The following is a 125,000-nucleotide window of genomic DNA, read 5'->3' as shown; positions in this document are numbered from 1 at the left end:
GCAGGAGGTCAAAGTTCACAGGTCTCCGTGGCGATGAGAGAGGGTCCAGGTCAGACTGATGATGTCACGTCACCTGGAGCCTCAGGAAGAACCCGGGGCCCCGGGGACGACGGGGACATCGAGGAGCGACAAACCTTTCCACATTTAGCTATAGCGTCTAATAATAGGTCTGCCCAAAATGCAATCATCAAAAACGTGTTTTGTTGTATTTAATTCTGTTTTATATCATGAAAACATGTGATGAAGTCAGAACAATATATCATCTCATGTCTCTGTGTCCTCAACACACTCACTCAGGGTTAGGCTTCGTATAAGCTCTGTCTTTTGGCTTCAGTTCAGTGATGCTTGTAGATGCATGAAGGTGAAGACAACAGGTAGAAGTGATGTCCTCTTCCCCGCCGTCAGAGCCTGGGCCGGGTGTTTGTGGGCATGGCGGACGGGCTCCTGGGCGTGTACAGCGTGGTGGAGGGCCTCCCTCTGGACGGGGAGTCCTACCTCTGCTCCCGCTCCATCAACAAGGCGTTGGGCCTGGACGACGCGGACCCCCGGCAGGAGGCCTTCCCCGTCGGCAGCATGGTGCTGGTGGGCGGCGGCTCTCAGGTGGGAGCAGCGCAGGTGACCTTTAAAGGGTTAGAAGAGGTGACACCGCATGACTCCATCATGTCAGGAGACAACACCTCCGTGTTTGAGCCTCGTTCTCCTGACTTTGTACATTATGCTCAACTCCAGATTTAAGTACGCATGAACTGCTAAGAAATACTTTTGTTACTCTGCTTATTTATCAAACTGAGACGTGAAAAACACAAACTGAACAAAAAATGCCAAATGTTTCATAATCACAGCAATTACCCCCCCCCCCCCCCCCCCCAGCTCTGGTTCTCTAACGGCCCGGGGGTCCTGGTCCTGGACTGTGGGACCCTACGAGCCCTGCGGCGGCTGGACCTCTACCCCCACCCGTCCCGGGTGGCGGCGCTGGCGTGCGGCCCAGCGGCGTGGGGCGGGGAGGGGGTGTGGACGCTGGACGAGAGCGGCGGTGTCCTGCTGCTGTACGACGCCCACAGCTTCCAGCGCTGCGCCACCTACAGGTGAGACTCCACACGCACCTCTGAGCGGAGTCGGCCCCCTGGGGATCCCGCTGCTAGGAACAGGGTTTGTTCCGTTAGGGTGCAAATGCAACCAGGACGGAAGAGATGGAGCCGATCAAATCTGATCGTCTTTATGATCCCGATGGAAAAATTTGCTGAAAGCAAAGTTTAAAATGTGAATGAGCCGCGTGTTCAGTCCGTTCAGAGTACATGGAATATATCATATGTACAGTGTACACGGTATATTTTCCCAGCATGTTCTACCCTAGCGTTTGGATCTATCCCTTGCAGCTGTGGTGACCCCGCCCCCCTGCGCGACACCTTCAGCGTGCAGCGTCCCGTCGGCGCCTCCGCCCTCCTCTCGGACCCGGCGGAGGAGCCGAGCATGCTGGGTTGGGCGGGGGTCACCATGCTTCACAGCGAGGAGGCCGGAACCCAGATCCTGCGGCTGGACGACTCCCTGACGGACTCCTCCCACTCCGCCCCCACCCCCACGGGATTGGACCGCCGCGGCGCCGCCCCGCCCTGTGACGTGGCGGACCACGCGGCCCCGACAAACCTTCAGGCCTTCACCCTGCTCTCCGTGAACGGGACGCTGTGGGTCCCACGGTACGACACGGCCCAGACCTCAGCACTCATGACCTGTTAATAATTAAATATATTTATTTTTAAAATTCATTATCATATTCATTTGTCAAGAGATTTGTCAAGGTGCATAAAAAAAACGAGCAAAGCTGAAAAAAGTAAAGTAGGACTTTATCCCAAACAGAAGGTGAAATCATTCTATTTAAATGATGGTGTGTTTCATTTACTGGATCAGGGCTCATATGTAGGAGTCAGTGCGTCACTCTGCGTCACGTTGTCCCGATTCACTGCCAGTACACGCTCCTGTTTAGTGGAAGTACAACGACCGCACATTTACTGTATACTGTTGTGTGTGTGTGTGTGTGTGTGTGTGTGTGTGTGTGTTTGTGTGTGGTTCGCAGGCGTGGTGGTGATGTGTTGGTTGTCGAAATGCAGAAGCAGGCGGAGGAAATGATTGGCCGAGTCATCGCTGTTCTCATGCCACCTGGGCTGCCATGTTTAGGGTGAGACACACACACACACACACACACACACACACACCCACCCACCCACCCACCCACCCACCCACCCACCCACCACGTGGTGCTGATCTGAAATGTAAAGTCATCCTTAAAAGAGCTTCCACCTTGTGCAACCTCTTTTTCTCCATCTCTTATTTCTCTTGAGGTTGAAGGTGACAACATGCATCAGCTGTGCGTTGACACAATGGAATCCTTTTATAACTATAAAGAGCCTATAAAAAAATAATTATCCATATTTCAATGTTCTCACAGAGTGGTTTCTAAACATACAGAGGTATAACACAGGACGTGATGCAATGACGCTGCAGGAATTGGGATTTTTTTTGCGTTGATACTCCATGTATTTGGACATAATATCATCTAAAGAGTGGAAAGGAATACAAAGGAAAGCAGAAAGGAGTAGGAAGCAGCAAGATCCGTATGAAGGTAAATAACTGGAGCATGATAGAGACGTCATCAACATGTGACACGCCCACTCGCTCGCTGCGAATGATCTGGACAATCGCCTGCTCTGTTCACACATAGCGCTCAGTCAGACATTGTTTTAGGATGCTGGCTGGGTACAGTCTGGGTCATGTCCGGATACTTTCAGGGTTGCAGTGCATGTGTGAAAGCAAGTTTAGTTTTTACACATGGAAAGTCTACTACTTGTTGATACTTGGGATACTTGGGATACTACCTGACCAGTAGAGGCAACCAGACTGCACCAGATGGTTGACCACATCGGCAACTCTCTCTCTACACTCCCTGGCCTGTAGTAAGTAGATTGTTACTGGGTTGGGATGTTCCACCACCATCACTCCTTCAGGCGTACGGCTCCAACTCAAGAGCTCCGTGACTTTTGGGTGGGTGTCCTGCTAGCCCCGCCCTGCCCAACCCTCAGCTCTGTTGTGAAATGGAAACGTCTCGGAGCAACAACAGCTCAGCCAGGCGGTGGCGCGGTACGCCACACCCCATCCCAGAACGCTGGAACATGGTCTCTCCTCAGCGCTCACTGGCGAGTTCCAAACGGCGTCTGGGAGCAATGTCAGCACGGGAACTGCTCGCCGTGCGCTTCATCAACTGGGTTTCTACGGCCGAGCGGCCACAGACAGTCCTGAGATCACCGCGCGCAATGCCAAGCGTCGGCCGGAGCGGTGTAAAGCGTGCGGCCATTGGACTCTGGAGCGGTGAATCAGGCTTCACCGTCTGGCGTCTGATAGACCAGTCTGGGTTTGGTGGATCCAGGAGCTTCCTGCCTGAACGCATCCTTCCAACTGTAGAGTCTGGTGCTGGAGGAACGATGGTCTGGGCTGGTCTTTGTGGTTTGGGCGTGGCTCTTCCATTGCAGTGAAGGGAAATCGTATAGCTACATCATACAGTGACCTCCTAGAGAAGCGTGCGCTTCCAACTTTGTGGCAGCAGTTTGGGGAGGGCTCTGTTCTGTTTCCTGTGCACAGAGCGAGGTCCATGAAGAAATGGTTTCATGACTCTGGTGGAAGACGTGGACTGAGCCCTGACATCAGAGCCTGACCTCTGACCTCACTGATGCGCTTGTGTCTGAATTGGAGCAAATCCCTGCACAGCGCTTGGCAACTCCAAATGAATGCCCTTTGTTTACAAATGAAAATCAGGTTTGGGTGTGGTGCTGTCATAGTCTATCTCATCTATCGATGAGAGCACGGAGTAGCAGCAGCGACGTGACGGAGCAGCAGCGAGCCGACACCCACAGCGGGGGGTGAGGTCCTTCCTGGTGGATCTCCTGCTTCGCCGTCTCTGTAATTATTCCATGAAGAGCAGCAGCTGCTCCTGCACAAGAGAGAAGCAGCTTTGAGCAGAAACCTTCAGTAAACACATGTTACAGCCTGCACCTGTAGAGACTGTTTGTGTGTGTCTCTGTCTGTCTGTCTGTGTGTGTGTGTGTGTGTGTGTGTGTGTGTGTGTGTGTGTGTGTGTGTGTGTGTATGTGTGTCTGTGTGTGTGTGTGTATATGTGTGTCTGTGTGTGTGTGTCTATATGTGTGTCTGTCTGTCTGTCTGTCTGTCTGTCTGTCTGTCTGTCTGTCTGTCTGTGTGTGTGTGTGTGTGTGTGTGTGTGTGTGTGTGTGTGTGTGTGTGTGTGTGTATGTGTATCAGCTGTAGTAATTGTTCAGTATTATTATGTGACAACGTAGTTTCACTTTTTGACTTGATCTTAGTTGTTCTTTCTTTCTCTCCGTCGTCCAGGACAGAATATTTTGGGGATCAGTTTTTCTTTCAGCAGCTGTGCACAGAGGCTCATTTTCCACTTAACAGAGCGTCCAGTGTCCTCAGCGGCTTTCCAGCGAGCTGCTTCCTGGAATAGCTGCCGGTTTCTAGGAAGACGTGCACACACTAATTACAGTGCACGAGGCCACCGCAGCGCAGCTCTGGAGCGTCACCAATGCATCCCCTTTTCCTCTTCTCTTCCTCTTCCTCTTTGCAGCGTCATGGCGGAGGCGGGGCTGGTGGCGAAGGACGTGGTGGTTTGCGGCTTCCAGGCGCAGAGCGGCGAGTGGGCGCTGTGTGTGTGGAGGGGATGGGGCGGCGGCGAGATGGAGCTCTTCTACCGCTCCTACGAGGAGCTGGGCCGCATGGAGGCCGGCCTGCGCAGAAGAAGGTAGCAGTTGTGCCCTTGTGCAGTTGTGCCATTGTGCCCTTGTGCCGCGGTGCAGAATCGCAGCTCTGTGCCGCGTCGCGGCCGAGAGGGAACAAGCTCTGACAGGCCTCCAGTGTTCAGCGACGCAGCCTCTGACATCAGAGCCACGTGGGGAGGAAGGACGGCCGAGGCCCGGCCTCAAAGGCCGCAGTGTCCCCCAGAAGCATCAGGACGCTCTGGAGCCGGACGCTCTGGAGCCGCGGGGAGGGGCCCATCCAGACAGAGCGGCTCTGTAAGCTGCAGGAGCCCATTTCTGACGCTTTATATGGAGGTTATGATGTTATCAAGGACCTTCCTCCGGCTTCTACAATCTGTGTCCTGCGTGGCAGTGCTGAGCATCTGTTATTTTCATTTTAATCAGGAACAGATTAATTTATTATGTATAATAATCTTATAAAGTATTAATGAATGTTGCATGTGTATCTAGAACGGGGGGATACTGTACAATACAGCATCAATAAAGTTCTTCTTGTCATGAGGTGAGCTGTCTGCTGCTGTTATTTAAGACGCTCCATCTACTTTCTGTCTCACTCTGTTTCCTCTGATCAGATGTGATGTCATAGTTTGGTTCTTTGTTTAATGTTCGTTCATCGATGTATGAGTCAACATGAAAAGTTCCTTCTTCATAACTTCCTTCTAAAAGGCCTCGCAGTACGTCTCAGTGCTATCCTACAGAGTAGTACAACATGTCAGTACTTGTGATCCAGAGCAGAGTATTTTATCCTGGATGATCCAGATCCCAGGAAGGTTCTGTTCTGGGAGCCTTCAGGTTCCAGGAACAACAACAACACCAACAGCAACAACAACAACAACAACAACAACAACAGCAGCAGCAGCAGCTCTATTCACCTCTGGATACTCTGAGTACTACCTCTCTGGATAATGTTCAAACTCCTCGTCATAGTTGTCAGAAGGTTCTCTCTCTCTGTCGAACAGCTGTTTTGATTGAATAGTTTATGGTTCATATTAGTACTTGATTGGCAGTGTATTCATATATTACCAGTTCATCAGGGTTTGATCACAATATGGGAATCAAACCTATGAACCTGAAGCAGCTTCATCTCGTTGAAGGATGAAGAAGCCATGACGGTGGCGTCCTGCTGCTTCCATCTTCACATCATGTCACTGTCTTCTTACGTCCATCTCATGCTTTTGTCCAAGGCGACTTAGCGCCGCATCAGGGGATCAGTGTCTTGCTCAAGGGCACTTCAGCCTGCTGGCAGGAGGAGCTGGGCTTTGGATGCCAGACAGCCCACGCTCCCTCCTGAGCTCCTGCCCCACACTGTCAAAGATAACGGACGATAGATAAGACGCTCGGCTCACACGACCAAATGACCTTTAGTGTCTGTCTGTCTGTCTGTCTGTGTGTGTGTGTGTATCAATAAAAAGACGAACTAAAACCTGTCAATCTTATTCTTATAATCAGGAAGTTGCGTCGCTGTGAAAATGACAAGAAGTGATGTGATATTAAATAAATGTGATATTAGTTGTTCCAGACATTTTTGAAAATGTCTGCGTGCGTGCGTTTAATTGTCACACACACACACATGCTTGGGTGGTGCTGGTGAAATGGTTTCCCTGCATTTAACCATCCTGGCTTGTTCTTCCTCCAGGGGGCAGCCAGGAGCAGTGGGCAGCATTCAACCACGCCCAGGACCTGGTTACAAAAGTCCATTGCTGGTCTGACCGTGATCTGTGCATGTTTTGGGTGGGGGTCCTTACTGATGTTACATGGAGGAAACCTCTTGTGAGCACGGGGAGAACATGCAAACTCCACACAGAAAGGACCCTCATTGGGAGATAACCCACCAGAGCACGGTGCCAACAGCGCCCCAGGCGGGAATCGAACCCAGGACCTTCTTGCTGTGAGGCAGCAGTGCAATGCACTGTGCTTGTATTTTCTATGAATCACTGAGCTGCAGGCTGGGTCATAAAGTGGTTCTTGCAGTTCTTTGGTTTTGTCTTGTGTTGGTTCTGGTGCTGGGAGGTTTTGGTGCTGGAAGCTTCTGGTGCTTGGTGGTTCTGGTGCTGGGAAGTTCTGGTGCTGAAAGGTTATGGTGCTGGGTGGTTCTGGTGCTGGGAGGTTCTGTTGCTGAAAGGTTATGGTGCTGAGAGGTTCTGGTGCTGGGTGGTTCTGGTGCTGGGAGGTTCTGGTTCTGGGTGGTGCTGTTGATGTGTGGTTCTGGTACTTGGTGGTTCTGGTGCTGGGAGGTTCTGGTGCTGTGTGGTTCTGGTACTTGGAGGTTCTGGTGCTGGGTGGTTCTGGTGCTGAGAGGTTCTGGTGCTGGAAGGTTCTGGTGCTGAGAGGTTCTGGTGCTGGGTGGTTCTGGTGCTGGGAGATTCTGGTGCTGTCTGTTTCTGATGCTGGAAGGTTCTGGTGCTGTGTGGTTCTGGTGCTGGATGGTTATGGTGCTGTGTGGTTCTGGTGCTGGATGGTTCTGGTGCTGAGAGGTTCAGCAGCAAGAAAGAAAGAGTGCTCTACGGCTCTATGAGAGAGAGAGAGAGAGAGAGACAGATGGAGAGAGACAAATAAAGGGGTAGACAGACAGACAGACAGGTAGTGTATCCAGGTCCCTGCTGACTCCTCCTGGATCGTTTCATGGACTGTGTTCAGAGTCCATGAAACTGTATAAAGTAGAATAATATGAATAATCCTCTGGTTCCTTTGGTTCCTCGGGTTCCTCGGGTTCCCCTGGGCGATAGAGAGGAACAGACAGACAGAGCTCTCTGTGTCGGGGGAGTTTGGCTACCGTGATGCTGACATATTGGACGGTGATGACGTCGTTCTCCTTGAGAACGAGGACGTGGGACCGTGACATTCAATTGAAGGCAGGAGGACAAGATGGCCTGCTGGTTCCAACTCTCATTAGCCGTTGTCTGGGCTCCACAACGCGGTTCCAGTACAGTTTGATGTGAGTGTCGTTTATTGTGTGTGCCGTTTATTGCAAATTCTGTTTCATTTCATCCCAAACAAATGAGTAAAGCCGCTAACACCCGCTAACATCTGGCGTTTGTCTCCAGTGGGAAAGGTTACACTTGGCATCCGTTCCTGGGACAAAGGACTGGTCTTTATCGGCTCCAGCGCCGATCAGCAGTGATGGAAGCATGTCACTGTGTAGACACGCTAAGACATTGGCGTGTAAATAGACAGGAATATCGGAATATCATTCCATCCTTTCATATCCATTTAGAATCCAAAACCCAAATCACAACTTATTCACATTTTTTTCTGCATGCAGGACCATAAAATGTTTTGAGTGTGGGGGCCGCTCCGTGGGGGCCGCTCCGTGGGGACCGCTCCGTGGGGACTGCTCCGCTCAGACTGCTCCCTGGGGAATGCACCGTGGGGACCGCTCTAGGGTGACAGCTTCTTGGGGAACTTACCCTGGGTACCGCACTGTGGGGACTACACCCTGGGGACCGCTCCATGGAGACTGCCCCTTTGGGACCAGACCATGGGGATACCGTAGGGACTGCTCCATGGGGAATGCTCCGTGGGGACCGCTCCGTGGGGACCTCTCCGTGGGGACCTCTCCGTGGGGACCTCTCCGTGGGGACCGCTCCGTAGGGTCCGCTCCGTGGGGACCACTCCGTGGGGACCACTCCATGGGGTCCGCTCGTGGGGTCCGCTCCGTGGGGAAGGACCAGGCCTCTGAGCCGGTAAAGGACCAGGCCTGATGCACTGCCGGTGCTGGGCACAGATAGTTCATGCTGCTTTCTAATGTTTTCTTGCCCGATCACACAGGAAACATTACACGCCCAGGAAAAAAACAGAAAGGGTCACACGTCCTGGCAAGGGAACGGAGTCCCTCGGCGGTTTGAGCAGGTCGACCCTCCTTCAAAAAAACCCTGAACACACCAACACTGTGGTGTGCAAACGGTTTGGAAGGAACTTTGAGGTCGATGTCAAGTTGAAAGTTGTCCGTCGCCTCCAAACTCTCAGCTCGTCATGAGGTCGGTCAGGACGCCGTTGGAACAGCCTGTTCCACTTCCATGTGGCGTCCAGATGACAAGCACATCCAGTGCAGAGTAAAAAAACAGAAAACGGGGTTCACAAATATTTAACAGGAAGAAAGAGAGCGATCTGTACGGTATGAGGTTGAGGACGGGAACTCCACCACCACCACCAGAGGAGGAATCTCCCTGAGGGATCGCTGCTTCTTCTTCTTCTAGATGGCTTCTAGTATTTTCCCAGTGCCACAAAAATCCAGAATAACCGGTTCAAAGACATGCCCTTAAAAAGCAGTCTCTCTCAGGGCTTTTAGTTTGAAAATAAGTTGCGTCTGACTGGCTGCTGCTCTGCCCCCATGTCCACTCAACGTCCAGTGTGTGACCAGACATCCAGTGTGTCCAGACGTCCAGTGTTTGACCAGACATCCAGTTTGTGTCCAGATGTCCAGTGTGACCAGACGTCCAGTGTGTCCAGACATCCAGTGTTGACCAGACGTCCAGTTTGTGTCAGGACGTCCAGTGTTGACCAGATGTCCAGTGTGACCAGACGTCCAGTGTGTGACCAGACGTCCAGTGTTTGACCAGACGTCCAGTTTGTGTCTAGACGTCCAGTTTGTGTCCAGACGTCCAGTGTGAACAGACGTCCAGTGTGTCCAGACATCCAGTGTGTGACCAGACGTCCAGTGTTTGAGCAGACATCCAGTGTGTGACCAGACGTCCAGTGTTTGACCAGACGTCCAGTGTTTGACCAGACGTCTAGTGTTTGACCAGACGTCCAGTTTGTGTCCAGACGTCCAGTTTGTGTCCAGACATCCAGTGGTTGACCAGACGTCCAGTGTGTGACCAGACGTCCAGTGTGTCGAGACATCCAGTGTGGAACCAAATGTCCAGTGTGACCAGACGTCCAGTGGTTGACCAGACGTCCAGTGTGTGACCAGACGTCCGGTGTGTGACCAGACGTCCCGTGTTTGACCAGACGTCCCGTGTTTGACCAGACGTCCAGTTTGTGTCCAGACATCCAGTGTGACCAGACGTCCCGTGTTTGACCGACGTCCAGTGTGACCAGACGTCAAATGTTTGACCAGACATCCAGTGTGTGACCAGACGTCCAGTGTTAGACCAGACGTCCAGTGTTTGACCAGACGTCCAGTGTGTGACCAGACGTCCAGTGTTTGACAAGACGTCCAGTGTGTGACCAGACGTCCAGTGTTTTACCAGACGTCCAGTGTGACCAGACGTCCAGTGTGTCCAGACGTCCAGTGTTTGACCAGATGTCCAGTGTGGGACCAGACGTCCAGTGTGTGACCAGACATCCAGTGTTTTACCGGACGTCCAGTGTGAACAGACATCCAGTGTTTGACCAGATGTCCAGTGTGTGACCAGACATCCATTGTTTGACCAGACGTCCAGTTTATGTCCAGACGTCCAGTGTGTCCAGATGTCCAGTGTTTGACCAGACGTCCAGTGTGAAGCCCGACGTCCAGTGTTTGACCAGACGTCCAGTGTGACAAGATGTCCAGTGTGTGACCAGACATCCATTGTTTTACCAGATGTCCAGTGTGTCCAGACGTCCAGTGTTTGACCAGATGTCCAGTGTGGGACCAGACGTCCAGTGTCTGACCAGGCGTCCAGTGTGTGACCAGACATCCAGTGTGACCAGACGTCCAGTGTGTCCAGACGTCCAGTGTTTGACCAGATGTCCAGTGTGGGACCAGACGTCCAGTGTGTAAACAGGGGTCCAGTGTGTGTGACCAGACGTCCAGTGTTTGACCAGACGTCCAGTTTGTGTCCAGACGTCCAGTGTGTCCAGATGTCCAGTGTTTGACCAGACGTCCAGTGTGTAACCAGACATCCAGTGTGTGACCAGACATCCAGTGTTTGACCAGACGTCCAGCGTTTAAACCAGACGTCAAGTGTGTGACCAGACGTCCAGTGTGACCAGAGGTCCAGTGTTTGACCAGATGTCCAGTGTGGGAGCAGACGTCCGGTGTGTGATCAGGCGTCCAGTTTGTGTGACCAGACGTCCATTGTTTGACGAGACATCCAGTTTGTGTCCAGACGTCCAGTGTGTCCAGATGTCCAGTGTTTGACCAGACGTCCAGCGTTTGACCAGATGTCAAGTGTGTGACCAGACGTCCAGTGTTGGACCAGATGTCCAGTGTGTGTGTACAGAGGAGCTGTTTAATCAGGTGATGCTCATCTGGAGCTGATGGATCCAAAACATAGAAAAGATCTTTGCTTTGAAAAGCAGAGTGAAAGTCTCCAATCGGAATATACTAAAGTACAGGTACTTGTATTTAAGTACTTGTATTTAAGTACTTGTCTGTGTCCTCTTGTTCCAGAGCCAGAAGCTTGACTGGTCACTGTGCCCCCCCCCCCCCGCCCCTTGTAGTGTGTGTTGGGCTTCAGTGTTTTTGAAAATGTCTGCAACAACTAACATCACCTGTTAACAACTTTGTCATTTTTCACAGCGACGCAACTTCCTGTTTCTAAGATTAAGATTGACGGGCTTTAGTTCGTCTTTTTATTGACACACACACAGTGAAATGTGTTTTTCTGCTTCCCCCCCATGGAGGCGTGTCCTTCCTCCGGGGTCAGGAGCAGCTCACGGCGTCGTGGAGCAACTTCAGTGTCACAGGCAGACCATGTTTCTTGTGCATGTTTGTAGAGTTCTTACAACATTACAAGGAGGAAACGCCACGTGAGCACAGGGAGAACATTTAAACTCCACACAGAAAGACCCCTGATCAGGATAACCCCCTCGGAGCACAGCGCCCCAGGCGGGAATCAAACCAGAACCTTCTTTCTGAGGCAGCTGTGCAACGCACCCTGACACATTCTTGTGGCTCACGTTAGCGTGGGTGTAGCCAAGAGCCGGTACAACCCTAAAAGACCTGATAGAAGACCTGAAATAGAAAATATAAAGAAAGTATGAGAGTTTCACATTTTCCAAAAGGAGACGTTTTTTAAGTGAGTCCGTTTTTTTGTTTTTTTTCGAAAGAATAGCTTAATTATTCCAACCTAATATCTTCGTAGAGGCCGTAGAACGTTTTTCCTCTGGACGGTTTGAACCGTCCACCCATTGGACGGAGAGTTCCTCAGCAGGTTGGTTACGAACAGAAATGATGGAACTAACATTTTAATCAGACTCGAGCGGGAAAACAGACGGATCCTTGAGGAGCTTGTTGGCGCACGCGACTCTTGGCTCTTGTTTGCGAACAAAGAGGCATTCGTTGTTGTTTATAGATATTGACGATATTCTGAACTTTGTCCTTATGATTCATAAGGAAGAATAACTTCCATTTCAGGTGTGATTAGGGTCCCAGGTGTTTTGGCTTCTAAACACCTGGGACCCCACGTGACTTTTGGGGTTTGTTCAGTCGACCAGCTCAGGACTCAGAGATCAAGGGACAGTTTGGAAAATCCTTCAAATCTGAATGCCATTGAAACAGATGGTTGTGTATCACAGATCCCTCAGCTGTTACATTTAACTCAGCACAGAAACGAGTGCAATACTTTTTACACAACATGACGGAACGAACACCAAGGCTCGTTCTTATGAAAAATTCTGGTTGAAACAAAACATTTTGACAAGAAACGACTTTCACTCAAAATTCAGTTTAAAAGAACACTCCTTTCAGCTGGTTTGTGAGTTTAATTAATACTTAAATACTTCATATAATACTTAAAATCAATACATTTTAACAAAGTTAACAGGGATATTATGAATTACATGATTCTATGAACTTTAAAATCGGATATCAAGGAACTAGAATCTGAACAGGCACAAGTATAAGTATGAAGTAAAGAGTAAAGTGAAGTATAAAATGAAGAGTAAAGTAAAGTGTAAACTATATTGTAAAGCCCAGTCATATGCAAAGTAAAGCCAAGTGCGAAGAAAAGTGAGGTGTAAAATCGAATGTAAAGTACAGTCACATAGAAGGTTAAGTCATGTGTAAGGTAAGGTCAAGTCTAGAGTAAAGTCAAATGTAAAGTGAAGTCAAATGCAAAGTTGATTAACGTAAAGTGTAGTAAAGGCAAGTGTGAAGTAAAGTGAAACTAAAGTTAAGCCTTTAGCAAAGTCAAATGTAAAGTAAAGCCAAGTGTGAAGTAGTGTGATGTCAAGTGGCATCAAGTGTAAAGTGTGAATAAAGTGTAACATTAGATCTAATGTAAGGGCAAGTCAAGCGTGAAGCAGTGTAGCTTTTAGTGTCACATAACATCAAGTGTAAAGTAAGGCCAAATGTAAAGTGGAGCCAAGTGTAACGTAACGTCAGGTGTATAGTAAAGTAACACCAGGTGTAAAGTGGCACAGAGTGTAAATCAAATTAACACCATATGTAAAGTAACAACACTTGTAAAGTGTGACTTGAGAAGTGTAAAGTGCTAAGTACAGTGCAGTGTGTATTGAAGTGTGAAGTAAAGAATGGTGTTAAGTGTAGATTGAGGTCAAGTGTACAGTAATATTCAAAGTACAACGTAAAGTTTAAAGTAAATAATTACGTAAAGAGCGGGTTGTCTAGAAAGCAAAGGGTTGCTTTGATCCGATCCCAGGCTCCTCCTGGTAGCGTGCTGATGTGTCCTTGATCAAGACACTTGACCCCCTAACTGCTCCCCGGGCACCTCTACATGGCAGCCACTGCTCCTCGATACCTCAGATACATGTGTGTGTTGTGATACATCAGATACTAGGATGGTAAATGCAGAGAAAGTGCAAATTTCCCTGCGACTGATAAGGGTATATAAATAAAGTGTAAAATTGTCGAGAGTCAAATGTAAAGTAAGGTCAGTCGTAAAGTGTGAAGAATAATCTTTATTCTGTGCACACAGTGTCAAGTCAAGTGTAAAGTGAAACTTTATGCAAAGTTTGAAATGAAGTGTAAAATTAGGTGTGTAGTGTGAAGTGACAAGTAAATAGTTGTGTAAAGTACAATTATGTCTAAAACAAAGTCAAGTAAAGTGTAACATTTAGTATTGAGAAAATAGTGAAGTGTCAAGTAAAGAGTTAGGTATCGTGTAATGTTTAAAGTAATGTGTACGGTAAAGTCGAATGTAAAGTGATGTGGCAGTTACGCCACCCAAGGGGCGTTCTCAGGGCCTTCCGGCACAGAGACACAGACGACGGGGGGTTGTTAACACCAGTTTATTGTAGAGAGCAGGCTAGGTGGAATTAGCCTGGAGCAGATTGAACATGTCATGACAGGACTCCTATCCTGAGTGAGTGTGTGGACGGGGTTTTACCTGCTGCTTGTTAGCCCAACCAATGAGCATCAGGTGTGCCTGCGCAAACCAACCCATCCACCACAAATGTGTCAAGGGTGTGTATCACATCATTTTGATAGATAAAAATCAAATATTTATGGTGACAATAAGACTATTTAATGACTTAATAATATATGACAAAACATATCAAATAAAGTAATTTAGTGAATTAAATAATAAATTTAAACAGTGAAAGTAGTGAAGCAAATTACATTTTTTCTTGAAATCTCTTTTATCTCTTGTCCATTTTTACCGATGCTCTGCTTCAACATTTTGGGAACAAAAATAAGATGCGTGCGTTAACAAAATACCACAACAGCAGCAAACTTTGATAAACAATTTTCCCCAGTTTTATTTTTCTTTAAATATAAAACCTTTCCCGGTGGGACAGGGATGAAGAACAGAAATGAATAAAAAATAAAAGCCTGTGACAAAGATACTACCATGGGAGCGTAGTCATTCGTACTCGTACATCTTAGCGCTGAGCTACAGCAGAACCCTTGAGGAGCAGCGACGTCTCGTCTTCACACGGAAGAGACCAACACGCCACAAGGCGAGAAGAGGCGTGTGACGCAGCCTTGGCGTGTTTGAAACCTGACGTGTTATTTACACCAGAAGCAGGAAGCCAAGACTACTGATTTAACTTCAACTGCCACACACACACACACACACACACACACACACACACACACACACACACACACACACACACACACACACACACACACACACACACACACACACACACACACACACACACACACACACACACGGTGCAAACTTCTTTGGTGATGAGTTCAAGGAAACACGAGGTGGAAAAAAACAGCTGAAATGCTTCTACAATCATTCTAATAAACATCTTAACAAACAGCAGAGAATGGAGCTGAATATTCAATAAATTAGGAAGCTGGGGATGAATTGCAGATATTAAATCCAGCAGTTGGCTTCACAGAAATCAATCAGCAAATGGAATTAAGGATCCAGGAGAAATAACAGTGTTATTTTGCATTACCCACAAACAGTTAAAGCAAACAAAACAGAAGAATATTGCAAATGAAAAGAAAACGGCCTTGATTATGATGATGAAAGCTGTGAGTCGTCTTTGTCAGTTACTGAAACATTATTCATATTAACCCTCCTGTAAACATTCACTGTTACCTTCAGAGCGCTGGTCCACAACTTATAGACTCAAGTCTTTTCCTCACATGACAAATGGAATACTGAACAATCACCCAACACCCAGGAGCCCAAATGACCCTCCAGGAGCCCCCAGTAACACCCAGGAGCCCAAATGACCCTCCAGGAGCCACCAATAACACCCAGGAGCCAAAATGACCCTCCAGGAGCCACCAGTAACACCCAGGAGCCCAAATGACCCGAGAGGAGCCCCCAGTAACACCCAGGATCCCAAATGACCCTCCAGGAGCCACCAGTAATACCCAGGATCCCCAAATGACCAGAGAGGAGCCCCCAGTAACACCCAGGAGCCCCAAATGACCCTCCAGGAGCCAAAATGACCCTCCAGGAGCCCCCAGTAACACCCAGGAGCCCCAAATGACCCCCCAGGAGCCCCCAGTAACACCTAGGAGCCCAAATGACCCTAGAGGAGCCCCCAGTAACACCCAGGAGCCCTGACAACACAGACTGGTTACAGACTTCAGGGGTCTGGCTCATGCTGTGGTTCAGCTCATCTCGAGGAACATCTTTCAATATTCTGTTATTAACTTAAAAAAAAAGACAGTTTCTACAGAAGAGTCTGGTTCCGCTTCCTGTTCATGGTCAACATCTTAAAAGAGAAAGAAAAAGAAGCCACATACTGAAAATAGATCCATGTGAAGTCTTCGATTTCAGTAAAAAATAAATTAGGTAAAAACACCACGAAGAGGAGAGAGGGCGAGCCAGGTCCTCAGTCCGCTTTCCGATTGGCCGGGCCGCTCGTCACACTGTCCTAACCGAGCCGTTATTGGCCGGCCTCCTGAAGCCCTGCTCGTTCTTCTCCAGCCACAGCTCGGCCAGCTGCTGGGTGGAGCCATGTGACGACGCCTTGGAGCCCACGCACATCTTGTACTGCTTGGCCTCCAGGTTGGGGTCGCATATCACCGGGTGGTGGACGTGCACGATCCCCGTGTCCGTGCTCCTGAACAACTTAATTCCAGACTGGACAAACTTATTAAAGAGGTCCACGTCCTCCAGCCCCCAGCCCTGTATGGAGGTGTCGAAGCCCCCCGCTCCCAGCAGGTCGCCCTTGTAGACGCAGACTATCCCGAAGCCGTAGTTCCTCCACAAGCCGGTCTTGGAGGTGAACACGTAGTGGTTGTCGCTGGGGACCTTCCCAGCGTACACCACCTTCGGGTCGTATTGGCTGAAGATGATGGGGAAGTAGGTCTGTTCCCCCAGGGCCGTGTTCCCCCGGCAGCGCTTCAGGAAGTCGGCTGTGAACAGCAGGTCCACGTCGCAGTAGAAGAGCAGCGAGTCGTTGGAGAAGTGGGAGGAGCCCACCTCCAGCGCCAGGGCCCTAGAGAAGGAGCCTGCCACAGGCTTGATCTCCATCTCGGCGCGGGGGTACTTGATGTGGTACTCCCTCATCAGTTCCACCTGCTTGACCCGCTCTGTGTTGTTGTCCGTGCTGAAGAGCAGGACCAGAAGCTTCACGTTCTGGTTGGGAATCAAGCACACACGCTCAAAGTTGGCCATGAAGCGCACAAATATGTCGTAGCGCCCGGACAGCGGCACCAGGATGTTGACCTTCTTCTCTTTGGCCTCCCTCTGGTCCTGGCCCGAGGTGGCCAGCTTGAAGGGAACCAGCATCTTCAGGGAATTGGACAGGAAGGAGAGGGAGTCAGACTCCTTGTTGATGCGGCTAGCCAGCGCCCTGGCGTCCATCTCCTCCTCCTCCCTGAACTGTATGCGGCTAAAGGTCTGCTGCAGGTAGGCGTGCCTCCTCACGGGCACCGTCATGGTCTTCCCCTTGTGCTTCTTGTAGAGCAGCAGCAGGTCCAGCACGTACTCAGCACCATACAGCGGGTTGACCCTGCGGTACCCATACTGGATCTCCTTGAAATCGATGACCCGGCCTCGCGTCTTGGCATTGGCGTTGATCATCTCCATCACCTGCATGATGATGTCTTCCAGGGCCTGTCTCTGGGAGGAGTCCATGCCTCGACGGGGGGGCTGGCCGTCAGAGGAGGAGAACAGGTATTTCCCGGTCAGGAACTCCCACTCCAGCACCTCCTCCCTCTGCCGTGGATGGAAACGCATGAAGGATGGAGGCACACCCAGCTGCTGGTCCTCGCGGCTGGGCTCAGCAGCGCCGTATCGCCCCATCTGGACGATCTCCCGGTGCAGCTGGATGGTGCGGTGTCGCAGGTGGGCAATCTTCCGGCTCAGCATGTAACTGTGCAGGCGGTACTGGTAGGGGGGGTTCTTGTTGGGGTGTAGGGTGATGGCGCGATGGATTTTGCTGTTGTGGAGATCTCGGATGTAGCCCTTCTTATTTGGCTCGTAGTTCTCGTAGAACAACTGCTGCATCTGCAGAGACAAGGGAGAGAAAACTGTTAGAAGCACCTTCTATAGATGCAAAGAGGTAGAAGACGATAACTTCATTTATACACTGGAACAAATATAAGAGTCAAGAGCGAGAGTCACTGACAAGAGTCATTCAGTGAGGGCTGCTCGTCAAGACAAGTTCATGCTCCAGTCCATCACAGTACAGTCTCACAAACCCACATTTCACACAGACAGGCTTATATTGAAGGCTGGTAGAAAAACAATATCACAGCTACTGTATATCAGCACAGCATTATTTTGGACTTTCTTTGATGTAAAGTTGGTGTGAGCAGAAGAGAAACACGACATAAGTAGAAGAAATACTAATAACTGTCTGTGCCACAGTGTCAGTCTTTCTAAACCGACACTTGGTAGGGCATACGCATCACGTCTGACTTTCTATATCAAGTTTACCCTCAATCCTCTGTGGAAGCCTTACAAAACCAACATTCCCCAAATCCCAGCAGCCATATCTATAAACAGTAGGCGATCTACAACCCAGCGTTCCAGAAGGCAGGTTCTGTGGTGTTGCTGCCCCTAAGAGAACCAGGGCTTCTATTTACAGACAGCACAGACCTCAGAAAGCCCAATTTACAGCACTGGAATGCAGCCGCAAGCCCAGTCCTGGGGTCAGCCGGGACGGGCCTGGTTTGAACACTGTGCAAAGTGATACTTGAACGACTCAACCCGGTTTCTCTGCATCTTTTATGTTTGGTGGTGTTGGATGATTAATGTTTAGTTCAGAATTCCAGATTTAAATTAGGCTATATTGCTAAGACTTTGGAAAAAAAAAAAAGCCTTGCAAAGTCTAACAAACAGTTTTATTTTACACACTTCAAAAACCTTACTCAAATCACCTCTTCTCGTTGAACTAAACACTGAATTCACAGACCTGCCGTCAGATCTGTCAAATCTGTCCCCTGGCAGAAGGCGAGGGCCCGGCCTTACGCGCCGGGACCCAATGAGGGCACATGTGTTTTCAATAAAAATTAATGCAGAGCCACCTTACCCACATTAGATCAGCTATTCCCAAACTGGGGTGGTGATGTTGGGGGTACGCCAAAAAACAAAACAAAACAAGACAAAAAACAGATTTACATTCAAACGGATTCGAACGGATTTACATTCAAAACAGTCAAGGGCTCGAGGGGGGGGCACAAAGAGGGAGCGATCGGGGCGCAATTTGTGCAGCTGTCTCTCTCTCAGATGGTACCGACCAAAACAGTGTATTTTTATTCTAGATGTAGGTGATCTTATCTTACATCTCCTTATGGAACGAAACAAGCACCGTGTGCACTGGGGACACTTACCCCGTGCTGTGCCTCCCTCACCCCCCTGTTGACAGCCTGCCCTGAAGAGGGGGTACGCAGCTGGAGGGTGAATGTGTTAAGGGGAACCAGACTGTAAAAAGTCTGGGAACCACTGCATTAGATAATACATAAGCATCCCACAAGCGTTAAACAGATAGTGATTTTCATGTGAGTGGATGGCAAAAATCGCCCATTAAAAAGGTATTTGTAGGGTTTCTTCCTGCGGTTGGGGCTTGTTCAGTGAAGTCACATGTTGTCATCCAGCAAATTCCAGGTCAATAATGTCATGTCATATATTCAGCAAAATCTGAAAGCCTGACATTGTTTTCAGCCGTCTGTGTTCCAAGGGTTTAGGCCGGATGGGTTTTTCAGAGCCGGGCAGGTGGAGGCTGTTTCCAGCTGGGAGACAGCGCTGGTCATCAGCTGACGGCGAACAGCTCAGGATGTTTACGTCTATGCCCCCCCCCCACCGCTCCAGCAGCCCACTAATCATCTAACCCTAACCCTGAAAGACTGCTGCGACTGACAACTTGTTAGAATGATTTTTTTCACAGTCATTAAACCCACATCCCGACCGCCTGCTCATTGAGCTGGTAACAGCACTGGCCTTGTTTCTTAAGACTAGAAGAGAAAACTCCTGCTCTTATATATTCCATTTCCCCACACAGGTAACTATCACAGCACTGCAAACACTATTATCAAACTGACAACATTGACAATTTGTGAGGACAAAGCGCTCTACAGTTGGTGTGGAGATGTTTGCTTTAGCAGAGTGATAGCGTTACACCACTGGACTCCAGAGCTTAAATAAACACTCAGCTACAACATTAACGCTCTTTGTTTTGCGACGCCTCTCTGGTCCATTCAGGACCAACGCGGCCTGTTGGGAGGCATTCTGGGAAAATGTGGCGGCTGGCCAAAAAAAACAACGAGCGCTGACTCAATTTGCCGTCAAACATGTTAGAGGAGGCCGGTTGTTTACAGATGGCAGAGCATTGCGTTCAGGTGGTGGGAGTTTGGGTTGAGCAAATCCAGCTGGAATGTCACTCATCTGGTGCGAAGCCTGGTGATTAACGGTGACGGTGTTGATTTGAATATTCTGTTAGAACAATAGATCAGTTCATGGGATGCTAAGGTTCGGACACTGAGCCACAGGAACATTTCAGCAACCCTGAAAACAGGCCCTGGGCTGATGCAAGGGCCGAGCACAAGCGTTCATAGTGAGCGCGCTCTCTGCTGCAGTGTTCTGCAGAACCATGGGGGGCAGTAGAGAGAAGGTACCCTGTGAAGCAGGAAGTAGTAAATGAAAAAGAACACGAAACAGTAAACATGGCTGCATGCTGGACACCTTTTGACCTTTTTAAGGTAAGATTTAGAAATTGTGCAAAGTGTACCAGGCCGTGGTTCTATTTGAATGTGTGACAGCTCTGAATGTCAGAGAGATTGTTTTCAGAGACGCGATGGTCAATTATGGTCCAGTGATATGAACGGCTTCCACTGCTGAGTCAACCTGCATGTCGGGCTGTGGCACTACATCAGCGCTGTGTGTGTGTGTGTGTGTGTGTGTGTGTGTGTGTGTGTGTGTGTGTGTGTGTGTGTGTGTGTGTGTGTGTGTGTGTGTGTGTGTGTGTGTGTGTGTGTGTGTGTGTGTGTACTTGGAAAGTGCTGCTGAAATGAGGGGGAAGCTGCAGAGAAAGGAAGCCAGTGGCGGCTGGTGGGAAGCAGCTCGAGCCCTCGGCAAGGCAGAGCAGCGAGCTTCGGCTGGCTACATTTAATCTGAAGCACAATAGCTCTGAGTGGGCCATGCAAATCTAATTGGAGACGCCATTATGTTGCTGTAATTGGCTCTTTTATAGTGGCGTGTGGCTGTCCAAACTGATTTCTCTGCCAATGAGATGGTTTCGAACACCTACAGCAGCTCCACAATCAGGCCTTTAATTGATGCGTGTGATTGGAGGCAGCATGCCGGCAGTTACACTAAGGCAACGGATGACTTGATCAATATCATCAGGTTTATAGTTTGAGGGTTGACGGAAGCAGCTGTGAGCCAGAACGCTACGATCGATGCCTGAAACGCGTTCATTCAACAGACGACATCATCCAAGAGATCGAGGAGTCACCCTCTCACCTGAACATTCATCTATTGCATTAAATCCATGAATTTCTGGTTCTGAAATGTGCAATTAATCAAAAAAAATAAAAAAATGAAAAAATAACTACCAACACTTGCACAACATGTCAACACCTATAATTGAATTCACATAACTCTTTGACCAACATGTCCACATGTTCATATCCATCCAAACTCATGTCTCAAACGAAATCCTCCACAACATTCATAGTTATATTCAATATTAATAGTTTTTAACAATAGTATTTCAAATTCACAAACTGTTCCTTTCAGGTCCTGTTATTCACTTCACCTGTCAGCGGTATTTATGTCGTGGTTGATCGTAAGTGAATAACATTGATCATCTGGTTCCAATGGTACCTGTCATGGGGTGGGAGATATAGATATATATATTGTAATATATAAATTATTATATATAGTGTTAAATATCATTATTGTTATATATATAGTGTTATATATTATTCTATATAAGGTGTTATATATTATTATTATTATTATTATTATTATATATACACACTGTTATATATATTATGATATATACTGTTATATATAATTATGATATATACTGTTTTATATTATTATTATAAATACTGTTATATATTATTATAAATACTGTTATATATTATATATACACTACTCACAAAAAGTTTGGGATATTTGTCTTTCGGGTGAAATTTATGGAAAATGTCAAAAGTTGACGCTACAGTGATATGATATGATGAAAGTAGAGCATTTAAGTAGAAGATACAATGGTGATTTCCTCATCTCAAACTATGTATTGAAACAAAAGCCAACAACAGTGGTGGGTTTACTACAACAACAAATGTCAATGTCTCAATAACTTGTCATGTGACCTTGAGCATCAGTTACAGCTTGACAAGGACGTCTCATGCTGTTCACGAGTCGACTTATTGTCTGCTGAGGCCTGGCCCCCCACTCTTCTTGACGCGGGCCCTGAGGTCATTGAGGTTGTGGGGTACAGAGTTACGAGCCTCTGCACGGCCACTCAGCTGATCCCATAGGTTTTCTATGGGATTCAGGTCTGGAGAAAGTGCAGGCCACTCCATTTGAGGTGCCCCAGTCTCCAGCAGCCGTTCCCTAATGATGCCTCCTCCATGAGCTGGAGCGTTGTCGTCCATGAAGATGAAATGAGGCCTGTGTTGTTCATGCAGGGGCACAATGACTGGATGAATGATGTCATTCAGGTAGTATGGGCTTGTCACTGTACCATTCACAAAGTGTAGGACAGTTCTGTATTGACCAGACACACCTGCCCACACTGTAACACCACCACCACCACCACCAAAGGCTCGTCTGGTGACAACAGTGGCTGATGCGTAGCGCTCTCCTTGACGTCTCCAACAGAGAACAGCACTGAGGCCCCTGGTCCCTGCAAGACCATGATGCCTGTGCCTGGTGGTGTGGTCAGGTAGCCTTGCAGGTGGTCTAGCACGCAGACCACGCTGATGTCAACGGTTTTGAATGGTCTGATGTGACACTTGGTGCCTCTCACCTCCTTTAAATGTGCCTGGAGTTGAGTGGCATCATCATGTGGTTCCTCAGGGCACTGTTCACAATGAAGTGCTCATCAGTGTGGGATGTGGCCAAAGGACGTCCACTTCTATGCCTTTCTGTGACTTCCAGTCTCTGTATCTCTGTTGCAACCTGCTGATGACACTCTGTGACACTCTAAGCTCAGTGGCCACTTCCCTCTGACAACATCCTGTTTGAAGCCTCGCAATGGCGAGGTGCCGTTGATCAGTTGTTAGGTGTCGTCTTGGTCTCATGATGTCAACATGTGAACAGCATGATGAAGAGGATTGTTTAAATACCAATTCTAATTGAAACAGGAAATGTATTGGTGGATTCATGGATCAAACACCTGTTGTGGTTTTTGCCGTTCAGCTTCTTGTTAGAGAACAGCAAGTTGTGCAAAAAGTACTGAAACACTGAACAGTTGTGCATTCAAAAGTTCATAGAAGGTCAAATTAAGTTCACCTGTAAAGGTTATAGTGTATTTTAGGTTCATCCTGAAATTTCACCCAAAAGCCGAATATCCCTAACTTTTTGTGATTAGTGTAATATATATATATATATATATATATATATATATATATATATATATATATATATATGTATGAGGCAGCAGGTGAAGAATCAGTTGTTGAAGTATAAAAATGGGCGTGGTCAGGATCTGAGCCACTTTGACAAGGAGCACCTTGTAATTGGACAACTGGGTCAGAGCATCTCCACAAGCACAGGTCTTGTGGCTGTTCCCGCTGTGCAGTGGTTACTACCAAAAGTGTCGAAGGAAGGACGAGCGGTGAGCCGGCGACAGGGTCATGGGGCCCAAGGCTCATTGATGCACGTGGGGAGTGAAGTCTAGTCTCTCTGGTTCGATGCCACAGAAGAACTACTGTAGCACAAAGTGGGGGAAAAGTGAATGTTGCTCTGATAGACCTCGCAACTTATGCCGAGTTCAGACAACGTGATTCTGGCCGGATTTTCCACTCGCCAACAGGTTTTTGGAGATCGCCGAGCAAAGCCCCAGATCGGAGGAAAATCACAGCATGCTCCCGTGAGCGACGAGCGTGTGGTGTGCACTGCTCACAACGCGATCCCACTGCTCGCCTAGCGCTGGCAGACAACGGCGAGATATCAAGCAGGTTTAATATCTGGTCGTGTCGGGAGCAACACAACAAGCTACGGCCAATGAGAGCAGACACTGAGTGAGGGGGAGGGGAGGAGGAGTCCAGAAGGAGAGACAGGAGTGCACGGAGCAGCAGACAGAAACAAACAACATACCTATTTTACTTTTCTTCTCTAGGTTTTTAATATATATTTCTTGTTTAAATTCTGCTTTTATCCTTTTTTTTTTTTTTACAGTTATCAAGAATCTAATAAAAAAATAAATAATCGTGTCCAGCGCATGGTATCACGTCATTTCCGCCGTCACCCGATTTCTCCTGGTGAAAGATCTTGTAATGTGTGACCCCCTGTCACCGATCAGTCTTGTAATGTGAAACCACAACGACATCAAGATTTCCAATCACAAGACAGAAAGTTGTGTAGTGTGAACAGTACAGCGATCTGACCACTTTGAGAGTCGTGTAGTGTGTCCATTGCATTACAGCACTTAAAGGATCTGCTGTTAACGTCTGGGGGCCAGATACCACAGGACACCTTCTGAGTCTGGTGGTGTCACTGCCTCCACCTCACAGCTGTTTCAGGGACACGAGGGGGAGCTACACAATATTAGTGTTTATTAGTGGTGCTTTTAATGTTGTGGCTGATCAGACAGACAGACAGACAGACAGAGACCTCTCCCTCCCGTCTACAGTACGGCCATGCTTATTATGGGGATGGTAGCTCAGGAGGTAGAGCTGGTGGTCTAGTGATCCAAAGGTTGCTGGTTCGATCCCAGGCTCCTTCTGCTAGCAGGCTGTAGTGTCCTTGAGCAAGACACTTAACCCCTAATTGCTCCTGATGGCTGCGTCCGTCGGTCTTTGAACAATTGTAAGTCGCTTTGGATAAAAGCGTCTGCTAAATTACTAAATGTAATGTAATGTAATGTATTGTCCCGTTCTCCAACTGAATGATGCTGATGACAACCTACACATATAGGATGTTGCCTCAGCTCCACCCATCAGATATGGGACGGTCAGCAAAGGAAATTGATTGGGAGGAGCGTCGGTTGAGCCAGGTGCATGTTCTGCAGACCAGGATATGAGAGAACCTGGACCGGATATGAAAACAGAGCCAGAACCTCAGCCCTGCCAAGTCTGATGTCCGCAAGAGCTTGGTTTAAATTCCTTCAATATAAAACCAGGAATGAATACTGATTAAAATAAAATGCTGTGTTTTATTCTTAGGAGTATAATGAAAGCCTGGTTTCGGTTAATTCAATGATTAAACTGACGGAAGTACTTTCGTCAAAATACTGTTTTCCTGTTTGATGACATATTTATGTTTAGTTAGTGGCCCAGATGAGTCTCAGTGAGGCGGACAGTGGCACATTCAGCCGTTTAAAGCTTCAAATCATTTCCTCCGTCTGGAGACTCCAGCTCAGGATGCCTGAGCATGTGCCGACACGCAGCCGACACCTCAGACCAAGCACCAGGCTCATTAGAGCGACTCATAGATCCAGTATCATCCAAGTGTGAAGAACGCTGCCTCAATGCTTCTGCTCAGCAGAACTGAGATCTTGTCTTGACTTCAGAGCGACTCAGACAGTCCAGATCCAGGTTGGAATCGTTTGTTGCACAACTTATGTTAACAGAGTACAAGCTGCTTGCTCATTCAGCAGCGTGGGTTGTTAGTTCAAAGCCCCAAAGCAGCTTGGTGCATAAAGTCAAATAAACTTCTTTAGCAAACAATTCCTACCGAACAATTCCCAACTCGAGCTGCTTTCTACCTCGGCCTGAGCTGCGAGCGGAGTCGCTGCTTATCACTCAGCGTGCTGAGAGGCAGGAATGTGAAGGAGGCCTCTGGCTTTGTGGTTCCGCAGAGCGCCGGACTGGACTCTGTGACAGAAAAGAAAAGGCCCTTTGTTCTTCGTTGGTCTCTCCATCCAGATGTCTTCATACAGGCGGAGGCTCCCAGGGGGGCTGAGGGATCACTGGGGGGGGCTAAGCCGCATGTAAATGGAACGACTCCCAACAACAGCCAGAAATTAAAAGTTAATTAATCCCCCCCCTCGCCCCCCGAGTCAACTGAACATGCAGGTCCCCACCCTCAGGAAGACCAAAGTCCCTTTAACAGGAGTACATTTGGTTGGGAACCATCTCGGTATCGCTCCTAAACAAGAAGTTGCCCAGTTGCCCCAGGCAGATGAGGTGAGAAGATGTGGGGCCTTTGTCAACCACTTTGTGTGGTCTGGTTGCCCTGTTGTCGCTTTTCATATGTGAAAAAAGTATAATAACTAAGTGCAAGCAGGGGAAATGACTTTTCCTAGAGGATTGATTTATTCAACAACATAATGAAACAACGTAGAATATTGAATTATGGATTATTATCATATAACATCAATATCACTCAATATCACTCAATCATAAAATTATTTAAATTTGGCAACCATTTTGGATTCTTGGAAACCAACAGCTGCTTCATGGCTGCCAATTTGTGTCAGGCCCTGAAGGTTCTGTTCTACAAACTGCAATTTAAACTTCATTATGCACCATGTTAAATATTGTACAGTTATATATACTGTATACGTACAGGATGTTTCGACTTGATGACTGTTCTGTACATCCAGCGCTTCAAAGAGTCATGACGTTACCATTCAGAAAAGTTGGAATCGGACAGAGATTGTTGGGTTTTCTTTACGTAACGGAAAGGTTACCAATCTGACGGAACCACGTAGATACACTGTTAAATCTAAAGCAGCAGCTTGACTACAACAAAGAAGTTGTAGAAGTTGTTATTCATTGATTTTAGTGGCGCAGCGTTGGAAGGCATAGTGCTGATTACAACCAACACACTCCCTCTAGTAGGACTGAAATTCCATCTAGTGTAGTATTTCAGACCAACAGGTTGGAAGCGATAATCTCCGTATATAAAGAGCCTTTGTCCGAGTGTAATAATCTCTCAAGCCCGCTCACTTATTTTTTAATAAAAAAAGAATCTCTCCTGCTAACAGAGCGCTGAATGAAGCTACATTAAAAGTCTTGTGTTGAATCTCTACTTCTTTTGGCAAAAATGAGAGAACTGTGCAAACTGCCAAAACACAGCCAGGACGTAGCCAGGCAGCTCCGAGTAAAGAGCTGCAGCAAGGAAGAAGAAAGCAGAAAATGTACAAACACAAATGATTCTACATGTAAATAACAAACAGCAAGGAGCAGCATGAACAGTAGCAGACATCACGGTCACGACGAAGCAGAATGCGACTAACACATTCTTGCATGTCGGGCATTTTCTAGTGCCAAGCAGGAACTCATAAATTAGCAGGGGGCCAATAAATCTAAACATTGTAATAAGCCAGACCTGGCTTCAATCAGCTAAGGAGCAATATGTTAAACATCCAGCCTCCCAGAAGAGCAGAGAACTCAGGCTTTTTTCCGCTGAGCAGCAGCTGAAAGGTTTAGGATGGAGCTGACGAAACCAAACGGTCCTACAGGAAGTACAGTACCAGGTACAGTACCATTCGTACCAAGACAACACTAGTAAACAATGCTGTTGCCATGGAAACAGTCATTTAGTGCTATTGATGGCTTCCATTTTTCTAAATTAATAAAATTACACATGAATATGTAACACATCAAACCAACCACAGCAGCTCCAGCAGTTTAACCAGACACGTCTGCAACACAGAGAAAACTAGAAAATACATTTATTTCCTCTAAGACGGCATGAACCTTTCTTCAATGTAACGGAACTTCACTGCATCAGGTCGGCTGACACTGGAGAGAAGTAGAAGAATAGAACTGTCTGTAGACTGAGCCCGCACCTCCTCTTCAGCATCGTAAGGATCCTGCAACGTACCAGACTCCTCACTTTGTAAAGGAACATTCCGCTTAACATCTGAGTGTCCAGCTTGCTGCGCTGATCTTCCAGATTCTTTATGGATTCCTTTTGCTTCGTGCAGGATTTACAAACAATCCATGAATAGACCAGATCATTCTGATTTCTTTGACAAGACCATCTCAGTAAATATCAAAGGTTCCTTCTCCTGCGGTTGTTCCGCACTGTTTCCAACACAGATCTCTGGGGTCACACGTTTCACGCTGAGAATCACCTTTTACTCAGTGATCAACACAAAGCCACCGCAAGACATTTCTTCACATTTCTGATCAGTTTAGAATCTGTTTTAGGAAACATTCCTGACTGAGTGCAGCAACACATGCAGAAAACAAAAAGACCAAAATGGACAGAAATCGACAGAACCCACAGTCTGGCTTGCATGGACCAGCCCGACACCGGAGCTTCGTGACGTGTTGTGTAAATATCCAATGTGTGTTCATGTTCGATCGGGCGATGGAGAAGACTTTTCCCGTCGAGCCCTTGCCGCAGGCTCGCAGCGATCAGTCAGACTTCCACGGAAAAGGTCGCAGTCAACAACGTGCATTATTGTGTTCTCGCACACAACCCTCCCTCCTGACATCCAAGCAAAGCCCAAATTAAAGCCCTCCATAAATGACGACAAGCGAAAGTAGCCAATATTGGTAGGTTTTTGTTTTTTTTATTGTCAGTGTTAATTATAGTTCTGTTGCGGCAGAATACTTGGCGGTGCGTGGAACTAGCATTTAGTGAGCGCCGCCCAAGGAAGTTGGAGGCGGAACAGGAAGTGGGGTGTGGGCGTAGGAAAGAGCAGAGACAAACGTTTATACATCGATGAGTGAAAGCGAATGTTTGGGGAAGGCTGTAATCTACACCCGTCTCTGCCCTAAACAATCCCTGGATTCAGGTCAGGTTTCATCACAGCAGGGGGGAGATGATCACAACATGATCTTCATGTGGATTCAGTCTGAAAGATTCCTACAAGAATAGAAGTGTGTGCCCAAAGAATGGAGTGCGGTGGCCCAAAAAAATCTAAAACTCACTAAACTCCATGGCAAAATGCCAGAGGCTCAAAAGATGAATGAACACATCATTAAAAATACATATTAAGGTCTTTTAACCCTCTCCAGACAGTCTGTTCGAAGTGGTGTTGCTGGTGTCATTACAGAATCAGACACTTCAAGTTGATTCATTGAGCGACAGTGTCACAGGAAGTAGAAAATTAAGCTCAACTCAAAACCTCCTGAAGCTTCCTGTTCAATTTGGTTTGATATTCATTTCATAAAAAGTACTTTATCTCTCATGTCTGAAACCTTCCAGACTAATAGACTTTGTTATCTCTCATGTCTGAAACCTTCCAGACTAATAGACTTTGTTACGTCTCAAAACACAACCGTTCAAAAAGATCCGGTTCGGTAAAACCAAAGTCACATCGAATATGTCACGCTAACACACCGGCTACGTGCACGCTGCCACGTGCGCCGCTAGGTGCTGGTGTCTGTTCTGGTGAGTTTCAGCACTGATGCATTTTTCCAGCTGAAAAGCTCCTTTCAGCTTCCTGAGGAGGGAGGGACACACACACACACACACACACACACACACACACACACACACACACACACACACACACACACACACACACACACACACACACACACACACACACACACACACACACACACACACACACACTTTCCTAAAGGTCAGATTATAAAACTCAGGAGTCAGTCAATCCAAAACACATGCAACAGGGGCTTCATCCGTAGGGAAAGAAACTCACTTAACATTGACTGAGTGAAACATTAACAATAAATAACAGATTATTTTAGCGCATCAGAACCCGTTTAGTGAAGTGCCACATCTAAATAATCCAGAGAAGAAACACTAACGCTGATAAATGCACTCAGAACATGTTCAGTGTGACATACTGGGCCCTGGGTCAAACCCCTCAGGGTCCAGGGGGGGTTAGGGGGTCTGGGGTCCAGACTTGTTCAGAGCGGTCATCCCTTTGAACCCCCCCCCCCAGCCCCTTTGTCTTTCATCCTGCCGGCCACTGGACCCCCAGGGGCAGGAACAGCTGGGGGGGGCCGTGTTATGGCCCCCGGTCCAGATGTCCCCACAGGAGGACCGGGTCTGGGAACCAGGACCAACCCACCCGCCAGGGGAGCTCTGACCCACCTGGGGCGCAGACCAGCTCCATCTACAGGTAGTTAGCCACCATGAGTCTAGTGCCTCCGGTGGCTGCTTCCACAACAGCGCTACAGGAGTGACAGGAGTACGCAACAAAAAAATTAATAAAATTCAAAACACGCGTTCAATAAACTCTTTCAGGGCAGGGATACAAATTTAAGGAATTTCCTTAATTGATAGTTGTCAATGAATTGATAACAAAAGCTAATGGCGTGACGACCTACACAACGTCGCACACCTCAGACATTTTGTGATGGGGTGCGAGGAGCGCACATTCATTTCATTATGGCGACGTTGGAGGCTCTCTGAGCTGGTTCACTCATACTGGATTATTTACGACTCGTCTCTGCACGAGTTTAATATTTGTACTTTTCGCCATCCTCCGCGACGGACAAACAGATAGATAAATAAAATAGTAAACTGTATAGATATGACAGTAAACGGTGAATAAACAGTGACAAACTCCTTCAGACATATTTATAATAATTATTTATTGCTGCTGTTTGGGCCAAACTCGTCCTAATTAAACATATTTCTGAGTCATCAGTCAGAGCCACGAGGCCGAAGGGAACACACCCCATGCTGTGCCCAGTCTGTGGGCGCGCACGCACACACACACACACACACACACACACACACACACACACACACACACACACACACACACACACACACACACACACACACACACACACACACACACACACACACACACACACACACACACACACACACACAGCTTGTAAAGTTATCATATTGTGGCAACAACACGAGAGCAAACATCACAGATTGGAGAGTGTGTGTGTGTGTGTGTGTGTGTGTGTGTGTGTGTGTTCACAACAGGGTTTGGGAGTCCAGTCCATGTCAGAATAATCTGTTTCAGTTGAGATTTTACTTTTAAAAGAATTAATTCTAAAATGGGTCTCTGCGAAAAGAAAGAGACTTTTCTGAAAAGCGAGTTGTTTGCATCCCTGACTGTAATGACCTTGCTCTACTGCCGTCCACTGGTGCCTGTACGGGCCGTTGATTAAATATGTTTGTATGTATGCCTGTTCTGATACATTGGATAACAAACTGCTTAACAATGCTTTACGACAAAACATTTGACATGGAACAATTGAAAAACAGTCATAACTGATGGTGTTCACCAAAAAGCTCTCCTCTAGCGAAAGCAGCAGAACACAGTAATATGTGTTTCTCGACTTCTCGCTGAGTCCTCCTCCTCCTTCGAAGCAGAAATAGAGTCCGTTCTCTGATTACTGCTTTGTTCTGAGGGAGTCCCTGGCGTGCCAAGGAGTGCATTAGTGAGAGAAGCAGCGTGTTGGTCAGACAGTACAAGCATTGTAGCGTCTGATCCAGGAGGATCCAACATGGCCACCGGTGTGGGTCCCTGGAATCTCCACGGGAATCAACCGGGTTCCATGTCACCACAACAGACAGGGAATCACAAGACAGAGCTGCAATCTTCCTCTTGTCCTGTGTGTGCGCATGTGACGGTCACAGAGCCCTTTGTTAACCTTTAAACCAGAGGAAGGTTCAGTCGCTCGCCGGCCAAATTAGCCGCAAGACGAGTCCAGATCCTTCCACATCATGGACACACACACACACGCACGCACGCACGCACACACGCACGCCGTTGGGAAGGAAGCTTAATGCTGCAACATGGCTGCTTGAGACTCAACCTCAAATGGATCCTCCCAGTTGAACCCTGGGGGCGCTGAGACCAGAACCAAGGACCTTGGATGGGAATCAAGCAGCTTCCCGCACTCTGGATAAACTTGCTTTAATTTGTAAAGAAAAATCTTCACATTGTTCAATATAAAGTCTAGAACAATCATTTCTCATATCACAAGTTTAGAAAAGCTTACCCATCAACTTTTTTCAGAGTATCTTGGGTTGGAATGCGTTGCAGGTTAAATTAAGTTTAAATTAAACGCCACATACCACGTCTCGTCACGTGAAGCACCGCCACATGTGGCCGAGCCCAAATGGCCGACTTGGCTCCGAGTCACCGCAGTGAAACAGACCAAGACGAGAGATTAGAGGGAAGAGATGTTTGATGCAGCGGTGACAGATGTACACTGGGGACTCTAACTTCTTAACTTCAGATTAAAAGCTGTAGATCAAACGGCACAGAGCTGCACCCGCCCAGAGCCTGGTGAGCTGAGTCACCGAGCCACGCCCCAAACCCACCCGGGACGGGAATAGAACCTGGCATCAAACACCAGTACCGGCTGAAAAGTCCCACAGATGACCGAGGCTTTACTTTTCAAGAAGCGGACGGTGGAAAGAGCACTGCCTCAATGACCTGATGGACTTATAAAAGGAACCAGAAATCTGTAATAAGAGGAAACACACAAGAATAGTAATAATTTGAGGAAAATGAATGAATAGGGTGGGAGGTTGGTTGTTTTTCCACTGGGAAACAATGGAAAAATTTTAATAACCGCGTTTTCCCTCATGCATTTATTTGATGTATAATCTGCAGTCTGGTAAATCAGGTCTGAATGTCACACCACTACCATCTCTAGTCCTGCCAACGCTGAACTTGGCATGCAGACGTGGGCCTGTGCGGCAGCTGGGTAGTTCTGTGCCACCAGTTTGACAGAAACAGGACGTTCTCCCCAGACAGGAATCGAACCACAGTAATGGAAATAGGACGGAGTGAAAGCAGGGAAGTCCTGGATCTTTTTTCACGGTTTGGGGATTTACCTCATCATAACCAGAGGATCTGGTGAGACTCTTTCCGCTGAGAAAAGCACAGCAAACAGCAGTGAGTGGATGGAAAAAATGAGCCGCAGCCAGAGAGTTTTTACAGGTTTGGATGGATGGCGACCAGCGGAGAGCGAGACATGGAGGACGAGTTCGTCTGGGGAGGGACCAGAGCTCATTATCACACTTAGCAGGTTTCACCACAGGCTGAATGTCTCACCATCTAAGGCCATCTGCTGAGACGCTTCTCTTGCTGGTCGGTGTGAAGGCAGAAAGCTCTTGTCGTGAGCAGAGCTGTGTTTAATTTAAAGCCATTAGATTACCCCTAAAAACTCTAAATTGAGCCTTATTATTATTATTATTCAATATATCATGATAATTATCCACATCGATCAGCATGAAAAAAAAAAAAAAAACCCATTCTAATAACATTCTGACAACACCTTTAATGTCATCAGTACCCTCTGTGGCTGGTCACTCACTAGCCAAATGGGCAAGCTGCATCCAAATATAAAAGGGGCGTGGCCTTTCAGTTATTGGATGAATAGTAATTGGTAGAGGTGTCAGGATTCCAATTAAAAATCCAACAACAATTAAAAAAAAAAAAAAAAAAAGAGCGTTTGATTTCGGACTTGGAAATCACAATCAGATTCGCGATTCTCCCTGTATTTTTGTGGGTAATATTGTCCGACATGGTCGCCATATCGGGGCGGTCAGGATCCCCCGGTAAACAATGCAGTGTGTGCTGGGGGGTGTCGACTGCGGCTCACTCGGCTTCGAATCGAAATCATGAAATTTGGTTCAGAGTTGGGAGAGCTGCGGTCGACTCTATGGAGGAGCCCGCTGCACCGCATCCCTCAAGGAACCACCCACAAACGGATGTGCAGACGCATGAGGTGAGACTTGACGACGGCGCTGATTGCATTTTAGTACATGCAGAACAATAGACACTGGTAGTAATTTTCCTTTTACTACCAGCGATCTACTTTGGCAAAAATAGCGTCCGTCTTTCTGCACTTATTTTGGTGAGTAACTTAGAAGTAGTGTAATAAGTAACTTATTGTTTATAATTCTAAAGTCTAGTTTTGTTAAAGCTCTTAACTATTTAGGTGTGTTTAAATATTATCATATTTCTGTTATTTATATATTTTTTCAATTCAAATAAAAGTAACTTACTGGGAAACAAGTGTTTTTACAATTTATTTTTTATTTTTTTTACAAATCAAGACTTAACAGTGTAACAATGGCATAACTGTCAGTGCTGAAAAAAATACATATGAGACATATGTTTAAATTGACAATCGAATTGAAACATCCCTAGTAATTGGTTTTGATATTTATTTTATCTTTGTAAAGCACTTTGTAAGCCACAGTGCGATATGGATTAATGTGTGTATCTGAATAACTTGTCGAAACCCAACGTGGAGCAGCATTTGAATTTGCAGTCAACGATAATTTCTGCCAAAAATGTTGCAACTGAATTGTTCAAACAAGTTAGTCAGGATTTCTATTCATGTTGCAGTACTTCAACAAATCATTTCAAGCCCCTTCCATGAAGTCAGTGAACAAATGACGCAGTATGGAGCAGCTGTGAGAGGTCCTTTGAGACAGCGCGGCCTCGCGAGGTGCTAGCATGCCTGGCTACAGCTAGGAGCACTTCAACAGCCCTTACAGCCGAACGACCGGACACGCTGTCCCTCAGAAGGTATTTAATCACTTTGCAGTCACACCAAGATGGCACCGCCAGGCACAACAGTCTGGTGATGGACCCACACTCTGCGAGACGGAATGAGCTTCCATTTGCCTTCAGGCCTCCCTGAGACCCCCACCCTGGTTGCTCTGTAGCCAACTGTGTGCTTCAAAACTATTCTCCTCTCGCACCCGATCAAAAGCCAAATCCAAAAACTATTGAGCCCGCCTCCACATTGCAGGTTATGAGCCGTTTGAGCCGAGGAGACACTGCCGGGCCCGGTGATTGGCCCTCTCCACCGCTCTAACGCAGCATCCTTCCCACCCCCCACACCACTCAGTGCAAACTGAGACTCCACTGCCCCCCAACCTGCCTCAGCTCCCAAACAAAGATGGCTTTTTTAAACCAGTGGCACACACAACACTCTGGAAAAGCTCAGAATTCCTTAGGCCATGTGCACACACACACACACACACACACACACACACACACACACACACACACACACACACACACACACACACACACACACACACACACACACACACACACACACACACACACACACACACACACACCTTATCCTCTAACCCATATACCGCAAGCGTTTTTTTTTTTTTGTTTGTTTGGTTTTTTTTTTAACATGCCTTATACACTGTGAACTGTGTTCTATGTATGACCAGGGCCATTAGACATTGGCCTCCTAAAATCACGTGTGCCCCTCCCGCGCCCTCTTCCTTAGTCGCATTCAATACTCTGTGAGCAGCGACTATACATGTTGGGAGTAACTGCTTCAATTCCTCTTGGTTTGATTCTCATTTGTCATAGTTTGAGACCGGTGAAAGAGCTTAATAATAACTGTTCTGTGTTTGTTGTGTACCAACTGCCTCAGAGTCTCTCAACAGGGACATATTTATGACCTAGCTAGCTCACTATGTACCTAAAACCACTACAATTCAGCATGTTACGAATGACAGTCGGCACCTAAATTATTTTAAGCTTTGTGGCTCATTGCGCTGCAGTTAAGATGTCACCGTGGAGTGCTGAGTTTGCTCCACTGTCACTGGCTGAGCTGGAAAGTGCACGTACATAGACAAGACCAGATAGGTACCCCCCCGCCAAACGCTTAAGACAGCTGCTAATCTGGAAGTCACCGTGGAGAGACGTGCAGAACGTTAAGCTGGAGAGAGACTGAAACACTGGGCTGTGAGGAGAAGCTTTGCAGACAGATTTTTCAATTTAAACATAATATGAAAGAACAGGAGCCAAATGTAGTCATGTTTAGGAGATGACAAAGTAGAGCCAAGCCAAAGCGGGAGTCTGGACGGGACACGATCCTGCGTGTGCCCGGAGTGCTGATGTTTGAACATACAATCAGAAAAGTGCTCCGAGTGACACAGTTCATGTTTGTTTGGAAGGAGAATTCAAAGAATGTCTGCATGTCTCTTTACTGCAGCTCACATAATTGAGACATTTTCGTTTTACGAGGAGTCGCAGCTAACGACCACCGGGACGTCTTATCCGACAGACGGTCAGACATCGAAGCTGGAATTCCTTCACTGTGGCCTTGCTGCCTTCTGTACCAGCCGACTGGAATACCTGCTGTCGGACCTGCCGCCGCACAGAGCGACCCACCAGATGATGAATGGACTGATTGAGCATTGGCTTTTTAGCTTCAAACCGTTCAAGACCTTATTTTAATTCTGCCTTTGACATCCAAGTTCCTTCTGGTTGCAGTCGTTCACGCATTAGAGTTGGATAAACTTCAGAAAATCTCTGTGTAACGTTCCGGACCAAAACCAACACTGTAGCCTGCGATGGAAAAAAAATTAATTTAAAACTGTATCTTGTGTCGCTGGAGGCCGTTTCTGTTTACATTTGACTGTTTTCAAGCAGGGAGCATGTTTGGTGGAGAATCTCCACCTGTGGCGGGCCACCAGCACCAGAGTTTGGAAATGAAAGATCTGCAGGTGCAGAAGACTTTGATGGTGTGATTTGATGGTGATATCAATGCCAGAGCTTTTACAGCTCCTCTAGGAGGAAGCACATGGTGGAGACTCGTAAGGTCGCTCTAAAGACTCTTACGGACTAATCTCCTCTAATTGGATGGTGGAGGCTTTAACTGCACCGCTGTGATGGACTGCGATGGCTGTCATGTTGAATCGAGCACAGTGAATGGACTTCACTAAGAGCTTCTGCTATTGCCCTGATGACCCCAAACTCCCCCCTCCACCTGGCCTCCATCCAGACAGCCCCGATCCCATACAGAGCTGTGAGAAGTAATTATTTAAACTAAATACTTGCCAATCATTTGCATATGACAAGAAGTCTGGTCTATTTATGGCCAGCATGGTGAGTCCCTCGTAAACCCTCAAGATGGACAGACCTGCTGGATTAATAAGCGTGGTAGCTAACTCAGATCAGAGTGGTCCAGGACTGTACAACGCCACAGCAGATCAGTGACAACCTTACTGAACAGCTGATATCTCAGCCACCAGCCTCAGTGGCCACTAGCAGCATGAGATCATCTTCACGAGGGGTTAACCATGCCAAATATAGGGGAAGTCCTAGAGTGAGTGCAGAGTAGATTTCACATCCTTCAATCCATCAAAGAACTGGAGGCTTTTGCCCTGAATTTTTCCTAAATTTCCACCAGGGATTAATAAAGTGCTTTCTTTTCTGGTCCAATATCCCGCTACACACAGTTCAGAACTGTGGCAGCATTACAAGAAGGATTGCACCAAAGGGTTACCCTGCTCCTTATGAGGTCCTTGATAGCAGAACAGTGCTAGGTATTTCTATTATTCTGTGGATCAAACAGCACAAAATTCCACTTGGTAGAAAAAGCTACAAGCAAGCTTTTAAAATCATTCAGAAGGGACATAATAGTTGTAGCTAAAATAGAAAAGAAGGAAAGCAACTTCCCCAACACAAACATCTCCCTGCAGACTGGGAAGTAAGTGGGCTACGCGCTGCAGGGAGGAGAAGGCCCTTGTTCTATTCCCAGAAAGCTGAACACTGGGAGAAAGCTCGAGATTGGAGATGGACGCACCAAGGCCATGCACTTAAGTGTTCAACGCCATCTTCCAATGAGGCAGAGAAGAAAAAGAGCAGGCTCAATCATATCACTTCACTTGGGCAACTGTTAGCAGAGTAATTTCCTTTGGGATAAATCAAGGTTCATCTCATCTCTTAACTATAATATCTGACATATTTGATCATTATTAGATATTTGTAATGGGAGACTCTCTGATAAGGTCGCCTGTTTTAGCCTGTATCCCTGAATCCCAAAGTGTCACCGCACTGGAGGAAACAGAAATGGTGCAGGAGGGTGTGATTAGCTGGTAGAAAGCAGACAGACAGACAGTAGGGTCCTACATAGATGGACATGGATTAAGGACTACAGGCCGCTACTTGCACGCCACCCACGGTGAAATCTGACATCACCATCAGACACTCAAATCTTCTCTATCCAGCTGGGGGTGGCGCTGCGGTCGCTCTGCTAAGTGGATGGAGCTTCAGTCGGGCCAAACCCCGCCCAAACGTACCTAGACCGCATTCTGTCTGAACTTGTACAAAGACCTTTTGACTAAACTGGACCCACCACCAGAACCCAAATAAAAACCTGACATTACTACTGTAGAAGTTCATCACAACTAACTCATGACTGGCAGCCTTAACAACATCCAGCAGCCTGTTAATACATAATCATTAGATCAATCAAATCCATCCATGAAGAAGTCGCCAAAAAGCAACAAATTAATCTGTCAATCATTGCCTTAGTTCTACATTCCATAAGTTTTATTCTCAATTAAATTTAACTAGTCCATGCCAGTTCAAAATTTAAGACTTAAAGACATTTTAATGGCATGGCAATGGCATTAACAAAATTTGGACTACTAGAGAGAAAAAACTACGAGAAAAAAGAAACACCAAATATGAAAATATGGGCATAATAGAACGTCCAGGTTTCTTCAGTCAATGACCCAGTCCTGTTTGGACTGTAAATCCTTACTCTCATCAGCACCTCTTCTGTGACTCAGTCGCAGAGCCCTGAAGCTCCGCCCTGAAGCTTCCCCCCGCTGCTGCACACAGCTGATTGGTTACGGCTTGACTCTTGACACACGTTGTGTGTCTGAATAGCACCAAATTCGATACTGCATGCCCTTGGGTCCCCGGCAATACACACAGGCTAATTGTGAAGTATATCAGAGGAACGGTTGTCGAGATAATGTAAGTACAGACAGATAGACATTCCTTCCTTCATAGTTGGTTAGATTAGATAGTCACAGCGAGCTGTAGTGACAAGCTTCCCTAAATTGGGTCACAACTGAAAAAGAAACTGTCTCCCGAATTGAGTCGTCAGCTTCCAGACTTCCATCTCACTCATGTGTCTTGGATTGCAAGGTCCCAATGTAGATGGCCTTGGCATGCCAGACCAAAAGTAAATCTGTTTAATAAAAATGGAATAAAAATCTAAAACCTGAATCTAAAAATGAATTAAGTTTTCATCTAAAGCTCAGAGAGCAAACAGCTGGAGGGCAGGAGAGGACTTTCTGCGTTTTGAGATTTTTAACCAAATGAACTGTGTTATGAAATCAAATGTCTGATTCTTGTCATTATCATGCAGATAGGAGCAGGTGAAATAGATCTACATGAAATACAGTGAACGAGAGGGAGAGAGACAGACTCATTCTGACAACATTAAAACCTTGCCTTAAACAGAAGCACATCACAACTACTTGAGACGGCTGGAGTGAGACAAGTAGCATACTTGTCATTCCTGGCATGATGCAGATCCTCAGGAAAAACTCAGAGTGGTAACATTAACCTTGAGTGAAGCCAGCTTCACTTAGAGTCAAGTTAGGACGAATTAGAACAGATCACACAAACAAAAAAAAAAAAAAAAACCTCTGGACCAGTGGTGTGGTGGCAAAACACTGTGGAATATGAGTGCCAGGCTAAAGCCAACACTTACCTGAGCAGAGACAGCCACAGCTGCAGATTCAGGGACAATGAAAAGCCTGTGTGGACTGAATCAACAGCCCGGTATAATAAGGCTGCATCTGCCGGTGGTTGCTTATGGATTCACACGGATGGAGAGAAAGACAACATGCGGGGGGGGGTGTAACAGCTGTTTGCTACTCAAGCTGAAACAGCATTGTGTTTATATGTGCAGACAAGTCTATAGATTACAGCTATAGACTTCTCTGAACATCTAAACACAATGCTGTTTCAGCCTGGGCTAAAGGGATGGAACAGTGATTGCTCCTCCACATCCATCAGCTGGTTTGTCCCAGCAAGGATTTCACCTGGCAACCTTCCAGTCACAAGCAGACTGCTACTTCTGCCCCAAGGCCCAAAGAAGCCTTTAAAGCACACTGCACACTAGCAAACTGCTTTCAATCTCTCTATGCACTTGCAAACTAGTTTGAAATCATACTACCACCTTGTACACTAGTTTGAAATCAACCCAAGCCACCTTATCCAACCGGAAGAGACTGAATTATATGTTCACGTGGTTGAGTTGCAACTCTCCCAGGCTTTGGAGAGTCAAGGACTGTTTAGATTTACTGTGACCGATGACACAAGAGAAAGTTTAGTTAAAGAGGAGAACAGGAAAGGGGGATGGGAGGGAAGAGAGAAACTGCTGTGCAACCCCATCCCAGAACCCTCTCTCTGCCTCTTGACTCAAGACTTCATGAAACCGGTCTAGGATCACAGGCTCCCTGGAGTCCTCACTGCCCCATCAGATGCTCCCGGGGGGGGGGGGGGCGACACTGAAGGGAATCCATCACTGAGCCTCCACCACAGATCCTCCCTGGTCGGCCGACCGTCAGCAGAACACACACACACACACACACACACACACACACACACACACACACACACACACACACACACACACACACACACACACACACACACACACACACACACACACACACACACACACACACACACACACACACACACACACACACACGATCCCTAATCAAACTACCGCTACAAGCACAATGTTCCGCCCGATCAGAACCAACCAGCTTCCTGTGATTTTCAGGCAGAACACAAGGAAACATAACTTACAGGACAACACAGCACAACATGAAGGCCGGGGCCTGGTGTGGTGATGAGGCTCCCAGCCTCTGTGCTGTGTTGGGCTGGGTAACTCAGTTTCTGGATTGATTTCAAAATTGTAATACGCTTTGCGTCCCCTGCAGGACACGTCCTGGGTTCTGCGGAATGGAGGAGACGGTGTCCAGCAGGGGTTGTGGTGAGGGTTGGGCTGTGACACAGGGCCGCAGGCCAACCATTTAACAACACTACGGACTACACTGCAGAGACACAGGAGAGCGAGACACAGAGAGAGAGAAGCCAGAAGGCTGAGAGAGACAAGCAGACAGACAGTCAAACAGACAGACAGAAAAGAGAAACAGAGGTTGAGGTGAAGGAGAGAAGAGACGTTGAGGATTTGTGGCGGTTAAAGGAACAGAGACAGTTACAGAGGACGGAAAATAAAAGATGGAGCCAAAAATAAATGAGAAGCTGCAGACTGAGCTGGCAGGAAGCTGGAGCTGCTGGGCCAGCCCAGCGGGGGAACCTCAGCCTGGGACTCGGGGCTGCAGCTCCGTCAGAGTCAAGAGTCTCTCTCTCTCTCTCTCTCTCTAAGTTTCTTAAATCCAAGTTGTGTTCAGCTCCAGGATCTGATGTGACGCTTCTCTGAGCTGCTGTTGTTGTAGCTGTTTCTCACAAACTAAATGAATAAATGGCATAGAAGAAGGAAGCCTCGAGGCCTGAAACACCGAGAAGCTTTGGTAAAGTAGTGGGATATGTTTCACACGCACACAATGATAGTGATTTGGAAGCGTATCAATGTCTCAAGGTGAAGGGAGGCTGAGCTGAGCGGATATAACAACAACAATAACTAGTGGCGATAGTGGCGCCGCCCCTAGTGGTCGCTGCGCCGGCGCTCCGGTTACTTTCTTACCCTTTAGTATTTTTTTCCTTTTTTTATCACAATGTTCGCCAGAAAAACAACAACAATTAACTCATACGACCGCGATGCACGCATGGATATAAAAATTCCCCTAAACGAACAACTTTGGGACTTTTTATCCGTGGGAGCAGAGTGGCCGGCGGAAATCCTACGCGGGAACACTCGCAACAACTACAACAACAAAGATGGAGTCGCTGTTCCACAAGCCGGCCCACGGAGGAAGCACCGAGGTAAACGCGGCGGCATTCGGGTCAGAATGAGGACGCAACCTTACCGTCCACCTCTGCCAAGCATCCTTCTTGCCAACGTCCAGTCCCTGGAGAACAAGATGGATGAACTTCGAGCGAGGATTCAATTCCAGCGAGACACGAGGAACTGTTGCGTCCTCTGCCTGACGGAAACATGGCTGAACCCACTGGTGCCGGATGAAGCCATACGTCCAGCCGAGGCCTTCTCCGTGTTCCGCGGCGACAGAACGGGAGAGTCGGGGAAATCCAAAGGTGGAGGCGTCTGCCTAATGGTAAACAACCGCTGGTGTAACGCCAACAACACCAAATTCCTCTCCCACTCCTGCTCGCCGAACCTGGAACAGCTGACCATACTATGCCGTCCATTTTATCTCCCCCGGGAATTCAGCACGGTCATCATTACAGCCGTTTATATCCCACCGCAAGCGGACACCGACGCAGCTCTGTCGGTTCTGTACGATGTGTTGTGCGGATTTCAGAACAGACATCCCGACGCGGCTGTGGTGGTGACTGGGGACTTTAACAGGGCCAACCTGAAAAAAGTTCTGCCGAATTTCCACCAACACATCTCGTGTACCACCAGGGGAGACAGAACTCTGGATCATTGTTACACTCCTTACAAGAACGGATACAAGCCCGTGTCGCTCCCTGCTTTCGGGAAATCAGATCACGCCGCGGTCTCGCTGCTTCCTGTTTACAGGCCTCTGATCGCGCGGGATCTGGTGATGACGAGGGAAGTGAAGCGGTGGACGGACCAATCAGAGGCTGCGCTTCAGGACGCTCTGACTGACGTAGACTGGGACATGTTCCAAACAAGTTCAAGTGACGTCAGCGAGTTTACAGAGGCTGTAGTAAGTTTGTGGCTACGCTAGCGGATGAAATCGTTCCCACGGTGAAAGTTCGGATATTTCCAAACCAGAAACCATGGGTTGATAAATCCATCCGCTGCGCTCTGAATGCGCGCACGGCCGCTTACAACGACGGACTTGTGTCTGGCAACATGGACAATTACAAAGCGGCGTCGTACAATCTGCGGAGGGCGGTGAGGGACGCCAAACGGACGTACAGAGACACCGTGGAGCTGCAGATGGAGCGGGGGGACACGAGACGCTTGTGGGAGGGGCTGCGAACAATAACAAACTACAAGAGCAGCTCCTCCCCAGCCACGAGTGTGGACGCCTCCCTGGCCAACCAACTGAACACCTTTTATGCACGGTTCGAGTCTGGCAGCAGCACCGCTAGCTCGCCGGCTAATTGGAGTTACACCGCTGGGGATGAGCGCGCACTCTCAGTGTCCGTGCACGAGGTCAGGAGGGCTTTGATGCGGGTGAACACCAGGAAAGCTGCGGGTCCAGACGGCATATCTGGGCGAGTACTGAAGACCTGTGCTAACCAGCTAGCTCCTGTGTTCACCACAATATTCAACATCTCCCTGGCTGAATCAGTGGTCCCGTCCTGCTTCAAGAGGTCCACAGTCGTTCCTGTCCCGAAGATCGCCTCTCCAACCTGCCTGAATGACTACCGTCCGGTGGCCCTCACCTCGGTGGTCATGAAGTGTTTCGAGAGGCTGATTAAGGATTACATCTGCGCCTCCCTCCCCCGCACCTTGGACCCGTTGCAGTTTGCGTACCGGCAGAACAGATCCACGGATGACGCGGTCTCCCAGGTACTGCACACCACGCTCACGCACCTGGATGGCCAGAAGGGGGCCTATGTGAGAATGCTGTTCATCGATTATAGTTCAGCTTTCAACACCATAGTTCCCACCAGACTGGCTGTCAAGTTGATGGAGCTAGGATTGAATGCTCCGCTGTGCACCTGGATCCTGGACTTCCTCACAGGCCGCCCCCAGGTGGTCATGGTGGGGAAGCACATGTCCAGCTCCCTCACCCTGAATACAGGATCCCCCCAGGGCTGCGTCCTCAGCCCCCTACTGTACTCCCTGTACACACACGACTGTGTGGCCAGGTCCAGCTCCAACACCATCATCAAGTTTGCTGACGACACCGTGGTCGTGGGCCTGATCACCGACTGCGATGAGAAGGCCTACCGCGAGGAGGTGGCTGACCTGTCACTCTGGTGCCAGGACAACAGCCTACACCTGAACGTCAGCAAAACCAAGGAGCTGATTGTGGACTTTAGGCGTGGATCACAATCGAGGACGCACGCGCCCTTGTGGATTAATGGGACTTCTGTCGATAGGGTGAGCAGCTTCAGATATCTGGGAGTCCACATCACAGAGGACTTAACATGGACTGTTCACACAGACACTCTGGTGAGAAAGGCGAGGCAGCGTCTCTACCACCTCAGGCAGCTGAGGAAATTCCGAGTCTCGGTGAGGATCCTCAAGTCCTTCTACTCTGGAGCAGTGGAGAGCATCCTGACAGGCAACATCACTGCCTGGTTTGGGAACTGTACTGCCCAGGACAGGCGGGCCCTGCAGAGGGTGGTGCGTTCAGCTGAACGTACCACTGGAACTACCCTCCCCCCCTTGCAGGAGTTATACACCAGGGGGTGTAGCAGCAGAGCCCGTAGGATCATGAAGGATCCTCATCACCCCAACAACGGACTGTTTCAGCTGCTGTGGTCAGGCAAGCGCCTCCGCAGTCACACAGCGAGAACAGAGAGACTGAGACGGAGTTTTTTCCCGCACGCCATCAGAACTGTCAACGCTGACCTCACCAGGGGTCCTAACTGAGCCATACACATAGGCTCCACTACCTACTGTACTGTATGTAGCATACTGTACAGCATACTGTGTCACTGTTCAGGGTTGTTCGTGATGCCGTATTGCTGCGGCGTACTGTTGTATACTGTGCTGTATTATCCCAAACACTACCTCACTCTATTCACATTCACATGCCACTTTAATTCACATGCCACTTTAAATGCACATATCTGTATATACATAGGCATATTCCTTCTATCTATTCCATCTTAATTCATTTTTATTGTATTTTATTCTATATATTTTTATATTATTCTATACGTATTCCACTTACTGTATTACGTTTTAGGAGTCAGTTAGTCGGTCTATTAGAAAGGAATTTTCTACTTTTTATTTTATTTTCTATTTTTTCCTAGGACATATTGTGTGCTATCACCGGGTGCGTTGCATTACATTTCACTGCATATATGTATGGAAGTATGTATATGTATGTGACAAATAAAAAATCTTGAATCTTGAATCTTGAATGGGGCAGATCTCAGGCATTAAATAATCCACACTTGGACATAAAGGTTCAGATTCTGTATTTCCAGAGCTGTGTGGCAGCTTGTTCAGGAGGTTCTGAACATTGTTCCACATCCAGGATCCTCAGTTTGATCAGATTTAGTCTCTGGAGGTCTCTGAGGACCCCTGGGGATCCCCAGATGCTGTATTGAGAACCACTGGACTAGAAGGTAGACAGGATGTGATGGAAGGGCCAGAATGTTTTAGAACATGATGGCGCTGAATGTTGTGACTGTACTCACACCTGTACAGATCAATCCAAAGAGGCATACAGTATGACGTGAAGCGTCACTAGGTGGCTTGCCATGACAACAGGATGCTGGAGTTAGGCTTGCCTACAGCGATCCAGTCTGTACCGAGCCAGAGTTAGGTAATAGACCTCATCACCGGGATACAGGCCAGGATCTGATCCAGGGTCAGAGCTTCTGAACAAATCCACCCTATAGAATAATTAATGGATGTCAGATAGAGATCAACGTCAAATAACGGACAAAATTTCTAAAACCATGTATTGTTTGTCAAGATGTTCATAGAAATGGTGGATTCCCTGATCAGATCCCTACAGAGCATAGGTAGCGTAAAGGTAAAAGTTGAGCAGAGGGAGAGAGGAGTAAAGGAAGAGGAAAGGCAGAGCAGAGGTAAAGCAGAGTAGAGGCAGAGCAGAGCAGAGTAGAGGTAGAGTAGAGGTAGAATAGAGTAGGGTCAGAGTAGAGGTAGAGGCAGAGCATAGGAAGAGCAGAGTAGAGGAAGAGCAGTGGTAGCGTCACACCTTAGTTTAGATAATGGAAACTTAGTTAAAGTTACAAAACTTCACAATAAAAAGGAGTTTTTGCATTGACAAATCGATGCATCACATTGATTCACATCAGGGCTCGACGTTGCGACCGTTTTGGTCGCATATTCTCCTGAAATTTAATCTGTGCGACCTCAAAATATGATTGGTAGCATTTGTGTGGAGGAGGGGGGGCGGGGCAAGGCTCTCCATGATCTGGTCGTATGGAGAGCCAACGTGGACGATTCACACATAAAATTATATTTAGGATCTCCCTTATTTATAATTCCTCATTGAAGTGTTATCCCTGTGCATTTTTGTTATCTTCAACCTGTTTTATCCTGTTTTGTAAGAAGCACTGACTGTCGACTGACTGGTGGACTTTCAGGGGGCAGCTCTTCTCTGTACATTCGCTGGTCAGTACACTCAGAGGCACAGTATGTGCCTGGTGAGCTGACAGGGTTATGTGCAACATAAGGTTTAAAATTAGTTTGATGATCAATGTATTTTAGACTGTTACAATTATTGTATCATGTTACACTGCCACTGAAAACTTCTACCCTGATAAGGGCCTTTAATTCATTTTGGCTTGAGAACATCATTCACCTGGTAAGGATCATGTCCTTCCTTTGTCCTCAGCGCTGTGTGAGAGGGGGTTCTCCACACAGAAGAGCATCAAGTCAGACATCAGATCTGCATTAAACCCCAACACCGTTGAAGATCTGATTCAAGTCAGTGTAGAGGGTCCTCTTGAGACGTTGGATGCCTCTGTCTCAGTGAAGAGATCGATGGAAGAAGGACAGAGAGCCAGGAGACCAAATTTTAAATCCTGGCCCCAGGATATTGCATAAAGCCCCAGTGGTGGCCTACCATGTGTTTTAAGGTGACATTCACCATTTTATGTCACTTGCAATGCATACTCTTATATTGTCACTCTTTTCATCAATAAAGAAAATCGACATATATTGTTGGTGCTACTTACATTTTGGTGGGTGCTCCTATGTTTTTGATGGTGCGCCGAAGTTTTTAAAGTCAGGAGCACCAGTGATACCAAGTAAAAAAGTTAATTTCAAGCCCTGCACATCCCCAAACTGTGAAAGTGGTATTCTGGTAAATCTGGGGCTTATGCAGCAGCAGTCTTTGTTTCCTTGTTGTACACTTTGAGGCCTTATGCAAGCGCTGCTTGGCTAACATGTTGGAAATAGAAGCTGTTTGTGTGACGACCAAAACATCAGATTAGCAGCCACTAATCAGCGCCGGCTTAAGACTCCACCTGCAGGTACAGCGTTGCTCCGGTGATCCCAACCAGGTGATCCAGCTCCACTCAAACCTCAGCCGCTGCACTTTGAGGAAATCAATGAAGACTCCCATCATGCACCGGGGGAGGTAGCATAGAACCCCAAGGAATCTAACGGCGATAACTGACTAGTTTCAGACCAGTTCATTCGCTTCATGAGGACAAATGCCCGCTCTGTCGTATGAATTTCAGAGCATCCTCACACCGCTCCTCTCCAGTTTGAACACATCTGCTGCCAGTACAGCACAATGTGTAACGCTGCGTTTCCCGCACAGCAGCTCAGACTGAAGAGACAAATCGAAGTGAGGAGGTGGAGCTGCTCCGGTGAGGAGGAAGAGCACAACGCCGCCTTGTTCCACAGAGCACCCAGCAGCGGCCGCTCCAGAGAAAGGTTTGGGATTCACACTTCCTGCTGCGTTTGGGAGGTGGGGAATGGTGGAACCAGAAGGACGAGGTGCGAAAGGAACAGACTTTGGAATCTAACACTCCAAGTGTTTGTGACCAGAAAACAACCTGATTTACCTTTAATGTCACCAAAACGTTCAAACACTCAACGTCTTAACACTCTTTCCCAACGCTGCGCTCCACACAGTTATTAGAGTAATATATTACAATATTAAATACAAAATTGTAATATACAGCAAGTTTTTTACATTACAGGATTGATGCTGCGAGGAGCTAATAGGAGTGAGGACACGCACGCATGCAGAGGCGTCAGCAACAGCAGTGCATGCTGGGAAGCTGGGCCACCCACGGTGATGGAGCCCGGTAGCTTTTTAAGGTCGTTTCCTGAAGACGCTTTCTCATCAGTTCATTGGGAGGTTGTTAGGGATAGGGGGGGTTGATGGGAGGGTTCTTCTCCTGCTCCTACCGTTTCTCTCATTCTCTAAACATCCATTCATCCTTTCACTCTAAATTTAGCAGCAAGCAGAGCAGCAGAACAAGCCGCAGGACCAAAATACACCAGAACAGCCACACTGCAGACATAGACCGGCAGGATGAATGACAGACAGTGTGACACAGACAGGCAGAGCGACAGGATGACAGAGAGCTCAGAAAACCACCACAATGGGAATTTTCAGAATTAATACAGTCCAATGTAGCAAAAAAACTCAGTTTTGTATTTTATTAACTATTTAAGGCTTTTTGCTGAATTGATTTAATAGCGTTTCACCCGGATCTGGCTGTGTAAATAATCAGTAATAGATTCCACATCAGGTCCTAAAAGGGTTAAAACAAGTCGATGAGACACTTCCTCTGCCTTACCTACACTTTGTGTGTCTAGATAAGACACCTGTGTTCTCCTCACAGGTGTCTTATCTAGAATCTAGATGAAAGAACCAACAGTGACAGGAAGTGATATCACAGCTCTATTAAAATTAAGCTTTTTCAATTTCTATGATGAAATAAATTCTTTTTAGATTACACTGAAGTGCAACTTAACACAGCGGACAGCAGGACCCAGAATGAGAGAAAACAAGGTCGTTCCATGGATGAGACCTGCTTGGCTCGTGTCAGATGGATTGGAGCTCCACCTCTGATCCTCTCTTTGTTTCACTGGCGGAGAAGAAGCTTTTCAGCAGCTCCATCGTTACCGTAGCCACGGAGACTCTGCTGCCATGGCAACAGGCTCACATGGCCAATGGCTTTTTGGTCGCAGAGACACTGGAGCAAACCAGGACCACACAGGTATTTAAAATGGAACCTCAGCCTCCTCCACCTGGCACAAAAAACAACGTTTTGTCCCCTTAATGGAGAGAAATTCTCTGCGGTCCAAACGTGAATGAGGAATCTACATAAACCTGAAAAAACCTTTTTAAATCTGGTTTAAAGTTAAACACTGAGTCCTGAAGTTACTGAAACTGAAAAAACAACAAAAAAAAAAAAAAAAACCTAGTGTAGCAGCTAAAAGGGAAATAGCATCACAGAGGCCATAGCTTCTTTGGCCCTTCAACCACCTCCAAATGACTTTCTCCCTCTCTCTCCTCCTCCCACCCTCCCTCCCTCCCTCCACCCAGCCTCCCTCCCTCCACCCACCCTCCACCCTCCCATCCCAGCGGCAGCAAGGGTTCCTTCCATCGACTGGCCTCCAGCAAGGCAGCACTGTGCTCTGTAGAGACTTGTCTCTTGGAGCTCGGATGGAATGAATGCTCGGCCACAACAACCAGAGATAACGATAGAAGGAGTTTCGTCACGTCATCCAGGTGCTGCTGAGGAAACACCACCTTCAGTCCATTCACAGCTCAAGCCGACGCCATGGGGACAGATTGACCTTAATGGAAGACCTGAGTTGCCAACCAGCTTCATGTGTTTCAGGTCACAACGTGTACAGTGGCAGGTGAAATGTCAAACCCTTTGAAACCAAACCAGGAAGTTACTCATTCGTCAGAGGAACAAATCCACCTGATGTCTTATGAAACTGCAATTCAAGGTGTCAAACGGTAATGAAGATACACAAACAGTCTGCTAGAAGATCACAAAATAACTGTTAATTGAATGGAATGACAGGACAGTCATAGAATACTGTAAAGCACAAACTCCAGACACCATTCAACCAACAATAATATTATAGATATTAGATCTGAACTAAAGCAGACAACACGTTCTGACTGACATTCCACTGCACCCAGACGCCACAAAATATTTAAATCCTCGTTCTAAAAGACAGAAAAGCTATTTTCAGTTGAAGAACACGCCAAGCTTCGACAAACTGCAATTTCAACTTAACAACACCGAATTAAACGGCTCCAGAATGTTTGAAAAGCTTTGATTTGGAAACACCACTTCTCCCATGTCAGATAAAAATAGGATGTTTGGAAGGAGTCCTGAACAGAGCCCGCTAGGGTCTTATCTCTGATCTTACCCCGCCCGCCCCTCTTACCTCGTAGGACCAGACGCACTGCACGCCAGCAAACCTGCGGACGCAGCGTCCCACCTCCACGTCCTCGTGTGTGGTGTACATCTCCTGCAGACACTCCCTGATGTGGGGCACCACGCGGCGCAGCACCTCGCGGCTCATGATGACCCCGGGACCCCCCATGCAGAAGTTCTCCCCGGGCTCCAGGGCCAGCTTGCCCAGCTCATCACGGGCCCCCATGCCTGTCTGGCCCAGGAAGATGGCCTCGCTGCTGTTGAGGCTGCGCAGGAAGGCCTCCAGCTTCTCGCTCTTGATGTAGACGTCGTCGTCGGCCCTCATGAACCACTCGTAGCGCTCCAGGTAGTGGTCGTGCATGTACTTCAGCATCATGAAGGACTTCTTCTGCGGTGGGTACGAGTCGTCCACGTTCCGAAGCGCCACGATGGGGATGGGGATGGAGGTGTCTGAGCCCTCGCTGGAGAAGAACTCCACTCGTCCCGGGATGGTCTGGGCCCACGTTCTGCGCACACACACACACACACACACACACACACACACACACACACACACACACACACACACACACACACACACACACACACACACACACACACACACACACACACACACACACACACACACACACACACTTTTACGACAGACAAAAGTTGGGTTCTCCTCCTCTCACAGTGAAAGGGGAACACCACAGTCATCTGTTCATCTAGAGGCATTACCCAACTTCCTCACCGCCTTATTAAATGCAATAAACCAGATCCCTTAAACTTAAGAGTGTGGGGTCTCAAGCCCGTGCTGCTCCTCTGTTGGACAAATTAAAACTGGAGTATTTAGTGGCTGTGGATCTTTTTAAATCTCTCATTTGAGTTTACTACCAAATCACTGACATTGCCTCATGACTATTTGATATCGTAAACAATGTCCTGCGTGATTTTCTTTTGTCCGAATTTATTTAACTTGTATTGTGCTCAGGGCGCGTTCTAACTGGGATTTCCCTGAATGAATAACAGATACAAACAAAAGAAAAATGAAATGAATTCCAAGTACTTTTCCAACACTTTCAATGCCTTACATCAAAGTCTCCCCAGCCACTCCTGACATGTCAACCTTTCCAACAACCCATTCTGATATTTTAGTTTTCATTCAGTTCCTTTCTCATCGATTTTCAGGCTAAACATCGATAGACAGAGCATCCTGCAGCTGCTGAACCTTTAGTGAAAATGTCAAGCTCATTTCAAAACTCGTAAAAAACACATGAAATATTAAGCTTGTTTCAAACTACAGACGTGGAGCAAACACCAAGCAGACATTTGGTGTTCCAGGGTTTAAAGTGGACATGTTACAGAAATGAAGAGACACGGAAAACAGAACATTCCGGTAAAGCCTTTAGTGGCATGTCAACACTAAATTGGGAATCACTGCTTCCTACAGCAAAATACCATCAACACACTGGAATATACACCAGTACAGCCTTCCTCTTCTGTGGTCACTGTACTGACCAGTCCACATGCTTCCTCATCCCCTCCACAATCACCTACACCTCCCAGCTCCACAAGAGGGATGGAGGCCGCTTCCTGAGGGAAAGTGACATGTGGCTCTAAATAACAAAGATGGCAGCGCACCAGGTTAATATTAAAAACAGTTTAAAACAGCAAAGCTCTGGCGTTACATTGAAACTTATTTTTTTGACCAAATGGAATTCAAGGTGGACGACGAGTGGGAGAGTGCTGAGGAAAGAAAAGAAGGGGTTAGGAAAGGAGACTTGGGGAAAGGAAAGAAGGGGTTGGGAGAGGGGGCTTGAGGAAAGGAAAGAAGGGGTTAGCAAAGGAGACTTGAGGAAAGGAAAGAATGGGGTTAGGAGAGGAGACTTGGGGTAAGGAAAGAAGGGGTTAGCCAAGGCAACTCGAGGAAAGGAAAGAAGGGGTTGGGAGAGGAGACTTGAGGAAAAGAAAGAAGGGGTTAGCAAAGGAGACTTGGGAAAAGGAAAGGAAGGGGTTAGCAAAGGAGACTTGGGGAAAGGAAAAAGGGGGTTAGCAAAGGAGACTTGGGGAAAGGAAAGAAAGGGTTGGGAGAGGGAGGGAGCTCAGGCTCCAGAGCTATTAGGGTCGTTCTTCCCTCCCTAGAAGCCACGTACCGGTGCGCGGCCACGGCCCGGTTGTTCAGGTACTTCTGGGCGGTCATCACCCCCACGAACATGAAGCTGTTGGCTCTGGATCCGGGCTTCTCGGTCACCGGGGAGCCGTCCTCCTGGGGGGGCCACAGGCCGCCGCCGTGCTCCTTCCTCAGCCCTCCGTTCAGGCCGCAGCCGGCGGGGCTGGCTTTGCGCTTGTGGCCGGCCTTCTTGAGCTCGGTGGCCCGGGGCAGGATGAGTCTGGAGGCCAGGGTGAAGCCCAGCACCAGCCCCAGCAGAACACTGAACCAGGCTCTGCGGCTTCGACCTGCCATTCCCCCCGAAAAGCTTCTCCTTCTCTGGATGTCTGCCGGCGCCGCTTCTCTCCGGGTCCCAGACGACGCTCTATCCGCCGCGGAGTGTCGTTTCGTCGGCTCCTCAGCCTCTCATGGCCCCGGAGCCTCCGCTCTCCTCCCGCTGCTCTGCTCTCCGGGTCCCGGCTGCCTACGTTGCATCCCCGCAGCCTCCGTGCCGCTGCCTCCCGGACGTCGCTCCGCCGCTCGGTCGCTACAGGCGGAGCATGGTTCCCTCGGTTCGGGGTCGGTTGCTTCACACGCGTCGGGACACTGAGCGACTCGGCGGCACCATCGTTCCGTTATCTCGCCATTGTGAGAAAGTCGAAGCGACGAGCGTCGGCGCTGGTTTGTCCCTGCCGAGGAGCCGTATCAGCGCTCTGATTGGCTGGTACGACGGGCTGGCAGCGCTTTGATTGGCTGGCAGGAAGACTGTTCCCCCGCCCCCTCCGCGTTGACGCGCGACTGACTCGTGTAGATCTAGAACCTAGAAGCTTCGATGCGCTGAGCCAGACACGTAAACACTGCCGCCATCTTGGCACAGTGTTCGTCCTGGTCACCGCACTGTGGGAACGAATAGTCAATGATATTTTAAATAATATTTGAACGGTATTTCTGAGAAATCACACTGTTTTGTGCCACACGTGGGTGTACACATCATCGAATAGAGTAAGGGATCGGAGTTGAAACCAAAATTAAACCGTCGAATATAGATAACAGTCGATGTTCCTCTAAAGTACTGGATGCGAAACAGCAGTTTGTTCTCCGGCAGTGCCATGCAGCGCTCAGAGTCAGACACCGTGCAAAGATGGCAGCGCTACTGACGTATCACTACAGATATCTAGGTTTCTATATCTATGGTGACTGGTGGACAAATGCTGCGTTCACGTCCGTTGGGGAGATGGGAACTATGAGTCTCCAGTTTTGTGTTTACTTGGCAAATATCACATCCATCAGGCCAAAGTGTCTCCTAATATTCAAACATTTTTTGTGAACTTCTTAATTTCTATATTTCTGTTTCCAAATTTACATTTAGTAAGAAAGCCACAAATATTATTTGGTGAAAAATATCCTTTAAATAGGAAATCTGAACCCTGACAAATACATGAACTATATGGATTGTTACTTTGCTTATGTACATCTTTTCCCTGTTTTATCCTATTTGTACAGTTCATTTAGCCTGCTTTTTATTGTATTATCGTTCGTCATCTCATATATATATATATATATATATATATACACACATAATTATTATTATTTTTTTTTATTTGTATGTTTCTATATATTTTATATTGTTTATAGTGTGTACTTGATATGCTCTTTATTTTCCCCTTTTTGTTGCTGGAATGATGTAAATTTACCCATTGTGGGACAAATAAAGGTTTATCTTATCTTATCTTATTTTAAAACGTGTTGTTATTTTTAAACTTCTGATTTGTATATAGCATAAGTACCTGGAACAAAACAACTTGGAAATACTGTTCAGGTCAGGTTTCAAACGTGGAAATTACTGATGAAGACAACTGAGCATAATCAAGGTGGGAGGAGCCAAAACAGTCAATTAACCTGGATCAAAACAAATAGAATTCCATTCCGCTAACGACAAAACATGGTACCTGCCTCAGCAATAAATACATGTTTGGCTGTTGCTCTGTGGGCTCCCAGCTTCTCTGGGGGCCGGGGCGTCTTCTGTGGCTGCAGGGCGGAGCTTTTCTGCGGCCGTGGGGGGTCAGTATGGCTGCGGGACTCAGGGGCTTCAGGGCCTTTTCTGCTGCTTGGAGGCTGCGATATAATACTGAGCCCCCCCCACACACACACACACATACACACTTCAGCCACGTGACCATTTGTTGTTCCAGTTTTCCTTGACTTGCTCTGTCAATACATGTTGTCGTCTGATGTTTCTATGTTTATGTTGTCCATGTACATGTTGTTGTTTGTTTCCATGTTTATCTTTTTCCATGTACATGTTGTTGTTTGTTTCTATGTTTATGTTTTTCCATGTACATGTTGTTTGTTTCTATGTTTATGTTTTCCCATGTACATGTTGTTGTTTGTTCCGTTGTTTATGTTTTTCCATGTACATGTTGTTGTTTGTTTCTATGTTTATGTTTTTCCATGTACATGTTGTTGTTTGTTTCTATGTTTATGTTTTTCCATGTACATGTTGTTGTTTGTTTCTATGTTTATGTTTTTCCATGTACATGTTGTTTGTTTCTATGTTTATGTTTTTCCATGTACATGTTATTTTTTTCTATGTTTATGTTTTTTCCATGTACATGTTGTTGTTTGTTGCTATGTTTATGATTTTCCACGTACATGTTGTTGTTTGTTTCTAGGTTTATCTTTTTCCATGTACATGTTGTTGTTTGTTTCTATGTTTATGTTTTTCCATGCTAATGTTGTTGTTTGTTCCTTTGTTTATGTTTGTCCATGTACATGTTGCTGTTTGTTTCTATGTACATGTTTTTCCATGTACATGTTGTTGTTTGTTTCTATGTCCATGTTTTTCCATGGACATGTTGTTGTTTGTTCCTATGTTTATGTTTTTCCATGTACATGTTGTTGTTTGTTCCTATGTTTATGGTTTTCCATGTACATGTTGTTGTTTGTTTCTATGTTTATGTTTTTCCATGTACATGTTGTTTTTTCTATGTTTATGTTTTTCCATGCTCATGTTGTTGTTTGTTCCTATGTTTATGTTTGTCTATGTACATGTTGTTGTTTGTTTCTATGCTTATGTTTTTCCATGTACATGTTATTTTTTTCTATGTTTATGTTTTTTCCATGTACATTTTGTTGTTTGTTGCTATGTTTATGATTTTCCACGTACATGTTGTTGTTTGTTTCTATGCTTATGTTTTTCCATGTACATGTTATTTTTTTCTATGTTTATGTTTTTCCATGTACATTTTGTTGTTTGTTGCTATGTTTATGATTTTCCATGCTAATGTTGTTGTTTGTTCCTATGTTTATGTTTGTCCATGTACATGTTGTTGTTTGTTTCTAAGTTTATGTTTTTCCATGTACATGTTGTTGTTTGTTTCTATATTTATGTTTTTCCATGTACATGTTGTTTGGTTCTGTTTTTCCATGTACATGTTTGTTTATATGTCTATGTTTTTCCACGTACACGTTGTTTGTTTCTATGTTTATGTTTTTCCATGTACATGTTGTTGTTTGTTTCTATGTTTGTTTTTCCATGCACATGTTGTTGTCTGTTTCTATGCTTATGTTTTTCCATGTACATGTTGTCGTCTGATGTTTCTATGTCTATGTTTTTCCATGTACATGTTGTTTGTTTATATGTTTGTCTTTCCATTCACATGTTGTTGTTTGTTTCTATGTTGATGTTTTTCCATGTACATGTTGTCGTTTGATGTTTCCATGTCTATGTTTTTTCATGTACATGTTGTTGTTTGTTTCTATGTTTGTTTTTCCATGTACATGTTTTTGTTTGTTTCTATGTTCATGTTTTTCCACGTACATGTTGTTGTCTGTTTCTATGTTTATGTTTTTCCATGTACATGTTGTTGCCTGTTTCTCTGCTTATGTTTTTCCATGTACATGTTGTTGTCTGTTTCTATGCTTATGTTTTTCCATGTACATGTTGTCATCTGATGTCTCTGTCTATGTTTTTCCATGTACATGTCGTTGTTTGTTTCTATGTTTATGTTTTTCCATGTACATGTTTTTGTTTGTTTCTATGTCTATGTTTTTCCATGTACATGTTGTTTGGTTCTATGTTTATGTTTTTCCATGTACATGTTGTTTGTTTCTATGTTTATGTTTTTCCATGTACATGTTGTTTGTTTCTATGTTTATGTTTTTCCATGTACACGTTGTTGTCTGATGTTTCCATGTCTATGTTTTTCCATGTACATGTTGTTGTTTGTTTATATGTTTGTGTTTCCATGTACATGTTGTCGTCTGATATTTCTATGTTTGTTTTTCTATGTACATGTTTTTTATTTCTATGTTTATGTTTTTCCATGTACAGTGGAACCTCGCATTACGAGTGTACCAGTTTACGAGTAATTTGTTCTACGAGCCGAGGCTCATGCGCATTTTTGTCTTGTTTTACGAGTGGAAATCCACATTAGGAGTGAGGTTCATGCAGAGTGGCCACCACTCGCTCAGTTCACGTGGATATCTAGTTGTGGAAGCATTCCTATTGTGTTTTCCCAGTGTTTTTCTTTGAGTTTTGTGCGTTTTTTGCTATTATTTTATAATAATTAGTTGTGTTACCCATGGCTCCTAAGGTTAGTGCAAAGAACAGTTCTGAGAGGAAGAAAAAGTGAATTACCATAGATGTGAAGAAGGAAATCATTGATAAACATGAGAAAGGAACACGTGTAGTGGACCTAGCACGTCAATACGACCGAAGCACGTCAACGATACACACCATCCTGAAGAAAAAGGAGGACATCAAGGCTGTTACAAGAGCAAACGGTGTCTTCTCCTCCTCCTCCTCCTCCTCGTCCTCCTCCTCCTCCTCCTCCTCTTCCTCCTCCTCCTCCTCCTCCCCGCTCCATCGTCTGCTCGCGCACAAATCGTCCCATCTTTAAGGTATTTCAATTAATGAAACCAGTTTACATTATTTCTTTTGCATTCTCTTTGACTGTATTATGTTTTTATAATTGTCATTAGTCTTGTAACTACACCCTTTCTGTTTTCAACCCATAAAAAATGATTTTTGGGTGAATTTTGGGTGTTTTTTGGGACGGATTAATTATATTTCATTTAATTTCAATGGGGAAAATTCATTTGTAAAACAAGCTTGGTCATGGAACGAATTAAACTCATAATGCGAGGTTCCACTGTACATGTTGTTTGTTTCTATGTTTATTTGTTTCACCTGTGGTGATTCTCCCTCTTGTATTAGTAATGATGATCAGTTGTTTAAAGACCAAAGCATGGTAAGATGGATCTCCAAAGAGGGGGATTGGTGGTGGTTCTGTAAAAATAAATAACAATAAAGATAAACATCTGTACTGTACCATGTGTAAACTGGCCTGCAGATTATGAATCACTCAATTATCCATTTAATATTTATTATATTATAGTTATACATTTAAATGCTTTGAAATTTCACTACCTTACTAATTTACTGTTCTTTGGGTTGTTTTCATACAATGTAGAATGTTGTAACAGACAGAAATGTGCTGATATTTAATGAAGCATCAACACCTCATGTCGATTACGCACATTTCAGTATTTTTAGCATTTGAGCATATAGTGCTTATTGTGTGTAATCACCAGGTGTCATGACAATTCACTACATATATGTATGACTGTATGTACATGTACGTGCCAAATAATCTCTTGAACTTGAACTTGAGCTTGAACAGCAGTTTCCAGCAAATCTCCACCTATCCAAATTAATTAGACACTGAAACTGTGAAATGTGTGTGGGCCTCCGCGCAACCGACTGGGACCCCGCGCAACCGACTAGGACCCCATGCAACCGACTGGGGCCCTGTGCAACAGAGCGGGCTCCCGTGCAACAGACTGGGGCCCCTTGCAACCAACCGGGGTCCCTGTGCAACTGACTGGGGCTCCGTGCAACCGACCGGGGCCCCTTGCAACAGAGTGGGCCTCCGTGCAATGAGCAGTTTGACATTTCATTCGTCCAAATTGAGGAAGGTACATTGACTCTAGCACAGATGGCCCCACCCCCCTGTGTGTTGCAATAGCAACCTGGCCAATTTTCCTATTGACGCGTGCGCAGAGTCAGTGAGCTTATTAAGCAGCTGATGTACTTAGGGTTAGGGTAAAAGGGGGTTGGGGTTAGTGCAATACGTATACTGAGTGCAGTTAGCGAGACGCTAACACCCTCCAGTGGAGACTCGAGGCTGAGAACTTCCATTTGATCCTAAAGCTGAATGGTTCATTCACAATGACCAGTTGTTTAATTCTGTGGAAACTAGTACAATGAGCAGCAGTGGAGGAAGTACTCCTTCTTACTGAAGTAAAAGTACAACTACCCCGATCATAAATCACTCAAGTAAAAATTTGATTACCACATTGACGTTTCTACTAAAGTACTTTTCATATGGGGGGGCATGGTAGCTCAGGAGGTAGAGCTGGTGGTCTAGTGATCTAAAGGTTGCTGGTTGGATCCCAGGCTCCTCCTGCTAGCATGCTGTAGTGTCCTTGAGCAAGACACTTAACCCCTAATTGCTCCTGATGGCTGCGTCCGTTGGTGTTTGAATAATTGTAAGTCGCTTTGGATAAAAGCGTCTGCTAAATGCAATGTATAATACTCAGAGTATTACTGTTGTCTTTATTATGCAGATGTTGATTATAGTTTACACTGAAACACAACAGGGGGAGTCAATTGTTTACAAGGATATCCAAATATAAATACAAATCCTGATTTACAGAGAATTTTTCTTTAATTTTGTATTTAAATGCTTTTGACTTGCGCCGTCACTTCTGCAGCTGTGACATCTCAGTGCCACCAGGAGGAGACACCTTGCCCACATCACAAACAGCCTTTTCCTTCATAAAACTTGACAAAAGAAACTTTAACCCATTTTTGAATTTTTTGAACTGAATTTTTGTTTATTTCTGGACAGATGTAATAGCCACGAGTTGGGAACCAGAAACATTTAAGTAAATATTGATGATCAGTGAACACAGACGGAGCGCGTCGGTCCGACCCAGCGGTGGATTCACCGTTTACAGGAAAGACGTCATGAAGCCGAGCGTCACACAGGCTAAAAAACAAATATCTTGTAATATTATCATTTCCTCTTCATTTAAACTCTGCTGCAGGCATCACTAGTTGCTGTTTCTATACATTTGCTTCGTAAAAAGTTAAAACTCAACTCAAACAAAAATAAATTTAAATATTGAATTTCTGTATCAGATGTGAAACTAAAAACTTTATTTAGAAAACATGTTCCTGTGACGCTGCAGTTTGTCCTTTCAGATCTAAGGGTTAAAAAAAGGAAGTGCGTTGCGTTGAGACTCCGCCCACTCAGTCTGTGCTTGTGGGGTGAGAAGTCACGGGGTCAGAGGTCACAGGGTGGCTCTAGCCCCGCCCCTCTAACCTCACCCCCCCGAGGACGGGCCCCTCCTCCCGGGTCTCCAGGAGCACGCCCCCCCGTCCTCACCGCTCAGTGGGCTGTAGCCTGAGACAACACGACATCACATGACATGACAACACAACACATGACAACACAACACATCACATCACAACACATCACATGACAACACATGACAACACAACAGTTTATAACTTTGCCACATCTTCTTTATTGCCCTTAATTCATCTAAAACCAAATGACTCAGTTATTACATGAAAATATAAATAAATCAACAATTAAATAAACCATTTTATTTAGAAATTCCCCATGAAAATATTTAAATTATGATAAAAATAAAAATTCATAGAAGGGTTTTGAAAACCTTCAGCGTTGCGGAACGTACCGGCGCTGCGCAGCGACTTCCTGCCGCTCTTCGGTTTCAGCGTCGCACTCGACTCCTCGTCCTGAAACATCATCATCACCATCACCATCATCATCACCATCACCATCACCACCATCATCACCACAACCATCATCATCACCATCATCATCATCATATCACTGCTTTACTTTAAACCACCGTCAGAAATGATCAATCCAAGTGTCACCTCCCTCAGCTCAACGCTGCTGTTGTGACTTTAAAGAGCAACAGAAACTTTTTAACTTCTCGCCATAAAGTGAATGTTGATGTCACAGTGTAACGTCTGTAGAACTATGACATCATCAGTGTTTACATTGGTTCCCTATCAGCTTCCACATCACTGTGCATTCAGACTGACACCGGGTACCAATCCTCGAGAACAGGATGAATTAAGGGCAAAGTGTCACAGGAAGTGCTTGACAGGAAGTGCATCAACCATCAGTAGAAATATGAGCAGGGGAGCAGTGTGCTCCAGATCATAAACCTTGATTTAAAAAACACTCATTCAAATGAATTGAGAAATGTAAATGTTATCGTGCTTTTTATCCAGAAAAATCGCAGCTTTCTGTTTACTTGTGTTTGTTTACGGACCAGTTTCGTCCGTTCCAATATGGCGGCCACGGTGACGTATGGCAGTGACGGGCTGAAGCGTCAATGCAGCGTCTGTGTATGTCTAAAAGAAACTAAACTAAAATTCTGACAATTTCAACTGAGCTCTCGGTGAAGCCGCTTCTTTCTTTTTGTCCAGTGTTTTGATGGTTGACATCGAGGCTCTGAGCGACGAGGTCGACGCGGCAGGAACGCAAAAGCTGTCTGTTGCTGCTTGAAATTAAAAATGACATCAGAACCAACCTGTGAAGACTTGGCGTTGGCTTTGTAGCTCCGCCCCTCCTGCATGCTGTCCCACATCTCGATCTTCTGCCTCCTCTTCTCCTCCTCCAGCTGGCGAGTTGAAAACATTCATTTCACACCTGGTTTCTACTGATTCACGATCATAAAGTTATTAAGGCTGCAGCGGTGTGCAGGGTCCCGTTGTTATGACGACACATCGAGCCATGATGATCAAGTGACGCAATGACAGCGTCACAGCTCTCTGCGACCAAACGCAGCTTCCTGAGCTGTGGTGACCGCCGGCGTCACCAAGTTTCAATTTTCACAGTTTCCATGGAACGCAGCACCGGCTCCGGCTGCACTGCTGCAAGTCCTTCGTGAAGCAACCACGGCACACCAGGGGGTCTATGCCGCGCAGCTGGCCGCACGCCACAGCCCCTCAGAGACACTGCAGATAGACACTCACTGAGCACTTTATGAGGAACACCACCCTAATAGCGGGCGAGGCCTCCCTTTGCTCTCAAACAGCATACGTTCTCCTCGGAAAGGATTCTACGAGATGTTGGAAACATTCCTTTGAGATTCCGCTCCATGTTGACATGATGTCATCACACAGTTCCTGCACATTTGTCAGCTGAACATTGATGCTGCGAATCTCCCGTTTTATTGCTTCCCAAAGGTGTTGTGTTGGATTCTGATCCGGTGACTGGGCTCAAAAATATACTCAAAAAAACACTGAGGTCACATATCTTCGCGTTCTGACGGTTGATGCGAACAACAACTGACCCCCAGCTGCACGACTTTATGCATTCCGCTGCTGCTACACCATTGGCTGATCAGATCGTTGCATGAATAAGTAGATATAATCAACAATAACAAACTATAACAAATTGGACAATGATGTCACAGTGCACCCCGTTCCACTAACGAATCACGCTACGCCAACACTCTGCTACTTGCAGTAAATTTCCAAAGTTTTTTTCCACAATATCGATGTGGATCAAACTTGGACGACGAGATATCTGAAACACCTCGGATTCAACAAGAGTTCAACCATGTCCGTGGGTTCGGCGGTTGCCGTGCTCCAGACACTTCTAGCCGGAAAAACGCCAAGGAGAAAAATAATAATAAAAATCGGAACAAAAACTTAATAAGAACCCAAACCCGAATAAGAGAGAGATTCAGTTCAGCGCCGTCCAATCACACGTCAGATACCACTGTGTTTGAAACTCACCTGCCGCTGTTTCTCTCTGAATGCTTCTGCTTTGGCGTCCAGTTCCTCCTGCATCCGCTTGCGAGAAGCTTCCAGAGCTTCCTGTCGCCTCGCCACGGAAACAGGGTCTAAACGAGGGCGACGGTTTGGGTTAAATGACGTAGACTGGAGCATCTGTGTGTTACTTTGTTTTAGTTGTTTTCAATCTTCTGCGTTCCTCGACAGCGGCCACATCTTAGTTAACACAACAGGAATGACCGCTACTAAACCTAAGGAGCCTCCGGGCGGCCGGGACCCACCGTGCACGGTCTGGGCAGACGGGCTCTTCAGGCTGCGTCTCCTCCGGTTCAGGTGCTGGATCAGGACGAAGACGGCGGCGGCCAAAAGCAGCAGGAACCAGCCGTACTGGACCAGGACGGCCCCGGCTGCGGGCACAACGTCACACACACACACACACACACACACACACCTGATGAACCTGGACCTGCTTCAAATCAAATGACCACCGTGAGGAAAGAGGTTTCACACCTGGATATCTACTGGTATTTTGTGAAGAATTTCATGAATTTGAATTTTTTCGTATTGTTATGGAATGGTTAGTTCTAGGGATGTGACGTGGCTTGTATCGACGTCAGAACCTTCGTAGGCGAACAAGCCGCCGGGAGGGGTGCGGCTGCTTTGACGCGATCCCATCCCGATAAAATACCATTAACGCGCGGTACACAACTTTAATACGTGAACATTCATTACATGGGAAGTTGTGACTGAAACGAACGGCCCGTTGCGTCAATCCCAGTGTGCGGTCTCCAGATGACGTGGCCGCTGTGATTCCCGCGGCCGCCAGGCGTCACTGTGCTCCAGGTCTCTAACGCCCCGAAGCTTCGGCTCTTTTTCCAACACAACGCGGAAGAAAAGCCCGAAGCTTCACAAGGCTCCGTCCGCCATTACGACTTATTCCTTTCACGTCTTGTTTCTGTCGGGTTAAAAGTCAATAAACGTCCGCTTCGTACCTTCCTGCAGCAGGAAGTTCACTTCCGGGTTTGCCGGGGGCTTCCGGTGCGCTTCTATCTCTTCGTCCTCCGCGTCCATTACGTACACGTCGTCCATCACCGCGTCCCGGGAGCGAACACGCCGAGGACACGGAGAAATCAACCGAACTGCGGGGAAACGGAGGGTTTAGTGCAGGGGAACAGCGTTGCTGACGCTGTCCGCCATCTTGTTCTGCCTCTGTTTGAATAGTGTGGAGCTTTATTTAAACACAGCGCTGGACAGAAGAGCGTGAGGGCGACGGCGCCACCTGGTGGCGGAGCAAGAGAACGAGCAACGTTCAAATAAACATAAATATTATGAAATCATATTCCAGGGTTGAATCAATTATTTCTTGTCGGGTTAAGGAGTGTGTCTGTAGTGCTCCATTTCCTTCACAACACAGAAGTTGTGGTTTGTTTTTGTTCTAGAAACAGGATTACATTTAAAACTAAATGTAACTTAAAAAGAATTCTAAACTTCAAAAGGAAACTATTGTATGATTACGGACTGTGAAAGTACATTTCATTATATTTATCCTGTATTTGCCTACGAAGTGATTTAATTTGAAATGAGCTCAGTTATTGTACGAACCATCTTCTTTCTTTAATAAAGTTATTAAAAAACAAGTCCCTCGTCTTTATGACGTCGCTGTCGTACAGGGATCGAACCGCCAGGGGGCGGGAAGGTCGCAGCCCCCACGTGACGCTCCTTTCCAGCAGGTAACACGGGTCAGCTCCAACACATCTTTTCAAAGTTCGTTGCTGACAACAGCACCCAGATGATTTATGAGAGGCGTTGTAACACGCCTGTTATTTTGAGGGCAGGAGTAAGACAACATACATCTAAAAGTGGAGGTGATTCAAATGCATGTGAATTAAAAGAAATTGAGTGATTTGATGAATTTAAAGCTGATTTGGTTAAAACACTGGTGATATGATGAAACAGTGCCATGTTTCATCATTCTCGCCGTCTTACTTTCATCATTCATAAAATCCCCATTGATCATTTCAGGAAAGTGGGCTTCATGATGGGAGTAAATAAAAAAAAGTGAAATTAAAGCTGCAAGAAGCGATGAACTGGAAGTGTCGGCGGGACCCGATAAATCGGATTGGAGTCAACAAAAGAAAGGAGCAAGGGTTTCATCAACATTAGAACCAGTGACAGGTCAAGTGAATAATATTGATCATCTGGTTCCAATGACACCTGTCAAGGTGTGGGATATATATATATATATATATATATATATATATATATATATATATATATATATATATATATATATATATATATATAATTATTATTATATATAATGTCATATATTATTGTTATATATATATACTGTTATATATTATTATTATATTTACTTTATATATTATGATTATATTGTACATATACTGTTATATATTAGAAGAAGAAAAGAAGAAACAGTCTTTAATCATCACACGACACTCCACAACACATGCTTGCACACACACACACATGCACATGCTTGATGGTGCCGGTGAAATGGATCCTCTGCTTTTGACCCATCCTGGCTTGTCCTTCCTCCGGGGGCACAGCCAGGAGCAGGGGGCAGTGTACGTGGACGCGCCCGGGGAATTATTATATTATTATAAATTAAATATTATTATTATATATATACTGTTATACCTAAACTTAACCATCTCTGACCTTATACCATAATTTAACCATCTCTAACCTTATACCCTAATTTAACCATCTCTAACCTTATACCTGAACTTAACCATCTCTAACCGTATACCCTAATTTAACCATTCCTAACCTTATACCCTATTTTAAACATCTCTAACCGTATACCCTCATTTAAACATCTCTAACCTTCTCCCCAAATTTAAACATCTCTAACCTTATACCTGAACTTAACCATCTCTAACCTTATACCTGAACTTAACCATCTCTAACCTTATACCCTAATTTAAACATCTCTAACCTTATACTCTAATTTAAACATCTCTAACCTTATACCTGAACTTAAACATCTCTAACCTTATACCCTAATTTAACCATCTCTAACCTTATACTCTAATTTAAACATCTCTAACCTTATACCTGAACTTAACCATCTCTAACCTTATACCTGAACTTAACCATCTCTAACCTTATACCTGAACTTAACCATCTCTAACCTTATACCCTAATTTAAACATCTCTAACCTTATACCCTAATTTAAACATCTCTAACCTTATACCTGAACTTAACCATCTCTAACCTTATACCTGAACTTAACCATCTCTAACCTTATACCTGAACTTAACCATCTCTAACCTTATACCTGAACTTAACCATCTCTAACCGTATACCCTAATTTAACCATCTCTAACCTTATACCCTAATTTAAACATCTCTAACCTTATACTCTAATTTAAACATCTCTAACCTTATACCTGAACTTAACCATCTCTAACCGTATACCCTAATTTAACCATCTCTAACCTTATACCCTAATTTAACCATCTCTAACCTTATACCTGAACTTAACCATCTCTAACCTTCCACCCTAATTTAAACATCTCTAACCTTATACCCTAATTTTAACATCTCTAATCTTATACCCTAATTTAACCATCTCTAACCTTATACCCTAATTTAACCATCTCTAACCTTATACCTGAACTTAACCATCTCTAACCTTCCACCCTAATTTAAACATCTCTAACCTTATACCCTAATTTTAACATCTCTAATCTTATACCCTAATTTAACCATCTCTAACCTTATACCCTAATTTTAACATCTCTAATCTTATACCCTAATTTAACCATCTCTAACCTTATACCCTAATTTAACCATCTCTAACCTTATACCTGAACTTAACCATCTCTAACCTTATACCCTAATTTAACCATTCCTAACCTTATACCCTATTTTAAACATCTCTAACCGTATACCCTCATTTAAACATCTCTAACCTTCTCCCCAAATTTAAACATCTCTAACCTTATACCTGAACTTAACCATCTCTAACCTTATACCTGAACTTAACCATCTCTAACCTTATACCCTAATTTAAACATCTCTAACCTTTTACCTGAACTTAACCATCTCTAACCTTATACCTGAACTTAACCATCTCTAACCTTATACCTGAACTTAACCATCTCTAACCGTATACCCTAATTTAACCATCTCTAACCTTATACCCTAATTTAACCATCTCTAACCTTATACCTGAACTTAACCATCTCTAACCTTATACCCTAATTTAACCATTCCTAACCTTATACCCTAATTTAAACATCTCTAACCGTATACCCTCATTTAAACATCTCTAACCATCTCCCCAAATTTAAACATCTCTAACCTTATACCTGAACTTAACCATCTCTAACCGTATACCCTAATTTAACCATTCCTAACCTTATACCCTATTTTAAACATCTCTAACCGTATACCCTCATTTAAACATCTCTAACCTTCTCCCCAAATTTAAACATCTCTAACCTTATACCTGAACTTAACCATCTCTAACCTTATACCTGAACTTAACCATCTCTAACCTTATACCCTAATTTAAACATCTCTAACCTTATACTCTAATTTAACCATCTCTAACCTTATACCTGAACTTAACCATCTCTAACCTTATACCCAAATTTAAACATCTCTAACCTTATACCTGAACTTAACCATCTCTAACCTTATACCTGAACTTAACCATCTCTAACCTTCCACCCTAATTTAAACATCTCTAACCTTATACCTGAACTTAACCATCTCTAACCGTATACCCTAATTTAACCATCTCTAACCTTTTACCTGAACTTAACCATCTCTAACCGTATACCCTAATTTAACCATCTCTAACCTTATACCCTAATTTAACCATCTCTAACCTTATACCTGAACTTAACCATCTCTAACCTTATACCTGAACTTAACCATCTCTAACCTTATACCCTAATTTAAACATCTCTAACCTTATACTCTAATTTAAACATCTCTAACCGTATACCTGAACTTAACCATCTCTAACCTTATACCTGAACTTAACCATCTCTAACCTTATACCCTAATTTAAACATCTCTAACCTTATACCTGAACTTAACCATCTCTAACCTTATACCTGAACTTAAACATCTCTAACCTTATACCCTAATTTAAACATCTCTAACCTTATACCTGAACTTAACCATCTCTAACCTTATACCTGAACTTAACCATCTCTAACCTTATACCCTAATTTAAACATCTCTAACCTTATACTCTAATTTAAACATCTCTAACCTTATACCTGAACTTAACCATCTCTAACCGTATACCCTAATTTAACCATCTCTAACCTTATACCCTAATTTAACCATCTCTAACCTTATACCTGAACTTAACCATCTCTAACCTTCCACCCTAATTTAAACATCTCTAACCTTATACCCTAATTTAACCATCTCTAACCTTATACCTGAACTTAACCATCTCTAACCTTATACCCTAATTTAACCATCTCTAACCTTATACCCTAATTTAACCATCTCTAACCTTATACCTGAACTTAACCATCTCTAACCGTATACCCTAATTTAACCATCTCTAACCTTATACCCTAATTTAACCATCTCTAACCTTATACCTGAACTTAACCATCTCTAACCTTCCACCCTAATTTAAACATCTCTAACCTTATACCCTAATTTAACCATCTCTAACCTTATACCCTAATTTAACCATCTCTAACCTTATACCTGAACTTAACCATCTCTAACCGTATACCCTAATTTAACCATCTCTAACCTTATACCCTAATTTAACCATCTCTAACCTTATACCTGAACTTAACCATCTCTAACCTTCCACCCTAATTTAAACATCTCTAACCTTATACCCTAATTTAACCATCTCTAACCTTATACCCTAATTTTAACATCTCTAATCTTATACCTGAACTTAACCATCTCTAACCTTATACCTGAACTTAACCATCTCTAACCTTATACCCTAATTTAAACATCTCTAACCTTATACTCTAATTTAAACATCTCTAACCTTATACCTGAACTTAACCATCTCTAACCTTATACCTGAACTTAACCATCTCTAACCTTCTCCCCAAATTTAAACATCTCTAACCTTATACCTGAACTTAACCATCTCTAACCTTATACCTGAACTTAACCATCTCTAACCTTATACCCTAATTTAAACATCTCTAACCTTATACCCTAATTTAACCATCTCTAACCTTATACCCTAATTTAACCATCTCTAACCTTATACCTGAACTTAACCATCTCTAACCTTATACCCTAATTTAACCATTCCTAACCTTATACCCTAATTTAAACATCTCTAACCGTATACCCTCATTTAAACATCTCTAACCATCTCCCCAAATTTAAACATCTCTAACCTTATACCTGAACTTAACCATCTCTAACCGTATACCCTAATTTAACCATTCCTAACCTTATACCCTATTTTAAACATCTCTAACCGTATACCCTCATTTAAACATCTCTAACCTTCTCCCCAAATTTAAACATCTCTAACCTTATACCTGAACTTAACCATCTCTAACCTTATACCTGAACTTAACCATCTCTAACCTTATACCCTAATTTAAACATCTCTAACCTTATACTCTAATTTAACCATCTCTAACCTTATACCTGAACTTAACCATCTCTAACCTTATACCCAAATTTAAACATCTCTAACCTTATACCCTAATTTAACCATCTCTAACCTTATACTCTAATTTAAACATCTCTAACCTTATACCTGAACTTAACCATCTCTAACCTTATACCTGAACTTAACCATCTCTAACCTTCCACCCTAATTTAAACATCTCTAACCTTATACCTGAACTTAACCATCTCGAACCGTATACCCTAATTTAACCATCTCTAACCTTATACCTGAACTTAACCATCTCTAACCTTATACCCTAATTTAACCATCTCTAACCTTATACCCTAATTTAACCATCTCTAACCTTATACCTGAACTTAACCATCTCTAACCTTATACCTGAACTTAACCATCTCTAACCTTATACCCTAATTTAAACATCTCTAACCTTATACCTGAACTTAACCATCTCTAACCTTATACCTGAACTTAAACATCTCTAACCTTATACCCTAATTTAAACATCTCTAACCTTATACCTGAACTTAACCATCTCTAACCTTATACCTGAACTTAACCATCTCTAACCTTATACCCTAATTTAAACATCTCTAACCTTATACTCTAATTTAAACATCTCTAACCTTATACCTGAACTTAACCATCTCTAACCGTATACCCTAATTTAACCATCTCTAACCTTATACCCTAATTTAACCATCTCTAACCTTATACCTGAACTTAACCATCTCTAACCTTCCACCCTAATTTAAACATCTCTAACCTTATACCCTAATTTAACCATCTCTAACCTTATACCCTAATTTAACCATCTCTAACCTTATACCTGAACTTAACCATCTCTAACCGTATACCCTAATTTAACCATCTCTAACCTTATACCCTAATTTAACCATCTCTAACCTTATACCTGAACTTAACCATCTCTAACCTTCCACCCTAATTTAAACATCTCTAACCTTATACCCTAATTTAACCATCTCTAACCTTATACCCTAATTTTAACATCTCTAATCTTATACCCTAATTTAACCATCTCTAACCTTATACCTGAACTTAACCATCTCTAACCTTATACCCTAATTTAACCATTCCTAACCTTATACCCTATTTTAAACATCTCTAACCGTATACCCTCATTTAAACATCTCTAACCTTCTCCCCAAATTTAAACATCTCTAACCTTATACCTGAACTTAACCATCTCTAACCTTATACCTGAACTTAACCATCTCTAACCTTATACCCTAATTTAAACATCTCTAACCTTATACTCTAATTTAAACATCTCTAACCTTATACCTGAACTTAACCATCTCTAACCTTATACCTGAACTTAACCATCTCTAACCTTCTCCCCAAATTTAAACATCTCTAACCTTATACCTGAACTTAACCATCTCTAACCTTATACCTGAACTTAACCATCTCTAACCTTATACCCTAATTTAAACATCTCTAACCTTATACCTGAACTTAACCATCTCTAACCTTATACCTGAACTTAACCATCTCTAACCTTATACCTGAACTTAACCATCTCTAACCTTATACCCTAATTTAACCATCTCTAACCTTATACCCTAATTTAACCATCTCTAACCTTATACCTGAACTTAACCATCTCTAACCTTATACCCTAATTTAACCATCTCTAACCTTATACCCTAATTTAACCATTCCTAACCTTATACCCTAATTTAAACATCTCTAACCGTATACCCTCATTTAAACATCTCTAACCATCTCCCCAAATTTAAACATCTCTAACCTTATACCTGAACTTAACCATCTCTAACCTTATACCTGAACTTAACCATCTCTAACCTTATACCCTAATTTAAACATCTCTAACCTTATACTCTAATTTAACCATCTCTAACCTTATACCTGAACTTAACCATCTCTAACCTTATACCCAAATTTAAACATCTCTAACCTTATACTCTAATTTAAACATCTCTAACCTTATACCTGAACTTAACCATCTCTAACCTTATACCTGAACTTAACCATCTCTAACCTTATACCCTAATTTAAACATCTCTAACCTTATACTCTAATTTAAACATCTCTAACCTTATACCTGAACTTAACCATCTCTAACCTTATACCTGAACTTAACCATCTCTAACCTTATACCCTAATTTAAACATCTCTAACCTTATACTCTAATTTAAACATCTCTAACCTTATACCTGAACTTAACCATCTCTAACCTTATACCTGAACTTAACCATCTCTAACCGTATACCCTAATTTAACCATCTCTAACCTTATACCTGAACTTAACCATCTCTAACCGTATACCCTAATTTAACCATCTCTAACCTTATACCCTAATTTAACCATCTCTAACCTTATACCTGAACTTAACCATCTCTAACCTTATACCTGAACTTAACCATCTCTAACCTTATACCCTAATTTAAACATCTCTAACCTTATACTCTAATTTAAACATCTCTAACCGTATACCTGAACTTAACCATCTCTAACCTTATACCTGAACTTAACCATCTCTAACCTTATACCCTAATTTAAACATCTCTAACCTTATACCTGAACTTAACCATCTCTAACCTTATACCTGAACTTAAACATCTCTAACCTTATACCCTAATTTAAACATCTCTAACCTTATACCTGAACTTAACCATCTCTAACCTTATACCTGAACTTAACCATCTCTAACCTTATACCCTTATTTAAACATCTCTAACCTTATACTCTAATTTAAACATCTCTAACCTTATACCTGAACTTAACCATCTCTAACCGTATACCCTAATTTAACCATCTCTAACCTTATACCCTAATTTAACCATCTCTAACCTTATACCTGAACTTAACCATCTCTAACCTTCCACCCTAATTTAAACATCTCTAACCTTATACCCTAATTTAACCATCTCTAACCTTATACCCTAATTTTAACATCTCTAATCTTATACCCTAATTTAACCATCTCTAACCTTATACCCTAATTTAACCATCTCTAACCTTATACCTGAACTTAACCATCTCTAACCTTATACCCTAATTTAACCATCTCTAACCTTATACCCTAATTTAAACATCTCTAACCTTATACCTGAACCTAACCATCTCTAACCTTATACCCTAATTTTCCCATCTCTAACCTTACACCCTAACTTAACCATCTCTAACCTAATACCCTAATTTAAACATCTCTAACCATATACCTGAACTTAACCATCTCTAACCTTACACCCTAATTTAAACATCTCTAACCTTATACCCTAATTTAAACATCTCTAACCTTATACTCTAATTTAACCATCTCTAACCTTATACCCTAATTTAACCATCTCTAACCTTATACCCTAATTTAAACATCTCTAACCTTATACCCTAATTTAACAATCTCTAAACTTATACCCTAATTTAACCATCTCTAACCTTATACCCTAATTTAAACATCTCTAACCTTATACCCTAATTTAAACATCTCTAACCTTATACCCTAATTTAACAATCTCTAAACTTATACCTGAACTTAAACCATCTCTAACCTTATACCCTAATTTAACCATCTCTAACCTTATACCTGAATTCAACCATCTCTAACCTTGTACCCTAACGTAACCATATCTAACCTTATACCCAAATTTAACCATCTCTAACCTTCTACCCTAACTTAACCATCTCTAACCTTATACCCTAATTTAACCATCTCTAACCTTATACCCTAACTTAAACATCTCTCACCGTATACCCTAATTTAACCATCTCTAACCTTCTACCTGAACTTAACCATCTGTAAGGTCTCTAACCTGAGGTACTTTTCCAGTTACGGTGAGAGTTACTACTTCCGGTTCCGGTGACGTCTTTGCGTGTGCGCTGCTTTCTGTTGTTTTGTTGTTGTTGCTGCTGGTGATGATGTTGCTGCTGCTGCTGCTATTTCTGTTGTTGTTTCTGTTGTGATGTTACAGTTAGAGGATCATAAGAAGGGTGTGTTTATGGAGAGAGAGTCAAAAGGATCTCCCTCCCGAGGTCTGAATGAAAACATTATCCATAACTTAGGGACGCAAATTAAAAGACCGTGACTGGATTAAGATGAGATGGTGCACACAGTTGAAATTTCCGTGAGGGCTACCACTTCCGGTTCCGGTGACGTCTTTGCTGCGCGTTGCTTCGTTGAGATGAGATGGTACACACTGTGGACTCAATACAGATGAGGAGATTTCTGGTTCCAGTGAGAGCTACCACTTCCGGTCCCGGTGACGTCTTCGCTTGTGTGATATTGCTGTTGCTGCTATTGTCTGCTGCTGATATTGGTAAACATCTCTAACCTTATACCGCAAATTAACCATCTCTAACCTGAGTGACTTTTCCGGTTCTGGTGAGAGCTACCACTTCCGGTTATTGTGACGTCTTTGCTGTGCGTTGTTTCTGTGGCTGCTGTTGTTGCTGCCGCTGGGGTTGGAGTCACTTTTACTGTTGCTTTTGCTGTCGCTGTTGCTTTTGTTGTTGTTGCGGCCACATCCGACCAGAAGTAATACAGGAGCCAAACAGTGCGTTCTCAGAGGACGTATATTTGACCAATCATATGCATTCTCATACATACAGTGCAGTGGTGGTAAAACAATAAAAAGAGCTGGGTTTAAAATAACCGTATATCTATGGAACTTTGGCTTCGCGTCGGTAAGGTAAAACTAACAATAACAGGAGTACATGAATATGAAGTCACCTCATGAGAAGCTGATGCTGCATGGCAGACACCAAATGCTTGATGTCTGGCTCAAGGAACGACGCTCTGAAGAGAAGATCTGGATCAACATTCACTTTATTCCTGTATTTCATCTTCAATGCCACAAGCGCTGAAAAGCCAGTCTCACAGAGATACGTTGGTGCTCATACAAGACGTTTCAATGACTTTCTTCTTGCCCTGATGCTCCTTGAGTTTATTATGGAAAAATTCCAGCGTCTTGGGCGTGTCCTGTTGGTGTTTTGTCTGGAGGTGACGGTGCAGTTGACATGACTTCAGAGCATCGTTGATAAAATCTTGGAACACACCACGCACAGCGGTCACAGTTCGTCTTCCGTGCCTGTCCAAAAAACATCCCAATGAAAAATACTCAGCGCTGTACTTTCTCTGAACCTTTGTTTGTTTGACAGGGTCTGTCCAATGGATGATGAACCAATGTCTTCTTTCCTTTTCAGTGCCTGATGCTGTCAACCATCCATTTTGATTATCAACGCAAGTTCAAAAATGTACAGGTGCACGTCCATTGTGGTCCGGCTTGGACGTAGTACATCCCAACATAAGGTCCTATATATCAGTGATGATGCATTTTTGAAGGTTCTAAAGAAAAATAATACCATGAAATGATTATTTGGGGTTTTTTGTTTTTTTTTTACATTTAAAAACATTTTTGTAATTAATCATTTTCTTATTTATATTTTTCCACTAAAATCGATGTGTTTTGCCCATGATTTGGCAGCCCCCTTGCACAGCCCTCAAAGGCCCAAAGGCTGGGAATTGTTGTTCTATATCATGTGGATGGGCGGGGTTAAGGCCCAATCCGATGGAGCATCTGTGGGATGTGCTGGAACAACAAGCCTGATCCATGGGGGCCCCACCTCCAACTTGCAGGACTTAAAGGATCTGCTGCTAACGTCTTGGTGCCAGATACCACAGGACACCTTCAGAGTCTGGTGGAGTCACTGCCTCCACCTCACAGCTGTTGTGGTGACACGAGGGGGAGCTGCACAGTATTAATGTTATTAGTGGTGCATTTAATGTTGTGGCTGTGTATCATCAGTGTATATGTAAAAGAAAATTATTTTCACATATTTTCCTGATTTTACACTTGAAATTGTTCGCGATTTAGTGTCTTCCATTGTTTCCAAGTATATTTCTCAGTTTTTTAATTATCATTTATTTGGTTCTGATGTGACTTCTCTCTGGGGATGAATTGGCTCCTTTACAGTGAAGAAGTAATAAACATTGAATAAAAAGCTTCTTTCTGAACAGAGCTGTGAACAGTTTAATAAAACAGCCAAATGAAAAGTACACATTTAGAACGTAAAAAAAAGTTTAATGGCATGATTTTAAGTAAACAAATACCAAAGTGAAAATAAAAACAAAAGAATTAGTGAACAGAGTAAAAACGTATCTACAGAACACCGTCTGGACGCCACACGGTTCAGGAACCATTCACCGGTGGATCTTCATCCATCTCCTCATCCTCATCTCCCTCCATGTCCTGCTCTTCCCCTCCACCCGGCGGCACCGTGTCTCCACCGTCCTCCACCCCTTCCTCTTCCTCCTCCACACCAGACGCTCCTGGAGGAAACAATAAAAGTGTTGTTTCCGGGTTTAAGCAAGTATTAACATTCTTAATTTCTACACAAGTAGAGTTAAACCGTAAAAATAAACAGTATCATATGCAACCCACCGCAGTAAAACCCGCATTTTCCAGGAGCAGAGAAATAAGTTGAAAAAAAAAAAAAAAAAAAAAAAAAAAAAGTTCTAGAAGGAAAGTTAGATTTTTCTAGATTCGTGTTCCTTTGTGTGTTTTTAAATCTCTCAACATATTTTCAAAACCGAGTTTGATTTATAAATAGATAAATGTTAAACCGTGGAGTTAAATATTCCCATTAGATAACATGGGGAAACAGTTTCCTTACCGAGACGCTGAACAACACCGATCGATGGTTTCCTTTAAAGCGACCGTCCAGGTGAAGATCATTCATCCATATGTGATGTGAAGTCACAATGTGAAACGCTTTTGATAGAATTCAACCTTTAAATCGTACTACTTTTACACATACACGGAGCCATCGTTGTAGAGGGAGCTTGTACCAAGAGAAGAAATCCTGACGTCACTTCCGTAATAAGACGAGGATCCGGTTTCACTTGTCTGTGAAAACTTTCGTCTCCGTGTTGTTATGCATTAAGAGAAGCAGGTTGAGGAAGACCTTGAGGAAGAGGTTGAGGAGGACGTACAGAGAGACCGTGGAGCTGCAGATGGAGCGGGGGGACACAAGACGCTTGTGGGAGGGGCTGCGAACAATAACTAACTACAAGAGCAGCTCCTCCCCAGCCACGAGTGTGGACGCCTCCCTGGCCAACCAACTGAACTCCTTTTATGCGCGGTTCGAGTCTGGCAGCAGCACCGCTAGCTCGCCGGCTAATTGGAGTTACACCGCTGGGGACGAGCGCGCACTCTCAGTGTCCGTGCACGAGGTCAGGAGGGCTTTGATGCGGGTGAACACCAGGAAAGCTGCGGGTCCAGACGGCATATCTGGACGAGTACTGAAGACCTGTGCTAACCAGCTAGCTCCGGTGTTCACCACAATATTCAACATCTCCCTGGCTGAATCAGTGGTCCCATCCTGTTTCAAGAGGTCCACCGTCGTTCCTGTCCCGAAGATCGCCTCTCCAACCTGCCTGAATGACTACCGTCCGGTGGCCCTCACCTCGGTGGTCATGAAGTGTTTCGAGAGGCTGATTAAGGATTACATCTGCGCCTCCCTCCCCCGCACCTTGGACCCGTTGCAGTTTGCGTACCGGCAGAACAGATCCACGGATGACGCGGTCTCCCAGGTACTGCACACCACGCTCACGCACCTGGATGGCCAGAAGGGGGCCTATGTGAGAATGCTGTTCATTGATTATAGTTCAGCTTTCAACACCATAGTCCCCACCAGACTGGCTGTCAAGTTGATGGAGCTAGGATTGAATGGTCCGCTGTGCACCTGGATCCTGGACTTCCTCACAGGCCGCCCCCAGGTGGTCAAGGTGGGGAAGTACATGTCAAGCTCCCTCACCCTGAATACAGGATCCCCCCAGGGCTGCGTCCTCAGCCCCCTACTGTACTCCCTGTACACACATGACTGTGTGGCCAGGTCCAGCTCCAACACCATCATCAAGTTTGCTGACGACACCGTGGTCGTGGGCCTGATCACCGACTGCGATGAGAAGGCCTACCGCGAGGAGGTGGCTGACCTGTCACTCTGGTGCCAGGACAACAGCCTCCACCTGAACGTCAGCAAAACCAAGGAGCTGATTGTGGACTTTAGGCGTGGATCACAATCGAGGACGCACGCGCCCTTGTGGATTAATGGGACTTCTGTCGATAGGGTGAGCAGCTTCAGATATCTGGGAGTCCACATCACAGAGGACTTAACATGGACTGTTCACACAGACACTCTGGTGAGAAAGGCGAGGCAGCGTCTCTACCACCTCAGGCAGCTGAGGAAATTCCGGGTCTCGGTGAGGATCCTCAAGTCCTTCTACTCTGGAGCAGTGGAGAGCATCCTGACAGGCAACATCACTGCCTGGTTTGGGAACTGTACTGCCCAGGACAGGCGGGGCCTGCAGAGGGTGGTGCGTTCAGCTGAACGTACCACTGGAACTACCCTCCCCCCCTTGCAGGAGTTATACACCAGGAGGTGTAGTAGCAGAGCCCGTAGGATCATGAAGGATCCTCATCACCCCAACAACGGACTGTTTCAGCTGCTGCGTCAGGCAAGCGCCTCCGCAGTCACGCAGCGAGAACAGAGAGACTGAGACGGAGTTTCTTCCCTCAAGCCATCAGAACTGTCAACGCTGACCTCACCAGGGGTCCTAACTGAGCCATGCACTAGGCTCCACTACCTACTGTACTGTATGTAGCATACTGTACCGCATACTGTGTCACTGTTCAGGGTTGTTCGTGATGCCGTATTGCTGCGCCGTACTGTTGTATACTGTGCTGTATTATCCCAAACACTACCTCACACTATTCACATTCACATGCCACTTTAATTCACATGCCACTTTAAATGCACATATCTGTATATACATAGCCATATTCCTTCAACCTATTCCATTTTATTTCAATTTATTTTTTATTGTATTTTATCCTATATATTTTTTATCTTATTCTATAAGTATTCCACTTACTGTATTACGTTTTAGGAGTCAGTTAGTCGGTCTATTAGAAAGGAATTTTCTACTTTTTATTTTATTTTTGTACTTTTTCCTAGGACTTATTGTGTGCTATCACCGGGTGCGTTGCATTACATTTCACTGCATATATGTATGGAAGTATGTATATGTATGTGACAAATAAAAATCTTGAATCTTGAATCTTGAAACCTATATCATATCGTGGACTTAATCTGACCAGTGCGATAGATCCAACTAAGCGTAAGCAGCGTGTACTGGACTTCATTTTCCGCGATGATAGTCAGTTCTCCGACAGCGACACTGAGAACGACTGCGATGCTGAATCTGATATGACCCCGGACTTGGAGAACATTTCAACGGCGGATTTCAACCTGAATGTGACCATGAAACGGAATATTTTCAAGAACCACCAGAGAAGACCAACAACACACCTGTTGTCGTTACAATGAAAGAAGTTGATGACGTGATGAAGTCCGTTGAGGTTGGTGATGCGGATTATGAACAAGTAGTAATGCACAAGATTCTCAAGTTTACCTGCAAATGCAGTCAGGGCCAAAAGAAAATGAAAAGAGGACCCAAACAGGCTCTTAGGGTGTAGCTGGGGTAGGGTTGGGGTTAGCCCACATAACTCGAAGAACTTTGAAGATATTTGGCATAAGCACATTTCTATATTAAATGACTCTACATTTTGTTGTGTTGTCCACACTTTTAAACTCCTTAATAATTCCTCTTTTATAAAACATGTATATTCTTACTGTTAAATAAAAGCCTTTTTAAAACAAAAGATGTGTGTTGGTGACGCTGTTCAACATTCCCTCAAAACACAAGAACAATGCAGAGATTGCCCCATTCAGCAGGGTGTCAAGTCCCCATTTAGCTGGGTGGCAAGTAGCCATGTGGCTGTGTTGGTCCTCCAACCATTTACATTCTGGGAGCTGGCTGAACAAAGCCAAGTGTGGAGGAAAACTTTGAAGGTGATTATTTCAGAATCAGCTTGCCACACCTTTGTCATTAACAAGTCATAGTTCTAAAAATATATTTGCTTCATTTGCATAAGTGACACCTTGTTTTGAAGCTCTGATTCTTCACTTCCAAATGATGTGGAAAAAAAACCAAAAAACAAAACAAAGAGTCAAAAGCCACCAAATGTACCTAAAGTCTGCAGTGGGTCACATATTCATTAATTCTAAAATGAATCTGGTTCCAATTTGAAAGCAGGTGAGTACCGTGCTGCAGGTCCCGTCCTGGGATGTGTCCAGCCTGAAGCATCCCCTTCAGCCGCTCCACCTCCACCAGTGACGAGGCGTTAGCAATGGCGTTCTGCAGATGAAAAAAAAAAAAACACATCAATAAAACACAGACTCAGTGAACGTTAAAAAGCTCCATCCTTCAAGAAGTCCTCCCTCTCTTCTGGTTCATTGTTCAGGAAGAACGACTCGCTTTACCAAGCGACTCATCAGGAACAACTCTCAGAAAAGAGTGGACCCTTCCACCACCAACCGAACATGGCCGGTCACCTTGATGGCCTCCACATCAGCCTGGGACGGTCCGCTGCGTTTCTTCTCGGGCTGCACAGCGGCTCCGGGCGTGAACCTGGAACAGATGCTGAGTCAGAAACAGGAAAAGCCAGAAGGATGTCGAGCTTCTCACCAGTGTAGTATCTGTTCTCAGTCAAACATTCTGATATGAAGCGTCCGGGGACAGCAGAGCTCAGGACCACCAGGGACCCCAGCCCCCTCCATGACAGGGACTTTAAGCATAACCAGCTGCCTGGTCGTCATGGTGACCAAGGCAACACCTATATAAACATGTATAAACTACACTTCCTCTGCTGCTGTAATTTCTGTGAACAACTGGCTACAGTAGATACAGTGGGGCAAAAAGTATTTAGTCAGCCACCAATTGTGCAAGTTCTCCGACTTAAAGACGAGGCCTGTAATTTTCATCATAGGTTCACTTCGACTATGAGAGACAGAATGGGGGGAAAGAATCCAGGAAATCACATTGTAGGATTTTTAATTAATTGGTAAATTCCTTGGTAAAATAAGTATTTGGTCACCTACAAACAAGCAAGATTTCTGGCTTTCACAGACCTGTAACTTTTTCTTTAAAAGGCTCCCCTGTCCTCCACTCGTTACCTGTATTAATGGCACCTGTTTGAACTCGTTATCAGTATAAAAGACACCTGTCCACAACCTCAAACAGTCACACTCCAAACTCCACTATGGCCAAGACCAAAGAACTGTCAAAGGACACTAGAAACAAAATTGTAGACCTGCACCAGGCTGGGAAGACAATCTGCAATAGGTAAGCAGCTTGTTGTGAAGAAACCAACTGTGGGAGCAATTATTAGAAAATGGAAGACATACAAGACCACTGATAATCTCCCTCGATCTGGGGCTCCACGCAAGATCTCACCCCGTGGGGTCAAAATGATCACAAGAACGGTGAGCAAACATCCCAGAACCACCCGGGGGGGACCTAGTGAATGACCTGCAGAGAGCTGCGACCAAAGTAACAAAGGCTACCATCAGTAACACTACGCTGCCAGGGACTCAAATCCTGCAGTGCCAGACGTGTCCCCCTGCTTACGCCAGTACATGTCCAGGCCCGTCTGAAGTTTGCTAGAGAGCATTTGGATGATCCAGAAGAGGATTGGGAGAATGTCATATGGTCAGATGAAACCAAAATAGAACTTTTTGGTAAAAACTCAACTTGTCGTGTTTGGAGGAGAAAGAAAGCTGAGTTGCATCCAAAGAACACCATACCTACTGTGAAGCATGGGGGTGGAAACATCACGCTTTGGGGCTGTTTTTCTGCAAAGGGACCAGGACGACTGATCCGTGTAAAGGAAAGAATGAATGGGGCCATGTATCGTGAGATTTTGAGTGAAAACCTCCTTCCATCAGCAAGGGCATTGAAGATGAAACGTGGCTGAGTCTTTCAGCATGACAATGATCCCAAACACACCGCCCGGGCAACGAAGGAGTGGCTTCGTAAGAAGCATTTCAAGGTCCTGGAGTGGCCTAGCCAGTCTCCAGATCTCAACCCCATAGAAAATCTTTGGAGGGAGTTGAAAGTCCGTGTGGCCCAGCGACAAAACATCACTGCTCTAGAGGAGATCTGCATGGAGGAATGGGCCAAAATACCAGCAACAGTGTGTGAAAACCTTGTGAAGACTTACAGAAAACGTTTGACGTCTGTCATTGCAAACAAAGGGTATATAACAAAGTATTGAGATGAACTTTTGGTATTGACCAAATACTTATTTTCCACCATAATTTGCAAATCAATTCTTTAAAAATCAGACAATGTGATTTTCTGGAATTTTTCTCATTTTGCCTCTCATAGTTGAGGTATACCTATGATGAAAATAACAGGCCTCTCTCATCTTTTTAAGTGGGAGAACTTGCACAATTGGTGGCTGACTAAATACTTTGCCCCACTGTAACACTGAATTGAGAATATTTTTTAGACCTTTTAGAATGCAAGTGTAATCACCATACAGTTTGTTAAATCCAAGTTCAGTCAACAGACATTTTCTTAAATGAATTCCTTGTTGAAAGGATGAAGCAGCTTTTAGACATTTTAACAGTTTCGGGGCTGTCACAATCAGGACATTTTTCTTGCAAATGTATTATACAAATAATTGAACTTGAGAACTGATACTGTCAGCGGTTTTGGTTTCTACGCTTAAAGTCCCTGTGGTCATCCAGACGGTGATCACGCCACCGCGACGTCAACGTGGCACTGAGGCCCTGCTGTCCCCCGGGAGCTCTCGGCTTACGTTTTGGTTCGCTTGCCAATGTCCTTCGCAAGCTGAGCACCTCGCTTGCCTTTGAACATTTGCTCTGCCTCCTGGCGTTCCTACAGTGACACATTGAGAGTTAAAGTGAAAGTTTTAAGGACAGAACACAGGAAGCCAATCTGAAGGAGAGGTGGGGACTCGCACACTACACACCAGGTCGTAAGTCCTATTTAATGCACCCTGAAACCAGGGTGCATTAAATAGGACATGAAAAGTACCAGGATGTCATCCTACATATGGTGAAATATTGTAGATGCAACCTCTGCACAGGCGAGCGCATCCCAGAATGCACTGTGGGGGTAAGATGTGGTCAAGTCTGCATGCAGCGTCATCGTGACATGCTGAAAGGAAGCAACGATATGACCAAGTAGTGTGTATGTTTTTCCTCAAACTAAAGGACACTGGATGACATGGACAGGCAGCGCAGGCTACACAACGTACCTTCAGCTTGACCTTCTGGAAGTCCAGCACGCGGATCTGTGGGATCTTACTGATCACGTAGAGCCGGTAGTGCTTCTTGTTGGTGACAGGATTCCGCAACAGGCTGAAAAGAGAAACTTTCCATTACAACTAGGCTTGGGTAGATTTATGATTAAATCACCGATCACGATTGACGAGACTGTATTTTTTTTATCCACCAGGAAAAATCAAGAGCATTGAAACGGTGTCAGCGCTGTTTACGGTGTTCTGAAACTGGAGTGGAGAGAGAGGGGAAGAGGCTCTCGCCCGCTCCGCTCAGACTTGTGGTTCAGATCTCACTTCCCCGCTCTATATAGAAATATTGTGATTATAATATAGCAAAATAATCTGAGAGAAAGATTTAGGTTTATTTTATTAGGTTTCTAACTTGTATGGAAAATGAAAAACATAAACCTAATTCAGAGAATTGGAGCGGAGGTTTTTTAATTTCTCCCCCAGACGTCTTTTTTATTTTAGATCTATTTATTTTCATTTGTTTTCATTTGTTCTACTCGTATGAGACAAAATGTTTAAACTCCACGCACAGCGATGGTTTTAAAACGCACCTGAGCAGTGTCAGCGTCTTGACGGAGGCCAGCGAGTCCAGGTCGCCCTGAGGAGGAACACAGTGACGAGTGCAGCGAAAAACCAACTTGAGCAGAGTCACATTCTAACAGCTTCAGTCTTTAAATGAGTTAAGAGAAATACAGTTAATACTAAACAACGTCCTACCAGCTCCTGGATGTTGTTACTGGTCAGGATTAACTCCATCAGATTCGGCAGAGACTGTTCCAGATTCTCACCAATGCGACTGAAACACCAACAACACATCACGAGTGAGCACTCTCAATTATTAGGGCCGAGCGATTAATCTAATCCAAATCAACATTGCAATGTAATGGAACGCAACTTTCAAATCGCCATGGATGCGATGAAAAAACAAAAGACAAATAAGTATGTTACACAATATAACCAACAGGGCTGTCCAGGGCCGGCTCTTTCAATAGGCCAGTGCGTAATGGGGATACTTTCTGCGACTCTCTTAAACCACCCCCCAACCTATAGCAGATCCCGAAGCTCGCTGTTCCCCTGCCGGGCAGGGCGTGCGCTGCTGGCAGAGTTTGGAACACATGTAGAGTCCCGACAGAGCTTCTTCCAGATCACTGCATTTTTTTTATTTAATGGGCATAAAGCTGTCCGAGACCACGGAGTGGGGCTCTGTGTATGTGAACGTATGCAAAGGAAAAAAAAAGTAATAACTCGCTGACTTTCTGCTGAAACACTTCATATTTTTTGAATGTTAATTTTCAGACTCCAACAATCACAAGGCTTGAAGTTCAATCAATCAGTCAATATTCTGTGATTGAAGGTTTTTCTTCTTAAATTCAATAGCTAAATAAAGATATGTTATTCATATCAATTCATGCATCAATTCATCATAACACATGGGCGTGGCCAAAAGGAAAGAGCAGTATATACGTTGACTGTATCCAATGTTGTGTTGTTCATACTATAGAATATATGGAACAAAAATAAATGCATAGTAAGTCGTAATATTGGTCTTAAAAAAAACAAAAAAAAACGCATTTCGATTATTTGCCCAAATCATTCAGTACTATCAATCATGAGCCCATGTCGCACGTGTGATGGTGAGCTGCCATTCACCATATTCTGTTGTTGTTCAGCAGCAGCGTCTTGAGCCTCTTGAGCAGCGGGAACCCGTCCAGTTTCCTGACCTCGTTATCGGACAGGTCGATGGTGTCGAACTGGTCCAGAGTGGCTCCCAGGTTCTCCAGCACCGGGATTTTATAACCTGCGGCAGAGGAAACGACACTTTATCTGAGAAACATCAAACCAGCCAGACATTGAACAAAAGTTGTTTAAATATGCAGCGAACACAAGCGTGAAGTCAAACAGGGCAGCAGTGACATCTGCGAGACCCAAAGCAAGGGAAATGACTTTTGAACAACCATAAGGAAACGTTCAGCTGTGTTGCTGCAATGTCAAAACAAAGCAGGATGTCTGCAGGTATCAGAGTCCAGTTTGATACTGAGACACATTTTTAACCACCATCTTGTCGGTCAGTACTTAATAACGAGAGAAGTATGAGGTAGAACAGACGGTTGCGATTAAGCGTGAAATCATAAACCTGACAGACAGCGAGGGAAGAGGAGGGAAGCGGCCGGTTAAGCTGAGTGATGAGGAACCTTCATAAATCTAACTAGTAAAGTACTACTACCTATTTACTAGTTAGTACTACTACTAACTACAACTTTACTAGTTAGTAGTTGTACTAGTAAAGTACAGGGATTTTCTTGTCGATTCATCTATAGGTACAAGGTAAATATCAGGTTCAGGTTTAAAGTTTAATTAAATGAGAATCAGAAGAATTCGACTGATTTTGACCAAATAAACATATGAACAAATTTCAACTTCTTTGAATGTTTAAGACAGAACATCAGTAAAACTGACAAACACCTTCTATCCCAGTATGACCAGAACCAGGGCCGTAGGAAGGACAGAACCAGAAGCCCGCTACTTACCCCTCAGGTCCAGCTCTCGGTCCCGGACCGGGTTCGTGTACTGAGCGGCCTGCTCGATCAGCTCCGCGGAAAGCTTCACCATGACGCCAACGAGCTCTGCAGCGAGAGAGAAAAAGCCGCTGAAGCGCGTTTATTCCTGTGCGCTGCTTCCGCTGGACCACGCTGCCGCCCGGAAGTCGTACCAAACTGCTGCCGGGGCTTCATAGTGCGCCCCCTGGCGAGCGGGGGGATATAGAAACGTACACATTGATTTCAATGATAAAAAATATAATTTTATTATGTTTTAGCACAAATCACAAATTATTTAAATAATGCATAACTTAAAATACATTTGTGGAAATCTTTGTATTCGTTTTTGGTTTGTTTGTTTTTACCCCAAATGATAAAATAATGTGTTTTTACTACTTTATGAAATATAAAGTAATATAACCATTGGTATTATCTATATTACTGTTAATAATAATCATACAAATATTGCTATTGCAATAATTAACATTTAATTATTAATCAGTCATATAAATGAATGTAAATTCATATTAGTATGAAAAGTTTGATGTGTCTGCTAAACTCCGAAATTTAATGTAATATAATTAAGGTTGAGAGGAAATGAAATGATTTTAAACTAAACTAAAGAACAACCTTTTTGTAGTGCGCTTAAGGTTTCTGCATGAACTGTGCAGTTTGCTTCTTCATGGAGGACGGTGGCTGCGGGTGGACTCTGACCCGGTAAGGGATAATGGATTCAATTTTTGACTACCCATCACAGTACCCTAACCCTACTGTGACCCTAACCCCTAAGCCAAATATTCTTCTCAAAAATATCGTTATTACACAATTGCACATCAATCCTGTGAGAATGTGCTGCGGTTTGCACGTGCTGAACGGCCTTCTGCTGTTCTTCTAGTTCTGTACGTCTCTCCAAATCTGTTTTCTCAAAAGACAATGGAAAACCAAAAACAATATTTAGCCATTGTAGCTCTGTGGCAATAAAGGTTATTTTTAATATATAGCGGGGGTATAGTCAGTCTGGTAGATTCCATGGGTGAGAGGGCATGGGAAGTGGCAGTGAAATCTGTGGATGGGCCCGGCAGGGTGCTGGCGTCCTGTTCCACCGTGGCTTTGAACAGAACCTGATGTGGACTGTTCCATTTTAGACCCAATCAAGAAGAAGGATGCGGGTGATCTGTGACTTGAGTTAGTGACCATCTAAAAGAAAATGGAGTGGGGCTTGTCGCCAATTCACTGGTCTGCCCACTGACCATGGTCACTAACACGAACCGCTGGTTACTACCACAAGGTGCGCTGAAGATAGTGGTCTGGACCAGTTAGTGAGTGGTCTGTGGAGTGGTCCTTGTGAGCCATCGCATGGTCCTGGTGGTCCTGCTGTGGTCCTGGTGGTCAGTCTGTGGTCCTTGTGGTCCATCTGTGGTCCTGGTGGTCCGTCTGTGGTCCCGGTGGTCCATCCATGGTCCTGGTGGTCCGTGCATTTCAAGATTCAAGATTCAAGATTTTTATTTGTCACATACATATACATACTTTCATACATGTATGCAGTGAAATGTAATGCAACGCACCGGTGATAGCACACAAAAAAAATAAAAATAAATAAAAATTCTTTCTAATAGACCGACTAACTGACTCCTAAAACGTAATACAGTAAGTCGAATACTTATAGAATAAAATAAAAATATATAGAATTAAATAAAATACAATAAAAATAAAATGAAATAAAATGGAATAGATAGAAGGAATATGCTTATGTATATACAGATATGTGCATTAAAGTGGCATGTGAATTAAAGTGGCATGTGAATGTGAATAAAGTGAGGTAGTGTTTGGGATAATACAGCACAGTATACAACAGTACGGCGCAGCAATACGGCATCACAAACAACCCTGCACAGTGATACAGTATGCGGTACAGTATGCTACATACAGTACAGTAGGTAGTGGAGCCTATGTGTATGGCTCAGTGAGGACCCCTTTGAGGACCATTTGTGGTCCTGATGGTCCATCCGTGGTCCCTATGGTCCGTACGTGGTGCTGGTGGTCCATCCGTGGTCCTTGTGATCCGTCACGTTGTCTGTCCGTCCATCCGTCCGTCCGTCCGTCCGTCCGTCCATCTATCTGTCTATCTAGCTAGCTGTCTATCTAGCTCTCTGTCCGTCCATCCATCCGTCCGTCCATCCATCCATCCATCCATCCATCCATCCATCGTTGGGATCTGGAAAAACTGATCCCTCCCATGTCAGTTGATGTGTGGAGCTTCCTATATAAGATGGAGACGGGTGTGATGCAAAAAGGACCCTTTATTCGTGCAGCGACAAAGACCAAGACACGAGCCAAAAGCAAGTGCACGCCAGAGTGTCTATCAGAGAGCGCGTGTGTCATGACAAAAGCTTCAACCCTCATATATACTCTTCTAAGCAAGTAGTCATAAAGGCTATATGGCTGTGACATGTCACAAAGAGACATTTTCTACGTTGGGAACCATTTTAAGTAAAACGCCCTGTCATTTCTATCAGGCGCCATTTTGAGCACGATACTACATCCAACAACCCTTTTGACCTCATCAAACATGAGGTCACTCTAAAACAGTTATCACAACATATATTAATCAAGGGGAAGGTAAATAAAACATAATACAACAATAAACAATTCTTGACAGTGCATTGGACCAGGAGTGATTGGGTGGAAACACCCTGTTTATCTTTAGCGGGAAAACCTATTGGAAAAACCCCATTTGTCTTTTAGCGGGAAAACCTTACCAACATCCGTATTACTGAACACGAGGACAGCATTCGCTCACCCCCTGGACCATTTTTAATAACAAAATCTTCAACAAACTGTACAGATCTAACTCTCTCTTACCTTATACTAAACTTATTATTAAACTTTTATGAACCTTATAGCAAACTTAAACATTTATTAACCTTATACCAAACTTAAACATTTATTAACCTTATACTAAACTTAAACTTTTTTTTTTTTTAAACCTTACCAACACAGACTTGTCAACCCATCGGATCCTACAGCTGGACCTTTCCCTACCTAATAGAATCTTACCGTAACACGAGAAATAAAATATAAAACATTGAACTTCTTCCCAGATAATCATCTAAAATAAACCATAAACAAATTAGGAGGGGAAACGCCTGGGGTCCCGTTGAGGTGGACAGTTTGCTTCTGGGTGGGGAATGGTGATTTTCCCGCCTCGCTCCTCTATGACTTAGGGGAGCGGTTACTCGCACGATTCACCCTCGCAGCTAACAATGAGTGCCCCGAATCTGCGGCTGCAAATCACGTGTGTGGCGGTTGGCCTTTTTCTATTGAGTTCAGTTGGAGCTGTGACATAGGACTAGTATATCTCCCCCTTTTTCTGAAAAGAGGGCAGCATTTGCCACTCCCCCTTTTTCAGAAACATCCAAATAAAACTGTGTTTAACTTAACCTTTTTTATCCTCTCCACAGAAAACCAGGGTTCCTCCACCCACACACGCACTCGAACACCAAACCCAACCTCCCAATCCACGCCACAGAAAACCCGGAGCCTCCTTCGATCCAAATTTTGACAGTCCGCCGCCTGTCTTATTTAACAGTCTGCCGCCTGTTTTATTAAATCCAAATTGTGACAGTCCGCCGCCTGTCTTATTTAATCCAAATTTAACGGTCCTACGCCTGCTTATTTAATCCAAATTTTTACAGTCCTACGCCTGCTTATTTAATATAGTCACCCGGCCGAGGTTTGAGAGACCCCCAACCCTCCGCAAAATGGACAAAAAGGCCAAGTTCCGCGTTTCTCATATATGTTTTATCAAATGTATAGATGTCCTGTATCAATTAAATTTATAAACGTCCTGTAAAAGGCTCATATATCAATAGTCGAATGGGTGGCCCCTGTCTCTACCAAGAAAGGCAGCGATTCGCCGAGCACTTCCATCGGGAGCATGGGGTCTGCCTGGCCCCCTGCCGCCGGCTTTCTCTGTGGGGTGTGTCACTGCTGGTGCTCAGGGTCTTCCCACCCGTAGTCCCGGATCGGGAAGGCTCCTGCCGAAGGGCCAGGTGCCAGATGGGGGTTAGGGGCCACTCGACCCCCTTGGTAAGGTCCTCTGGACCCACGCATTCCCCGTGGGTGTTGGTAGGGACATCTCCTTGCCTGATGGCCCCCCTCTCCACACGCATAGCATCTGCCTTGCATCGGCTGCCACGGAGGTCCCCCTCTCATACCTCGCTGTCCCCATGGTCGAGCCCCATAGCTGCGCCCCTGCCCCACCCACGCCCTTGAGGCCCTGGAGGGTAGGGGCCCTGTTCCTCCCATAGTGGGATCGGGTACAAATCCGGAGTGGCTGGACCCGGTGGGCCGGCCTGCGCGGACATTTGTTTGGCGGTCCCCACCTTCTTTTTATCGGTCGCATCCAGTCGGGCCTTATCTAGTTCTTATTTTAGTAGTTGCAGCTGCAGGTCCTTGACCGCGGAGGACCCCTCCGATACCATTCGATCGATGTTCGTTCCTTTTCAGGATGACTACCGAGTCCATTCGTCCTTACATGCCGTCAGGTGCTCTCTGGGGGACCGTCCTTCCTTCCAGGGAAACTTAGGGACGGTGGAGGCCAAAGTAGGGGGAAACCGCTTGCGTTAATGCTGTTAGGAGGTATGCTGAGTGAACCCAGGTGCAGAGAACAAGGCAGAGGCGAGGTGGCAAAAATAGAGGTTTACTCAAAACAAGTACAAAAACTGGGCAAAAACAAATAAGAAGTCTCGGGAGCTTGGAACAAGAGCGTTGTCATGAGGTTAGACAAACTGAAGACTGAGCGCCTGAGGACACAAACGACAGGGTCTAAATAGGGACGACCAAACGAGACACAGGTGAAACATATCACCTAATGAGGAACAGAAATAGGTGAAGCAGAGCAACCCTGAAAAGGCAGTACTGGCGGCATCTAGTGGCCGATGCCGGTAGGCCCCGGGAGAACCCTGACAGGACCCCCCCGTCTAGGAACGGCTCCCGACGTTCCTCCAGGGAGTGTCGGGCGGCGACGGCGGAAATCCTGGATCAGAGAGGGGTCCAGGATATCCCGGGCCGGAACCCAGGAGCGCTCCTCCGGCCCGTAACCCTCCCAGTCCATCAGGTATTGCAGGGCCCCGCGGACCCAGGAGCTGGCGGACCGTGTAGGCGGGCTGACCATCGATGATGCGAGGCGCCGGAGGAGGCCTCGTGGTGGGCGCCAAGGTGCTGGTGGGCGCCAAGGTGCTGGTGACCACCGGTCGGAGCCATGACACGTGGAAGGTGAGGTTTATCCTCATGGACCTGGGGAGCAGAAGACGGTATGCGGCAGGATTGACCCGCCGCACTATCTTGAAGGGCCCAACATACCGTGGCGCGAGCTTGCGTGACTCCACCCGTAATGGAAGGTCCCTGGTGGACAGCCAGACCCTCTGGCCCGGACGGAGCATAGGCGCTGGTCTGCGCCGTCGGTTGGCCTAGATCTGCTGCTGCCGGGATGTCCTCAGCAGGGCCTGACGAGCCCTCTGCCAGGTCCATCGGCACCGCTGGACGAACCGCTGGGCTGACGGCACTCCCACCTCTGCCTCCTGCTCCTGAAACAGAGGAGGTACGTACCCGAACTGGCACTCAAACGGGGACATGCCAGTGGAAGAGCAGCGCAGAGTGTTGTGAGCGTATTCCGCCCACACTAGATGGTCGCTCCAGGAGGCAGGGTTGGAGGACACGAGGCACCTCAGTGTTGTCTCCAGGTCCTGGTTGACCCGCTCCGTCTGGCCATTGGATTGAGGGTGGAAACCGGAGGACAGGCTGACGGAGGCGCCAAGGAGCTGGTGGAACGCTTTCCGGAACCGGGATGCAAACTGCGGGCCGCGGTCTGACACCACGTCCAGGGGCAGGCCGAACACCCTGAAAACGTGCTGCACCATGAGCTCAGCAGTCTCCAGAGCTGAGGGGAGCTTGGGCAGAGGAATAAAGCGGCAAGCCTTTGGTGTGGCCCCGAGAAGGTGGAAGGCCGGTGATGAAGTCCACTGAGAGGTGTGACCAGGGCCGACTGGGGATGGGAAGGGGATGCAGCAGCCCCATGGGACGTGACCGGGGGTTCTTGTTCTGGGTGCAGATGGTGCAGGCAGCGACGAAGGACCGGACGTCCTGCTCCACGGTAGGCCACCAGAAACGCCTGCGGAGGAACTCGAGGGTCCTGGAGATCCCCGGGTGGCCAGTGAGGTGGGATGAATGCCCCCATTGCAGGACTTGTGATCGGACAGCCTTCGGGACAAACAGGTGACCCGGGGGCCCGTTGCCGGGATCCGCCTCCCTCCTTTGGGCCTGCCGGACCTGCGTCTCGATTCCCCAGCGGACCGGAGCCAAGATGCAGGAGCTTTGGAGAATGGGCTCGGGGAGATCAACCAGCTCAGGAGGGTCGAACTGTTTGGAGAGAGCGTCGGGCTTGAGGTTCTTGGACCCGGGACGATATGACAGGATGAAGTTGAACCGATTGAAGAACAAGGCCCATCGGGCTTGACGGGAGTTGAGGCGTTTGGCTTCCTGAATGTATGTCAGGTTCTTGTGGTCGATCCAGACGACAAATGGGTGTTGGGCCCCCTCCAGCCAGTGCCGCCACTCCTCCAACGCCAGTTTGACTGCCAGTAGCTCCCGGTTCCCTATGTCATAGTTCCGTTCCGCTGGGGTGAGGCGACGGGAGAAGAAAGCACATGGATGGAGATTCTTGTCGTGAGTCCTTTGGGACAAAACGGCCCCCACTCCCACATCGGAAGCATCCACCTCCACCACGAAGGGTAGGGTAGGCAGGCTCTGGTGTGGCCAGGACAGGGGCAGCGGTGAACCGCGTCTTGAGAGCCCTGAACGCCCCCTCAGCCTCCGCAGTCCAGGCGAAAGCGGGCTCTGGATGTCCTAGTGAGGGCGGTGAGGGGAGCCGCCACAGTGCTAAAACCCCGAATTAATCGCCTGTAAAAATTGGCAAACCCGAGGAAGCGCTGCACCTGTTTGACCGAGGTGGGTGGTGGCCAGTCCCGGACGGCTTCGGTCTTGGCAGGATCCATCTGGACGTGACCCTCGGTAATGACAAACCCCAGGAACTGAACGGTGGTGGCGTGGAACTCACTCTTCTCCAGTTTCACATAGAGGCCATTGGCGAGCAGGCGGCGAAGGACCTGTCTCACATGCTGTATGTGTTCGGGAAGGGTCCTGGAGAAGATGAGGATGTCATCGATGTAGACGAACACGGAGCGGTTGAGAAACTCACGGAGGACGTCGTTTAAAAAGGCCTGGAAGACAGCGGGAGCATTGGCCAATCCAAAAGGCATGACCAGGTATACATAATGGCCGGTAGGTGTGTTGAAGGCGGTCTTCCACTCATCCCCCTCGCGGACACGGACGAGATTGTATGCGTTTCGAAGATCGAGTTTGGTGAAGATGGTGGCGCCCTGCAGTTGCTCGAAAGATGTGGACATGAGAGGAAGGGGGTAGCGATTCTTGACCGTGATCTTGTTCAGACCACGGTAATCAATGCAGGGACGCAGGCCGCCATCCTTCTTACCCACGAAGAAAAACCCTGCGCCCGCCGGGGAGGTAGAAGGGCAGATGAAACCTGAGGTGAGCGCCCCCCGGATGTACTCCTCCATGGCTGTAGTCTCAGGGGCAGAGAGAGAGAAGAGACGTCCTCGAGGGGCACTCGTGAAAACTCGGGAGGGATGGGACCTTGAATACGGACTGGAGCCAGGACACGGACAGGAACTCCGGAGTGGGCAGGGGCTTGGGAAGGGGCCCGAGCTTGGACACGGACTGGAGACTCGAGAGGGTGAGAAGACGGACTAGAACGAAGACAGGTGGTGTGGCAGGCAGGACCCCATTCGGTGAGACGCCCGGAGGCCCAGTCCAGATGTGGGTTGTGATGGGCTAGCCATGGGTAGCCCAGGACCAGTGGAAACTCAGGAGAGTGGATGAAGTGGAGCTGGATTACCTCTGAATGTTTTTCCTCCAGTGACAGCCAAAGGGGGGCGGTGAGATGGCACACGCTACCGGACCCCAGTGGTCTTCCATCCAGGGCTGTCACCGTGAGAGGATGCTCTAGAGGTGCCAGAAGGAGCTTTAGGGCCTTCGCTAGCCCTACATCCAGGAAGCTACCTGCAGCGCCGGAATCCACCATAGCTTGGAGGGAGTGATGTTGATCTCCCCAGGCGAGGGAGGCAGCCAGCCGGACCCCGGTCGCCTCGAGCTCGGGAGAGAAGGTTGGCCTCGTCGAAGTTCTCCCCACCCTGGACGAGAGTTGGCTTTTCCCGAGAGCTCAGGGCAGGAAGAACGGAAATGCCCCGGGATCCCACAGTACAAGCAGCAGCGCTCCCTCATCCGCCGGTCACGTTCGGACCGAGAGAGCCGTGTGCTGCCTACTTGCATCGGCTCCTCCCTTGATGCTGGAGGCGGGCTCGGGATAGCTAGGGGATGCTCGGGAGGCCTCGTCCCCAGAGCCGCTCTGCGCGCTGGTCTTGGTGAAGCAGGGAAAAAGCATTCCCCTTGTCCAGGACCTGTTGGAGAACCCGCTCATGACGGCCAATCGCAGCCCCCTGATTCGTCAAGGCCACCCGCAGGCTCTCCACCTCTGGAGGCTGGCTCTCTGCTGGGTCCATGTTGTGGCTCAGTCTTGCTGTTAGGAGGTATGCTGAGTGAACCCAGGTGCAGAGAACAAGGCAGAGGCCGGCTGGCAAAAATAGAGGTTTACTCAAAACAAGTACAAAAACTGGGCAAAAACAAATAAGAAGTCTCGGGAGCTTGGAACAAGACCGTTGTCATGAGTTTAGACAAACTCAAGACTGAGCGCCAGGGTCTAAATAGGGACGACCAATAGGGACGACCAAACGAGACACAGGTGAAACATATCACCTAATGAGGCAGGGTAATCAGGAACAGAAATAGGTGAAGCAGAGCAACCCTGAAAAGGCAGTACTGGCGGCATCTAGTGGCCGATGCCGGTAGGCCCCGGGCGAACCCTGACAAATGAAGCCATACGCAAGCGGTTTCCCCCTACTTAAGTAGTAGGGCAATCATGTGTAACGGTACCTGATCGGCCGTGAGCATGGTTTCAGCGTTGTGTTCGATCTCTCGCGCCTCCCCCAGAGTCATACACCGCAACGCCACCCCGCGGTAATCGCCCAGGGCCAGGGTGTGGCCTGCCGTTAGGCCGATTAATTTTTTCCAGCCACACCATGCCGCCCTCGTATATCGGCGGTAATTATACAATGGAGGACCTCCACTTTCTTGCATTACGGGTAACATTAAGCGGGACTGTGGGCCTTCGGGCCTGTAGGGTAGTCCGGTACGAGTGTGGGCCGGACTGGTCGCTCCCCCGGTTTGATGTCGGGTACAAGCCGTGAGTTCGGGTGGTATCAGTATCGTCGGGTCGCGGGGCGGGTATTAGCTTGCGCAATGTCACCAGCTTTTTTTCTGCTATTTCCCTTAATGCCCTCTTTGCCTCGTCTTCTGTGTCGTCATTGGAACTGCCCTCCAGGGCGGAGCCATCTGTCACTGTCTCCGCCCCTTCATGGGCACCGGTCGTCACTCCCCTTTTTTTCCCTTCTCGGTTCCTCATCGTCTGTGTCCTTTGTGTCGTCGTAAGTCACCGTCAAAACCCCTCGAACCGTGACTGGTCGGCCTCCTGTTTTAATCCCTCCTATCGGTTGATATTTGCGACGCGCCCCCTCGCGGTCCGCAACTTCCCGTTGTTGTTCCCTTGTCTCATTCCTAAGTCTGTGCATTGCCGTTTGCTACCACGTCACAGTGCATGGCAGGGGCCCCTGGGGAAAAACTTCCCCGGGCGGTGCCTCCATTTCAGGGCCTGGCCGATTTTCCGGCCCTGACCCGCACGGTGGACCGTCCTCGGCCCTCATTGGCGGAGTCCTTTTCCCACACCCGTCAGACCCCCTTTCGAGCCCCTTCACTACCTCAATTTGGAATCTGCCCGAGTCTATTTCCAATATCGTACACATCGTACTGGGCAACGGAGGCGTGGTTGGCGCCGCGTCGACCTCATACGGCAAAGAGGCCTCTTCCTCCATCTTACCCCCCGAACACCCCATATGTATAAGGGAAAACTGCGGCCGACTACTGGGGGTTCTATCCCAGTCCCAAAAATAGTTTTAATACATGTCCGTCTAATTCACCACCAGCTCACAATATTGGATAGAAACATACATTTACATCACATCCATCTCAATCTTTTCTTACTTTTTCTCTCCCGGACCCTTCATCTACTTCCGACTCTAACTTTGGATATGTTCAATTTGCACAGATTTGATGTAACAGGCCCGTGCTTACCTATAGATGTGGTTAAGCAGAGACTGGGGCGGCTTTTGGTCAATCTCTAGAATCTCCACTACATCCCGGACGGGCCCCCAAACTGTTGGGATCCTTTATTGGTGCAGCGACAAAGACCAAGACACCATTCAGAGAGAGCGTGTGTCATGACAAAAAGCTTCAATCCTCATATATTCTCTCCTAAGCAAGTCGTCATAAAGGCTATATGGATGTGACATGTCACAAAGAGACATTTTCTACGTTGGGCGCCATTTTAAGTAAAACGCCCTGTCATTTCTATCAGGCACCATTTTGAGCGCGATACTACATCCAACACTATCTATCTATCTATCTGTCTGTCTGTCTGTCTGTCTGTCTGTCTGTCTGTCGGTCAGTCTGTCGGTCAGTCTGTCCGTCTGTCGGTCAGTCTGTCCGTCTGTCTGTCTATTTATCTATCTATCTATCTATCTATCTATCTATCTATCTATCTATCTATCTATCTATCTATCTATCTATCTATCTATCTGTCCGTCCGTCCGTCTGTCTGTCTGTCTGTCTGTCTGTCTGTCTGTCTGTCTGTCTCTCTGTCTGCCTGTCTGCCTGTCTGTCTGTCTGTCTGTCTGTCTGTCTGTCTGTCTATCTGTCTGTCTGTCTATCTATCTACACTATCTATCTCTCTATCTGTCTGTCTGTTTGTCATCACACAAACTTCAAAATTCTGTATAACAATACACCTCTGCCTCATCGACAGAATATCATTCATAGACAAAATATAATTATTTGTGGTGTTTATTTGTATCCGTCAACAAAAACAATGCATGACAGTTAACAAAGTGCAGCACATGGCCAAAGGAGCAAGAAGGGAGGGGATGAGACAGAGGAGGTGTGCTGTGGATCAAGACCACATGACAGACCACTGAGCAACTGGTCCGGACCACAAGGACCAGAGGCTGCTCACTGCTGAGCCACTCGGCAGTGAGTCCTGGCGGCTTGCGCCTGGTGGCTTAGGATGTGCTGTGACCTGGCAGGGCTGCGGATAGCGCCGCCGGGTGCCTTCCAGGGCTCCTGTGGGCTGTTGGGGTGTGGGGGGCGGCTGTCGGCCTGTTGCTCCCGCTGCACGGCTTCTCTGCGGTGGGTGCCCCGGGTGTTGGGGGTGGTGAAGGGCCCGTATATCTGGCTGCCTGCTGGCATCGGCAGGAGGCGGGGGCTAACATCAGGTGGCCCCGCTGAGCACACTCTGCTACGTGGATGAGCACTTGGCGCTCACACCGGGTGGGGCGTCTGGTCGGCTGCGGTGGGGCGGGCCTCGCCCTTACGCGGGGCGTGGGTGGGCATGGCGATCCCGCCAGCTCGCGGGGTCCCGGTCTGTCGGTGAAGGGGCCAGATCTGGGCCTGCGGGCTGTGCCTGGCGCCCCCGGCCCGGGTTCTGTGCCTGCGGCAGCGTCTTCTGCCTGCACCAGGGGGTTGGTTGTAAGTGTGCGCTCCTGGGGTGTGGGGTCTCCTCCTGCTCCCTGGGACTGGGTAATGCTCCTCGGGGCCGGGCGTGGGGGTCGCTCCAAGGCCCTCTGGCTTCTCTGGGGTCTTCTGTGGCTGCAGGGCAGGGGGCTTCGGGGCCCTTTCTGCTGCTTGAAGGCGCCACGACATAATACTGACCTTCTACACCACAACCAAATGGAGATAAGTCCTGTACACTCACTGGTGGACACCTTATACACACATACACACACATACAGGCGGTCCCATCACACACACACACACACACACACACACACACACACACACACACCAGCACCCTCCTGGTTGCATTCCTCTCCTTTTCTCCCTCATTTACTGTCATAACTATGACAGGAAGAGGCCACGTGACCAGTTGTAGTTCCACTTTTCCTGGAACTAATTCACTGTTTTCAAAACATGTTGTCGTCCAGTGTTGATGTTTTAGTGTAAATGTTGTTTGTTTCTCTGTTTGTTTGTCTCACCGTGGTGCTTCTCCCTCTTGGAATAGTGATCATTTGTTTATAGAGCCAAACATGGTAACTAGTTCTCCAAAGAGGGGCTTGGTGGTGGTTGTATAATAAAAACCTGTGCTGTAATTAATGTTCTCCATTGCCCTGGACTGGCTAAGGATTTAACTCTTTCAGTGGAGTTCTGCAAATGGCCTGTGGACGGCAGCAATAAGCCTTAGAAGATGTAGAAGAAAAAGAAGAAGAAGAAGAAGAAGCTCTTACAGGGAGCCTGTCACTTGAAAGACTGCTGCATTGTTGCATGGTCACACCCTGGACTTAATCATCTCCAAGGGTCTGAAGATTTCTAAGGTGGTGGTGAGTGATGTTGCTCTCTGATCATTCCTGTGTTTTCTTTCAGAGTACTATCTCCGTGCACACAAATGCTCAAACAGAGGTCATCACAAAACGATATATCACTGAAAACGCCAGTGAAATATTTATTCAGGCTTTCTCTTCCGCAGCCGCCCTCTCTTGGGTCTCAGTCAATGAGCTTGTAGATCATTTCAACTCTAAAATTACTAATGTTATTGATGCCATTGCACCCAGTCAGGTGAAGGTGGTCTCTGGGAAGAAAAGATCTCCATGGAGAAAAGCCACGTTGGTAAGAACAAAAAAAATAGAGTGTGGAAAAGCTGAAAGCAGGTGGCGAAAAACAAATCTCCAGGTTCATTATGACATCTATAGAGAGACTTTGCATTTATATTTTGGAATTGAGAAATGCAAGGCGCTCCTTCCCCTCTTGCATCATCGGCGTAAACAATAATAATGCACGTGCCCTGTTCACTACTGTCGACAGGATGACAAACTGTGTCAGTTGCCTCTGAACTGACATCTACCAGTGCCTGCAATGGATTCAACTCCTTCTACACTGACAAAATCCAGAAAATTGGACATGCAGTCATTGCCTCCTGTGTCCACTAGAAAAAAAAATTCAAATACCATGACACAATTTGACCAATTAACCATCAAAACTTGGAGGACGTTATACAACATAAATCCTCCTCCTGCTGCCTTGATATTCTGCCAATAGGCTTTTTCAAAAAAGTTTCAAATTGCATGGCCTCAGATTTTCTACACATTGTCAACATGTCTCTTCTTTCAGGTCTCTTCCCACAGACCCTGAAAACAGTCGTCATAAACCCACTCTTAAAAAATAACAATCGAGACACCTCATTAATAAACATAGGCCCATATCAAACCTCCTTTTTTAAGTAAACTCATTGAAAAGCCTCTTTTCAACAGCTGAACCATTTCTTGGCACTACACAACTGTTTTGTTGTCTTCCAGTCAGGATTTGGAGCACACCCCAGCACTGTGGCTGCTCTTGTTAAGCTCTTCAGTGACACTTTTCTAAACAAGAGTTTCCGTTATCTGGTAATTACCGATTTCTGACCCGGGAAAATCTGTTCAAGTCTGACATCTTTCCAGTCATAATATCTGGTGAAAATAATCCCCTCTAAACACAATTTTAATTGCTCTGGATGATAAAATGATAACGATAATCATCGCAATATTTTTTCCTCTATGTCGAAATAAAAAAGACCCACTCATTATCAACGAGCAGCGACAGAGCACACGATCCAGAACTGGAAGGAAAGGCCAAGGATGATGGAATGTGACAACAAGGACACAAACATCCATAAGTTGGTGGATATTTAAGTTCTGACCCAAAGCAGACAGTAAATATTCATTGTATCAAATATGTCGACAAGACGTGCAACACCACAAACCTTATTATTGAATTAGACCTACTTGTCATATTTATTTTGTTTTTTGATTTTTATCCAAATTGTATTTCAGTAAAATGTTAATTAAAGTAGTTGATTCCCTAACACCAATCACGTGGATCACATCGCTCCAGTTCTCACATCTTTACACTGAAGAACGGATTTTAAAATACTACAGTTTTTTAAATGATGGTTTTTAAGGCAGGGAAGGGTTTAGGGTCAAGATACATTTGTGATCTTCTGCTTGGTTCTGAAGCATCGTCTGGGACAGCTCTGCTTTCTGTCCCCAGAGTCTAAACTAAACCTGGAGAAGCAGCGTTGGGTTTTTATCCTCCACATTTCTGGAACCAACTCCAGAAAGCTGCAGCTCTGCCGCCACTCTCACCTCCTTTCAATCAGTTTGCCGCTGACTTTTACTAACCCTCATTTTCATTTCTTCAAGATTCAAGATTCAAGAGGTTTATTCGTCACATACATATACATACTTTCATACATAAACATACTTTCATACATATACTGTACATACTTTCATACATATACATACTTTCATACATATACTGTACATATTTTCTAGCTACCTAAGAATTTCTACTTGGCTAACTAACTGATTTGTAACGTAATGCAGTAAGTCGAATACTATAGAATAAAATAAAATAAGAACTCAAGGGTAATTCAGGGTGGGGGTACAAAATAGATAAAGGGAATAGACTTATGTATATTGTTGTTGGGGTGGTGAGTATACCTTCATGATCCTGCAGCTCTGCTACTACACCTCGTGGTGTATAAGTCCTGCAGGGAGGGGAGGGTAGTTCCAGTGGTACATTGGCACCACCCTCTGCAGGGCCCACCTGTTCTGGGCAGTACAGTTCCCAAAGCAGGCAGTGATGTTGCCTGTCAGGATGCTCTCCACTGCTCCAGAGTAGAAGGACTTGAGGGTCCTCACCGAGACCCCGAATTTCCTCAGCTGCCTCGCCTTTCTCACCAGAGTGTCTGTTTTGAAAAGTCCATGTTAAGTCCTCTGTGATGTGGATTCCCAGGTACTTGAAGCTCCTGTCGACAGAAGTCCCATTAATCACCAACGCTGTGTGCGTCCTCGGTTGTAATCCTCGCCTAAAGTCCACAATCAGCTCCTTGGTTTTGCTGACGTTTAGGTGGAGGCTGTTGTCCTGGCTCCAGAGTGTCAGGTCAGTCACCTCATCGCGATAGGCCTTCTCATCGCCGTCGGTGATCAGGCCACCGCCACAACGGTGTCGTCAGCAAACTTGATGATCGTCTTGGAGCTGGACCTGGCCACACAGTCATGTGTGTACAGGGAGCACACTATGGGGGCTGATGATGCAGCCCTGGGGGGATCCTGTGTTCAGGGTGAGGGAGCTGGACATGTGCTTCCCCACCCTAACCACCTGGGGCCAGGCTGAGAGGAAGTCCAGGATCCAGGCACACAGCGGACTGTTCAGTCCTAGCTCCTGCAGCATGATAGCCAGTCTGCTGGGGACTATGGTGTTGAAAGCTGTACTATAATCGATGAACAGCATTCTCACATAGGCCCCCTTTTGGCCATCCAGGTGCGTGAGCGTGGTGTGCAGTACCTGGGCAACCGTGTCATCTGTGGGTCTGTTCTGCTGGTACGCGAACTGCAGCGGGTCCAAGGTGTGGGGGAGGGAGGCACAGATATTATCCTTAATCAGCCTCTCGAAACACTTCATGACCACCGAGGTGAGGGCCACCGGACGGTAGTCATTCAGGCAGGCAGGAGAGGCGATCTTCGGGACAGGAACGACGGTGGACCTCTTGAAGCAGGACGGGACCACTGATTCAGCCAGGGAGATGTTGAATATTGTAGTGAACACCGGGGCTAGCTGGTTAGCACAGGTCTTCAGTACTCGTCCAGATATACCATCTGGGCCAGAAGCTTTCCTGGTGTTCACAAGCATCAGAGCCCTCCTGACGCCATTCTCAGACACTGAGAGTGCGTGCTCATCCCCAGCGGTTTAACTCCAGGCGTCCACACTCGTGGCTGGGGAGGAGCTGCTCTTGTAGTTTGTTATATTCCACAGCCCCTGCCACAAGCGTTTGGTGTCCCGTTGCTCCATCTGTAGCTCCACAGTCTCTCTGTACGTCCATTTAGCGTCCTTCACCACCCTCATCATATTGTATGACACTGCTTTGTAATTTGTAATTATTTCCGGATACAATACCTTTGTTGTAAGCGGCCGTGCGCGCATTCAGAGCGCAGCGGGTGGATTTATGGACCTGTGGCTTCTGGTTTGGAAATATCCAAACTTTCAGCGTGGCACTGCACTGTGACGCTGATGTATTCTATTTCTTAACTTTAAAATGTGTTCTCCTTTTACAGTGTGTTTCTTTTGCACTTAGTCTTGATGCTTCTGATGTTTTAGGTAAAGCACTTTGAATTGTCTTGATGAAATGTAAATCCTAGTAGCTTCGTATACACTGTATTATAACGGCCTTGGCCTTTCTGAAACAGCAATGTCAGAAAAGTGAAACATCACCAGACAGGTTCTTCGGGGCAAGGATACCGCCTTCACAAGGTAAAAGGCTATTGGGGGAACACGCTAAATAATTGTTGACAAAGAGTTAAACAAGGTTTCATTTATTAATTTCTTGCACTGCACGATAACCTTTATGCATTCTATGTATTCTATTTCAACTTTATGCATTCTACGTCGTCTTATAATGTGTTTCTTTGCACTTTGCCTTGCTTTTTATGTTTTATGTAATGCACTTGGAATTGCATTGTTGTTGAAATGTGCTGTTTAAATAAGCTTGCCTTTTTATCCTTTAATGAGTCTCATTCATAGTGCAAAATGTTTAAAAAGTCCTATTTAACTCACAGGTCCAGGGTAACTGAAAGAGTTACTGATTGCTTGTGCACCATGTTTTGCTGTCGCAGAGAAAGTAAATTCCAGACAAATGAACCTAAAGTTTTACTGCACAAAGTGACATACAAAGTGAAATCCTGTCCATTATGAGTTGCTGCAGTGCTTCCTGCAGAACTCGCATGCATAAAGAATGATTCACAACACACGAGAGGAAAAAGCATTTGTTTTTATTGCACTCCATCCATATACTTTATGATTCACTCTAAAACTTAGGCTGTCTTATAAAGCCTTACCTTTAATTCAAACATTTCTTTTGAAAGAAAAATTTAAATTCTGGCACAAATGAAGGAACTTTGAAATGTATTATGTGTGAATATAATATACAATGGGGCAAAAAAGTATTTAGTCAGCCACCAATTGTGCAAGTTCTCCCACTTAAAAAGATGAGAGAGGCCTGTTATTTTCATCATAGGTTCACCTCAACTATGAGAGACAAAATAAGAAAAAAACAATCCAGAACATCACATGTCACATATTTTTAAAGAATTTATTTGCAAATTATGGTGGAAAATAAGTATTTGGTCAATAACAAAAGTTAATCTCAATACTTTGTTATATACCCTTTGTTTGCAATGACAGAGGTCAAACATTTTCTATAAGTCTTCACAAGGTTTTCACACACTGTTGCTGGTATTTTGGCCCATTCCTCCATGCAGATCTCCTCTAGAGCAGTGATGTTTTGGGGCTGTCGCTGGGCCACACGGACTTTCAACTCCCTCCAAAGATTTTCTATGGGGTTGAGATCTGGAGACTGGCTAGGCCACTCCAGGACCTTGAAATGCTTCTTACGAAGCCACTACTTCGTTGCCCGGGCGGTGTGTTTGGGATCATTGTCATGCTGAAAGACCCAGCCACGTTTCTTCTTCAATGCCCTTGCTGATGGAAGGAGGTTTTCACTCAAAATCTCACGATACATGGCCCCATTCATTGTTTCCTTTACACGGATCAGTCGTCCTGGTCCCTTTGCAGAAAAACAGCCCCAAAGCATGATGTTTCCACCCCCATGCTTCACAGTAGGTATGGTGTTCTTTGGATGCAACTCAGCTTTCTTTCTCCTCCAAACACGACAAGTTGAGTTTTTACCAAAAAGTTCTATTTTAGTTTCATCTGACCATATGACATTCTCCCAATCCTCTTCTGGATCATCCAAATGCTCTCTAGCAAACTTCAGACGGGCCTGGACATGTACTGGCTTAAGCAGGGGGACACGTCTGGCACTGCAGGATTTGAGTCCCTGGCGGCGTAGTGTGTTACTGATGGTAGCCTTTGTTACTTTGGTCCCAGCTCTCTACAGGTCATTCACTAGGTCCCCCCGTGTGGTTCTGGGATGTTTGCTCACCGTTCTTGTGATCATTTTGACCCCACGGGGTGAGATCTTGCGTGGAGCCCCAGATGGAGGGAGATTATCAGTGGTCTTGTATGTCTTCCATTTTCTAATAATTGCTCCCACAGTTAATTTCTTCACAACAAGCTGCTTACCTACTGCAGATTCAGTCTTCCCAGCCTGGTGCAGGTCTACAATTTTGTTTCTGGTGTCCTTTGACAGCTCTTTGGTCTTGGCCATAGTGGAGTTGGAGTGTGACTGTTTGAGGTTGTGGACAGGTGTCTTTTATACTGATAACGAGTTCAAACAGGTGCCATTAATACAGGTAACGAGTGGAGGACAGAGGAGCCTCTTAAAGAAAAAGTTACAAGTCTGTGAAAGCCAGAAATCTTGCTTGTTTGTAGGTGACCAAATACTTATTTTACCGAGGAATTTACCAATTAATTCATTAACAATGTGATTTCCTCAATTATTTCCCCCCATTCTGTCTCTCATAGTTGAAGTGTACCTATGATGAAAATTACAGGCCTCTCTCATCTTTTTAAGTGGGAGAACTTGCACAATTGGTGGCTGACTAAATGGAGCCCCACTGTACATGTTTGAACTAAAATTGAAATTTCTGTTTCCACTGAAAAACTCCACTTTAGACTGATGGATTATCACATGATGTGCTACACAGTACTACTGAACATGTGACAATAAAACTTTAAACTTAAACCGCTGAACCAGAGGATATGAAGCGTAGAGCATAGCAGCGACCGTAAGGCCATGAAGGGTTTTATCTCTGAAAATAAACGTTTTCTCAGTTTAAGTCTCACGAAACTAGAACTGAAACTGAACTGCGAAGGCCGTGGTGTCTGGTGGGGACCGTTAGCGGGAACAGCCATCTGCACGTTTCCTCCGTCACAACCAGTAAAAGAGCAGAGGAGCCGTGACCCCAAGGTCTCTTATAAAGGAACATGTGGAACGTCTGTCTCAACAGAGCCTCAAGGTTTAACCTCCTACTTGATTTTTCAGAATGAGATCTGTTGCTATAAAAAGATTTAGAGCTCCAGCAGAAACAGTCTGGACCGTGAAAAGAAACCAAACAACACATTTTCTGTCAACAATAACATTTATCAATGCCAGTAGTCGTAACAACTACAATGAAATAATTAAAATGTGCAAACCCCAAAATATACAACATTTTAGTGATGTGTGAGAGATTTCAGTTTTATTTTATTTTATTACAGTTTGCAGTACAAAAACCCGTTCATTTCATTATTTTTGTTTAAAAAACACAACTAACTTCATACAGTTGTTCAGAGAATCATGAGATAAGCTACGTAGGAATGAATATGAATCTTAGGAATAGGAATCGATTCCTGTACATTTCACAGTTTTCTGAAAAATTGCATTTCACCTCCCTGTCTCACTGAAGAAAATTGAGGAGTTTGACTCCAACATCCTTGTACAAAAAGTACATTTTAACACGTGAACGAAAACTGAATTGTACATATTATAAAAAGGATGAATAGTTAACATCTGAGGACAAAGCATACAACACTCAGCAGGGTTTAAGCTCTCCATTCTGGTTCTGAACATCAGAATGCAAAGAATGCTGGGAAAATTACATCAGTGTGGATCTGAGGTGGTGAGTTGGAATGCCACGCCTGTCTAAGGAACATCACCTTCCTCTAAGGAACGCCACCTTCCTCTAAGGAACATCACCTTCCTCTAAGGAACATCACCTTCCTCTAAGGAACACCACCTTCTTCTAAGCTAAAGAACATCATCTTCCTCTGAGGAACATCACCTTCCTCTGAGGAACGCCACCTTTCTCTAAGGAACGCCACCTTCCTCTAAGGTTCCTCTAAGGAACATTACCTTCCTCTATGGACGCTACCTTCCTCTAAGGAACGCCACCTTCCTCTAAGGAACGCCACCTTCCTCTAAGGAACATCATCTTCCTCTAAGGACGCTACCTTCCTCTAAGGAACGCCACCTTCCTCTAAGGAACATCATCTTCCTCTAAGGAACATCACCTTCCTCTAAGGACGCTACCTTCCTCTAAGGAACGCCACCTTCCTCTAAGGAACGCCACCTTCCTCTAAGGAACATTATCTTCCTTTAAGGAACATCACCTCTCTCTAAGAAACACCACCTTCCTCTAAGGAACATCACCTTCCTCTAAGGAACATCACCTTTCTCGAAGGAACATCACCTTCCTCTGAGGAACATCACCTCTCTCTAAGGAACGCCACCTTCCTCTAAGGAACATCACCTTTCTCTAAGGAACATCACCTTTCTCTTAGGAACATCACCTTCCTCTAAGGAACGCCACCTCCCTCTAAGGAACATCACCTTCCTCTGAAAAACATCACCTTCCTCTAAGGAACATCATCTTCCTCTAAGGAACATCATCTTCCTCTGAGGAACATCATCTTCCTCTAAGGAACACCCCCTTCCTCTAAGGAACATCATCTTCCTCTAAGGAACATCATCTTCCTTAAGGAACACCACCTTCTTCTCAGGAACACCACCTTCCTCTAAGCAACATCAAGTTCCTCAAAGGACGCTACTTTCCTCTAAGGAACATCACCTCTCTCTCAGGAACATCACCTTCCTCGAAGGAACATCACCTCTCTCTAAGGAACATCACCTCTCTCTAAGGAACATCACCTTCCTCGAAGGAACATCACCTTCCTCTAAGGAACGCCACCTTCCTCTGAGGAACGCCATCTTCCTCTACGGAACGCCACCTTCCTCTAAGGTTTCTCTTAGGAACATCACCTTCCTCTAAGGAACGCCACCTCCTCTAAAGAACATGACCTCTCTCTAAGGAACATCACCTCTATCTAAGGAACGTCACCTTCCTCTAAGAAATATCATCTTCCTCTAAGGAACATCATCTTCTTCTAAGGAACATCATCTTCCTCTAAGGAACATCATCTTCCTCTCAGGAACATCATCTTCCTCTAAGGAACATCACCTCTATCTAAGGAACGTCATCTTCCTCTAAGAAATATCATCTTCCTCTAAGGAACATCATCTTCCTCTAAGGAACATCATCTTCCTCTAAGGAACATCACCTCTATCTAAGGAACGTCATCTTCCTCTAAGAAATATCATCTTCCTCTAAGGAACATCATCTTCCTCTAAGGAACATCATCTTCCTCTCAGGAACATCATCTTCCTCTAAGGAAAGGCGCGTCCATCAGATAAGTCCTCTCTCACGCTGCCATCAGGCAGGTCCTGCAGCAGAACTGACGGAAGAGGTTCTTGTCACAGAGCCAGTTGGACTTCACCATGTTGCAGAACACCTCGTCAGCTGACAGGAAGAAGAAGAAGAAAAGAAAGAGAAAGTCAAATGTTGATCTTGTTTCTGCTGCTCGAGTGTTAACACTCAGTCCATAACAAAGCATCTTGTACCTCTCCGCTCATAGAAACAAGCGAAGAAAACCCTGAGAAAGATTCTGATTCTAAACTTTAAATGAAAGCAGCAAAGAAAAACATCTTTTAGAAGTTTAGATGCAACAATCCTTTTTTAGACTTTCAGAGGAATTTCTCATTTCTAAAGACCTCCTTTTGTGTTTTGGCAGACGTACTTTGTTGAATTGGCAAAATGAAGGTTCCCTGCCTGAGGCGTCAATTTATCAAGCTGCTGAACAGATGGAGGCTCTGAGCTCCGCTCTCATCACTGGCAGACAGACAGACCGACAGACAGACGCCTCAGGCAGTCTGAAGACTTTTTGCTGTAAACTGTCTTTTTTCAGCAGCTTCATGACCTGTCTCACCTTCATGGCCTGTCTCAACTGTTTAAATCAGGGAACTATGGTCTATACACAAACTCAGATATAAATGTGATTCTTCATTTTGTCAATTTAACAAACTCTGCAGCAGCCAGAAATACTACATACTAAATATTAAATACTAATTACTAAATACTAAATACTGAATATGAAATACTAAATACAAAATGCTAAATATTAAATACTAATTATTAAATATGAATTACAAAATATTAAATACTAGTTACTACATATTAAATAGTAATTACTAAATATTAAATGCTAAATACAAAATATTAAATATTGAATACAAAATACAAAATATTAAATACCAAATACTAAATATTAAATATGAAATATTAAATACTAACTACGAAATATTAAATACTAACTATTAAATACTGATACTAAATACTAATACACAATATTAAATACTCAGGCAAAATAGAAGACATATTTTTTTAGAATTTTGCAATTTTATTCGTTCTGGCTTGAGTTATAAAATATGAGAATATCTCCATTTATTGTGAAGCAGCAGATCTTCACGGTTCAGTGAATACTACTATTAAGGGGTGTGGCTTTGTGAGACTGATGAAAACCACTGTGAAAAAATTGAGTATTTGTAAAGTTTGTAAAGAGTTTATGGAACTGATCTGTGACCACGCAACAGGCTGCAGCGCGATGCGCTGTGCATTTCTCCAAACAAAACCAATAAAAATAGTGTGTTTATTGTCGATTTAATTACTTTATTTTATTTTCCATGTTTACATGAAACAAAAAACCCTGTGATATGAGCGAAGATTCAGCAACTGGATTGATTATTTCTCGCCTCAAACTTGTTCAGGAACAGATTTTGGTGGACTGGTCAAGTGAAATCACTGAAAGTTACGGAGCAAAAACAAGAACAGAACCAGGAAGCCATGCTCAAACCCCATTGGCTTACAGAACCCGGGGCCTCAGGAGGGAGGCTCCTTCCACTTAAACAGCCTGTTTTGGAACAGGATGTTTTAGAGCAGGGGTCGGGAACCTTTTTGGCTGGGAGAGCCATAAAAGCCAAATATTTCTAAATGTATTTCCTTGTGAGCCAAATAATATTTAATAAAATTGAAATTTTTAAGTAAGGCATACATTTTTAACATATAACACATCTGAGTACCTAAAAAAGTGCTATACATAATACATTTCTCTTTATTCTTCTTAATAATATTGTTGTAATACTGTAGCTAACCAATAATAGATGAAAAACTTTTTAGCATGGATGTGACTTGTGGTGCTGCATGGTTTTGCTGGTGGCCTTGTCGTCTGCTTCATACGTTGTTGGGTTAAGCTTCATGCTGCGTTGAGGCTCCATCAGTTTAACGTGAGCGTAGGTTGCTCTTCATGTTTCTCAGATGCGAGAAAGACTGCTCACATGCATATGTAGAGCCAAGCACGCTCCGCAGGGCAGCACTCCCACGCTGCATGGTGTGCTACGTGACGGAAAGCTCCTTCCAAGTGTTAAGAATCAGCTGCTCTTCAGCTTCAAGAGATTATTTGTCACGTACATATTGAAGTTTTTTTTATTTCTGTCCACCTGTGTTACGCTGATTGCTCCAACTGGAGGCAGCGAGTTTTCTTAATGTTTGTCTGTCTTACAGAGGGGATGGTGCACGGGCTGGTAAGCAGCCCAGCAGTGGAACGCCATTACTACTGCGCCATCATTATTATCCCACAAGTGGAGCCTGAGCAGAGACCCGGGAGGGGCAGGGCCCCGAGTAAAAGGCGCCCGGGAGTCTTTCAATGGTCCACAGCCGGTGCTTGACTACACCCCTTTGTCCGCCAGATTTATATTTTGAATTTTATTTTCAAAATTGTAATTTCTCTTACTACTTTACTTTAAAATTACACAGAATAATTATTTATTACCTGTTAATTGTGATGAGAAATCTTAGCTCAAAATTGTGTGCGAGCCATATACCATCGTCGAAAGAGCCTTACTTGGCCCGCGAGCCATAGGTTCCCGACCCCTGGTTTAGAGGCATGTTACAATGGCTTAAATGCATCTGAGTTTTCAGCAACAAACTTGAAAAACATGATTTAGGAACCACAGAGACCTTGCTGTTGGAAAAGATAATAATAGGTCCCGTTTAAAGATGAAGCAGTGTGCGCATTAAGAATATGAAAACTGGGAACATGATGTTGTTGTTGTTGTTGTTGGTGCGTTTTTACTTTGTTTTTGTTTGTTTCCTCACCGTCGTTGCAGCTTCCGTCCAGGACGCAGCTCCGCCCCAGCAGAGAGTAACCAGCACTGCAACGGCTGCACGTCACCCCATCACACACCAAGCAATGCTGCTCACACCTGAGGAGGAAGAGGAGGAAGGGGGGGTGGAGGAGGAAGAAGGGGAGGTGGAGGTAGAGGAGGTGGAGGAAGAGGTGCAGGTGGAGGTAGAGGGGGAGGTGGAGGAAGAGGAGGGGGAGTTATATTATATATATATATATATATATATATATATATATATATATATATATATATATATATACCGTACATATAGTAAACATACATTAAACATATAGTAAACATACATTAAACATATAGTAAATTATATATATATATATATATATATATATATATATATATATATATATGAATAAAATATAAAAAAATAGTATTATGGGATTAATTGAAAATGGGGTGCCAGGTGTGGACATCGGTCACCATGGTGACTTTCTTCTTTGTTAAAACCAGAGAATAAATATTTTGCCCTCAGGGGGAGGAAGCAGATGGAGCGAGGGAAGAATGGAGAGATTGAACAAGTTATTAGTTTAAAAGAAGTGAAAACAGACAGCGTGAGTAGAGAGAGAGCGAAGGAGAGAGAGAGGAAGACACTGAGGGGGATCTCCTCCTCCTCCTCCTTCTCCCCCTCCTCCTCCTCTTCCTCCTCCTCTTCCTTCTCCTCTCCCTCCTCTTCCTTTTCCTCCTCACTCACCTGCAGCACCTCCTCTGCTGCGTGGAGTAGAATCCTGGATGACACGTCCGCACGCACCTCCACTCCTGCTGCAGGAAGCTGTGCGCGCACCTCAGGCAGTCCTCCTCCCCCGGGCCTGGGGGAGAGGGGGGAGACGCTGGGGTCTCTGCGGCCACTGGGTGGCGGCGCAGAGCCTCGGCAAACACAGACGGGAAAATCAAGACTTTTACAAAAAAAAGACGGGAAGAGTGTCCAGTGTCAAGCAGCAGAACAAAGAGTTCAGGTTAGGAAACAGGAAATGATGCACAGTTCCACTCGCGGGGGGCGGCGCTTGGACGCAGAACCATAACCACCGGCGGGTTATCTCCCAAATAGGAGCCTTTCTGTGTGGAGTTTGCATGTTCTCCCCGTGCTCACATGGGGTTTCCTCCACCTCACGTCAGTAAGGACCCCCACCAAAAACATGCACCCATCATCGTCTGACCAGCGATGGACATTTATCACCTGGTCCCCGGGCGCGTCCACGTACGCTGCCCACTGCTCCTGGCTGTGCCCCCGGAGGAAGGACAAGCCAGGATGGTTAAATGCAGAGGAGCCATTTCACCGGCACCATCAAAGCATGTGCATGTGTGTGTGTGTGCAAGCATTTGTTATAGTGTGGTGTGTTGCGTGATAAATAAAGTCTCTTTCTTTCTTTCTTCAAAACTGAGGCTTTGGGCGACGACTGAGTCATATTAAAAACCTGGAATGAAAGCATGGGGGGCTTCAGGGCCTTTCTGCTGCTTGGAGGCGCCACCACATGATAATACAACCTTCTACACAGCAACCAACTGGGATAAGTCCTGTTCACTTACCTGTGGACACCTCACACACACACACACACACACACACACACACACACACACACACACACACACACACACACACACACACACACACACACACACACACACACACACACACCTGTGCAGGTGGCGCAGGACGGATGGCACGCGCTGCACTTCATCTCCTCAAGGTGGAAGAAGGTTCCAGTGATGCATTCTGGGATGCAGGTCATTCCCGCCAGGCTGCACACAGCCACAAAATGTGTCAGGGTCAAAGGTCAAAGGTCAGGGTTCACACAACATGTCTGACCGTGTTTTCCACCAACCTGTAGTTGGCGCTGCAGGCGGTGCACCTGTCTGCGTCCCTCAGGCAGCGCTGGCACGACTCATGACACGGCACGCAGCGTCTGGTGACTGCAGAGGACGGAGTCACTACACCTAAATAAATTAACTGAAATGTCCACGTGTGTATGTGTGGTGGTATTTAATAATCAATCAAGCTGGATTTATGCAGAAAATATTAAAGATTAAACTGCACTGAGCTAAACAGACACAAAAAGCAGAACTGTAGTACTGTACTACTGTATTTCTGTAGTACAATACTACTATATGACTGTAGTACTGTGCTACTGTAGTACTATACTACTGTATGGGTGTACTACTGTACCACTGTAGGGCTTTACTACTGTAGTACTGTGCTACTGTAGTACTGTACGACTGTAGTACTATACTACTGTACTACTGAAGTACTGTAAGACTGTACTACTGAGGTACTGTACTAGTGTAGTACTATACTACTCTAAGACTATTACTGTAGTACCGTGCTACTGTACTTCTGTATTATTATACTACTGAAGTACTGTACTATAAGACTGTACTACTGTAGAACTACACTGTATTACAGTACAGAGGGGCAGCTGCATCTCACGGTCGCTGGTGTAGAACCCTGCGGGGCAGCTCCGGCTGCAGGTGGAGGTGCGTGCGTCCAGGAACAGGCCTCTCCTGCAGGAGCTGCACTGCGTGTCCATGCGGCCGCTGCAGGTCTCGCAAGCTGGGCTGCAGCGCCTGCAGCGCCGGGCGGAGGAGTCCTGGAAGAAGCCCGGCGGGCAGCGGCTGACGCAGGTCCTGCACAGAGGGATGGATTAAAAATGGCGGGCGGGCTGGTAGGGGGGCTCGATTTACCGGAGCTTCGACCGTTCCTCTGCTCTACCTGCCGCTCTCTAGGCTGCCCAGGCTGAAGTGGACACAGTTCAGGCAGCGGTCGGCGTCCGGACCGTCACAACCCTGCTCCCCGCACTCGGTGTGGCACGGACCTCCAAGAGACGCGCACATTCACCGCGTTAGAATAATGTCCACAACATGGGTGGAAAAGTAAAAGCATCTTCATCAACTTACCGCTGTACTCCTCTTCCTCCTCCTGCTGGTGCTGGGGGCCTTGGGGGGCCTGGACGGTCTCCGTAGATTCTCGTCCTGGGCTGAACCGGGAGAACTGGGAGCCCTGGGACAGGTAAGGGTGCTCCGCGGTGCCATAAAGGATCAGCGTCCACTCTTTGAGTTTGCCTGGGAAAAAACGTCTGAGTCAAGATTAAAATGAGAGGTGTGTGTATGATGTGTATGTGCATGTGCATGAGCGTGCACGTGCGCTGTGGCCCTACCCAGCACCTCAGGGTTGCGTTGGTGGGAAGGTGAGTCGGTGATCTCCAGGGTCCATGTGCCCACTGGGTTCTCCCCCCAGCAGTGCACCGTCATGAACTCCCAGTTCCTGAAGCCCTGGTTGGAGTTATCGTTCAGCCTGCGAGTTCAAAAGTAGTGTCGTCACAGAGTAACATCAAACGGTCCTCAGTCAAATGTCAACTAATTTGGGGCATGGCATCCTGGTGGCGTCCTCAGCGCGCGTATAGGCAAAATGCCTGCAGCAACCTGGGTTCCAGTCAAGGTTTTTCATTTGCTGCATGTCTCTCCCTCTCTCTACTCCTATTTCCTGTCTCTCTCCATAATAAAAATAACTGCAAAACAAACACACGCACACACACACACACACACACACACTCCAAATTATTATGCAAATTCTATTTTTCTCTGATTTTCCTAAATATTCGATGCAAATGACAGTCAGTATAGTTTTCAAGTCATCAACCGTTAGGGTATAATTCAAATGTTATTGAACAAACCTCCCAATGATAACAGTATTATAAACTCAAAATGCACTGCTCCAGATTATTATGCACAACAGAGTTTCAAAACATCTTATAGGTTGTAAAGAGCTGAAAATGGTAATTTGTGTGGCACGGTGGCGCAGTGCATTGCACTGCTGCCTCACAGCAAGAAGGTCCTGGGTTTGATTCCCGCCTGGGGCGCTGTTGGCACCGTGCTCCGGCGGGTTATCTCCCAAATAGGAGCCTTTCTGTGTGGAGTTTGCATGTTCTCCCCGTGCTCACATGGGGTTTCCTCCACCTCACGTCAGTAAGGACCCCCCTCAAAAACATGCACCCATCATGGTCTGACCAGCGATGGACATTTATCACCTGGTCCCCGGGCGCGTCCACGTACGCTGCCCACTGCTCCTGGCTGTGCCCCCGGAGGAAGGACAAGCCAGGATGGTTCAAATGCAGAGAATCCATTTCACCGGCCACCATCAAAAAGCATGTGCGTGTGTGTGTGTGTGTGTGTGTGTGTGCAAGCATGTGTTATAGTGTGGTGTGTTGTGTGATAAATAAAGACTCTTTCTTCTTCTTCTTCTTCTTGCATGTGTAGCATTAGGAGTCATATTTACTGAAATCAAAAGCTATTTCAATGAAAAACATTTGGGATGGTTTGAGCAGCCACACCTGGCCTAGATATAGGTGATTGGGTCAGGGTGGCTGCATACCTGTTGCTCGTCGGTTGGTCTAATGAGCAGCAGGTTAAAAACCCTATCCTCACACACACTCAGGATAGGAGCCCTGTGTCATGACATGTTTTATCTGCTCCTGGCTTGTTCCACCTAGCCTCCTCTCTACAATAAACTGCTCCTGGCTTGTTCCAGCTAGCCTCCTCTCTACTATAACCTGCTCCTGGCTTGTTCCACCTAGCCTCCTGTCTACTATAAACTGGTGTACAACCCATCGTGGTCTGTGTCTCTGTGCCGGAGGGCCCTGACAATGCGACTTGGGTGGCATGTGGCAGGCAGAACCGCGACAACTATATAGACTATATAGACTATATACACTATATATACTATATATACTATATACACTATATACACTATGTATACTATATACACTTTATATACTATATACATTACATACACTATATATATACTATATACACTATGTACACTATATATACTATATACACTTTATAAACTATATACAAAATATACACTATATATACTATATACACTATATACACTATATGTACTATATACACTATATATACTATATACACTGTATACACTATATATACTTTATACACTCTATACACTATATACACTATATACATTGTATGTATACTATATATAGTGTATACACTATATATACTATATACACTATATAAATTATATGTGCCAGCCACGCCCCCTTACTGTGAAATAACGCGGGTCCTCGTTTGTTGACCAATTAGCTTAAAGATGGTGGTTTTAACTGGTTGTAGGAATGGAACTCAGTCGTTAAGTAAGAAGTACCTGCATATATGTTACTTTGTAGGAAGTAGTGAACTATATATATTCTACTACGGAGAGAGAAGTGAACAATATATATTTTGAGAACAGGGGCGTGTCACCTCTTGGCCAGGAGCTGTGACCTGGTTCCTGAGGGGGAGATCAGGCTGATTTCCAGGTCTCCACGTCGGGGGTGGATGATTACGACCTTCACCACCACGTGCTCTAGGAAGGCCACGCCCTGCCCCACCCCCTCCGGGCACCCAGCGGTGCCGATGGAGGTGTTCAGGCTCTGGCCTGCTCGGATGTACCTGGAGGAAGAGGAGGAGCATGAAGGCTCCGTGGGGGGGGGGGGCATGCCGGGATCAGCAGCTAGTGCTGCTCACCTGACACGCTGCTCACCTGACACGCTGCTCCGACATGCGGCTGCAGCGGTGCTGCGGGGGGACGGTCCTCCACCTCTCAGCCTCCATCACCATGGCCTCAGCATCCATCAGACCAAAACCATACAGGTGGCTGACTGAAAGAGAGATGGGGAGAGAGAGATAGGGGTGCGAGGGGGGGGGGGGGGGGTTGGTTGAGTGAGTTCTACATCCATCACTTTAAAAAAATCCAACCTCTTCTTTTCAGCAGCTTGTGAGCATTGAAACAGAAAACAAGAAGATTTGGAAAAGGAAACCTGGGTTTCCAGCAGCGTTGGTCTTCCAGTCTCTGGCCTTCAGGTGGAGGGGTCTTGAGGTTGTGACCAGCAGGTGCTGCAGGTCCCTCCAGGTCAGCAGCCGACTGGGAGAGAAGAGTGAAACTCCAGGTGAGCAGACACCATACAGCACCTGGTGCTGCACCTCGCGCTTAACTACTAAATTGATGAGTTGAATTAAATGCAAAACACGGGCATAATCAGAAACATAATACCCACTTTGCCTCCAGAGTCAGAGCGATGATCCCCGCTGCCATCGGCGCCGACGCCGATGTCCCGGTGTGACCATCGGTGCAGCGGTGCCGCAGGTCGGTGGTGACCTGAAGATGACAGAGCACAAAAACAGGCTAAGAACAGAGCATGACTCATGAAGCACTCATCAAACTCACAGTGTATTTTAACGTGTTGTATGTGGAAGGGGATCCACTGACAATCTTGCGACTGTAGAACTCTGCGCTGCTGTAGGTGGTCGCTAGGGTGGAGCTGCACTCCTCCAGGTAGTAGGGCTTGTTGCCGCTCTCTGTGGTACTGGAGATGGAGATGGTGTAGATGCTGTTGGTGTAACCATCGCAGGAGCAGTGGTCGCCCTGCTGGCCCCCGTTCCCCGATGCCCACACGAAGACGGAGCCAAGACCCTTGCGGCCCTAAGGAGCCAGAACGGAAAAAATGGCTAAATTTCCTGCTTTCTTATCGATTGAAGTAATAAGTCATACATATGAATCCAGTTTGGAGTTGCTGGGCGTCGACTGGGTTAGGTTGGTTTTCCTCATTCCTTGGAGATCAAACATCAAGTTGTATTTCTTTGTTAATAACTTCTCACTTGTAGAAAGTCATGAAGTTGAAAAGCAGTTGAAACAGTTGAACAGTTGAACAGTTGAAAAGCATTGGACCAATTACAACCCCTCCGCGCCTCCTACCTTTCTGATGCCCTGCTCAAAGGCCTGCCTGGCCAGGGGTCCGGGGCCGTCCACCGTCCTGCCATCGTCCTTGGGCCCCCAGCTGGCGCTGTACACGTGGATGTAGTCGGGTCGAATCCCCAGAGACTTGGCCTCCACCACGTCTGTCACATCGCCGTCCAGCATGCGAATCCCTGCAGGGGGAGACGTGCACTGTCACTTGCACTGTCACGTGCACTAAAGCCATGCTGAGAGAGAACACGCTGGTTTCTGATGTCACTAAGACCTGGATGGAGCCTATTCACGTTGGGGTTTAAAGAGCAACATTACATTTTCTCTCCCTTTGGCCAGAATCCTTCATAGAAACATCAAGTTACCCAGACCCTCACCCCACCAGACCAGACCCTAACCCACTAGCCCAGACCCTCACCCCACCAGACCAGACCCTCACCCTAACTGGTGGCGCAGTGCATTGCGCTGTTGCTGTTGGCACCGTGCTCCGGCGGGTTATCTCCCAAATAGGAGCCTTTCTGTGTTGAGTTTGCATGTTCTTCCTGTGCTCACATGGGGTTTCCTCCACCTAACGTCAGTAAGGATCCCCCTCAAAAACATGCACACATGTAACCCTAACCCTAACCACACGAATGCTGCCCACTGCTCCTGGCTGTGCCCCCGGAGGAAGGACAAGCCAAGATGGTTAAACGCAGAGGAACCATTTCACCGGCCACCATCCAAAGCATGTGCATGTGTGTGCGTGCATGTGTTGTAGTCCGCAAGGCACTACAAAGAGTAGTGAACTCTGCACAGAGGACTACTGGCTGTATACTCCCCCCCATCCACAACACATACCATGCTTAAACAAAGCCAAATCCATTGTCAAGGATGACACCCACCCCAACCATGGACTTTTCACTCTTCTCCCATCTGGAACACTGTTGAATAAACCCCCACCCCCCCCTCCAGCACTGGACTTTTAAATGGTTACCTGCTTACCTGTTGTTAACTGCTTACTTGTTGTTACCTGCTTACCTGTTGCATCTCACTTTCTGCAATGTTCACCTGTTTACATTTACTGCTTTGCACTGTATAACTGTTTACACTCACTACTGCACTGTTTCATCAATTGCCCTTGCACTGCTATCGCCTAAAAACTGCACAATACTTTTTTTAAACTTTTTTTTATATTCCATAACCTGATCAAAAACTGCACAATATACATAGATATACTACATGTATATATATAGTATTCATATAAAATGTCTAATTATTTATCTGTACATAATCCCCCTATACTCCTGACAAACCTGTATTTATAACCTTACACTGTTGTACATAATACATCTCTTTTGCCTACATAACTGCACAGAAACACTGTACTCAAATAGTACTTTGGTATTTAAATGCTTCTTTTGCACTTCTGGTTAGACAACTGCATTTCATTGGTTCTGTACCTGTACTCTGCTAGTGACAATAAAGTTCAATCTAATCTAATCTTATCTAAAAATTCCCGCTTGGGAGAGTTGTGTTGCGGTGTCTGTGTCTCCCACAAGCTCGAAGCACGGCAACCAAAGTAGGAACAAAGTTTAGAATGAGGCTGTAGATGTAAGATGATGAAGATTCAGAAACTGGATGAATTATTTCCCACCTGAAAAATGTGGACTCAGTCAAGGTTACGGGGCAAATAGAACAAAACCCAGAAGCCATGCTCAAACCCCATTGGCTGAACTCGTGGCTTATGGGGGAGGCTCCACCCACTGAAACAGAGCATCAGGTACACAATGTGGTTAAAGGCATGATAGAATACATATACATGGTTAGAATACATAATCTGAAGGTATTTTCACCAAAACACTTTAAAAACATCATTTTGGAACCTCAGAGACTTCTATTACCACAAGTAAAAAGCAGCATAATAGGTTCCCTTCAAAACCTAATGAACAGCTTTTCTAATGAGTTCAACTTGTTCATAAAAAGACTGGCTTCATCTTTACATCTAGTCTTTGCTTAATCCAACAGAAAGACCCATTGGTGCTGGAGACACGTGGAGAGATGGAGGGAGCCGCTTCAACTGAAGGAAAATCAACATTTCATGCTTCCTCTCAACACATGACAGTCCCAAGTATTTACTTAGAGAAATAAAGAGAAATACAGAAGAATAAAGAAGAATAAAGAAGAATAAAGAAGGATAAAGCGGTGTACCATCAAAACACACGTCACAAACACAACACACAGCTTGAATAGTTCACATATTGGAACCTGACTGGAGTGTGTATGATATAAATAGTTTGTTTCAGACGCAGCCGACACATCTGTGATGCATTACTGTAGGAGGAGGCTGCAGACAGGAAACTGAAGGGGAAGAGAACGTCTGAGAGCTTCTTCACATTAGACGTCTGGTTCCACTTAGCCCTAGAGTTAGGGTTAAGTGGTAGTAACCACCTTTAAGTAACCACCCTAACCCTTTAGCATCACAGCCACTCAACTCAATGTTCCTTAAAAAACAAATTCATATTTCACTAAGTATCAACCGGCATGCACACTGTGGACCTTAAAACTAAGCTGAACCAATTCGTAATTAATACCTAAATTTAACCAACTCTAACTTAATACCTGAACTCAACCAACTCTAACTTAATACCTGAATTTAACCAACTCTAACTTAATACCTGAGCTCAACCAACTCTACCTTAATCCCTGAACTTAACCAACTCTAATTTAATACCTGAACTCAACCAACTCTAACTTAATACCTGAACACAACCAACTCGAACATAATACCTGAACTTAATTAACTCGAACTTAATACCTGAACTGAACCAACTCTAACGTTATACCTGAACTTAACCAACTCTAACTTAAAACCGGAACTTAATCAACACTAATTTAATACCTGAACTCAAAACATCTGTAACTTAATACCTGAACTTAACCAACTCTAACTTAATACCTGAACTTAAAACATCTGTAACTTAATACCTGAACTTAACCAACTCTAACTTAATACCTGAACTCAACCAACTCTAACTTAATACCTGAACACAACCAACTCAAACATAATACCTGAACACAACCAACTCAAACATAATACCTGAACTTAATTAACTCGAACTGAATACCTGAACTTAAGCAACTCCAAATCAATACCTGAACTTATCCAACTCTAACTCAATATATGGAATTAACCAACTCTAACTTAATACCTGAACTTTACCAACTCTAACTCAATACCTGAACTTAAAACATCTGTAACTTAATACCTGAAATTAACCAACTCTTACTTAATACCTGAAATTAACCAACTCTAACGTTATACCTGAACTTAACCAACTCTAACTTAATACCTGAACTCAACCAACTCTAATTTAAAACCTGAACGTTTACAACTCTAACTTAAAACCTGAACTCAACCAACTCTAACTTAATACCTGAACTTAAAACATCTGTAACTTAATACCTGAACTTAAAACATCTGTAACTTAATACCTGAACTTAACCACCTCTTACTTAAAACCTGAACTTAACCAACTATAAACTTAATACCTGAACTTTACCAACTATACCGTAATACCTGAACTTAACCAACTCTAACTTAATACCTTAACTTAACCAACTCCAACTTAATACCTGAACTTAAAACATCTGTCACTCAATACTTGATCTTAACCAACTCTCACTTAATACCGGAACTTAACCAACTCTAACTTAATACCTGAACTTAACCAACTATAACTCAATACCTGAACTTAACCAACTCTAACTCAATACTTGAACTTAACCAACTATAACTTAATACCTGAATTTAACCAACTCTAACTTTAAACCTCAACTCAACCAACTCTAACTTAATACCTAAACTCAACCAACTATAACTTTAAACCTCAACTCAACCAACTCTAACTTAATACCTGAACTTAAAACATCTGTAACTTAATACCTGAACTTAACCACCTCTAACTTAATACCTGAACTTAAAACATCCGTAACTTAATATCTGAACTTTACCAACTCTAACTTAAAACCTGAACTTAACCAACTATAAACTTAATACCTGAACTTAACCAACTCTAACTTAAAACCTGAACTTAACCAACTCTAACTTAAAATCTGAACTTAACCAACTCTTAACTTAATACCTGAACTTAACCAACTCTAACTTAAAACCTGAACTTAACCAACTCAAACTTAATACCTGAACTTAACCAACTCTAACTTAATACCTGAACTTAACCAACTCTAACTTAAAACCTGAACTTAAACAGCTCTAACTTAATACCTGAACTTAACCACCTCTAACTTAATACCTGAACTTAACCACCTCTAACTTAATACCTGAACTTAAAACATCCGTAACTTAATATCTGATCTTTACCAACTCTAACTTCAAACCTGAATTTAACCAACTATAAACTTAATACCTGAACTTAACCAACTCTAACTTAAAACCTGAAATTAACCAACTATAAACTTAATACCTGAACTTTACCAACTATACCGTAATACCTGAACTTAACCAACTCTAACTTAAAACCTGAACTTAACCAACTCTAACTTAAAACCTGAACTTAACCAACTCTAACTTAATACCTGAACTTAATCAAATCTAACTTAATATCTGAACTTAAAACATCTGTAACTTAATACCTTAACTTAACCAACTCTAACTTAATACCTTAACTTAACCAACTCTGACTTAAAACCTGAACTTAACCAACTATAAACTTAATACCTGAACTTAATTAACTCTAACTTAATACCTGAACTTAACCAACTCTAACTTTAAACCTCAACTCAACCAACTCTAACTTAATACCTAAACTCAACCAACTCTAACTTTAAACATCAACTCAACCAACTCTAACTTAATACCTGAACTTAAAACATCTGTAACTTAATATCTGAACTTTACCAACTCTAACTTAAAACCTGAACTTAACCACCTCTTACTTAATACCTTAACTTAAAACATCCGTAACTTAATATCTGAACTTTACCAACTCTAACTTAAAACCTGAACTTAACCAACTATAAACTTAATACCTGAACTTAACCAACTCTAACTTAAAACCTGAACTTAACCAACTATAAACTTAATACCTGAACTTTACCAACTATACCGTAATACCTGAACTTAACCAACTCTAACTTAAAACCTGAACTTAACCAACTCTAACTCAATACCTGAACTTAATCAAATCTAACCTAATATCTGAACTTAAAACATCTGTAACTTAATACCTTAACTTAACCAACTCTAACTTAATACCTTAACTTAACCAACTCTGACTTAAAACCTGAACTTAACCAACTATAAACTTAATACCTGAACTTAATTAACTCTAACTTAATACCTGAACTTAACCAACTCTAACTTTAAACCTCAACTCAACCAACTCTAACTTAATACCTAAACTCAACCAACTCTAACTTTAAACATCAACTCAACCAACTCTAACTTAATACCTGAACTTAAAACATCTGTAACTTAATATCTGAACTTTACCAACTCTAACTTAAAACCTGAACTTAACCACCTCTTACTTAATACCTGAACTTAAAACATCCGTAACTTAATATCTGAACTTTACCAACTCTAACTTAAAACCTGAACTTAACCAACTATAAACTTAATACCTGAACTTAACCAACTCTAACTTAAAACCTGAACTTAACCAACTATAAACTTAATACCTGAACTTTACCAACTATACCGTAATACCTGAACTTAACCAACTCTAACTTAAAACCTGAACTTAACCAACTCTAACTTAATACCTCAACTCAATCAACTCTAACTTAATACCTGAACTTAAAACATCTGTGACTTAATACCTGAACTTAAAACATCTGTTACTTAATACCTGAACTATACCAACTCTAACTTAATACCTGAACTTAACCAACTCCAACTTAATACCTGAACTTAAAACATCTGTCACTCAATACTTGATCTTAACCAACTCTAACTTAATACCTGAACTTAACCAACTCTAACGTAATACCTGAACTTAACCAACTATAACTCAATACCTGAACTTAACCATCTCTAACTCAATACCAGAATTTAACCAACTCTAACTTAATACCTGAACTTAACCAACTCTAAATTAATACCTGAACTTAACCAACACTTACATAGTGACTAAACAAACAATCTATAACCTTGTGATTAAACTAAGAATATATAACCGAGTGACTAAACAGCATATCAAACTTAGTGATTAAACTTATATACAGAGTATAACCCTGTGACTAAATTAAGAACATCAAAAATAGTGATTAAACTAAGCATTTAAAACATAGTGACTTAACTAAACATATCTAACCTAGTGAGTAAACTAAGCATATCTAACCTAGTGATTAAGCTCAGCATATATAACATAGTGACTGAACTAAGCATATCTTACATAGTGAGTAAACTAAGTATATATAACTGAGTGAGTAAACTAAGCATATCTAACCTAGTGACTAAACTAAGCATATATAACCTGGTGATTAAACTAAGCATATATAACCTAGTGACTAAATTAAGCATATATAACTAAGTGAGTAAACTAAGCATATATAACCTAGTGATTAAACTAAGCATATATAACCTAGTGACTAAACTAAGCATATATAACTAAGTAAGTAAACTAAGCATATATTACCTAGTGATTAAACTAAGCATATATAACATAGTGACTAAACTAAGTATATGTAAATTAGTGATTAAACTAAGCATATCTAACCTAGTGACCAAACTAAGCATATATAACCTTGTGTTTAAACTAAGCATATTTAACTAAGTGAGTAAATTAAGCATATATAACTAAGTGAGTAAACTAAGCATATATAACCTAGTGATTAAACTAAGCATATATAACCTAGTGACTAAACTAAGCATATATAACTAAGTAAGTAAACTAAGCATATATTACCTAGTGATTAAACTAAGCATATATAACATAGTGACTAAACTAAGTATATGTAAATTAGTGATTAAACTAAGCATATCTAACCTAGTGACCAAACTAAGCATATATAACCTTGTGTTTAAACTAAGCATATTTAACTAAGTGAGTAAACTAAGCATATATAACCTAGTGATTAAACTAAGCATATATAACCTAGTGACTAAACTAAGCATATACAACTTAGTAAGTAAACTAAGCATATATAACCTAGTCATTAAACTAAGCATATATAATCTAGTGACTAAACTAAGCATATCTAACTTAGTGAGTAAACGAAGCATATCTAACCTTGTGATTAAACTAAGCATATATAACATAGTGACTTAACTTAACATATCTAACCTCGTGAGTAAACTAAGCATATATAACCTAGTGACCAAACTAAGCATATATAACTAAGTGAGTAAACTAATCATATATAACCTAGTGACTAAACTAATTATATGTAAACTAGTGATTAAACTAAGCATATCTAACCTAGTGACCAAACTAAGCATATATAACCTTGCGAGTAAACTAAGACTATGCAACCTAGTGACTAAACTAAGCATATATAACCTTGTGTTTAAACTAAGCATATCTAACCTCGTGACTAAACTAAGCATATTTAACCAAATACTGACAGAGAAAGAAGCAGAACCCATCAAACCTCCAATGTGTGCATTGTGTGCAATTCCAACAATGCAATAGGAGTTATTGGCAGCGGCTGCAACTTCCCCGGCACACCGAGTTCCATGTCTGCGGGAAGCAGAGTTATTACAGAGTTATTACATACTTATTACAGAGTTGTTATAGAGTTATTACAGAGTTATCAAAGAGTTATTATAAAGTTATTAAAGCGTTATTACAGACTTATTACAGAGTTATTAAAGAGTTATTAAATAATTATTACAGAGCTATTACAGCGTTATTAAAGAGTTATTATAGAGTTATAACAGACATATTACAGAGTTCATACAGCATTATTACAGACCTATATCAGAGCTATTAGAGTTTACAGAGTTATTAAATAGGCATTGAAGAGTTATTACAGAGTTATTATATTGTTGCTATATAGTTATTACAGAGTCATTACATATTTATTATACGGTTATTAGTTATTATATAGTTATTACAGAGTTATTTTGAACTTATTAAAGAGGCATCATGGAGTTTATTTAAGATGTTATAACAAAGTTATTACAAAGTTATTATAGTTATTACAGAGCTATTATATGTATTAGAGTTAAAAGACCTATTATCAGGTTATTACAGAGTTATTATGGACATATTATAGAGGCATCATGGAGTTATTTTAGAGTTATAACAACATTATTACAGAGCAATTATGAGGTTATCATAGAGTTATTACAGGGTTATAAAAGAGTTATTATGGTGTTACTATAGAACTATTACAGAGTTATTAAAGAGTTATTTCAGAGTTAATACAGGGTTATTATAGATTTATTAAAGAGTTATTACAGAGTTATGATGGTGTTATTACATAGTTATTACACAGTAATTACAGCCTTAATATAACATCATTATAGTTGTATATGTATGTACGTGACAAATAATCTCGAACTTGAAGCTGAAGAGCAGCTGATTCTTAAAACTTGGAAGGAGCTTCCCGTTACATAGCACACAATGCAGTGTGGGAGTGTTGCCGTGTGGACGAGCTTGGCTCTACATATGCATGTGAGCAGTCTTTCTCGCGTCTGAGAAACATGAAGAGCAACCTACGCTCACGTTGATCTGATGGAGCCTCAAGGCAGCATGAAGCTCAACCTCACAATGTATGAAGCAGACGACAAGGCCACCAGCAAAACCAGGCAGCACCACAAGTCACATCCATGCTAAAAAGTATTTCATTTATTATTGGTTAGCTACAGTATTACAACAATATTATTAAGAAGAATAAAGAGAAATGTATTATTTATAGCGCTTTTTTAAGTACTCAGAGATGTGTTATACGTTAAAAATGTATGCCTTACTTAAAAAATGCACGCATTAAGTTGCATTCAGTTTTGTTAAATATTATATGGCTCACAAGGAAATACATTTAGAAATATTTGGCTTCTATGGCTCTCCCAGGCAAAATGGTTCCCGACCCCTGATATAGCTATTACAGAATTGTTATACTTATTATAGTTATTACAGAGTTGTTATAGAGTCATTACAGTGTTATAAAATAGTTATTATAGTTAGATAGTTAGATTATTAGAGTTTTTATATTAGAGTATTACAGAGTTATTATAGCTATTATAGTCATTCTATTCTTCTTATTATTATTATTAGTTATTCTTATTACAGTTATTTGAGTTATTAAAGAGTAATTAAAGAGTTATTACATAGTTATTATAGTAATTATAGTTATTACAGAGTGAGTGTTATTAAGGTTATTACAGAGTCATTATAATTATTATAGTTATTTGTTTATATTTATTTTTGCAGTAATTACAGAGTTATTACCCCTTCCGTCACGGATCTGGGAAGCTCATCTTAATATAAATGTTCAGCCGAATACTGCAACTTGGGGAATGCCAAGCGTGAACAAGATGGTCGCTGTGTGTCAATATGGTTTAATATTGTAAAGATTTGGGTCTTGACTTGAATCCAACTTCTTTCCATTTTCACAAGCGAATGAAGTGTTTCCTGCACTTTGTTATTTTTACTTGTTGTCGTTGTTGGAGTCGTAGCGCGGCGTCGGATCCTCATCATCGCTGTTGACATCGTAGCTGGCGAGAGGATCCTGAAGAAGAGAGAGAACAGCAGGAGGAGAGAAATGATGGAAGAAGAAGAGGAACAAGGGAAGAAGAGGAAGAAGAAGAATGAGAGAAGAAGCGGAACAAGGGAGGGAAGAAGAGGAAGAAGAAGAATTAGGGAAGAAGAGGAACGAGGGAGGAGGAGACGATGGAGAGAAGAAGAGGAACAAGGGAGGGAAGAAGAGGAACGAGGGAGGAGGAGACGAGGGAGAGAAAAAGAGGAACGAGGGAGAAGGAGAGGAACGAGAGAAGAAGAGGACCGCAGGAGGAGGTAGGAACGGGGAGGAGGAGAGGATTGAGAGAACAATTGGGACGAGGGAGGAGGAAAGGAGGGAGAGAAAAAGAGGAGCGAGGGGGGAGGAGAGGAACAAGAGAAGAT

General features: G+C 44.9%; 5 protein-coding genes across 6 annotated transcripts in view; 1 reads left to right on the top strand and 4 right to left on the bottom strand.

The window, feature by feature from the left end:
* The window catches only part of lrrk1 (leucine-rich repeat kinase 1), a 58,378-nt gene extending 53,054 nt beyond the window's left edge, over window positions 1-5,324 (top strand). For both annotated transcript variants that reach the window (XM_079997775.1, XM_079997774.1), the window contains exons 33-37: window positions 406-600; window positions 871-1,085; window positions 1,377-1,694; window positions 2,072-2,173; window positions 4,634-5,324. In XM_079997775.1, coding sequence (XP_079853901.1) covers window positions 406-600; window positions 871-1,085; window positions 1,377-1,694; window positions 2,072-2,173; window positions 4,634-4,811 — 1,008 coding nt within the window. In that variant the 3' untranslated portion in view covers window positions 4,812-5,324. The remainder of the gene's footprint in view (window positions 1-405; window positions 601-870; window positions 1,086-1,376; window positions 1,695-2,071; window positions 2,174-4,633) is intronic.
* Window positions 5,325-15,672: 10,348 nt separating this feature from the next.
* Window positions 15,673-52,033, bottom strand: chsy1 (chondroitin sulfate synthase 1). The gene is made up of 3 exons (XM_079997776.1): window positions 51,686-52,033; window positions 49,561-50,056; window positions 15,673-17,587 (listed from the first exon to the last, which is right to left on the bottom strand). The coding sequence occupies exons 1-3, from the start codon at window positions 51,994-51,996 to the stop codon at window positions 15,998-16,000; spliced, it is 2,397 nt and encodes a 798-aa protein (XP_079853902.1). The 5' UTR covers window positions 51,997-52,033; the 3' UTR covers window positions 15,673-15,997.
* A 6,253-nt stretch (window positions 52,034-58,286) lies between these two features.
* selenos (selenoprotein S) lies at window positions 58,287-62,739 on the bottom strand. Its single transcript, XM_079997782.1, has 6 exons — window positions 62,524-62,739; window positions 61,813-61,938; window positions 61,535-61,641; window positions 60,322-60,411; window positions 59,452-59,512; window positions 58,287-59,153 (listed from the first exon to the last, which is right to left on the bottom strand). Exons 1-6 carry the CDS (start codon window positions 62,618-62,620, stop codon window positions 59,074-59,076), a joined length of 561 nt encoding a protein of 186 aa, XP_079853908.1. The 5' UTR covers window positions 62,621-62,739; the 3' UTR covers window positions 58,287-59,073.
* An 11,465-nt stretch (window positions 62,740-74,204) lies between these two features.
* On the bottom strand, window positions 74,205-84,035 carry snrpa1 (small nuclear ribonucleoprotein polypeptide A'). The gene is made up of 9 exons (XM_079997781.1): window positions 83,888-84,035; window positions 83,010-83,157; window positions 82,077-82,155; window positions 81,911-81,957; window positions 81,327-81,429; window positions 80,865-80,944; window positions 78,595-78,670; window positions 78,304-78,397; window positions 74,205-74,467 (listed from the first exon to the last, which is right to left on the bottom strand). Exons 1-9 carry the CDS (start codon window positions 83,967-83,969, stop codon window positions 74,328-74,330), a joined length of 849 nt encoding a protein of 282 aa, XP_079853907.1. The 5' UTR covers window positions 83,970-84,035; the 3' UTR covers window positions 74,205-74,327.
* Window positions 84,036-109,635: 25,600 nt separating this feature from the next.
* Window positions 109,636-125,000, bottom strand: part of pcsk6 (proprotein convertase subtilisin/kexin type 6) — a gene marked incomplete at both ends in the record, with an annotated part of 18,281 nt that continues 2,916 nt past the window's right edge. Inside the window, 15 exons of the mRNA XM_079997936.1 lie at window positions 109,636-109,652; window positions 109,834-109,937; window positions 110,021-110,108; window positions 110,623-110,819; window positions 110,905-111,007; window positions 111,090-111,254; window positions 111,350-111,486; window positions 113,454-113,642; window positions 113,734-113,851; window positions 114,011-114,114; window positions 114,248-114,348; window positions 114,460-114,672; window positions 114,946-115,118; window positions 122,527-122,615; window positions 124,532-124,608. Of these exons, the coding sequence (XP_079854062.1) occupies window positions 109,636-109,652; window positions 109,834-109,937; window positions 110,021-110,108; window positions 110,623-110,819; window positions 110,905-111,007; window positions 111,090-111,254; window positions 111,350-111,486; window positions 113,454-113,642; window positions 113,734-113,851; window positions 114,011-114,114; window positions 114,248-114,348; window positions 114,460-114,672; window positions 114,946-115,118; window positions 122,527-122,615; window positions 124,532-124,608 (1,875 nt within the window). The remainder of the gene's footprint in view (window positions 109,653-109,833; window positions 109,938-110,020; window positions 110,109-110,622; window positions 110,820-110,904; window positions 111,008-111,089; window positions 111,255-111,349; window positions 111,487-113,453; window positions 113,643-113,733; window positions 113,852-114,010; window positions 114,115-114,247; window positions 114,349-114,459; window positions 114,673-114,945; window positions 115,119-122,526; window positions 122,616-124,531; window positions 124,609-125,000) is intronic.

This window comes from Zeus faber (assembly GCF_960531495.2).
Source record: "Zeus faber genome assembly, chromosome: 3".
NCBI classification, from domain to species: Eukaryota; Metazoa; Chordata; class Actinopteri; order Zeiformes; family Zeidae; genus Zeus; species Zeus faber.
Note: the sequence above shows the minus strand (reverse complement) of the source record. Positions and strands in the feature narration are given on the sequence as shown.

Coding starts and splice junctions, on each gene's coding strand:
- chsy1 (XM_079997776.1), bottom strand. CDS start 51,996: ATGGCAGGTCGAAGCCGCAGAGCCTGGTTCAGTGTTCTGCTGGGGCTG. Junction 50,057..51,685: donor CGGGCCGTGGCCGCGCACCG/GTACGTGGCTTC, acceptor GTGTGTGCGCAG/AACGTGGGCCCAGACCATCC. Junction 17,588..49,560: donor AGTGCGTCTGGTCCTACGAG/GTAAGAGGGGCG, acceptor TTGTCTCTGCAG/ATGCAGCAGTTGTTCTACGA.
- selenos (XM_079997782.1), bottom strand. CDS start 62,620: ATGGACGACGTGTACGTAATGGACGCGGAGGACGAAGAGATAGAAGCG. Junction 61,939..62,523: donor GAACTTCCTGCTGCAGGAAG/GTACGAAGCGGA, acceptor TTGTGCCCGCAG/CCGGGGCCGTCCTGGTCCAG. Junction 61,642..61,812: donor GTCTGCCCAGACCGTGCACG/GTGGGTCCCGGC, acceptor GCCCTCGTTTAG/ACCCTGTTTCCGTGGCGAGG.
- snrpa1 (XM_079997781.1), bottom strand. CDS start 83,969: ATGGTGAAGCTTTCCGCGGAGCTGATCGAGCAGGCCGCTCAGTACACG. Junction 81,958..82,076: donor GTAACAACATCCAGGAGCTG/GTAGGACGTTGT, acceptor GTTCCTCCTCAG/GGCGACCTGGACTCGCTGGC. Junction 78,671..80,864: donor ATTGGCAAGCGAACCAAAAC/GTAAGCCGAGAG, acceptor CATCTGTTCCAG/GTTCACGCCCGGAGCCGCTG.